The sequence below is a fragment of the Simochromis diagramma genome, unplaced genomic scaffold, assembly GCF_900408965.1.
Source record: "Simochromis diagramma unplaced genomic scaffold, fSimDia1.1 OVJJ01000618.1, whole genome shotgun sequence".
In the NCBI taxonomy this organism is placed as follows: Eukaryota; Metazoa; Chordata; class Actinopteri; order Cichliformes; family Cichlidae; genus Simochromis; species Simochromis diagramma.
The window spans coordinates 6,363,706-6,480,006 of record NW_024387423.1 but is presented as its reverse complement, the minus strand read 5'-3'; the positions used below and the strand labels follow the sequence as shown (position 1 = coordinate 6,480,006).

Here is a 116,301-nt window from a genome sequence, read left to right as displayed (position 1 = left end):
CACCATTGATGAAAAGCAAACACCATATCATCAAGACGTTGTCTTGGGCTTGTTTTGCAGCCACAGGACCTGAGCAGCTTGCAGTCATTGAGTCAGCCATGAACTCCTCTGTATATCAAAGTATTGTACAGTCAAATGTGAAGCTTGGTGAAACGAGGTCATACAACAGAACAATGATCTCAAGCACAACAACAAATCTCCAAGAGAAAAAGAAAAGAATGAAGGTGTTTCGGTGCCTCAGTCAAAGTTCAGACATCAACCCAGTTGAAATACTATGAGAGAAACTGAGAACGGAGGCAGCATTATAAAGAAACTTCGGACAAAATTCCTTCACAGGGATGTGAGCGACTGATAAAGTCATACAGAAAACAGTTACGTGGTTCTACGTGCTGTTGAATCATTGGGTGTACTTAGTTTGACTGCATAGAGTAGATAGATCAGGGGTGTCGAACTCCAGGCCTTGAGGGCCGCTGTCCTGCAGGTTTTAGATCTCACCCTGGGTCAACACACATGAATCACATGATTAGTTCATTACCAGGCCTCTGGAGAACTTCAAGATATGTTGAGGAGGTCAGCTGTGATGTATCAAGGACACATCTAAAACCCGCAGGACACCGGCCTCGAGGCCTGGAGTTTGACACCTGTGCTCTAGAGCTTTGAAGTCTGCCATGTGTCAGTGTGATCAATAAATGCAGTCTTACACTTTCAAACAGTGCTTAAAATAAAAAATAAACCTGCTGGATTTTAAAGGTCTCTTTGTCTCTACTGATCCGAATCTTTTTTTGTGTGTTGCTTCTTACAAATTTCCTCTGGAATGGGCACAAAAAGGAAAATGCATTTCAGTGTACTTGGCTTTGCATACAAAATGTATAACAGGTGTTCTTTGTTCTTTATTTATTTTTAATTTTTTTTTCACAATTCTTTGGATTTCAGCAATTTGGATGATTGACCATTTATGCACAATAGAGAGAGCGCAAGTTCTACAAAATGCATGTGAAAATTGAGGCATTTGAGAGAAACAAACCCTGTTCCCCTACAAAGAACTCAATTTACCATGCATGAAAAAGTGTGTGCATTTGTCAACAAGACTACATTTCTAGAAAACAGCGGAAAATAGTGTCTGTGAAGTCTTTTAAGGAAGACAAATTGAACAAATTACAATAACAAAACAAACTATACGAAGGAGAAATTCATTAGTGTCCTACTGATACTGATACTACTGGGAAGAGAGGAGATAACTGTGGTATCACAGTAGAGGTGATCAGCAAGGGAGCGAGGCAGAGATCACAGAATACTCGATTAGGAATGTATGAAGAAGCCTCATAACAATCAACCTACAAGCACATGAGTGACATGAATTGGTTTGATTTCATCCCGAGGTTAAGCATGCACTTTAATATTTAAGCCTGGGATTTGTGTATGGATTAGAAATATTTGCCAGAAGGATTTTACATTGAAGTTCCACTGAAGCATCATCAAGCAGGCTTTGCCATAGGGGTGATGATGTAAAGTAAGCCGTAGTCGAGGATGTCAGAAAGACTCATGGTGTTTGCTAGGTGTGCGTGTGAAGACCTTTTAAACACTGACGTGACTCTTCTGTTTGTTCTTAGAACAGCATTCGCAGTGTCGGCTTTCTGCTGCAGTTTGTACCACGCCATGCTTTCAAATGCCCAATTAAGATCTAAAGACTTTGCAAGTTAGTGCAGCAAGCTGATTTCTCTGTCCTGATTATGATATGAGGCATTGGTAGTCTTGTGGCGTGGGCCTGTGACTGGTAAAGAAAATCAGTTTGCAGAGGTGCATGCCCGGGTACAATGATGGGATGTTCCTGCCTGCCTTTGATGTTCAGATACCCTGCGGTGCTCCTCCACTTTCATCAAGGGCTCACCAACATTCCCAGCCAGCTATATTGACACTTTACGTCATAGATGGAAATTTTTATACATCGCTCCAGATTTCCCAACAGGAACTCGTCTGATATGAGTGCGCACTGTTGAGGGAATCGCTTCTTTGCCTGCATCGGATAACAGATTACATTTACAGAGTGAAGCAGAAGCCAGGAAAGTTGCTGGTTTACTGATATGTGAAACTTTTGGCTTTAATGGCCTGAACCGTGAGGTGACTAACCATCCCCTTTCTTGATATACATTTCTTTTTTTTAAAGAAGTAAATGAACCATTTTAAACCAAGTTAGATAATGTCCTCAGGTGTGGGGACTGCTCGTGATACAAATGGGAAGCTGCTGACAGTAAAATATCAGTGAGAGATGCACTCAAACGCAGATAAAGCTAATGAAAATTTTATTTCTTAGCTTCTATAGGCTTTTTTTCTGTCATTTGTAAGGTTTTTCTATTTTCCCCACCATGTCTTCCACCAAGAATCAAACCTGAAACACTTCTTTATTTGGAAGATATTTAAGGGACACAAATTCCTAATGAATCATGGCTTTAGTAGAAGTATTTTCACCAGTCATAACAATAAAATTCATGTAAAGGTTATGTCTTGGAAAATGGACTGGGATTTAATATTCTGAACCGTTTCCGAGAGCAGGGGCTGGAAGAGTTATATAGTTTAATGTACTCTTAATCTTAAAGTGGATGAATAATGTAAATTCCTCTATAACCTTTTCGGCTAAATAAATGTTTAACCCACAGTTAAATCACAGGGCTGCAGGGAAATAGCTTACGGCAGACTGAGGTAGTATATGACGGTTGATATAACTGGGGCCAACATGCATGATCATAACAATAAAAAAGTGCAACTGGGGGAGGGTGTGTGTGTGTGTGTCGAGGGTAGTTAGTGGTGCAGGATTATTGTAGATCCAGAGTACTTTGGGGATTTTGAAGATTCTTACAAAATGATTAGTTATCTGGCAGCTCTCCTCTTAAATCACGACAAAGACATTTACTGTAACATTATTTCCTTCCTCAGTGCTTTAGGTTACAGGTATATCATGGCCTATGTAAATTTTATAGAATACTGCTCACGTGAAGATAAATATGTCGTACTGGACTTCCCAGTACTTTAGGTACTCTACTTAAAGAAAAGAAAGAAAATGCAATGGTCTGACTGGGAAATATAGTTTTTTGTTTTCTTTCCCAGATTTATCGTTGTCGCTGTGAGGATCCCAAACGGCTCGTAGAAACTAACTGTAAATTGCCATAACCACCACTACAAAGAATACTTATTTTTTAATATTTTTCCAAGCATTAAGTGTTTTCTTTTAACTTGTAGACAAAGCCAGGATAACAGTTTCTGTGTTTAACATCTTTGTCTATAGCTAAGCAAAGCAAAGCAAATAGGCTTCCTCTTATTTAGCAGATGGACATAAGAGTGGCATCAACTTCTGTCTTCTAATTAGGCAGCTGTCACAGTCGTGGGTTTTGGCCTGGTGTTCTTAGCTTTGTTCTTGTCTTCAGTTAGTCATGTTCTTTAGGTTATTTGGTTTGATCTTGTTCTAAGTTACCTTTTCTATGTTGTTATCAGATTTAGTTCAGTTGTGTGTAGTTCATCGGGTGTTTCCACCCTGCCCTCATCTCCTCTTTATATTTAAACCCTCTGCCTCCTTGCATTCTCTGTTGTGTCATACTGAGTGCTTGCCTGCTTGGATGTGTCCCGCCTACATTTGGATTTTTGGACTTTGTTTGGCTGTTTGACTCTTCTTCTTCTACACCCCAAATAAAGAAGGATTTCCTGCTCTGATTTCCGTAATTTAAGTCTACACTTTCCACTACAACGTGTTTCCCAAATAGCAAACCAATCATTTTAGAAGATTAACATTTGAAGATATTTGTGCCTTTTTTTTAAGCAGTGTTTGAAAATACTGACTGAAAATACAAGGGAGAAAAAAATGTTTAATTTAACAAATTTTAGTGACATTAAACCCTAAAATACACCATGTGTTTGTCAGGTCAGCCCTCATGCTGGCAACACAGTAAAGTCTGGCAAATAACAGGTTGTGTTCACTGAATTTCAACATCTGTTGTTTTCTTCTGCAACAGAGGCATACTGACCAGTCACGTGATTTTTGGATTCAAACTGATAATACACATTAAATCATCAAACTTCTGAGCCTGACGCTCTAAGCTAGATGCCTGATGAAATGATGACACTGTTAACAATGTGCTTCAAACAGCGGTCTCAGACACAGGCTGTGAGATATAATATTAAAAAAAACATATCATTGCCACCTGCTCGTAGCTCTTTATCCGCACTTACCTCGACATGCAGATCAGAGGATACCTCGAAGGGGAATTACAAAGCCTTACATATGACCTTGATATAGCATACGCATGCTGTGAACGCTGTAGCTTTTCGTGGCACATGACAACTTTGATCTAATTGCTCACAGGGTGCCCGACTTAATAGCTCCCCCGTTTCCACCAATTAATTGTGTAAATTTTATAATTTAGCTCCTAATGCCTTGTGACGCGCTCCTGAAGGGAGCTGACTCAGTGTGATGTAGAAAAAAAGAAGAAGAAAAAACGCCTGCACACATATATTGTATATTTTCCACATTCTTTGAAAAAGATGCTTTTGACCAGCCAATCACATCTGCCACATGCTGCATTCTTCGTCGCAGCAAAATCACTTCTCCCACAAGGCAAATCCTCAAGACATCAAACCGAAGCTGGTAATGTACTCCTCTGTTTGGAGGATGAGCCTTACAAAGGACGTGCTTTTTAAAAAAACACAGTGCATTATTGTAATTTCATCAGCTCACAAAGCCTCAATCATAGCAGTCATCCAAACCCAAAAAACAAAACCCTCCTACGCTTTCCAAAATTCCCTCCAGGAAGATCCAGAGAAAAGAAACAGAGGAGCCTGTTTGGATCACTCTGTTTTGTCATTGAGTTGTTGGACGTCTTAATTGAAAGAACATATGTAATATTTTATTCAGAGTTTCAGAACAACTGCGCTGCATTTCTTCTCTATTTTTTTATTTTCTCAAATTTATCTCTTAGATTTTGCTAATACTGTAACAAACACGTCCCGCTGATTTTCTTGCTTTTCTTTGAGTGAACAGTACGCATGACACAACAAGAAACACAGACTTTATTGTGAGGCAAATCTGTACATTAGGAAGACACAGAACATCACAGCAAGTGCATTTATTCCATATTCTTGCCCGACAGAGCTAGTGATTCACTTTTCCTTTGTGTGGCTTGGCTGTCTTATGAATGGAAAGAACATCAGATAATGCGCTCCACAGACTTCACCAGCATAAAACAACCTGACACCCGAGGACACACTTTAAAAAAAACATGATGGTTCGGGACACTGATTCGAATATTTATACTGCAACATTTTGAGAAACACATGAAGGGGAAATGCTGCAGTTAATGTATGAGCCATGAATTAATACATGACATTTCATCCTGTCGATGAAGCGCTCGGGCATGATATACAACCTCTCAGTAAAGAACTGTCGTGCAAATCATAGGGCTCTGAAATTTTGGATATGTTATCATGCAAGCTCTGCAGGAAGTACAAGTCGTGTACTTCAAGTGTGTCACGTGATGCTATCTGAGCACATGATTGAGTACTTTTTTTTCTCCCTGTGAGGAATAATTACATGGTCTCGTGTTGATGTGCCACAGCCTGCAGCAACTATTGAAAAGGAGCGGCTGACGTTGTCCATTAAAGTCACACGGAGAAGCGCCAAAGCTGCCTGTTGCAAAGATTTGAGTCAGCCAAGTGGCAGATCTAAACGCAGGTTTATTTATTTTTGTGTTTAGTGGGTTTGTCTTTCCTTTCTTAAGCACTATTCAGCATTTGGTTACTAACCGTGAGCTTAAATATATCACAGTGGGAGGAAAGGCACCAGAGGTGGTGTGTGAATAGTTATTAAGGGGCAATTTTGATGTCAAGGATCACTGGATGAGGTGTGTTTTTTGTACACCGTTCTGTTCAGAGTAAAAGCAGAAAAACAAAAAGGCAGAGCTCCATTCTGGGATTCAGGGAACCGCCTCAGCTCACCATCTTTATCCATCCGATCTGATTTATCAGTAGATAAATCCAAATAGCTCGCTTGTTTGAACACACATTTAATACATTCATTCTAGATGTTTACTCTACATAATGGCTGTGTATTTTGCTGCTTGTAGGCAGCATAATGCATAAAGTGAAGAGTGTGAAAGCAGTTACAGTCTCTTCAGAGACAGTTTGATGGATGACCCGAACTGTCCCCGCAGTCTGCTGCCGCTTCTGTTTGGCTCGTCACTAAATTTCGCCGAACCGTCTTCTCGGACCAGAGCAACATGTTAAGGAGGTGTGTGCGTCATCTCCTCCCAGTCTTATTCAAATCTGACTTATAGCAGGCCTGTATAACAAGAACGTGAGCTTCCTGCTCCGCATGTAATTCAATCACAAAATTATCAAAGCTCAAAGCTTGTTTATAGGAAAGATTTGTTTGGCTATGACTCTAGCTGGTCCCGTTTTTGTCCTCTCCAGATTCCAAAGAATGTGCCATCTGGCCACAATTTTCAACTGTGAGGTTATTTCTGAACTTTGTGCCATTTTTCTGGGTTTTGCACCATTTGGAGACAAATAACAAGATGACTTGCTTTCCCCTGCTGATTTTTACAACCTCGTTTCCAAAATGTTGGGACACTATGTAAATGAATATAAACACACTCAATTTGTTTCATGCCAGTAGCATGTTTCAGAAAGTTAGGAGCATGTTTCCTATTTTGTTTCATTAGCTCTTTTTTTTTTCTTTTTGGAACTGCCTTCTTTAAGCAGACTAATGAGACCAGCTCCTGTAGGAAAAATACTTTAGTCCCATCCTTACATAGTAAAGGATTTCAGCTGCTCAGAAACTTGGGCTCCTCGGTATTTATTTTATAACCCTATGATGTTTTCAGTGGGTGACAGGTCTGGACTATATGCTGGCCAGTTTAGCACTAGGACTCCTTTATTGCAAAGCACTGCTGCTTGCTGTTGCTCCAAAACATGTATATACATCATTAGGCAAGAACAGTGTTATTGCATATATGCAAGTTCCCCATCCCCGTGCTCTGCCTTTTGACCCATACAGCGATCAAAGCTCTGTGGTCCTTTCCCTCTTTACCCTAGAGCAGGGGTGTCGAACTCCACCCCTCGAGGGCCGCTGTCCTGCAGGTTTTAGATCTCATCCTGGGTCAACACACCTGAATCAAATGATTAGTTCATTACCAGGTTTCTGGAGAACTTCAAGACAAGTTGAGGAGGTCATTTAGCCATTTAAATCAGCTGTGATGGATCAAGGACACATCTAAAACCTGCAGGACACTGGCCTCGAGGCCTGGAGTTCAACACTACTTGCCACTAATGCCACTGGCATTAGTGGCAAGTAGTGACAGCGAAAACTGGCAAGATACTAACCCCTCGTTTGCCTAGTGGTGGTGGTCAGAGGGCCCAGTGGCGCCAGTGTCCGGCAGCCTCACCTCTGTCAGTGCGCCCCAGGGCAGCTGTGGCTACAATGTAGCTTGCCATCACCAGTGTGTGAATGGGTGTGTGAATGGGTGAATGACTGAATGTAGTGTATAGCGCTTTGGGGTCCTTGGGGACTAAGTAAAGCACTATTCAAATGCAGGCCATTTACCATTTTTAAACATAAAATGAACATATAGGGTTTTTTTAGTTTTTTGTTTAGTTTGTTTTTAAATTTCATTTACATTTAACATGTTTTTAGTTTATGATAGGGATTTAATGATATGTAAATCATTACATTTGCATGTAATAGTATTCCAACATTTTTGGAAACAGGGGGATTAAACAGTATAAAGTGCCATGCAAAGTTTAAAAACAAAGAGCAAGACCTTTAAGTAAGTGAAACATCATCAACTTTACATATTCAAAGATTTTATGGTTGTGCCCTCGTACAACAACTAATAGGAGGTGCCTTGTAGGCTATTACAATATGAATATGTTAACATGTCGATTAATTCTAAGTATTAACTTGAGGGTATCATATTGTATGAAGAGTTTAAAAAAAAAAAAAGAAGTAGTAACTAACTGAAATCTGAAAGGCTCTTCAGGATCTTCCACTCAGACTCTACAGAGGCCTTTTGTTCCCATCGCTGGCATAGACATACTATAGCTGTTGGCACAAATGAGAGTGCAGGAAGGAGAGATGATTCGAAGGTACATAATGTTATTTCTTGATGTACAAAAGCGTGAATAACGAAAGTAGTCCAGACACCAAGGAAGTGACACAGCAGAGTGTGTCCTGAATGAATGTGGCAACAAGGACCGGTCAGCCTGGAGGAGTATACGACAGTGCTGCTAGCTGTCAGTCCCTCATCTGTCCGCCTCTTCTTTATTCTGCCCGTCCATGCAGGACTGGTCTATTCAACATGTCTGTGTGACTGCTCGCCAGGTTACCATGGAGTTTCAGTGTTTATCACAAGTCTGAAAAGAGGGATTTTGGTGACCAAAGCGTCCTTTATCCAGTGCCACCAAGAGCTGAGCATTTTCCATTTTTCCATTTTGGTTTTGACACACTGATTCAAAAACCCCTGTGAATATTTAAGGACCTCGGAGAAAGAAAAATCTGATGTTTTGTGGCTTCTTGACTTGAGCTGGCACTATCAGGGCTCGATTAAAACACTCAGCTCTGATGTGTCATAAAAAATGTTTTAATGCTGATAATGAGATATGTAATTTTTACAGACTTTTTGTGTAAGTACAACATTTTTACCTTTGGATTTTCAGCAATATCACATATCTGCATTACTTTTATCAGCCAATATTTAAAAAGTTAAAAAATTACAGTTTTAGAGAAATGGAGTCAAACAGAGTTTTTTCATCCAAATCAAAGCCTTGTAGGGACAAGGTAAAAAACTTGGGCGTGTGGTTTGACATGGTGCTCTCTTTCGAGTCTCATGTAAAAGAGATAACAAAGACCGCCTTTTATCATTTGAGGAACATCGCCAGAATCAGACAAGTTTTGTCAAGCGATACTGCAGAGATTCTTGTCCATGCATTTGTGTCCTCACGTATTGATTATTGTAATGCTCTTCTTTCTGGGCTACCAATGAAAAGTTTTAGAGGTCTACAGATGGTGCAAAATGCAGCTGCTTGCATTTTGACAGGAACTGGGAAATTTGAGCACATTAGCCCTGTTCTGAGATCTCTTCATTGGCTACCTTGTCAGGTTCGAGCAGATTTTAAGGTCCTGCTGCTCACTTACAAGGCTTTAAACGGACTGGCACCTTCATACCTCTCCGACCTTTTACATCTTTACGTTCCATCCCGTGCTCTCCGATCTCGGGACTCTGGCCTTCTAAAGGTTCCTAGATCCAGAAAAAAGACAATTGGAGAGCGTGCTTCTTTTCGTGCCCCGTTTCTGTGGAACAACCTCCCTCAAGATGTTAGGCAGGCATGCTCTGTGGAGGTTTTTAAAACTAAGCTGAAGACACATTTGTTCACCTTATCTTAGAAGTCTTAATTCTATGGCTTTTAGTTTTTAAATTTTTACTGTTTTTAACTTGTATTGTGTCTTTTACCTGTATTGCTATGTATCGCTTTTATTATTATTTTTTTATCTTTTTAGTTTTAAATAGTTGTACAGCACTTTGTTTGAAAGCACTTTATAAATAAAGTTATTATTATTATTATTATTAAAGCTTCAAAACCCTTTAAAGTCTTTTCAGTAGTTATTGAATACACGGTTAAAGCCACTAACACTTTTCTTTTTATTCAGTGTTTCTCTATAGTATCAAGTGCTTGTGAAGAATACTGTTTCAGATGGGAAACAAGATCTTTTGTGGGTATTTATTAGAAGCTCAATAATCAAAAAGTGGATGGTTTTATGTTGACAGTGTTCTAACAACATTAAAAAAGTAGCCTATGTTCCCTCTTGTAAAATTTCTAAAACTCTGTTTATAATAGCCTCCGTTACTTTTGGGAAAGAGACTGAAAAATAGAGCGTCATGATCTATAAATTCACTTGCAGCAAGGTTTTTCACATCAGCTTTCCATAAGACAACTTAATGTAAAATCCTTTATGGAACTTTCAGATCATTTCTAAGGTATTTAGTAAACAAATAAGGAGCTATACACTCAGGGTTTCATGCAGAAAGATTGCTCAGATAAACCCTGTTTCCCTCCCGAGTTAAAGAAACTCTCAAAATACCATGTAAGATTATTAACCAAGCGAACTGTGTCATTAAACCAGCTGACATTTGACCACTGGGTGGTGGCAGCAGTTGTTCCTCTTGTCAGAGCCATAGCGGCAATGAGATGCCACTGTCAGTTATTGCTCTATGGTTGTCATAGCTCATGTGAAATCCATTTTCTCTGTTTGAATACACTCTGTCAGGGAAGAAAAGATCCAAACTAAAATCTTCTCTGCCCAGTTTTTGACAGGGAGCATCTGACAGCAAATGGCTGCCTGGCCTCTTCACAGCCGAGCGACATCCATCTGTCCTGGACTGCCTGCTGTCTTTCACAATGGCTTCATTTTCTTTATACTGGTTTGCACTTACTTTACTCCTCTGGACTTGATTATCTGCCCTGCTGAAGGAGACTTTCACAGCCATCCGTTGAGTCATCCGTTCATATAGTAAGAATGTTTTTTATGCATATTGCACGTTATAAAATAACTCTGGTTAAACAATAAAAGGAAATCTATTTGTGTCCCATTAGATTTCTGCTCATATAGTCATAAACAGGGCTGCATCTGCCTCGTATGACTGTGAGAGAGAAACTGTGATTGATGTTTTTCTGTTGCTGTTTTGCATATACGGCAACAATAGCTGTCAATCATCCGGTGATAAACATCAGTAATTTGATCCCTGTTTTGTCACATGCTTTCCACAACAAAAATCTCTGCATTATTAGATATGTGTGCTGCAGGAATACGTAAGGACAAGGAGACTTATCCATGATGACGACTGCTCTTAACCCGGAGGGATTTCACAGAGCTCCAACCAATATTTGACCTGGCAGCTTGTACCCAGCCTGTCAGACACTGCCATGGCTTTGAAGGAACTTTCCCTCAATGTTTTCACACCATCACGACACCCCACTCTACTCCGAATCGTCCCAATCGTCCCAAACTCATGTGACGTCTTAATGCCATTAGAAAGCAGTCGGAATGCCCTCAGCTGGTCGCATGAGAGGCCTTTTAACGTCTCGAACAACTGACTGAGGTTCTGCTGAGTTAAAAATGAGGACGATTCGCGCGCAAAAATGGGAGCGTTTCCACAACTGTCCACGTGCAAATAAGCGTAAATCATTTGAAGGTAGACGAAACACGCCCGTGACATCTTTAGCACTCTCGCAAATGTGGTTGTCGGTCAGCAGCGCGGTTATTAACCTGAAACCATTTGGAAATTCAATTTGGTGACACAGCTGTGCGAGAATTGTTGAAACACATGAAAATTACCAGGGAGCTATTTGTGACTGATTAATGCAATAATGACTTTCATTATCAGCAAAGTAACACAATGTGTGACTGAGCTCTGAGCTAAATACAAAAAAAGAAAACAGAGAAAAAAGAAGAAGTTAATTTGGTGCATTCTTTAAAAAGTGAGACTGAGTCAGAGAGGAGCTGGAGAGAAAAGATTGCCAAAGCCAAAAAATCCAACAGAATTCGTTTAGTGTGGGAGAGATGTTTGCATACACTGTGTGGGGTTTTTTTTCTTCATTATTGCCTCCTCCTGCATACCTTTAACCTGTAAGATTAGAGGATACAATTAGACATGACTAGCATCAGAGCCCAGAAATGGTCAAAGTGATGATTCTGATATTGAATTTTTTCTTTCTGAGCGGACTCGCACGCTGCTTTATCAGTCCAGCTCATTTATAGTACGCTGCCAGATCTGGGAAACTGCTTCAGAAAGGAGAGGTGATGTGACACTTTACATGACGCGTAAAAGGCCAGTCTCTGACAGTACAGCTGCTGGTTGTGAGCACAGCTGCAGCTCCTCTGCTGGTTTGTGATGTTGTGGTTGGATGTTGCTCGGAATCTGGCTGTCACTGTGGGAATGTTGTGCCTGGGTGCGGTTGGTGTTCAGACTTCAGCCGTTGCTGCGCTGCTGCGGAAATGTCCTACTGCTACCATTTGAACATCCCGTGATACGTGTCTTCCCCAAAGACCAGAGTAGTCCTAAACGTGCACGCACGACGGCTGCGTGGAATCGGTGTTGGACCCATTAAGAGCAACACGTCCCGTCAAGAATTGTAACAAGCAAAGCACAGCCATGGCTACAGCCAGAGTTACAGCTGTGTCAGAGCTAGAAGATCAGCGCTAGTCTCTGTGCAGATTTGTGCCTCCGCAGAGATTCTCTCTGTGGTCACAGCCAGTGGCAGTCTACTACATGATGTGTTACCTTCTGTTGTCTTTATAGAGGTTTTCCTCTTTGACATCACTTTCACTTTGGACTTGAAGTTTATTTGTTTTAGGCGACAAAACTACTTACACACAATGAGTAGTTGGGGAAATGTTTTCACTGGGCTGTAATTGGAAACTCGTAGTTATTTAAGGAGGAATAGAGCTAATTAGCTAGAATAAGGTGACAGTAGAAGCTCTTTCAGAACTTACAAGAAACTTCTAAACTGCATGCACTGCAACTCACCGCACTCTAAAAACATTTCAGTAAATTCCTTAAGCCAATAATGATTAGTTTAACCCACATGTTTAGAGAATTGGAGTAAAGCAACAGGCCTATATATGCCTGTGCTTGTTTATAGGAAGAAACTATTATGACTTTTTCAAGCAATTTAAGTCACTACAGCTTAAATAGGTGTATTTTGCTAAGTATACTGCATCACTATCTCACTTTGTTATTTAAAATTGTGACTGTACTGGGTTTGTTTATTTCACAGGCTCCTAATGGTGCCAGAGTTAAGTTTCTTAATTGCTGGGATTGTTGCAAAGCAAAAATTCAACACTATGATATTATGGGCTAAAACGACTTTCTTTGTCCTCTGGTGACTAGTCTCATACTTTTTTTGTTTTTGCTGTCTTAGACGCACTGTTATAACCAAAATAATATTTAAATAGTGCAATGTGGCATTATTTTTTTCACCAAAGTGTAGGAAAACTTTCCTTTTCTCAGGGTCAACTGACTTGCGGTGTTTGCTTTAGAGGCCTTAGAGTAACAGGGGCACCATTAAACTGCTCCACAGTCCCACTGAAAAATTGATTGGTATTTTCAGACAAAAGAAAACGAGAGCCCTCTCCAAAGACCACATTTTTGACACCAGAACTGCATAAAACAAATCACCGATGTGTATTCTCTCGAAGTTCGAAAAACAGTGATTGGAGGTATCACCTTCCATTTATATTTATTTGTCTGAGAGGCTGCAGTGAGCAGAATCAGTCATTTTTGTGTCTTTCACAGAGAGCGCTCCTCTCCATAACAAGCTGGCCACTCATACAGCTGACAGACATTAGTAATTAGCAGTTTGAGCTGTATGCACAGACTTGACTGGCACTTCACAGTGTTGATACACGCTGATGCACAACATATACAAAACTTTGGGAATAACACAGTCGTGTGAAAAAGAAAGTTTTCGCTCTTTGCAGTCTTGTGGAAAACCAAGTGCACCCTTATTGCTTCAATAGGAATTAAGAGGGAAAGGAGCAGCCAGGTGCTGCTATAATCAAATGTACTTGATTCATTTATCATGAGCGAGTGTAACCACCTCTTTACAAGTTTATCAGTTTGCTCTTTGCTCTTTAGTGGGAGACTAATGAAGTCATACACACAAGATTACGTTGAGCTATTCCCGCTAAAGGCGGATCTACATGCTACTGAATCATTGGGGTGCACTTAGTTTTTCTAGTTTAGTTTCTATTAAAACTTTCTTTTTCATCTTGTTCACATTAGTTATCACTGGAAATATCTAATTAATATTTCAGTCAGTGGAGTTTTTGCCATTAGTGTCACTTGGTGAGTCCTAACAGATTTGGCACGCAGGTCATTCTAAATGGCTGATTAGCTCTGAAACTGTTTATGGCTATATTTCTGATTGGTTGACTGCTCTTGAGGCGTTTTGGAAGCCAGGACCTGTCTCGTTCTCAGATAAATGGATGAAGGCTCCTGTCTGAAATGGATTTACACACATTTCAATCTGTCTAACCCAATTTAGTCATTTAGAAATGGGGTTTTTAAAGTAAAATCCCAAAGGCAGTAATAGAGGTTTAAGTGAGAGTTCTTTTCACCTTATCCAATTATTTCATCTGATCATTTGTTACAAAGTTGAATCAGCCATCCAGCTTCAGCTCTTTTAGCCAACTTATTTAGCGTTAACTTTTTGGCAGCAAGTAGCAGACAATAAAGGGCATTAGCAAAAACCCTGCATTAGATAGTCTAGCAGCCCTTTAATATGTTTATGTTCAAGACAAATTAGGACAGATGAAAGTGACTTCTCGCGGACTATTGCAGTTAATGTAAGTTGGGTATGTCGGCACAACCGCTGACGACACCTAAAAAGTGAAGTTTCTCATTGAATATGTTTTGATAGACTTCCTAAAGATTATTTATAATTCAGTAATGGAGTGCTCATTGTAGACACAGCTAATGTAAACTCTGACTCTAATAAGGATAAATTCATGTGGAATTGTGCTCTCTGCTACAGTACTGTAATATATTAAATCAACTGTGGATAACAGTCATTTATTCACTTAATTATGTCCATTGAGTTAGTTTGACTGCAGCTGTGCCTTTTGTATTACACTCATTTGCTTAACAAGATAATGTAAGTCATTCTAAAACTCAATGCAATGCTGATTTGGCCCTGATAATAAGTCAAAACGCTGTCAGAATTGTGCATTTCATTGAAATAATATTTCTTACTAGGCACAGCCAGACTAGCTCATATTATTAAGTGTAGCACAGTGCAGGACGTCTCATAATTTAGAGTAACACATGCATTCCCACTGTGCAGCGTGAGCCACTGCACAACTCTCCCATCAGCCATACATTCTGCTGAAAGTCTACATTAGCAGCTTCAGAAGGGTTGTAAATTAGAAATGAAGAGGCATCTAGTGGTTCAGACCCTGCGACCCGTGCCGGGGCTCTCTGAGGCAACACAAACCACAATTTCAATTCTCCAAATAAATCCATCTGTGGCCAGAGCGGCCGAGAAGTAGTATTTCACCGCTGCGCACGGAAGAAAGAGAGACTCACATGATGGCTACATCTCCCCTTCTCCAGTGACACCAGAACACTCCTCTCTGTGGTCCTCGGCCCCTAAAGCCCCAAAGAGCATCGTAGCAGTCTTACAAAACAGAGCTGTCACAATCTGTCTGCATCGAGACAGAGGACAGACTCAAAGTTATGTCTCGCTTCCTGCCTGCCTTTTCTTCTTTTGTTTTCTATTCTTTCCAATTTTTTTTTAAAGTTTTTTCTATTTTTCTGTCTTAAAGGATGGATGGATGGATGGATGGATGTTTAGATTGATAGATTTCTTCTTCCATTCTGCATATCATGATCTGGATACAGCTCTCTGCTCTGCACGCATTCTGATCCATGTGGCTCCCGCCTCATGTGTTGCTTGTGTTTGGACAGCGCTGAGGCAGTCAGATCTGTGTTAAATGTGGCCTCACACTGGGCTCCACACTGATTGGTGTGTCAACACAGGCTGGATTTCAACTGCCTGCTCAAATGTGACTGTGTTTGTTGTGTCGCCCATTCAAATCCGACCGAGATCTGATGAATAGGTGAGAACAAGCTCATCAGATTTGAGCAGGCAGTGTAAACCTAGTCTGTGTTGACTGACACACCAATCAGTGGAGAACAGAGCGAGAGTTTGTGTTTGCTTGGGGGGGGGAAAAAGTCACTTTGCCTTCAGACATGATTTATTTTGTTCCTTTTTTATGTTATTCTTTATTTGTCGCTGCACAGGAAGGACAATGTTTTCTTTTATTTTAGTAATAAGGAACAGAAAGATCACATGTAGGTGAAAGAAATGAAGGATTTGATCTGAGTTGTTAAAATGAAGAGGCAGCCGGTTTAAGGAAGCTCTCTGGAGGATTTCATGTTGCTGGTTGGGTGGGTGAGGCGGCAGAGTGAGAAGGGTTTTCGGGGCGGGGGAGGAGAGGAGGAGAGTCACATCCAAATCACTGCAATTAGCAGAAGCACGGGAGACTAGTGCCCCCCAGTGTTTGCTTAATGTATAAATAATTTCTGTACATCAGGGGGAGACTATCTGGCTTAAAAAAAGAAAAAGAAAAAACTCGCATCGAATTCTGTGTATTTTGCTCTTGCTTTGTTTTTTATGTATACACAACTATAGTCACTCAGAGACACACCTTTAATTATACAGTTATGTTAGGTAATTGTGTTTAAAATCCAAATAAAGCTACAGGACTGCAAAATTGTTTTTGCTTTCTTTAAGATTTGAATTATGATCATCATGTATGTGATCGCTTTAAATATCACATCAATACAGTAATTTGCTGTAATCAAATCCAATCGAGGCTAAGTAGTGGAAATTATATTTTACTGTTTTGTTGTTGTTTTTTTCATACATACATATGCACATACATGTATATATAAAAATGGATTCATCCTGGATTGCTTTCTGATTAATAGATGGTGTTAAATATAACTCTTTGAGAGCCAGTTCTACATGGGAAAGCATAAAAATGGTATTGACCTACATTGCTTTCTGTATTTTCACACAGTATGCCTTTAGCTCTTCTTTCTCAGTGTGACTCAGTACCCATAATCCCTTTGTATAGGCTGGATTGATGTCCTACATCGTCCAGTCCTCTCTTTGTCACTGGATGGTTTGTGTGTGCAGGGTGCTATCAATGAGTAACCAAGGTAAACCAGAAAGACCATACGCCTCGCCGGATCTCACACTGTGTCATTGTCCTGCATTTGCCTTGTTTGTGTGATACAGGTTGAAATGTTACAGGCTTTTCATATGCAGCAGCTTATCATTCCAGGATACTGAAATATGAGGGAAAACCTTTATTAAACATGTGAAATCAAGCAGTATAAACTCATTCCAGTGTGGATCAGTGCAGGTGGAACACAGAAGGTAAAATCCCAATTTACTCTGTCAAAGTGCCAGCCTTATTGCTTTAATGTCACTTTCAGAACTTCATCTTAATATCCCATTAGGACTAATGAGGAATACATCCTTTCCCCCTGCAGCAAAAGTCCTGTTTCTGTGGGAACCAGCTGATAGCAAGTAGACTTTGCCCTGAAGGAAACTGAAGCTACAGGAAGAGCAGCCGAGTGTGGTCTCAGTCGTCACAGCAGAGGTAAGGCATATTTTAATAGCTTTGCTGGAGTTGTACGGATTGATTTCTATGAACAGACCTGAGTCAAACAGCAGCTGGACACTTTTTTATAGACTATAAAACTGTTGTCATCTTGTCAGAACTTGGATTTAATGTTCCAAACTTTCAGCCCGCGTAAGCCAACACAAACAAAGTCCACTTCATGCTTTAGAAAACACAGTTTTAGGCTTTGTTTTGTTCCAGTTTGGAGAGATGAGCTGAAAAAGACGAAAAGTCAAAATGTGATTTTTATCTAGCGAATGATTTATTGCTGCCACGAGTGCAAAAGCCATTACTAATTACAGATATTACAGGAAGTGGAAATTGTTATTCATTAAACCATAATGAATAGACGGATGTGCACAGGGAGCGGCTGTTTCTGTCAAACTGCTATGTGTAGTCACTGCTTTACTGCAGTTGTACATCATGCAGCATTGATCTTTGAGCAGCTGGTTATGACTTCATTTCTTTCATGATTAATGCAGAACTAGGGAACTTGGGGGGGGGGGATTTATTATTCCCTTGTGTTCACTATACATATATACATTTTAAAAAATCCTTGCATTTATTGTCTGTCTGTGGATGACAACTAAATTTCCTCTGAGATCAATTAAATGCAATCTATTTGCCCATTAAATAGACATACACCGAAAATAGATTAAGTTTTAGGGCCATTTTTATGGATGCCAGTCATGGAGGGCCCTGTATTTGTGTGATGCATGGTTTCATAATCACCCATTTGACATTGCCCCGTGTGCCAATTTAACATCACTGATGAAAGCACTGACACTGTCCAGAGGAATGTCTTTGTGACCTTAACTACCTTGTATGTCTAATAATTCTCTTTATCTTGGCAGTTTTGTGTCTGATAAAATTTGCTGACTTTTGGGCAAATGGACCAGACTTATAACAACAGAAACGGTGGATATCCTCAGCCCCCTCCCTACAGCCCCGGGGACCATGGACAGAGTTCGTATACTGGGATGAGCTATGACGTTAGTAGCAATTCACAATCATTTTTGTTAGCCTCAAAGGGAAAAAAAAATAAATTAAGCAGTGAGAGAAACCATTTTGCACATTGATTTTAGGGTTTAATATGCCGCTATCGTAAAGAATGAGCCCAAATCCAACACACAACTAGCCTTTGATCATGCTATCGTTGGGATGTGTAATTAAATGTGTGCTTACACATTTAATTACACATGGATTATTGGTTTAATTCCATGAAGTTACTTCAAAATGAACACTAAAGCCTCTAATCACATCATTCTGCCTTTTTTATGATTTGCAAGAAAAAAAGTTTTGAATCTAAACTTCGGGTGTTGTCTGAATGATCCAGGTGGAGAAGGGCAGCGTTGCAGTGGTCTCCCCTCCTGGAACCTATGATAACATGGTCCATCCTGTGGGCCCGGGAGCAGGTGGAGACAACCAGCAATGTGATCAATCTCCACCCGTCTACTCTCCCGGCTTAGAGGATAGCGCCTTCAGTGACGCTGCCATACGGAGAGGTGAGGGTCGAAGGAAGTAGATCAATAAAGAGAGGGAGAAACAGGAGGCGAGAGAAATGAGCGTTTCTGTTTGCGTGGTCAGAGCCGAACGAGGATCAGCAATATTTACTCCCCTCATTTGCTTTGCAGTGTTTTCTTGAAAATTGATTTGGAATTGAAAATTGTTCTGTGATCTCTGCTCGCAGCCTGTCGCAGCTCTTCACCTCCCACACAACACAAATCATTTTTAATGAGAGGCAGGAATGCAAGTTTGGTGAAAACAGTCATTTTTGGCAACAGCGTGCAGCCTTACCTGCCTCAATGCTTCACTCTGACAGATTGTTGTTGTCGCATGTCTTTCTCCTGTCTGTCTCCTGTCTGTCTCACCTCTCTCTGTGTTTCTGCATCTGTTTTTCTTTTTTTCTGAACAGGTTTTATAAGGAAAGTCTACTTGACCTTGATGATTCAGCTGCTAGTGACTGTGGGCATCATCTGCGCTTTTCTTTACTGGTGAGACACAATCACACGAGGCCATTCTTGTTCCAAAGAGAAAAGAAGAAATGTCCTTTATTCTAATCTGCTGGCATTTAATTGTGTCATCGCCCACCAACACGAGGCAGAACAAGTGCATAAAGTCGTCCCTGCACAAATTTAAACATGCACTGGGGCCCTTCTCAAATCACCATAGTGAGGTGAAACAAGGTGGTATATAGTCCGCCTAATGTTTGTGCTTGCAGTAGTTTGAAAGCTCCCTGTGTTTGGTATAATGGATGTGGTGGAAGACTGCAACAGTCATTTCTTTTCATAAATTGCATTCAGCTCCCATGTGCACAATGCACTGCTCTCTGTTAATATTTAATAAAATCATTCCACTGCTTCTATCAGATAAATGGCGGCTCTATTAAACACTTCTCTCTTTCTCCCTTCCCTTTTCTTATCACCCCACCCCACCCCCCCCCACCCCCACCCACAAAACAGGGACACACTTAGGAAATGGGCATGGAACAACTACTGGTTCACCTACACCATGATGTAAGTTGTTCAAAAACGTTCTCTTAGATTTTCTGGATTTCGTGTTTGGAGAAAGGGCTTCACGTGAGTAAATCGGAAGTAAATCACAAGCTCATCTTAATATAAATAATGCGCTCAGTGAATCCATAATGTTTCTCCTATTATATGCTAATGCCGGTAAACTCTGTGTCGTGTGTGAAACAGGGCGGTGGTACTCGTCCTCATTGTGGCCCTGTCATGCTGTGACAGTCTCCGGCGTCGAGTCCCCCTCAATTTTATTGCCCTGGGCCTGTTTGTGAGTAGAGGCAGTACCAGCCAGGCATCAAATTAAACCACCACCACACCTGCTCTATTTCACAGTTTTTTTTTTGTCATGTATTTACTTTCCATTTGTCTCTCCCTTCCCCTCTCTCCCTCCCTCTCCCTGCCTGTGTGCCTTTCTCCCTGTCTTCCTCAGACTGTTGCAGAGGGCCTGATGCTTGCATCTGTGGCGGCGTGAGTGTTTGTTTACAAAGATGAGTCCCCACCTGATGCAGACTCATTTGCACAATAATAATCCTATTTGATCCATATCTGATAGCGTGTTCGATGCCAGCAATGAAGCCATCATGCCAGATAAGATGTTATCAGCGCTGGTTTACCAAATTAAAAGGCACATGGGATCACATTTTCTGATTTTTTTTCAGCTGAAGATAAATCTGAGCACATCACAAATAGTTCAAAACCAATTTCTCTGTATTTCTCGGTGCCTGTGTAAACACGAGTTACCCTTTTTTCCCCTCCATCTTTCTGACGGTTCTTTTTTAGCAGCACGTCACTCTGTCAGAAAAAGGCATCAGATGAGACCTGACTATCAATAATGCATTAAAATGACCATATTTATAAGATATTGCTATAACTGAAGCTATAGCTGATAGGAAATGCATGCAGGCAATGCATTATTCAATACTTGTCCAGTGGGGTGAGGTTGGGGGGGTCCAGTGCTCAAAGTTAAATGCATATTTCGAGAAAAAAAAATTCTTATAAGAAAATAATACTTCCCTTTAGGATAGACCAAACCCCGCTGTTCATCCACCCCAAGATAGACATGATTCAGCTCTTACTGCACTGTTTGATATTTCTGTCTGCAGGTATTTTAATGCTGAAGCAGTCATGTGGGCTGTTGGGGCAACAGCATTTGTGTCCCTTTCCCTGAGCCTGTTCGCCATGCAGTCAAAGGTAAGATCTGTCACACACTCTGAGCTCAGTTTGCAGTGCAGCCAAAAGTGAAACACGGCGCCTTAACTATACAGTCACTGGTAAATGTCCATACACTCAGCTGTGTTTCCTGTGCAGTCAGAGGGAACGTGTAAAGCTCAGCTGCTGGACAGGTTTTCACCTGCAGAGCTTTCAAAGTCAGATGAGTTTGCTGTCCTGGCAAAACTAAGATTGCTGCTGAGATCAGTGTATTTGTAAGTTGGGTTAATTCCCTGCATCCAGAGGGTTAAGCCCCCGTGTGGCTGAGATAACTCTCGCCATATAGAATTCTTTATATAAGTCAGCCCTCGTCCTTTTCAGTCTGCCTCCTTTCATGAATTGTGAAAAAAAAAGAAGCAAATAGGCTTTTTATCAAGCAAAACTTCTCAACTTTGTGATTGAAACCCTAAAAAAATGACCAAAAACTTCACCTAAAATTCTATAATAAGCATCCCAACGAATCCCAAATAAGTCTCGCTCGCTGAGGATTTTTTATTCTTTATTTGATCATGCTCATCTTCTTCTGAGATGCCGCTCTCAAAATATATATAATAGCTTATGCTTGTGCACATGGCATTTAAAAGTTTCATTACAACTTGCAGCGTTTTATTAGCTGGAGCAAGTTAGGAGACCTTTTGAGAATCACTTCATTGATAGCTCGGCATGCTTCTTCAATAAACGCCTCATGTTCTGAACAAAAGCAATCACACAGCCAGTGGGGAAGATGTCAGCCACATTCAGATTGCATTTAGAGCCTCTTTTAATTGCTGCTAAATGGTGGTTGGCATTTCACACATTTTGCCACTTATTGTATCTGAAGGAGCTGGAGACATTTATATTTTCGCTCACAGTGGATGGAACAAGCAAGCAGCTGTCTGATAATCATACTAAGAATATATCTGGTGCTTAATTCTCTCTGCTCGTTATTAATCAGCAGGAGGAAGGTATGCAGGTCAGGTTTAAATAGCTGACATATAGAGGGAAGCGTACCCTTAAGTCCGTAATATAGTTTTATGGGCTGAGTGAGCGTCCGCAAACACTTGTAGTTTATTTTTTATGACTTGGCTTTCATCTTGCCATTTCCAGCACCTCTTGCTCTGCAGTTCACAATGTTCACAGAGCTTTTTAATCTCTGTCACTGTGATGCATTGACACTGCGTCTGCAGCCCATAGCTCCTCAGGTGATCAGTGTTAGTGATTCTCCTGTAGCAACTGCCATCTTTTTTTTTTTATGCCAGTGTGGAAAAAATAAATAAAGGGCATGCAGGCGAAAAGGCCACCTTCATTCCCCCTGCTCAGTGCCTGTTGATTATTTATCCTCACTTGTTATAACCAGAACTGTCTTGATTTTCTTGAGTCTCGACTGCAATCTGTAGCTATCACAGAGCACAGCTGCAATGAGAACAACCTTCATTTTACGAGAATGATGAGTACAAATGAGAGATGTTGGGGCTTGTCACATTAACTGTCTTTCTCATTTCCTATCCCTCCTTTGCGGCATCAGTGGGACTTCACCACAGCAAGTGGGTGCCTGTGGGTGCTTATCTGGACCCTCTTTTCATTCGCCCTCCTCTGTGCAATCCTCCGATCACAGGTAAATTAAAGCTTCTTTGTTAACCAGTGTGTTTGCAGTGGGAACAGGTTTTAAATGAATTGCTGACAGACCGGATGTACAGCCTCAAGAGTCTTTGGCCCTAGAAAGCACAGGCCTGTGTGCTGAGCAGACTATACAGCAGAGAGCGTAAACTCAAACCTCTTAGGATTTAAATGTACACTGGCGTTCACTGCGTCGGCTGTTAGTGTTGCCAGCGGGTATAAATAAGCATTCTGCAGATTTTAGGTTGTAGTTGGACTCTGACTGCCTGTAAACCAAACAAAACAGCCAGAATGACCAAAAAAAAAAAAAGTTTCTGGCTTAATTACTGCCTACAGCAAACAAGCAGCACAGCACGCTAGAATAAAAATGTTTTGTTTTAAATTTGTGTTACTGAATGCCTCTCATGAGTGTGTGTGATTCTTTTGCAGTATGTTTACATCGTATATGCCTGCCTGGGAACACTGCTGTTTTCTTTAGTAAGTACACTTTGGTAACAGAAAGTTCTTTTCGGCAGCACTTTTTTTCTTTTTGCTATGAAAAACAGAATTAAAATCCCCAATGGAAATAAAACGAAACCACCATCAAAGAGGGCTTATTGTCAAGTGAGTGTATATGATGCAACACGCGATCCCAGGGCGAAGCAGCCTGATACCAGTTGTTAGTGAAAAGAGAGCGACTTTGATGCCCCTGTGCCCTTTAATTTCAATTATGCACCACTTAACAGTAGTGGGCTTCCTTTTTACAGCCACCTCTCTGTGTGCCTTTGGCATTCGCAGCAAATGTTGTGACCCATCTCGTCAGCCGGTGGAACAAACTGCAGCTGCACACAGAGCTGAACAGGCTGTCAGCAGCAAGTCACAACTTATTTTCAGCTGCACAAGTCTGACTCCCGGATTATTTGTGTGGCCTGTTTATCTGCACCGTCCCATCTCTCAGAAATAGGAAATAGTGCCTGCGCTTGCTCGCAGACCAGTTCTCGTTCTCGATTCACAGATCAGTGCTGAAGCATCTCATTTTCTGTCCATCTCTCCGCAGTACTTGGTGTTTGACACTCAGATGATCCTGGGTGGAAAACACAGGAAGTATCAAGTCTCTCCCGAGGAGTACATCTTTGCTGCGCTCAACCTCTATTTGGACGTTGTCACCCTGTTCCTCTTCTTGCTGCAGCTCATCGGCCTCTGCCGCTGACACTTAAACTCCATGGCAGGATTTCCCCTTAAGATACTCTTCTTGCACACATGCAATCAATTCGTTGAGTTTGGTAAACACAGACAGCCAGTCTCCCAGACATGGCTTAAGCCCCCCCAAAGCAAAAACACTGAAGATCTCCACAGAAAAACTTTTTTTGGTCCAAGTCGAGGCTTAAGCCATGTCTGGGAAACTGAGCCCATGATTCATATTGAATACGTCTCCAGACATCTTTCAGTATATTCAAGTTTGCCTATGATTGTCATGTATTACGCACTGCAGTCTGCTTTATGGATGTTTACTTGTTTATTTTTTTTTCCTTCAGGAGTTCAGATTTACATACTGCCCTGTTGCAGATCTTACATAGAACTACATATACTGAATATTTGTTTCTAAAAATTACTCTTTAACTCACAAACTAGTCACTTAGCTACTTGTTAAATCAAAGATTATATAAAAGTGTTTAATTTTGAATGAAAACCCAATAAAAGAATCTGTCAGTGTTACGAAAATAAAACCATCTGCAATATTTCTTTGTCATAAATGACTATTACAAATGAGACGACCACAAAGTAAAACTCAACACATAGTTTATTGGCATCACACATCAAACACTTTTCATATAAAGAGGGAATGTATCAAGTATAAACTATGAAAGTGCAAATAGCATTTCAAGGATTAGTTGCTTTACAATAGAAAATCTCAATGAGTTACAAAATGTTATATACCTTTTTTTAATTTTTTTTAATAAATCACCTGAACATATGAGGTGACAGTATAAAGTGTGCCCGTTACATGCACAGCATACTACTAAAGAAAAAGGGCAACGCATGTTATCTCCTCTGATAAACGCACTTCCATTAACCAAGTCCGACAAAGTTAGTTCCATTAACCATATGGCACCCAGACACTTATCAAAGCAATCACTATCTTTAGACTTAATGTTGCTCTATACATCTGCAAGGGGACAGAGAGAGAGAGAAAAAGGTCATTTACTTCAGCCAGACATCAGTCTGTACAAGAACATAATCACGTCTTAAAGGTAAGACACTGACTAGTGTGTTTTAGTTCACATGGGTTACTCACAATCCATTGTTTAAATGAATTATCTTTATTCCAAATAAATACCTACTTTATAACTTTCCTCACACACAAGCGACACAGAACAGTAGGTTAACCTATTCTGAAATCAGCGCAGAGATTTTTAGATGCTAAATCCTGGGAACCACTTCGGTGTAGGGCAAGAAGCATTACTGCAAAAACCCAGAGAAATAAAACCTTTCTTCAAAATATCTGGGAATAAGATTTTTTCTTTAAAGTGTGACTTCGTCGTTACAACGTATTTCACCAAATCGCTAAAAAAAAAAAAAAGAGTCAGTGTCATCTATTAACATATCACCACAAGAGCCAACAAAAAAGCCTCTTGCTACAAACATTTCTGATGAGCACATGTCTGAACACTATCAACGGCAATGTGAGAGAAACGACTTTAAGGTAACAGGTGTTTCTGTTTTTGTTTACACTGTCATTTTTTTTAAATTAGCACTCAGAAAAAAAATGTGTGAAAAAAGGAAAAAGTGAATCATGGTGATTTACACAAAGGCACTGTGTGTCTCAACTCCAGAGAGAGAACCGTTTCAAAGACATGGACTTCCCATGAGGATGAGATGCTGTACACATTCATGATTTTTAATTTTTTTCCCCCCATGCATTACCCTGCAGTCCGGAAAATCTGCAAAGATCTGAAAGGCTTTGCTTATTACTTTTAAAACAGGACCCAGAGATAAATTACAGTGACTTGGGCGTGAGTAATTAATTTACCAGAGTCTGAATGCGACTGCCTGATTTCACTGGCCTTCCCTGCGGCGTATGAAGCAGACTTCTCACTGTCTACTTAGTCTGTCGCGCTCCACGTTCGGCTGCAATACTCAAAACATTAATTTAAGACAAGCTACAATGGAATTCAGAACATGCTGTGACAAAGGTGCAAACTGAATCACGAGCACTCCCTCTGGGCCCGTCAGCATTCGTTGTTTTTTGATTCAGCCTGTGTTGGGGGAGTAATAACCATTGTCAAGTCCATTTTGAAATGTTTTTGAGGAGGCCAACTACTTTTCAGTTGAATAATTAATCAAAATTTTGCCAATGTGAATATTTTACATAAAGTACAAATCCATTAGGGTCTGAAGCCTCAGTTCTACACGGCTCACGGCAGCTTTTAGCCAGTGACATTTTCAGAGTATCAATCAGCCGCAATCTCAAAGAAAATTATGGCTCAACACTTTCACATTAAAGTTTAGCTGAGTGGTTGAGATTGTAAAAAGCAGGCACAATTTGCTTTAGAGAATCCACTTGGTGACTGCAAACTGTGCTTTTGCTAGTCAGTGTTTGGCACCCATGAAGTAGGCAGAATTGGACAGGAGCGAGAACCATCTCAGCCGGCTTTGTTTCGATTGAATATTGGAGCAAACTGTTAATCTGCTCACTAAGTACAGCTGAATTACATCAGACCTGATCCAGACTGATACAGTAGGCTTTTAGTCCAGTGGAAAATAACTATGTAGGTTAAAGTTTCTAAAGCTCCTAAGTCTCTAAATCTGATATTTAAAAAACAAAAACAAAAAAAAGCGCTACTTATTTGTATTTTTATTAGTACAAGACTTGTTTTATAAGTCACCCTTGAAACTGGTAACTAACTATGATCTCTTCTATTTAGTACTTTCTTTGCAGAAGGCTGACAATACAGTAAACACATCTTGTTGCACTTAAATCTGAATCTGTGTCTTCCCCACTTTCTGGTCAAGTATGACACATTCCCCACTCTGTTTACATTCCACCTGAATAGCTAGCACAGACGTTCCTCCTCTTTATTCATTTTGCAATCTGTAGTGGTTTTTGGCCTTCCTTAAAAGCTCTTTGCCATCTCAGTTAGAGAGATCATACCAAGTGCACTTGATCTTCCCACTCAGATGAGCTGGAGCTTGGCAGCTGATCAGACACAGAGTCACATCGCGGAGTGTCGACGTGGCACACCTTTGAGCCTCTGCGCTCGGCATGGCCTCCGCTTGCGTCATGGGCTCCCATGTAAGGTAGCGGCATGGTGTCCAGCCCCACTAGATCTAACTGGGTCGGTCTCTCAGCGATAGTGCACTCCTTCTCCTCCATCTCACTCAGCCTCTGAGAGCAGAACCCGACATCTGCCATCACCTCCTGAGGCTTCCTGTTTTCAGGGAAGACGACCACCCCGACCTTGTCATCGTCTTCTCCTTCGCCCCTATGGAGTGAACCCGGGACTGAGTCGCTGTCACAGGAGGTTGGGGGTACCAGAGTGATACCTTGAGGATTCATGTCATGAAACCAAGCCATGATATTGCCCAGCAGGTTAGCGTTTGCTGCTAATGCAGAGGATGAGGATGGGTCGTGGCTGCCACATGTGGTTGAGTCTGTTGTGTCGGTGGAAGAGAAGAGGCCTGTTGAAGAGCTGCTGCCACCGGGAGCCACTGGTATGGGCACAGAAGTACCGTATGCCCGATGATGACTGTCACCGTGCTGTACAGGGATAGCAACACCAGTGGCAGCAGAGTACTGGCTGCTGATGTTGCCAAGTTTCGCTAAGTTATCTCCCAACTCCAGCAGTTCTGAGCTGCTTAGAGAAGCTCTGGGGGGGACCTCGATGCCTGGAGCACTCTGCTCAAGCCTCGAAGGCAGGGAGGTGCCAATAGCGCCGAGTGAGGCTTCGTTGGCAAGTACTTCATGACTGGACACACTCCCGACCATCCCTGAGTCCTGGAGTGACAGCTGAATAGCCAGAAGAATGTTGGGGTCATCGTCATCCAGCGAACCCAGACCCTGCAAGAATAAAAGGATCCAGTGTCGTAGAGCATCAGCAGTTTTCAAACTTAACTTTAAGTATAACCTGCAGCACCTATTGTTAAAAAAGTTAACACTAGCAGCAGATGGAGATAGTGACAAGGCAAGGAAAATAGCAGCTGCTGCAGTTTTGACACTTTGACACACAAACCTGAAAGCAAAGACAGTTTTTCTTTATAGCTGCTTTGTTGCAGTCAGCTCACAGTGGGTTTTAAGGTTCTACATTTTCAAAACTATCATTACCACTCACTCTGTGTGTATATATAAAGTCACAGCACACAACATCGCTGCATCACTCAGTATGTTTCAAGTCATTCATGCCCCAACCCCAGTCCAAAAAAAAAGAAAAAGAAAACCCCGTAGGTTTCAGTTTCAAATATTACTCTTTTATTAACTGAACATTTGGTGAACTAGTGAATATGAAAAAGCTAAGAATCAAAACGGCATTAATAATTCACAGTACTAAGACAAAAATGCCTTCAGGAATAATTTCAACTACATTACCGTTTGAGCTCGAGATAAATGTTTACTCACCATCATAGGACCTTGTCTGCGTCCACTTCCAGCATCCTGTGTGTCTTTACAGGAAAAAAAGGAACAAAGGAAAAGTCAAACCTGGTTATTGAACTAAATCAATGCAGGATAAATCAATTTACTCAGTTTAATCTACTGCTAAGTATTCAATTTAGTAACATCATCTTGAGTTTAGTCAACACACTGATGAAGGACCAGCAACCCGTCACAACCCCAGGAACTGCACTGTATCTGTATCTGTGAGCAATTCCTCTTTGCTCACAAAACAGAACCTATTAGCTACCCTCCAGTTTTATCTATTGTTTTCAGTCCATACAGCCTAGATAAAAGTACCACGATGATGGAGAAAAACAAAAGATTAGAAATGCTTACTGAATTCAAGCAAGTGTAATTTTTCCAGAAGCTCTATTTTGGAAAAACTAATTAGTAAAAATCAATATTTCTAAACAAATAATGTAACTGAATCATTGCAGTGCACCTGTGCTTGTTTAGGTACCGGTGGATACTAAGACTCTTCTCCACTTGACACAATACTGCCAGGGAAGCATCTGACTGGATCTTAATATTTTTGGCGCATTAACCATGACTCCAACAACATGAAAAAAAAACAAAACAGATCTGGAACAGATTGTAAGGCCTGAATTCACCGAAGAGCTTTGAAACGTTACCATTTAATTGTCTGTTTAAACAGACAGTTCTTTAAAGTTAGACATTCTTAATCCACACAGAGCTAGAGCCTTAACTTGAGTACAAGAAAATGAGGCTTGAGGTAAGGAGGATGATGATAAGGTGGAAATGACAGGGGAGAGAAAGCAGTAGTGAAGGACGAGAAAGAGATAACGAAAACATCAGCCACTGTATTCAAGACGGTGGGGCTTCGCAAACCTGCACCTGCTCTTATGCAATTCTGATGGATTCATTCAAAGTTAATAAGACTGTGCCTTTAAAACAAATTATAAAGCAACAGAAATGTGTGTTTAATAGTAACAGAGACTTTAATACTTTCTTTGGCATTTCTTCCACACCCAAGTAATTTAACTGTAACTTGTCTACAGCGTTTTTCACTTCTTTGTAACATCACAATTCAAACATGGAAACAAACATCATGAGTCATGCTTCTATTCAACTCATCCTTTGAATTACACGCGTCACTAATAAAAGAAACAAAAAAGAAACAAAAATCAAAGTTCATCACAATGTGATTTCCTGAGAACAAATCAAGAAAATCTAGCTCTCATTTAATCTCATTCTATACTTTCAAACCACACCATCACTAAGATGAACTTCAATAGGTCTTTTCTGCAGTCTCTAGTTCTCAGTTTATTAATGTCCTACCAGAACAGTTTCAGATTAGAATAATTCATATATATACATACATATATATATATATATATATATATATATCTTTAAATAGTTTTCTACTCAAAAGATCATTCCACCTTAAATGCTTTGTATCAGCCATTGCAAATTGCACTTTGACCCATTCCATCCATCTGTTGGGTTTTTGTTTTTTCCATGCTGCAGTCAGTGTGCCATTCCAGGATGTATACCAATTGGACTGATAACAAATGTAGGCTTGATCTTAATTAATCACACTTTTAATGAATATAAAAATATTCTTTTCACTAAGTGTTTCACAGTCACACTGCACTATTAGAAAAATGTATCCATGATTAGAAACAGAGAAGGTCTCATTTTTTCCCAAGAATATAGAATAGAATTTTGACATTCTTTTTTAATTAAGATGCAGTTTTGATCTATTATTCTGATCTATTATTCTCTAAGCAATTTTTTTGCTGAGAGCCTGAAGCAGCTGTGATTATAAGAGATGACCAATTTAAGTTAATTTAGCTGAACAGTCGATCAAATCTACCTGAGGGCCATCGAACCCTGCTTTAATGAAAGAAATACAACTCAAGGGAACTTTCTAAACTTTACAAGAAAACTTCTTTTATCTTTTATACACAAACAATCAAAATCTTTTGTAAACACTGCAAACCTTGAGGTGTCTAAATCTGCGCACTGTCTGTGCACCAGATAGTTGTTATAGTGTCAGGCGTTTGGACCCAATCTAAAAATCAGACCAACTAGAACCCAGAGATTTTGCATTCAGATGGATCACACGATAAATTCACGTGGCAACTTAAGCTATGCAAATAACAAGCTGTGACAAGGGAGAAAAACTGAATATCACGATGTGAAATAGCCATCACAGGAGAAACCCTGTATAAAGTAAAGTACCTAAAGTGCTGTCGCTGAGGTCGTCAGGGTCAGGTGTGTTGCTACGGAGACTGGACATGTCGCCTCGCCGCCTCTGCCTATGCCGCCGTCTGTACTGGAACTCTGCGTACTCCTTAAAATATAAGAACAATCATTACTATAAAAATGCAATGAAGGAGATTTGTACAAGGAAACTGATTCTAGCAGGTTTGAGTTAATAACTCTGTGTGTGTGTGTGTGTGGTTGGGGGGACTATATGCAGGTCTTTGATTCATTCACTAACTGAAACCACTTACCTTCCCTTTAAACAGACCTTCTTGATTAGCTATGTCTTACAAACACAAGACGAACATTATGTGGGTGTGCCTCTACACTCATGAGAAAATATCTGATAAGCAGGGTGTAGAGCAGTCTGATGCCTGAACCTTTGGTTAACAGGGATTATTTGCACATCAGCTGACCTCACTACTTGAAACTTTGGTCAGATTAGCATGGAAAAAAACGTGGCAAAGGAAAATAGTTCCTGTTTATCCCAGCACACAGGTCTTATTTTGAGGGCATATGGAGTCTATGCCTTTCTGGTTGGCAGCTACTTTGACTGCACAGAAAGATGGGTGGTCTTAACAGTTTGGCTCATTGGTGTGTAGCTCTTCAAAGGGAAAAGCAGTGAATTTGTCTGTTATCTAAATCAACTCAAGCTAACATTTTTGAAATGGAATTCCTGTAAAGTCAAAGTCATAGATTTAAAACTGTGAGATGGCACTCATCCGTAGTCAAGTGCCAAACGAATGAAAACTCCAGTGCTGTTATCCCTCTTAAAGTACTGATAAATGCATGACCGCTCTTCATGAAAAAGGCTACATACACCAAATCAACATATCGGTACCTCTGCACTCTTTATTCAATCATCTCAACTGCCAAACTCACTGAGTAACATGCAAATATCATCAAAAGCAAAAGCTCTTTCATGCTTCCACCGTGCTAAATATAACCCACTATGAAGTGATGCAGGTTTTATAAGAAGCATGGAGGAGACATATGGAAGTGTGTGAGGCAGTGTCATCTGGCTTTGTTACTATGGTGTTACCAACTACTGACAGTGACTGAGAAAGAAGCTTTTAACCAGCAGGCAAAAAACAATAACAAATAAAAGCTTGGTGTTCAGCATCTGCCATCAGTATCTACTGTATGTCTATATTAGTATGTTCCAAGCTAAATTTAATCTTTTTTGCAACATAAATACTTTCATCAGCTGGCCTATGTATTATAATCATTAATGTTATTGCACAGTATCGATGCACATTAAAGATAGAGATAATTAGTAGTTAGCAAAATCAATGCATGCAGGGATCTCCAGCTTGTTAAGAATGTCAACCAATGAGAGACAAGATAAGTATCACGGCATGTGGCACCTGACTTCCTACAAAATAATGGCACATTTTAGAAGAAGCAAAATGCTAAATAGAAAAACAAGAGCCGCTGTACGTAGTTTTGTTATCATGTCAGAAGACAAGTTACTGTTTTAGATCTGTTGGCTTAGTTTCTTGGCTGATTTGAATAATAATAATATTTTCTGTGGTGCTTTCCTGACAACAGATCTTTTTTAGCACACATATTTTGACTAGTCATTTTAAATGAAGTGCAAATGTATAAATGTGTTTACATTCCATTTACGAAGGGTCCTACTGTACTGCATGCCGCTAAGTGACTTACAGGGCTTACTGGTATATTTAATGTAACTGAGTCATCTTTAATTCATTTTGTGCTTTATTTACTGATACAAGTCAAAACATCCCCCCTTAAAATGTCTATTGGCCATTGCCAGCTTTGAAATGTTATAGGATTTGCACAGAAACCCCAGAGGCTTATTTTGGTGTGAGATTTGAATTTTCAGATAGAAGCTACACGAGCCTAAGCCAAAAGAGTGATGGCGCTCTTAAGCTGAGCAAATTCTTCTGAAAAAAGAACTGTATGTTTAAGAACTGCCACAGTCTAGAAAAATCAATAACAGACCTGTAGTAGTATCTGCAATGTACTGACATATGCACCATTACCAAGTGCATACATCACGCTGGGCAGAAAAAGAAGACAGGTCAGTAATCAAACCATTATGTGGTCGACACTTTTATGACTCTAAGTGTTAACTACAAACACCTGTTACTAATGTGTAATGATCAGGCGCAACCTACTTAGGTGTTCGCCAGCATACTGTGCTTTTAATCATTCCTGACGGTTGCACAGGGAACACTGAACCATCTGGCTTGCTCCAGTGTGTTAAATAACATGCCGATCTCTGGGTCACCAGAAACGTTAAAATGATTTAAATATACATACTGACTTTATTAAAAGATGTCATATGACACTGTATAATTAATTACACAACATAATTATATCTAATTATGATTTATATTTCTGCAATACATAAAGTAATTTCTTGAAACAATAAGTACTCTCTATTAGCAGAAATAAGTGTCATTACAAATCACAGGCACTTGCTGAAAGGGCACTGATTAAATTAATATTATGTATAATATATGTTTTACAAATATAGCTATACTGTACTATACTGTATAGGGCAAACATCACGGCATCAATAACACTGACAGTTCATGATATTAAAAATTCCACATTAACAAAATGAAACTTCCAATGGCATGCTGAAATCTGGGAGTGGCTCCACTATTACATTTAAGAACAGTAACGACAGGGGGAAAACAAAAAACAAACAAACCTTTGTTATCCAAAAATAATTTGTGACCAAGAGAGGAAGTCTGTGCCTTTGAGAAAAATTAACATTTTAGGATTAACATGTCTTTTTCTTCCTAATTTGTACCAGTAAGTTTAATAATGAGTCCAAATGTGGTTTCAAAGCACTTCAGAGCACACGGCAACAACCTGAACAAGCCAGAAGCCGGTTTTGTTTAGAAACAGTGGCACCAATTATGACACGTGGGTGTGAGTGTAAAGGGCAGCTGCAAGTAAACCGGGACCAATACAATTATCTGGCTACATTTGTTAGCTTTAAGTGAATTCATTTTTGCTAAAACAAATGGGAATCACCAACTCTTACTATGTACCTCTAATCTGTTAAAATAACCCAATCATCTGACAAGAAAAAACCCCATCATCGGCTAAACCACTCAGTACACAAAAAGACAAATGCATTTTGTTCAAGTTTACAGTCCAACCAATCAGCTTTTACCTCAGGTGATGCAAAGCCTAAATACTCCCAGTCCCACGTTCCACCAGCAAAACTGCCAAAGACAGAAATTAATGGCAAACTTGTGATAGCTGAAATCACACAGGAATTGGCTCTCAAAATAAAAAAAAAATGTAAAATGTGTTATTTTAACAAAGTTAGGTACTGGTCTGTATGCTACCTTCGCCTTGGGGCTTCAGGTGAGTCATTAGGGGCCACTCCCCTGGCTACTGAGGCCAAAAACTCTTGCCTCTTCTGTTGTACCAGACAAGCCGCACGGATGATCTTGTGGCGTGGTGTTCGCAGGTAAGGCCTGTTAACCTTTTGTGCCAAGTCCTCAGTCACCATCTCCAAGTCCGTCTGGGGCAGAAAGACAGGTGACTTAGCAATCACAGTGTACAAATGCAGGATTTGAAGTTTCAATTTAACAAATGTACTTGTGGGGCAGCTGTTTATGTATCTACTTTAAAAAAAACTATTACTTTTACAGGTGTTTAAGGAATTGTAAGACCTATGGGAGCCGTGCCAATTCATTCTCCAGCATCTGAAAGGCCACATTATAAAAACTAGCAGGAAAGTACATCCTGTATCTATATGGGTGATCATAAATTATACAGCACTAGATGTTTAACTAAAAGCTGAGATGTGCAGATATAACTGGGGAAGATTGTGAGAATCATGCAGTAGAAAGCTTTAGTCTCACATATCTAATGGCCTAGACCACTGTGAACATTTGTCTTTCCTCTCACTAAGTAAGCCTGAAACCTGCATAAGCTCGTAGATCTCTTTCTTTGTGCTTTTGGGCTCCAGAAAGAACCCATAAGGATAAGAGCACTTGAGGATGCGGCGAGTCTTTAGTAGTTCTAGGACTGCATCTTCAATGAATGTAGTGTCAGGTGGGCCTCCTTCCCCTGGGAAAGAGAAGGCGGGAGAGTCAGATAACAAACATGAATATGGGATATACTTTTGTACAGGACATTCATTACTCTGCCTCAATTACTTCACTTTGCTTTTGAGCCGATTAGTATTACATGACAAGAAATCCTGAAACAAAGCATATGAAAGAACTCCTTGACTGTACTAAAGCACATGAAGAGACTGCACTTTTAAGTTATAACTGAGGTGTCTAGTATGATGGGAAGTCTGGGCCAAGAACACTGCTGGCCTTTGATGAATAGTGACTTATAATTCACTTTTTAACAGCTACTGAGATTTAAAAAAAAATAAAATTGGAACCTAAGGGAAAATCATTTTCTTCTCATTTGAATAAATCTTTTCACTAAATGTGTAAATTAGCAATCCAGACATGCTGAATAGAAGACAAATTTATATCTGAAATAGAATTTTTATCTGCATCTCAGATTCTGAACTGCGTCAGAAAACACAATAGTGATGGCCAAAACTGATTATTGGAGACTCAAAGCTGTCGGCAGTCGTATTATGTAGGATAAACTGTGCAAACTTTCAGTTAAGCCAAACTCATGAAGACCGACTTGGAACCTTTTCCATTTCTGCCAGCTGACAGCCACCACCACTATGTGAGCTAACTCCACTGCAATCAGAATCTACTGCTTTACCTGATGTACATCAGCATCACTCAGCTAACTAGTCAGGCAGAAACTCCCTTTACTGACATGGTTTTGAAAAAGTCAAGTTAAAATGTTATCTTTCTTGTAACCTCACACTACTGAATGCTTAAACCAATACCCACTGTTGTTAAAATAATATTAAAACACCTCAGTTTTCTATCCCTTCTCCTCTATTTCCAAAAGCTCAATATTAAAGAACTGAATTAGGATTGGTATAATAAAGGTTGACGCCGTTACGGCAGACTGCATACTCACTTCCACTTAGTGCTCGACTAAGCTGCTCCATCTTCTCTTTGGCTGTTTTTAACAGACGCTGCTCTAGCTAATGGGAGAAAAACAGAAATTTTACTCAATAACAAAACTTATCTTGAGGTTCCTGCTAAACCAAGCAATAGAGAGAATGCCACGTGAGACCAAATAAATTAACAACAGATTTATTTGTGATGACCAGAATGCAAATATACCGTATGTTAGTTATGTTAAAGTTAGAGCACTGGAGAGTATCCAAACTATGGGTCATGCACCAGTTTTACACAAATTCTCACTGTCTGCATTCATTGCATAACAGCTGCAAATGCAACATCACTGGAAGACAAAGTCTGGTCTGTTTACCTGATAGCTGTGCTCGTGGTTCTTGAAGCGTGTGTAGTAGTGCATAAAGCGGTCGAGTTCCTGAAAGCTCTTGTGTTTTTTCTCAGCCTGCAAAACAGTGATGAGACACCAGTCACAGTCAAACTCCTGAGCATGGTGTTTCTTCTCACAGAGAAAGCCTAAATACTTTAACTGTAAGGAGCAAAAGTAAGTCCACCAAATGATACTATTTATGTGTGACTAGAGAGTACACGAGAGACTGGTCAGTGACCCTCTGGCAACCAAATGCAAACAAGTGCAACATTGTTTACCTCTTTGCAAGCAGTTTCACTTAGTACCAGCAAGCAAACCCTTCCAACGAGTTGCCAGCCAGTCAGAGAATATACATCTTTCAATAGTAACGACTGGTTACCAGGAGGTCAGTGACTCTTGACGTACATGACTGTGGTTTTAGCAAATGATTTCACAGTAACTGCTATTAACCTCGAGCAACCATTGGCAACAAGCAGGAAATATTTTTCCCTAGCAACCAGCAGTTGCCAGGTAGTTGCCAACTGGTGTCAAGGCCTACATTACTATATACCTGTGTGTTATATACTTCAGCTGCTCAACTCCTGATCGTGTAGGAGTTTGCAGACAGACAGAGACTTGGTGTATTACAGTAAGACTGGGTTGTGCAGCAAAATATATTTATCAACTCTGCACAGAAAATCTGTAAATAATTAACTATTCCATCATGAGTTTCAAGGAAAATTCCACCAATTTTATGTATTGCCATTCTCCAGGCCTTGGAGAGTACTACTGCAGATGAGTAAACAGTTATATCATTTCTTCCCTGGTTCCACAGGGACTTGCACAAAATCTGATAAATTGCTATAAGTAATGTCACTTAGGTCAATGTCTGAGTTTGAGAAAACAGAACCAGAAAGCAAGCTTACTACAGCTCTGTAGACGGTTGCTCGTTTGAAATTTAGCTGAGGAGCTTGAAGGCTATATTACTGGCTACTAGGACAAGTGGAAGCACATTCTGGTTAATGTATGCATGGCTTGAATCAGAGGAAGAATTAATTGAACTTAAAACAGACACGAGTTTATAATGCACCAAGCTTTCTGCTTTTTTGTTGTGAGTCTGATAATGGTGTAGGAGTACGATGACAAGTTGCTGAAAGAGTCATGACGTTTAGGAATAAAATACAATATGAAACAACCCCAGCCCGGCTCCTTTAGGACATTCACTCTACATCATCATAACAGAGGGCTCCCCCAGTAACAACTGCCATCACTCAGCTCTGGTCCCTGTTGTTACATTATACCACTGTTGAGTCATATTTTACAAAGTGTTCGGTTAACTGGGCCGAAAGCGTTTAAAATATGAAAACACAGAGAATGTAATAATATCGTGTTAACATCTAGAGTGTATGCATGTACCTCTTCAGTCATCTCCTTTGACTGCTCCTCCACCTGCTGGATGACCTCATAGCGAGTGCAGCGATAGTAGCCCCCTGTAGATGAGCTATGCTTTTTCCATTCCTCCAGACAGATCCAGCAGAAATCGTACTTACACTACAGGGAGAGAGAGAACAGCTCTGGTCAGCTGTCACATCAAAAAATGGAAAGCCAATTACTAATGCTACTCCTGCTATACTGGGGTAATTTACATTTAATGACAAAATGAAAAAGACACATTTTTTTATAATTGCTGTCAGAGAAAAACAATTATCCTGGTATATGAAATGACAGCCAAAACGATACCTTTCCCCATCTACGGACATGTTTTCATTAATATACCCATCCAAAGGTGAGAATATCAGACTGACCCAACATCAGAGCTCAGTTGATGTGCTGTAACCTCTTTGAGTTATCAAGCACAGATCTACCAGGACAGAAAGGCACTTTTTTTTTTCAAAAACACATCTTTGTAAAAATCATAACTGAATTATAATTAAGGGTCAAGGACTTCTAAGACTCACTAAACTAATGTAATCACCTGTATCCATTTTATCTCTTTTGTCTTCTCATCCATTTCTTTTTCTACAGTGTACAAGTAGCAGGTGTTTGAACAGAGTCGTGAATCCTTGTAGCCTGCTGCCACTAGAAGGCACTCAGACTGCATTTGAGAGCAGCAAGTCCCGATGGAGAAAGAACAACAAAACACAGCAAAACACTACAGCCTCTCCAATCTGGAGCCTATTTGGGTATAAGTGATTTCTCCATGCTACAAGCACTTCTGTGGGTGACAGGTTAGCTGGAGTATCACAAAACCTTAAGGCTGAGGCCTCAGTTGTCCTGGAAACTCTCTGCTTATATGACACATCAGAAAAATCAATACAAAATCAAGGAGAGTGAGGGGACATGAATGGGTGGATGGAGAGACACAAAAAGACATGTGAAAGAGAATCCTGAGACAAGAAAAAAGTGTGAAACCACACCAGAGAGAAGGAAATGGCAGCGAAAAGACAAAAGGTTCCTTAGCAACACTGAGTCCCGTGTTTCCAGGCAACAGGGGTAAAGCCGTTTCTTACCAGGTAATAACAGGTCAAGAGGCTGAGCCCTCTGTGGCCTCTCAGCTTGTGAAAGCCACTCCATTCACCCAAAACTAATGTCAATCTCTAGTCAGCCTATTTAACCAGTGCAAACAGTGACAGGGGTGTCAGAGAGACAAAAAGATCTTTGCTGTATGACTGCACTGCCTCCTCTACAGCAACAGTGGTAGTAACAGAGACAAAGTCAAGCAACATGACTATGTCTGATTGCTGGTCTCACTCTCTCCCTTGACCATCCATCCATCCTCTTCCACTTATCCAGGTCCAGGTCACAGGGATAGCAGTCTAAGCAGAGATGCCCAGACCTCCATCTCCCCAGATACCTCCAGCTCATCTGGTAGGATACCAAGACATTCCCAAGCCAGCTGAGCAGAGAGACATAATCTCTCTGTCAGACCCTGGTTTTACCCTGGGGCTTCCTCCCAGTTGCACATGCCTGAAACACCTCAGGAGATGTCCGGGAGGCATTCTAGTTAGATGCCCACCTCAAATGGCTTCCTTTTAATGTGGAGAAGTAGCAGCTCTACTTTGATCTTTTCCCGATTGACCAAGCTCTTCAAATTATCTTTAAAAGAAAGCCCAGATGACCCTTGGAGGAAGCTGATTTCCATCGCTTAGATCCATATTATAATTCTCTTTTACTTCCTACAGCTTCATACAAACCTTTTTTTGTAATTTCACCCAATTTAACCCTGTATTATTTACACTGGTGGACCAATACAGAAGCTATCTGCTAACATGTAAACATGACAGCATGCATTCATACTGTAATTACACATACATTTCACAACATCAACAGGCACCTTAGTTGCCCCTTTGCTATGCACACTGCATTTCCTTTAAAAAGGTGTTAAGTGAGAACAGAACAGTATAAAACAGAGCTATTCTAATAGTCTGATCTGACAGAACTCAGAAAGTTGTAGTCATCTGCTAGACAGATCAAGTAATACCATTGTGTATAAATACTACAACTTGTCTTGAGCGTGGTGTAAGAAAGAGAAAGGCTTGTGGAGAATCAGGAGTAAAAATGGCTCATTCTAGTGTTTAAAGAGCCATCTATACAACTGAAAATGAGATTTTGACATTTATACACATACTGTGTGCAAATAAACTTTATCTCCCACCTGACAGTTTGTTTGCACTGAGAACAGTACTTTGCATAAAAGCCCTGAGTTATTACATCATTGCACTGTATGATAAAATACTGTGTCAATTTGTAAATGCTTCTTGGTAAAAAAAAAAAATATGAAAAAATATGCCAATGAATAACTGGCTACATAAAATATAATTAACTGATTAAAAAGAAAAAATGCTAAATGGAGCTTTGCTTTACCACTTTATGGACCTCCAAAACCCACACTTGCTCTAGATAACTTTACTGAAATTTGATAAATAAGGTAGTTACACATAATTAATTCTAATTATTTCTATGAGTTGCCAAAATCTGCATTTTGCACTATTTTTTATTTTATTTTTTATGTGCAGTATGTCAAAGAAGATGATTCTGAAGTCCATTTAAAACATAAACAGAAGTATACTGTGTTCATTGCACACAATCTTTTTATGACTTGTAATCTTATGTGCAGCACTTTGTGACTGTCTTGAAAGGTGCTATATAAATAAAAATGTATTTATTTATTTATTTATTTACATGTTGCTCATTTAAACTTCTTAGGTTTGTTTTCTCCAACAGAAAACGACTGATTCACATATCTTTCTAGAACAACCAGATAAACTGATAACCTGATTACTGTCTAGGTAGGAAAAATACGAGAGGCCTGACTGCCTACCTTGGCGCACTGCATGTGATTGCAGCCCTCGTTTTTCTGTATAGGAGACTTACAGTTGGCGCAGGGTTTGGAGTTACTGAGCAACCATAAGCAGTTGGCTGCATCCTCATAAGCTTCGCTCACACCAGCCACTTCAACATGGAGGAGGGGGAGGTAAACAGAACAAATAAAGGCATAATGAGACAGAATGAGAATGGCTATTACCAGAGCATCAAAACAGACCAATGCACTGAGTGGGAAATCGTCCTGCCTGATTAATGTATATTGCTAATATATTTTGCTAACATCTCCCAAGATGCTCATGCACCCACCTACACACACACAAAGAGAATAATTGGCTATTATCAAAGCACCTTTGATGTGCTGCTGAAATGCCAAGATAAAACAGAATCTGGGGTAAATCGAAGTGGAAGATAGTTCCGAAACCAAATAATTGCTTTATCTTCCGACTGTCACATCAACCAAGTGGCACTCAAGAGCAGCTGGGGTATCTTAAATCATCTATTAGATTGCCCAGAGTCCAATTAATGCTTCTAAACACCACAAATTTTTAGTGAGCGGGTTGCTCGTCTTAATTAATAATTTATCATCGACGTGGTGGATTTTAATTGGCCTAATGCTAAACGGTTTGTAATTACTGTGGTTGAGTTCCAGGCAATTTAACTCCAAATCAGTCACTTTTGTGCACCCTGAAAAATCTGGGCAAATAACGACACTGGCTAATGAACTTCTTTATGATCCGTAACCTCCAGGTAACAACACAATTCTACTCTGTGGTTTAGAGCTGGGCGATATAAGATTTTTTCATATCACAATATGCTTTTTTCATTTCAGGCGATAACGATATATATCACGATATAAGCCAAATAACTATATATGTAAGATTTAAATGTGCTGTTGCTCACAAGTAAAATGGGAAATAATCAGCAGCTTGTTTTGATTTAAATATTTATTTCCCATAATAAGTTCAACAGGGCAGATGTACTTAAAATGAGGCTTCAGTTTAGGCAAAATAAAGGCAAATATTACAAACTACACAAAAGGTAGTTTGTAATAGAACAAACAAAACAGACTACTAAATTGTCAGTTCCACTTAGAAACAAAATATTAATTCTAAAAATAAATCTTAGTTTATTTTACAGAAGAAGAGACAAAATTGACTAACTTATATAATATTGCTTTGGAAGCCCTGTCTGAGAGAAATGTTTATGTCCAAGGAGTTGGTAACGAGGATCCATTACCTTAATTAGCTGCTTGAATCCTTCATTTTCGACCGTGTTTATTGGTAGCATGTCTTTAGCAAGACGGTAAGCTATGGCATTCGTTATGTTGCTATGTCTCTTAGCTTTTTTGTCATATGGTAAGACGCTGGAGAAAGCCGACTCAATTGACTGTTGCCGCTTCACAGGGATTCCCCCTGGTTGTTTTCAATGACGAATTACCGCTTTCAGTCAGAGATTGAGCGTGCTCTAGAGGGTGGCACTGCTTCAGGTGATAAAAAAGGTTTGTTGTATTTCCAGACTTTGTGGGAACATGCTTTCGGCACAATTTACAGTGCGCGTTACTCTGTTTTTTGTCAGACTTCAAATAGCCGAAATACCTCCACACTACGGAACTTCTCTGGCCTTTCCTTTCGACAATCTCTCCAGCATTGGAACCGTCATCTGTGTTCTCTTCGGTAACCTGGTCACCCAAGCTCTCGGTTGATTTTTCTCTAGTCAGCACACTCATTTCCTCCATTACCTGGCCGGCACGGCGGCTGACTGCTTCCCAAACAAATACACATGTGCGGCTTGGCACTTGAGCTGTACGTAACAAGTTACGTGACGTGACGCTGCGGCTGTGATTGGTTCGGCTCTGCGCTACTTAATTTGTATTGGCTATTCATTTTTTTATAAGAAAGGACGAGAGAGAGAGAGATGAGGTCTATCACAATAGTTTCATTTTTCTATCGAGAAAAAGTTATTTCGCAATACATATCGTTATCGTTCTATCACCCAGCTCTACTGTGGTTCAACAGATAAAAATGCCATTTCACATTAGGTCTCAATACAAAACCACATACTGTAAGTTTGTTACCAATTCCTGTACAGTTTTAGATAACAAATCCACAATTTAAAAAACAACAACAAAAACAAACACTCACATTCCTCAGGCTTCATCTCACTGACTTTCTGTAGCCACATCTTCCACGTTTCACAGTCACAGGGCTCATGGGCTTCACCTTGACACTCCCTGCAATACATACAGACCAAGGTTGTTACTAATACTAAACTAAAAATTAGAACCTAGTGAAAAACATTTTAGTGAAATAAATTAACTGTTAACTGTTAGTTCTATTTCACCGCTTTTAGGATAGCACCTTATGTCTTTGTGGTTTGGAAAGTAGCAGCAGTCCTAAATTTTCTCTGTTTGTTAGTTTCCTTTGTATGAGGGACCTTTCACAAATAAAAAATTTCTTAAGCAGACACTGTCAGTAATCACATTTTGTACACTTTTATCTATACAAAGCACCTCCAAAACTTATACTTGCCATTTCATCTCTTTACTTCAACTAGCTTACCCTGCCCTGATTAAGATGATTCAAAACCTTTTTCTTCCAAATGTACAGAAATCTACAAGAAAAAGAATCATATTAACACAACATCCTGTGGGTGGCTGTGGTTCAGGAGGTAAAGCAGGTCATCTAATTGGAAGTTGTTGGAAGTAGTTCAATCCATGCCTGCTCCAGTCTGCATGCCAAAATATCTTCGGGGAAGATACTGAACCCTGAGTTACTCCTGAAGTGTTCATTGGACAGTGAATATGTGTGAATGTTACACATGTAACAAATCAAAAACAGGTGTAGAAAAAACTTGCTTGTATAAATGTATTGGTGAATGAGTGAAGGGATAGAAGAACTATTAAAATTGAACGACTACTAATGTCATTTCCAGTAACAAATGTTGTGTGAATTAAACTTTTGAGGGAAACTGTCAGCCATTTTCAGGAGCTACATGATGAGGTCAGGCATGGTGAACAAACAGAAAAAACAATTGGTGAACAAAACTAAACAGAAAAACCACCCCAAATATTTGCCTAACAATATTTCTTCGCATTAACTCCATCATTACTGTTTCTTTTGGACAACTGGAGTTTTGAAAAGCAAAAACAATACTGACCAGCAGAAGAGGTGGCCTTTGCCACAATCTACAGCAGGGGCCCGAAGGAGGGGAAAGCTTAGGTGATCTGAGGTGGAGGCTCCAGGGCCCTGGGTGTTCAGGCGTACCGCTCTTTCGCACCCCGCCTCTGGACACCATCGGATTGCCGGATTGTTTTCTACAAATGCCTTCAATAAAAGCAAAAGTCAGTCAGAAGTTTAACAATCTTTTATTAAGCTGTATACCTTTTAGTGTAGATGACACTAATAAAGCTTGAAATAATTTAATTTAAAAGTCATTTTAAAATCTGTTAAAGATGTTTAACTATAAAATTGTTCCCTATGTATGCGTTCTGAGACCATCTACAACAGCTCGATATTTAAGGAATAGATTCTTGAACACAAAATAAATATAACAGCCTGAACATAATTCAACTAAAAAGGCTCTTTAAAAAAAAAAAAAAAAAAAAAAAAAAATATATATATATATATATATATATATATATATATATATATATATACACACACACACACACACACACACACACACTAATATAAAAAAAACACCCAGCACGCCCCTGCGGGCGGTTTATCCTTCAAGCTCGGGTCCTCTACCAGAGGCCTGGGAGCTTGAGGGTCCTGCGCAGTATCTTAGCTGTTCCCAGGACTGCGCTCTTCTGGACAGAGATCTCCGATGTTGTTCCCGGGATCTGCTGGAGCCACTCGCCTAGCTTGGGAGTCACCGCACCTAGTGCTCCGATTACCACGGGGACCACCGTTACCTTCACCCTCCACATCCTCTCGAGCTCTTCTCTGAGCCCTTGGTATTTCTCCAGCTTCTCGTGTTCCTTCTTCCTGATATTGCTGTCATTCGGAACCGCTACATCGATCACTACGGCCGTCTTCTTCTGTTTGTCTACCACCACTATGTCCGGTTGGTTAGCCACCACCATTTTATATATATATATATATATATATATATATATATATATATATATATATATATATATATATATATTTTAGGGGTGCAACAATACACAAAATTCACGGTTCGGTTCGGTACTTTGGTGTCACGGTTGGATATTTTTTCGATACAAAAAAAATGTTCATGCCTTTTTAATTTGTCATTTATTAAATTTTCACGGCACATTCCGCACCACATCTCTGTGCGTTCATCATTTGTTTGAAGCCACCTCACCTCCTGCAACTACTTTTCCGAGAATACCTGCTTCTTTTGTGGTTCGGACTCCTTCTGACATTTCTTTGGAGGTGGAGGAACATCACAGTAATTGCTTAAAGGAGCTTGCTTCTTCGACATCTTTAAGAGTTCTAAACAAATGTCTGTCCTCCTCCTGAAAATCTTATGTATGCAAACACGCGTTGCAACTTCTTATCTTATGCCCGTTTTTTATTTTGACAGCGAATGCGCACCTGCGAACCACTTATGTGCAGCCCTGGTTATTTCGCTTGTCATATTGCAGCCACAGAAATTCTTTTGTCCATGAAACCATAAAGCTGCACTTTCTTTTTGCCTTATAGTCTGATTTGTCATGACTTTTCCGTTTTGTGGTAAGCTTTTCTTTGGCTGTCACTTCTTCACCCTGACCTGTCTTATTTGGCTCAGCAGAACTAAAATATTGTGGCGAGCTCAGACAACGAGGAGACGGAGGTGTCGTTTGGTCTTGCTTCCCGTGAGCTAGCCAGGAAGCACAGCCGTTTATTGACATCTGCAGAAGAACACTGCCGCTAGCTAACTGCTCAGCGCGGCAAGCAAGCAGCAGCAGCAACAACAATAACAACAACACACAGGGCGCCCTCTGACCCCGGAAGGACACACCGTCGCAGCGAGAGGGCGTCACCCGTCACTATGGCAACATAAACAAAACATAACTGTACAAACAGAACCCCGAACAGCCCTGACCCGCTACATAGCCCCCACCTAAGGGGTCAGTCGTCCCCGACGACCCCATTACCCCACACAAAGTCCTGCAAATGTCCAGGTGCCTTCTTTTGGCGCACCGGCCGGTCACGACCGGCGGGGGAAAAGTCACTCGGGTCAGAACATGGGGTGCCACCATCATCCCACTTCTGACACCAATGTGGCGAGCTCAGACAAGGAGGAGACGGAGGTATCGTTTGGTCTTGCTTCCCGTGAGCTAGCCAGGGAGCACAGCCGTTTATTGACATCTGCAGAAGAACACTGCCGCTAGCTAACTGCTCAGCGCGGCAACAGCACAGCAACAACAACAACAACACACAGGGCGCCCTCTGACCCCGGAAGGACACACCGTCGCAGCGAGAGGGCGTCACCCGTCACTATGGCAACATAAACAAAACATAACTGTACAAACGGAACCCCGAGCAGCCCTGACCCGCTACAATATATATATCCTGCTGCTTTTACACACGCACTCACATAACACTCAGCGATTCTCTGCGTGATCAACCTCTCACATGTTTAAGCTTGCTGCAGGAGATTTCACTTGTCATGTTTGCATAGTAAGCTAACGATTGATAAGACGATGTCAGAGGAATTGGTGCGCAAATTATCATCACTCACCAATCAGTGCTGTCGCTCTCTATACACAGTTCGCACGATTGCAAAGTGAAAGCAAAAAACAAGCGCAAATTCAAACGCGATTTCAATATGTCACATATTGACAGTGAGCTAGTGTGTTAGCGCAGTTAGCTCGTTAACGTGTTGGCCGTCCAGCCCCATGCACGGCAATCCCCGGTAGCTCCTTAACGGAGATTTGCCGTGTTGTGGCGTTAACGTCATTTCAACGAGATTTACGCTGACAGCACTAGTGGGAACACAACAAATATGACTGCACATTTACACTGACATCATCCTAGTGCAAAGACAAGTGGAAGCAGACAAAAACAACAAGCACGCATGCTACAAACTTTACCCGAGTCATTTAGACAGCCGTTAGCACATGATTCTCCTTATGGGGACCTGATATGTTTAATATGCTGCTGAGAATATAGCCCAGAAGAAGCGTATAGTATAGCTTTTATTTTGGAAAGAGCCATTTCTCTGTAATAAACTCTCTTTTCCAAAGATGAGTGATTGGTTCGGGGTTCCGTTTGTACAGTTGTTTTGTTTATGTTGCCATAGCGACGGGTAACGCCCTCTCGATGCGACGGTGTGTCCTTCCGGGGTTGTTGTTGTTGTTGCTGTGCTGTTGCCGCGCTGAGCAGTTAGCTAGCGGCAGTGTTCTTCTGCAGATGTCAATAAACGGCTGTGCTTCCTGGCTAGCTCACGGGAAGCAAGACCAAACGACACCTCCGTCTCCTCGTTGTCTGAGCTCGCCACAATATTTTAGTTCTGCTGAGCCAAATAAGACAGGTCAGGGTGAAGAAGTGACAGCCAAAGAAAAGCTTACCACAAAACGGAAAAGTCATGACAAATCAGACTATAAGGCAAAAAGAAAGTGCAGCTTTATGGTTTCATGGACAAAAGAATTTCTGTGGCTGCAATATGACGAGCGAAATAACCAGGGCTGCACATAAGTGGTTCGCAGGTGCGCATTCGCTGTCAAAATAAAAAACGGGCATAAGATAAGAAGTTGCAACGCGTGTTTGCATACATAAGATTTTCAGGAGGAGGACAGACATTTGTTTAGAACTCTTAAAGATGTCGAAGAAGCAAGCTCCTTTAAGCAGTTACTGTGATGTTCCTCCACCTCCAAAGAAATGTCAGAAGGAGTCCGAACCACAAAAGAAGCAGGTATTCTCGGAAAAGTAGTTGCAGGAGGTGAGCTGGCTTCAAACAAATGATGAACGCACAGAGATGTGGTGCGGAATGTGCCGTGAAAATTTAATAAATGACAAATTAAAAAGGCATGAACATTTTTTTTGTATCGAAAAAATATCCAACCGTGACACCAAAGTACTGAACCGAACCGTGAATTTTGTGTATTGTTGCACCCCTAATATATCTATCTATCTCAGGTTATGCCTTTTGTTAAACCTTGCCTTACCATATTTTGTGCCCTCACCTTTCGGTTTTCCTTGCTCTGCATTAACCACGTATCCCCGGCACCAAGAAAAGTTGGCATTTCTCACTAGAACATTGCAAAGTTGAACTCTTTCTGTTAAGTGCCCCTAGATTACTTATTTTACAAACTGCTAATGTGTAATTACAACTCTAAACTGAATGAAGAAGACATAAAAATATGTTGAAAGAAAAATGAATAATATTCATTGTTGCTTGTGGCACTTTGATAACAAAAAATGTCATTGTTTCAAATAAAGATTATTTCACACATAACCGATTTAATTCCTCTACCTTTATTACTTATACCCTTCCATTTAAGTGAGTAATGGTATTATCATAACACAATACTGCAACGCCAGAATCATCTTTTATTCCCGACAAAATTATTTGAATATTTTGTGCTGGAGGCTCACAGCTCAGTTCATTTCAATTCCTTCCTTTTTTGTTTTCATTACTACCTTGATGTCAAACTGGAGGTAGCGCTTGTCCATCTCTCTGGAGACCACACCCTCTATGACTTCCACTGGTACTAGCTGGTAGCAATCAAAGGCTGGGCAGAAAATGTTGTGGGCTTCTCCTTCTTGGATTTTTAAATTCAGAAACCTTTGAAAGCATTCAAATAATAGTCAGAAATGAGATATGCAAAGAACAAAAACACTGAATAAGATCTGTGCAAACATACTACAGACACCCCAAGCAATCTGCAGAATCCTCAGGCCATACCAAAATATGACTTACCCTTCCCAACATGATCTACAAAAGTCGTGGCCACAGGGCATGTCAACAGGTTCTTCAAAGACGGAGAGGGAAGACATGCAGATACCACACTGCGAGACATAAATATCAAACCACAATATTAGCATCAACAAGATACACTCTATTTAAACTCTTTTAATTTTTTGAACAAATTAAGTCAGTTTTAATCAATAAAAAAATAAGTAAATCTGGTATAACTTCAAAAGGTCCTTGTGTTATAGTCCTGTTTTGTTCTGTTACATAACCGTGCCACTGTTTACAGTCTTTGAAAAAGTCACTGGGTTTTTCTATTTTTCTATTTTTTGCTTGAAATGCCAGAGTTTGAGAATGTCCTGGCTTGGGAATGTTCTCCAAATATTGTGATATGAGGGCGATTTTAATGTGAGATGACATGTCAGAGGTGGAGAAGTTATTGAGTTGATATGTCAATGTGTACAATTATACACAACAGTAGCCCGAAGTAGTTTATGAAAAGCCACTGTGCCAATGTTATGACCTCTGCTAAGCATGTGGCTCATTCCCATTTCTATTATTAGATTTATTTTTCAGATACCCACAGAAAGTTGAATCACAAACAAAGAGTGTATTTGACACACAGTCAAATACACAGGCCTTGTTACAGTGAAAGACTGATCCTCACAAGACATAAAGAAGGCAGTGTACTTCAACAAAGCAGGTATTGATCTGTGAAAGAGCAGAATGTGATAATCAACTCTAACCTTTAAACGGGCCTTTGAGTACACTCAGTCGATTGACACAGGGCAGTTCAATTACGCCTTTTCAGATGCACAACTTAAGATACCCTCAGACATTTGTCTGACATGTTCATATCTTTGATGTTTCAATCCAGAGTGTTTTGGTGTTTTAAGTAAACCCCTGATAGAGAGCAACTGAAGCTGACAGCCTTGATTTATAGATTAATAAAGTGTGTCAGCTTTAGCTATTATCCATCAACACACATCGCCAATGGATATATTCATTCATCCAAAAAGATATGTCTTTATACTTTTCAGAAACTGTCAAAAACTATCTGATTCTCCCTCCAGGTACCATCATTTTAGTTTAAAAATCATTACTACAAATTTGAAATAAATTTAACAACCAAGAAAACAGCATTTTCTTCCAAAGAAGCCTCATAAAGTTATATATTTAAAAAAAAGTCTGCAGTATGCATTTCTCACACTGCACTGTCATCTCAATTCCCAATTTTGCAAACTATTCCAGAATAAAGTCTAAACCCAAGCTAACCGACCTTGCTGACCTCACAAACCCTGATTTTTATAAAGCATTGTCAGTCTCCAATAGCGAGCAGTAAACAAAATGAGTTGCTGTCAGCAATAAATGAGATAAAGGCTAGATGCCTAGTAAACTTTGTTTTGGTGCAGGACATATTACTTTTTGCTCACAAAAAAGTCAATTTCCGAACACTTTTTATAATTACGGGAAATGCCAGACTAGATCAGGATAACAGGTGGGCAATTAAACAGGGAGTTTACAACTCCTTTCACAGCAAGAGGGCAATAAGGTTCCTTTCCCTCACTGCAGGCTTTGTAAAAACACTGGTGGAAAATACACCTTTCATGAAGCTTAGAGAGCACACTTTAATGCTGTGGGAGGTGTAGTTGTTGAAAGCTGAAAAAATAATTATCTACAGTGACTGAACTACCACTACCTCCCTCAACCTTTCACCCAAAAGGCCAAAGGAGGGAAAACCAAAACTATTTTACTTTCGAAATGTATGCACCCCCATTATATCTCAGTGCAGACTGTAAGTGTCTAGCAGCTACAGTTGATCACAATTCACTCACCTTCTGTAAGTGCTTAAAAAACTTTCCAGTATTTTTAATTAGTTTAAAACTAACCCCTGGTGGTGGCATCACTGCGGACTACCCACCCCCACAAAACAGTCGCACGAGAGTCAACACTCTCCCTTACGTGTAACAATGTTAAAACTGTGAAAACAATAACATGACATCTTTAGTGATACGTGCCCAAACATACAGCAGTAATATAACATAATATAGCATACGACATGTGCAGCCGTCAATCATGTTTGATAAAGAAGGAAAGCGCAACATGAAGGATGTCGTATCTTAAATTAGCATATTTTATATAACATAACAAAACTCAACACTGTTCAGGACTTGCCTACATGATAACTGACAAAACACTGGATGACATATGAGAAAAGGAAGCCCTGCTTCTGTTTATGTTTGCAAGGTAGACCACTGGCATGAATACTAATGACTTCTAGCAACATATATTTACTGGGAAAGAGTGAATCATTATGCAGAAAGACATCTGTGATCATAAAATTTTAAAGAATTCAGCTGAAACACTTCAGAAAATCTTGGGACTCCATGAATTTTATTTAAATATGCACTGCTATACACATTTTATGCCAGTTAATCTATGCACCTCCGTGCCTAAAGCTATCCCCTGCTGCTATAGGAGCATCAGTCAGAAAAACATGCTGTGGCCGACTGTGATCCTTTTTCATTTGATCGTTCTTTATCAATAAGTACAGTTAAACAATGGCTAAAACTTTTTTCTCATTTACTGACCTACATTTATCAATCTAGAGCTGTCACAGTGTTTTCAGCAAAAAAACAAAAAAAATGGCAAGTGGATTTCAACCCTAATGTAGTGATTTAAAAAGCGTATTTAGTTACATCCACCTTATAAATTAATTTGTCTAGCTTTATCAGTTCAGGATGTAGCAGTAAACAAGAGCCATCTTGTCTTACCAGAGAAGACTCCTCATCAGCAGGCATGAGGCTGATTTGGTCTGGTGAAGTGATGGAGGAGCGGGTGGTCCTAGGCGTCCGGGGAGAAGGTAAGGTGTCCCAAGCATTGCAACCACTTGGGGGTGGGTTGGGCATTTGCACACCTGAGCGTTGGCAGCACTCCGCCGCATTGGCCATCCAGGCTTCTAAGAGCTTCTCTCGGTCCCAATCTGACACAAAAAAGACATCTTATTTTAGTATATACTACCTAGAGGATGAAACTCTGCTTGTGGCATGTTTTGATCCGAACGATCAGACCAGTGACTGGAGGTGCAGATGTCGGTATGAAGAGAATTTTTAAAGGGGAAACAACGCAGGCTTCTGTGCAATAGGTGCTGATGGACTGGGAGTCAGACACACATTTTTATAAGATAACTTGATACCTGTTGTCTAACAAAAAGTTTACGATGATCCTTGTGTGTGGCTTAAAAAAAAAATTGTAACAAGGTGCTGAAGTTAATTGGTTGCTGCCGTATTTCTTAAAGTTTTTTCATGAGTTTATTTAAATAACTGAAGCATCAGACAGCAGCAGAATCAATGCACAAGCTTCCTAAAAGCTGTGTGCATTTATGCATGTGACACAACAGAGATAACTTAATTACTTGTAATAAATTATTCCTGACACTGACACAGGATAGCTCAGGATCTAAGAGCAAATTACATTGTTTCTTTTCAGAAAGGTGAGATGTCCCACAGGCTCACAGCTTATAACCTACAATTTAGAAAGTTGCGATAACTGACTGCCAGTGCATTATACGTCACTTTATGTAATGTCTAATTTCCAGTATAGCACATATTGGTCCATTTAGTAAGTGCTGATGGGATGTTTGAATAAAATAAAGTTGATGTAAAAGAGACAAAATGACGATCTAAGGAAAAAAGAAGCTTCAGAAAGAGTATTTCTTTATGCAGGAATCAGGTGTGTCATGACCAGAGTAACAACTGAAAGCACAAGTGGTGATGGGACAGGAATTGCTCACTATAGTATGATAGTGATCCAGAATGTCCTGCCCTTTGGGAAGGCAGTTAGTTTACTATCTTTATTTAAGTTACTAAGGACATTATCAGCAGAATTCAGGTTTTTCCACTCCATACACAGCGTTGTTGTGTCTCCTGCACAGTTGCTGGTGGCAGTGAAATGTGAATGCTGACAATTTTAAAAAACCACCCAAGAAAATATGAGGCAAACTCACGGTGGAAGTAGACGGGTTTACAGAATGGGAAGAACGATTCCAGATCAGGAGAACAGTGATGTTTAATCATCGCGCCGGCTGTTGTTAGTGTGAAAACAGATTCTACAACCTTTCTTCTTGCCAAAAATGTGGTGATCTGCTCTGAAGAGCTCAAAGCCTGCCAGCTACAGCGCAGAGTCCAATATCAATTCACAGAACCTACTTTCTGTGAAGCACAAAATGGAAGATAAAGAAAAGTCTTTTTTCCTTTCACTAGCAACTATAAACACGCAAGTTATTGTCAAGACACAAAGTACGCAATGTAGCAGGGCCAATTAAAAACATTTTCTGACTGTTTGAAGATTACATTTTTTTTTACAATACTTTATGATTAGGCCTAAAACAGACATAACATACTGAATATATGAATTCCCATTTAACCTGTCAAAACAAGACTTAAGTTTGAATTTCATGGACAAAAAATGCATTTCAGTGAATCTCATTTTACATTTGTGTGGATTCTCAATAGAAATAGTCCAGTAGCCACTAGCATTTAAGCCTTTTAAACTGCCAACAACAAAGACCTGCTGCCATCTGGTTTTCTGTTTTAGAATAGCTGTTTAATCTCGCATCAGGACACGGACAGATTTGAGAGGCTCTCAGTATAAATATTGGATGACTTGTGGACTGTGCCCGAGTCCAAATAGTCTACCCTCCTAAAATAAGGAACACGACCAGGTCAACTGTGCAATTAGGCCATTATCAGCCTCAAGACAGGTTTGCCACCAATCAAATGACTAACGCTCTAAATGGCCTCCTTTAGATAATGAATGTCGTAACAACCCCCATCCCAATCTAGCTCCATTCAATTAAAACTAATCAATGTGTATGGCCCTATCTTTAAGCCTTTAGCCATTATATAGAGTCTGAAAGTGAAGTCTTCACATTTAGTCTTAAATATCAAAAATTAGTTGGGAAATACAAATTGTCAGGAACAAAGAAAGATGGAAAAGCAAGCAGTTCAGCAGACGAGCAATGAGGAGAAGATAAGAGATTGTTACAAATTGTGGAAATTACGCTTTTTCGAAATGAAATGACATGCGAGTACAAAAACCCTTCTCCAGGACATGCAAAATCCTGAAATGTTTCAGCAGTCCCATGATAAAACTGAATAAATATAGCACCATTCTGGGGTCAATCTCCCGCCTCTGAGCTCTTAAAAGTGTGTCTCATATGTAGCACACAGCTCAACAGACAGCCCTTAAGCCCATTTAATTAAAAAATGAGGTGGTGAAGTCATACACAAACATTTTTGCCAAGTTGTCTGAAGTAACGATTTACAAAAGCCTCAAATCAGTAAAACTTTCAGAAACACTTGGACACACTATCTTGTGTCCAGCTGTAAATGAAGCAAGTTTGAAAACTGGTGGGTTAAGACTGCACGTCTAATAAAATCTGATATATTTACTCAGTACTTGGCCAGGCCTAAGTTAAGAGTGAAGTAATTAAGACAAATTCAGGAAAGCATATTTTCTCTGCAGCACACTACTATTTCTAGGAAAAACATAACAGAATGTAATAAAAATAAATTAGACGTGCCAAGGATTTTACATAAAAATCCATGGTTCACGCTGCGGATTATTTAATCTTATTTACAGTAAATCAGGCGCGAGCCTAAGTAACCTAATTAAGCAGTGTTTGTTCTCAAATTGTTTGTTGAAATGAATACGCTCACTAAAACTACATTTAGATCATGTAAAAGCTCTCTCCAGTGACAACAGAACAAGTCCAATCCTTTCAGCGTACTGCATATTTATAGAAAATAAATCCCTTATCCAAATACAAAAAACACTTTCTGTATTTTCTATTTTGTAGTCATTTCTACATTTAAAAAGCATGGTAACCCCATGTAAAATGCACCGTTACACATTTTCACAGCATCACAGCCACAAGATTAGAATCAGGGTTTCACATTAGGTGCCGATACACAGAACCTCCCTAGAGAGTGACCAGGAGAAGCTTTTCTTATTTTAAGCTTGTTTGGTTTGGTCTTACAAGCTATTAAATTGTGTGGTATCATGTTTAGGTCTGAGGTCTGCAGCAAAAGACTGGAGATATCTAAGTCTGCTAACACATAAAAAAGTCTTGAAGTTATTCTCAAGATCGGTCATTCCACTGTATTAAACAGCTGCCAATTTGTACCAGACTCCTTGCTTCAGCAAATTAAACCCAAACAGAACAACATAAAAAGTATAATAAAAATACCACAACATTTCATCAAAGGGTCTTCAGCCATTTCTTACTACTGGTGTCAAAAGGCGTTCATTTACAATAAGATGCAGGGAAAATCTGAACTGCAATGCAGATGTGCCTTGCTTATTGAGAGGATCCTGCTTATTGGTCTGAATCCCACTGAAATGTCGTGTGGACTTTAAAACAGGCAGTGTGTAAGAGAAACCTTAGATTAAACATTCTGTAACTGACAGGATTTGTATGGAAGAGACTTTAATAAGCCAATATCTGAGACAGGTGAACAATTATGCAAATCATGGCCAAGGGTATACTTACCTCGTCCACTAAAGTGTATGTATGGATGTGTGTGTGTGTATATATATATATATATATATATATATATATATGTATGTATATATATATGTATATATATGTATATATGTTGAAAAGTGTTGAAAAGTGTTTTATGTGGTGTTAAATTAAATCTAACCAGTTTATCAAATGCTTCCTTGTCCATATACTTTAACTATATATGTCATTTGTTTAACTACTATGTTTACCTATTAAGCTGTCAGGGTATTACTAGTCCAAATAATTGAAAGGACAACCAGTACTGTGTTTGTTTAATAGTACCATGGGCACGTAGCAGTGCTTCTGCAGTGAAAAGAGGGGCTTGTAGCATGTCAGCTGTCTCCACTATCAGCATGTCCTTCAGCTTCCGAAGATCCTGTGGCCGCAGGCCCTCGTACAACTAGAGTAAAGGGTTGACAAGAACATAATAAGAGAGGAAATGTAAGGACAAAGATAAGAAGTAAAAGAAAAAAAAAAGACAGGTTGTCAGAGAAAGGTAAAGAAAGAGACAAGAGGACAACAGTGGGTGAGATTGGGGAAAAGGGTGATGGGTGAAATAATGGTAGGAAAGAAAGATTGTGAAAAAAGGGGAAGAGAAAATAAAGAGAAAAATAAGTACTACAACCACCTGAAACATAAATGATTGCTGACACATGACTTAGCCAGACCCAGAGAACTAAAACTGATGATGATGATCACATGTTTTAAGCTAGACTGTTTTGTGTGAGTAATTTGTGAGTCTGTTTGTGTCCAACCAAAACAAGTTCAAGTAAAGAATGTGACTAACTCCTGCAAAAATGTAAACACTGAAATACAGTCAACTAGTGGATTTTTCCAAGAGCAAAGTTACCATCATATGTTGCTTCTATTTCTTACTTATGTAGCTAAAGGGTTATAAGGACGAATCAAGCGTAACAATACAGAAGCTGTGTGGGATCAGCCAGGCTAGGATGACCAGGGTAGCTCATTTAAAACAGTTTGACCTAATTCAGCAACAACAGTGAAATTACTTTTTGGGGGGATTTTTTTAAACAGCATGCTGTGGACTAAAGTTTGGTTCTAATAACATTTTAAGTCACACCAGCTGAGGGTGATAAACTGAAAGCTATACACCTACTCCTTGTTGGTGTGTTATACTGTACCTCTCTTCGATCTAGGGCTGCATATTCTGCCTCAATACCCTCTGCCTCAGGGGCAAGAGAGAAGACCATCTGCGACTCCAGGCGCAGGGCCAACTCCTTGTGGTGCTGCTTCTCTGCAGAGTCACATGGAGTCTCGCGGTTTTCATTCTCCGCAAACAAGTCCGCTTCTCTCTGCACCAGCATCTGAGCACGAAGAAACAAGAGGAATATCTGGCATTGAACAATGGAACACATCGTGCATTCAAGAACAGATACTAAAGCTCACTGACTATATATGTAGTTCCAAACACCTGTGATTACTTGCACAGTGGAGTACCACTCACCCTGTAACAGTAATCAGAGGAAAGTATCCACAATTAAGGCATGAAACAGTAATTACAGTTATTTTGATATAGACTGCAATTATGACTTCAGTAAAAAAAAAAAAAAAAAAAAAAAATAGCAACAACTTACCCACCACGAGAAAACTGAAAAAGAGTTCACTTATATCCACTTTACTTCAAAGTTCTTTGTAGAGTATGGCACACTAAGTCTTGATGATCAAGTGCCAATTAAAGGAGCTCAGGTAATATTGAGAGCGGTACAAGAAAAACACACACGTTAATAATGTGTCTTTTGGGGGGGGTGGCTTCTGTTGGTAACTGTCATTTCTGTGCTTGAGTCTACTTTTTTAAACTGTCTGTGAATGGCATTTCTTGACACCCTGGAAGTAGGGTGTCTCTTTTTCTGTCACAACATACCTGTCTGCATCTCCAGCCTCGACATTATGTTCTGCACATGGTGCAAATTGCATTTTGTAATAAACTGCATGGATTCTGGGGGGAAATTAGAGTGAAGACAACAATAATATTTCTATAATGAAGAGTCATCTAAATAAATGACAGTGTGCAGAAATGCGATCATTTAAAATTAGTACCAGCTGTACAGCAGTTCTTTCTGGGGATTTCCCAACTAGTGGCTGCTTGCCTTTCCTGAAGCACATTTTAAGAGCAGCATTTGTAATTTTGTTCTATTACATGCAATAACAATAAAGTCACGCGTAATCTATTTGACTGTTATATCTGGTGTGAGCTGTCCAGGAGATTAATTAAATTGTACAGTGTTGCACAGCATCCTCCAAAAACTCACCAGCGAGGGCGAATGAGAAGATGCAAATTACAGTTCCCTACCGAAGGTCAAGATTGACTCTAGGACAAGGCCACATGTGAGGATCTATTCTACAAATATTCATTACACAAAAGAGCAGACGCTGAATGATGTGTGTGAGCATCAGAGTTACTCTGGTCTCATTTATTATCCTTCCCCTCATATACTCTCTGCCCTTGTCTTAGTGAAACTGGTCAGTTTACACCTACAGAGGCTTTGATCATAACCCCCCAAAAATTTCACACTTAAGAAAATTTTACACTAGCCCAGAGAAAATATCTGCAATATCTTTTTTTTTAATAATCTCACCTCAACACAAGTCTTCATGCCTGAGGCAGCAGCATAGTGTAGGCAAGTGTTTTTCTTGTTGTCAGTGGCATTGACATCAGCCCTTTCATACTCTCCATGATCCAGCTTAGCTCCTGTCCATGCTAGCACGATCTGAAGGCATTCCCCTCGTCGCTGTTCGTCTTCGTATGGCCTTGAGATGCGAGGATGCAAAGCTCCCTCTGAAGTCAGGATCTGAGGCCCCATGCAGAGAAGGTGCAGAGATGTCTCATTGTGCACGTTGCGCTTGTTAGGATTGCCATCTTTGCTTATGAGAAAAGACCTAAAAGAGAATAACAACATGACAAGATGGTTAAATTGTAATGTGTTGTCTTTTGTGGGATACTGTCAACAGACTGCAAATTCTTATGACATCAGTGCTGATTCAGAACGTAAACATGATTTTTTTTTTTTAAGATAAAAAACATGAGTTATGCATAGTGCATGTAGCTTTTAGTGTAACTGAATATTTTACAGCATTTTAACTTAAGAAACTGCACAATATTCTAAAAAAAGGAGAGCTGTATACTGCAACGCAGGTCAATTCCTTTCCAAAATAGTTTAGATTTCAACATTTCATTGCTTTTGTGAAAACCATAAACTAGAATTATAGCTATACAACCAGTTATATGACTTAAACTACTGTTCTTGTTTTTTTAAGAGTAAGGCCAGAGTGGGATAAAAACAAGCACAGTCTGCACTGTTAGCTTGTCAGATAGGAAGCTCTTGGAACGTCATTCTATTCCAGCTCAGCATGTTGCATTCCTGAGAGCTGCTAACAGATGGCTATGTAGAGACACAGATGGGACAGAGACATATAGAGAAAAAAAAAAAACATGAAAAAAGAAAAACTGAATTTTAAAATACAGCAAAAGTGAAAAGATGGAATAAGCTGCCATTGAGTGATAAAAAAAAAAAGAGAAGAAGTCAGGTTAAGGGTTACTAGACATAAAGCTTGAGAACCATCTATGACCCAATCATTATCAGGCCCTGTCAGAATAACAATTTTTCCTCACTGACAACACTCAAAAATATGAAGTATACATTCTGTCTGCTTGCGTATTTGTTTTTATTTGGGCCATATCCTAACCTGAGTAGGCGTGTCATGGCGTGCCGGGCAGCATAGTGCAGTGGAGTGTTGTGCTGATAGGACTCTCCATATGTAGAGTTGGGATCTAGAGCCTCCTTGAACTGTGGGTTGCTCTCATACAGTTGGCAAGCCAGCAGTTCATCTCCATTGATGAGAGCCTTACGGAACTTGGTCGCTGTGTTCCCCATTTCGTCCCCTACCGTGGGTCCAAAGGTCTGACTGGGACAGCAGCCTCTTAAGTCGTCTTCCACCTGTTCAAGTCCAATAAGCCAGCATACTGCATGTCCTAATAAAAAGACAAAAAATTGGAGTAAAACGTCTTTATGCCTGAGCCTAATAAGGCTCTTCAAGCGAGAAAATGGTCAACAGGTTTGTCAGTCATACAAGTCTCCACATCCTCCCAATAAATCAAAAGTATTTTCACCAGTTTCAGGAAAAGCAACTTTGCCTCGTTTTGTACAGCTGACTTCCACTCCCTCTGGTCACAAAACAAGAATTCAGTCTTCAAGGGTGCTCGGGCTGCTCTGCCACAAGCTCCTGCGTCAGCCTCACCACTGCACTGTAAACCAGCTCCCTGTTTCTCTTTTTATTTTTTTTAATTTATTTATATATTTTTTTTGAATACCTAAACATAGTGAGGACAAAGCCCACACAGAGATGGACAAGGCTTCCTCTGGCATCACCAGGAGTTTCCGCTTCACTGTGCCAAAGCTACTCATCCCACTGAGGCCAGGGCTCATTATGAAGCAAGATATCCTCAACTGAAGAATAGCACACAGCAAGTCCGCTTTCCGCTTCCACCAGGGCACCATATGGTCACGACCGTCAGGGCAATGTGATACCTTTATGTATTTTTAGTAAGCGGCAGCAGACCGAACACAGGACACAGCATAATTTGTTTTTATAATAACACGCATTCAATTTCCCAATAACAAAATTCTCACTGGTGGAGACAAGCTATGTGTGCAATGGAAGGAATGAATACTCACCGAAAATCCCCATCTCCCATTAATACCAAGCATTCCATAGGTTAGTAAGTAACTGAAGACAGCTAACTATTTGCGCTGTTATATAAACAGAGTCAAGACCGTGGACAGGTCTGACACACTGTTCTAATCAGTCAATCTTTAAACTAAGTAAGGAAGATAAGAGTGAGACCTTTGCTAGTCTTCTGGGAAAGTGTGTTATTAACTGTAACAAAACGAATACCAAAGTTATGACGTGGTTATCTATTCACCAATTAGAATAGCAATATGGCACAGACGTGTTTTCACTCTTTAGTAAGATTGGTAGAATGGAGACAGGTGGAAAATAAACAAGTATTACATATATGAATGATTTATCACTTATTCAGTTGGTAAATACTGTCTACATTTACGTGTGCTAATATCGACCATTTTAACATATGAAATCATCCCCTGCCATCATTGTCGTACATTTAAATAACGCTACCCATCATGTAAACAGACCAGCCAGTGGAAGTGAACACCACCTTAGATCAGGCGTGTGCCATGTGATTACCCCAGTGGCCAGACACCATCACAAAGCAAGACAAACAGTATGCCACCTTGGCATACAAAAAAAGCAAGAAAGAAAAACACCTGATCTTTGAACAGTTATATAATCTCATAGTTTGTAACACATATTACTCAACGAGCTTGCTCTCTAAATGAATAACTACAGCATTAACCTATCTTACAACAGTCAACGACACTCCCCCGTTACAGCTTCAACCAACCACATCTAACTAAAGCTCACAGCAACAGCTAGCGTTAACATGAGAAAAATAAAAACGTTATTCCACGTAGCCGCCACTTGTCACTAAACTACTTCATGCAGGCCTGTACCCACGTCGTGCGGTGTTTACCATTTTTGCTAGCAGAAAATCGACGACAGCGTGTCATGTTGTGTTAATGAACAGACCCCGATAACGCTTTGTTCCACTGCTGGTTAAAAATAAAACCAATCTGCCGACAACCAACCTTAGAAAACGTTAGCTGCAAACCATTCCTTTTGTCGATAATGCCACTGGTACTGACAAAACACTCTGCTGCTTTGCTAGCTATATAATATTCAAAAACAAAAAACCTCATGACGCTAGCATCTGCGTTGACCAACGTCAGTGTACACGCTAGAGGCTGGCTGAGCTAGCGTGCTAATCTCGATGCTAGCCAACTTGACGGTAGCAAGTACAGTTGAAAAACTCCGTAAACAATGAATAACAAGTATTTCGACTTACACTGATTGTACATCTTGCTGTTGTACACCTGGCCTTGTGAGTGAATTGTCAGTCGCAAAGGGTAAAGCAAAGATTTTTCTCGTTATGTGGGGCAAACCTGTATAAACAATGTGAGCTATGCACTGTGCTGTTGCCCCAGTCAACTCTCCGTTGACTCTGGTGGCTCCTGCTGGCTACTAGTCGGGTTGCCAGGTTTCAAAACAACCCCCTAAAACAGGCGAGAAAGACGTGGCCGGCTTATTTTTCAAAGCCTAAGCTTTGCTTTAACATTAATTTTAAACCAAGTGCATGTTTTTTTTAGTTTAGTTTGTTTAGTTTGTTTTTTTTACCCTTAGAAACCACAGCTATTTACACCTTCATAAAGCCGGGCATCATATCTGAAGCGGAAATAGATAAGATAAGTACGGCGTACGCGCTTACACTAACGGAAAAATACCTGAAATCTTTCTAAAACGGGTAAATCTATAAACGCTTCTGCTTTAGGCTTCTCTGGAGTGAACATGGGATGGAGTAGACGTTCAACTCAACAGGCTAATCATTTGTAATAGCCGCCATTACAGAAAAAGACCACTAGAGTGCGCCAAAGTCCGCAGAAAAATCACACTGCTGAGTGGCGCCGTTCTTCATTTTTCATCTCCTACACACGCCTCGTGAGTAATTGAAGAAAGTATTTCTCATTTGCATTCACAACCTACACCAAACAAATACTAAATGCACAGTACACTGTATTTAAGCAGAGGCTTAGCCGTCTCCACTCACTTGAAATAACCACATCGAAACTCAACATAACATGTGTGCCTTTTATTATCAAATAGTTGAACTTTGCATTTAAGGTATATACAGCATATTGTTCTCATATATTTAAGAATGCACACATTTCATATGAACAGGCCTTCAATATATAATCTGTAAACACATAGCTTAATCTCAGTGTAAGGGTAGATACATAAATGTATGCAACAATGAAATGTAACACACTTTTTAAAACAAAAACAAAAACAGGGCACCTTAAACGAATGCTTTGGCACTTTGTAAATTTCAGTTCAATAAAAGGGGAGTTAAAAAATATATATATATACGGTTTGGGAACAAACAAAAAGCCTTAAGACGGAGACGCTCATTGTACCACGTGCATCTCTTGTAATGCCATAATTTTTCTTCATCATTTTCTGTCTTGCCACAAAAGAAACAAAAAGACATTTATCACTGCCAACACAAAATAAGGGTCTTCATATAACAAAAAACAACAACAACAAAAAAGCTAAAAACAATATTTCTCATTCATGGTAGCAGATGAAGACCAAACAAACGTTTAAGGGTTTGTGTAAAATGGATAGTAAGCTGCCATGCTTTTGGATGGGGGGGCTTCCTTGCTGTAGCCATTGTTGGTGGGAACAGAGACCAAGTCCTCACACTTGGTGTTGCTGGAGGAGTCCTCCGTGCTTGGACCATTGAGAGACACACGCCTTCTTTTGCAGCCCAGAGAATAGGAATTGGTCTTGTCTAAGGAAAGAGCTGATGGTTGTGGGTCTGTCCAGGAGCTGATCAGGGCTCCGCTACCATTCACCTCCTCTTCCATCTGTGCTTTAACCTTTTCTGAGTCTTCTGGGAAACTGGCAGTGGGGCTGGGTCTGGGGGACCAAGGCAGACTGGATGTGACTTTTCTTTGGTATGCTGCTCTAGACCCCCACCCTGCAGACATTGTAGTAAACGGGGAGTCTGGGTAGTAGCTAAGAGCGTGAGAAGTAGGCATGGGCAGTGATTTGATACCATAAGGAAGCAGGGAACTTGAATATTCTCCCTCATAGGGTGTCAGATCTAGCTTGTTGGTGGTGCCACTGCTACTTCCCCCTTGCTGCACTGAGGTGACAAACCACCTCTGCGAAGCTGCGTCTTCTGACTGAGGCGAGAGGAGGCTGTTAGTCTGCGGTACAGCTCTCTCACTGTTGTAGAAGCGATTCTGAGGAAGGTTGTTGACAAACTGATCCTGGAAGAGGGGCTGCATCGCGTAGCGGGTGCCAGGAACAATCTGGTGGGCACGGGGAGAGTCCGTAGGAGACGGCGTAAGGCGGTCATTCTCTGGAGCTGTGTACATCCTAATAAATAAATGTACTTATGAGACATGAGGTCAAGACAGTTCAATGTGAAAGTTCTTTCACAATTAGTTGGTGTAGCCACAGTATGATGTATTTGTTTGCTTTGAAAGAGATGCACAGCAATGTAAGCGCATAGAAAATACTCACGAATCATAATTGTCTCTGAATCCTTTGGCAAAAGGGTTGTGATCAATTTTCAGCTGCGTGATCTAAAACAAGGCACAGCCGAAGGTTGGGCTACATTTTAGATTTGGAAAAGCAAAGAATAAAGGAGCATCATGCTTGTGTAGCTATAGACCTCATGTTTAGCTTGCTTTGGAAAACTGTGGCTGATTAAAGTTAGAAATGGCTTCCCATGCCAAGTGAACAAGTTTTAATAAATGGGAATTCTAAACTGATTAAAAATCTATAATATGCAGTATGTAAATAATTAAATATAATGCATGCATACGGCTCTGAGGACCTATTAATGGGAGCTTATATCTAAAATAAAATTAAAAAACAAACAAACAAACAAACAACAACAACAACCAAGGGAGGCCGGAGTTTTTCCACACTTACATCAGTGTTCTGGTAGGCAGTCACTGCTATAAACTGAGTCTCTGGAAAAGTAAAGCACTGGGTCTTAAGGTCACTGTTAAGGTCTTCCACTCCATCCTCTGTCACCTCCACAATGTGCAGCCTTGGCTGGTATTTATGCAGGGATTGCAGAACAATCATCTATTGCGTAAAAAATAATAATAATAATGATAATTTTGAAAAAAAAAATTAAAGCACTCGATAATTTCCAACGTCACTGCTATTCACCAAAAAAATATTAAAATCTATAAAAGCTTCAGTGAATAACTTTGTGTCCTGCAATTATATGAAATAAGCATTATTTTTGCACTACTGTAGTTTAATTTCATCACATCATCTTTGCATAGACACAAAAATATCTAAACTAATTTCCTTCCTAGCACAAATTAAAAAATAAAACAAACAATGTAGTTAGCTCTTCAAGTCTGAATTAGTCTGAATACAAAACGCTTTCATTGTGCCACATTAATTATCAAAGTGCCAATAAACAAAATATAGTAAAAGTACATCACTACAGTATATATTAAACAGACTAATCTATATTGAAAACAACAACTGAATGAAGGTTTGGTGTAATGGAAAATGTTTTGCCATTTGCAACCTATTTTGAGGGTTACAGGCCTTTAGTTATTTTCAGCTTTGAGTTTAGTACCTGTGAAGTATTGTGGCTCGTCCCTTTGTTGTTTGTGAGTTTCAGTTTACTGAAGGAGATTTCTTGTCTCATCCAGTGAGCCCCTGTGTTTGGGGACTCCGGGTGGATATAGATTTTGTTCCCTTAAATAAAGAGAAATACATTTTCCAATATTTAAACTCAAGATTTCCAAAACAAATTACACAAAATTCTACTGAAAACATGGGACTTTCCATTAGGAAAAGCTGGGGAACCCATGTTTTGCTCCATGGCCTAGTTGAGAAGTTAGGCTTAGGCTATAAAATAAGCGAATTTCTTTTTCTTTGTTTGTCTTTTTTTTTTTTTTTTTTTTTGTAAACAGAAAAAAAAAAAGTCTTTTGGGGGATGAAATTGTCTTAAATCCAGGTGAATTTTGCTTTTAAATCGCAGGGGAAATGTTTAATTCAACTCAGTTTAAAATATATTTCTTTAAAAAAAAAGAAAAAGAAAAAGAAAGAAAGAAAATAGGCACTATGTACCCTTTTCGGTACCTTGGCTGCTGTTGTCCGCTTTCCCACAGGTGACCCACTTTCCCCCCTGAAATCTCCAGTGGTTTGGATCCGCAAGCACCACTTCCACAAACACGTTATAGTGCGCTGTCACACTGAGACCAGCTATGTTAAAGCTGAGGAAAGGGAACATCCGTCTGCAAAAAAAACAGGGAGGGAGGATTCAAAGAAACAGAACATTAAAATAAATATTTTGCTAATAAAGAAGAAGAAGAAAAAGAACATAAGAGAAACTGACAGACAGTTAAAGGAAATTAAAGGGAAAAGCTTCGGCTCTAACTTTGCACACTTTTCCTGCCATCTCACCTGCCCTGCTTGGTGATGATCATCTCTGTCTGGTGTCGGTGGAACTTGAGCCATAGAGGTCGGTTGCAGAGATAAACCTGGGACCTCACCCCCGGGCCGGTGGTGGCGGGGGGTAGAGCCATGTTACCGAGAGCGGAGCCCGAGCTGGTGTATGGAGGGTAGATGCAGCCGGGACTCTGTCCGAGCTGGTAAGTGGGACTAATGTGACTGCGCCCGGGAGCTGAGGGGGGGAATCCGGCCGGTTGCAACACGGAGCCCAGATGCAGTGATGAGGGATACCTTCCAGCACTGGACGGGGTGTAAACCGCCCCGCTGGGGGTGTAAGGGATAAAAGAGCAATGACTGGCTGCTTCGGGACTTTGCTTAGAAATAGCGGATGGGATATAGTACCGGTCAGCACTCATCCCGTGCTCCGTGTACCTGTTGCTAACAACCGGATCATCCCCCTCCCCAGCCGGAGACTTGCGCCTCTCATCTGCCGTGTCTTTGGAAGAAGAATATGAACTGCTCTCTCCTTCACTCCCGAGCATCTTTGCTTTTCTCTTGGTTTGGGCTCAGCTGATGTTGCTTTCTATCAGGGATGTCACCTTCCCTTCTTTTCCTTTCAGGTGTCTGCTCCTAAAAACAGGCTCCCCTGCAAACATCCGCTGGATTCTGAATGACTGAGACAGACAGAAGCAAACAGTGGTTACAAAAAGACCTGAAGTTGTCCCTAATACACATCTCAAGCTGTCAAGTCGCATACACAGTGAGACGGTTGCAGGAAATGACCTCCATATCACCGGAGATATTTGTGGGCGGATCAGGGTGTGGTTGTGAAGTATGTGAAGTCAGTCTTAAAGTGCTGGATTTCAGTTGTCGCGGTCTCCCCAAAAATAGTAACTTTACTGAAAACAAGGCTCTTTTTTGTTGCCATTTTCCGCCCTCTTACTTTTTCCTCCGCTGTTTTAAAAACACGATTAGCTAATCAATTAGGCCTAAATGCGTTCCAGTGCGGCTGATATACTACACGTTTTATTAGATTTTATTTGCTCTTTGATGATATACTACATTCACAAGTTCAATAGTTCGGCTATAATAATTAAAAGAAAATGATATAAGTGCAACTGAGTAGCTCAGGATTTACTGTTATTGGAAATACTGGAGCGATATTAACAAGCTCGCTGGGACTCGCTTCGAGGTAAGAGCCAATTTCTTGTAAATCATATGACAAACGTGAAGCAATGCACAGATTTACGGGGGTAGACGTGAAACTCGCCCGCGAGTTTTGAAAGTCGTAGCGTTTTCAGTATCAAAACTAAATAAAATTGCAGATTTGTCCGACCTAAATATATTCCGATGGAAACGAATATTTATTCAATTTAATGCTGTCCAACAAAAACAAATAATTTGAACAAAAATGTATGCATGTTTAATTTTATTGTTTTTAATGTAGGCCTACTTCTCAGAGGAGTAATAACACTAATAATAGCAGTTAAATCGTGAAGATTCATTTTACGTGTAAATAAATAATCCTATCAGTATTCAGAGGTAATGGATTTGCATGCATTCAGTTCGAATGAGGTTGTGTCCCAACGGGGTGGCCGACGTGAAAAAGAAAAATAGCCAATTATTTTTCCGTTTGAAGAAACCTGTGATGCTTCTTGGATCAGACAGTCGGATGTGAGAAACCAAAAGAACCGGAATTAAGCGATATTAATACAGAGGTGGGTGGGAGAAGAAATGCAAATAAACCAGACACTAGAAACTTATTTACTGTGGATTAATTCGTTGCAGGCTGAATAAATAAGTTGTTTGTTGCATTTATTGCACATTTAAATGTAAAATAAAGCTTTATCATCATAATAAATAATAATAATAATAAATTCTGCAAATGTATTAGTTGCATTTGAAAATATATATAATTGTATTTGTAAACTTACCAAGCCTCCAGGGTCCTCCGGTGTTTCTAATTAAAAAGCTTCAAGACAAGAAAGTATTAAAAACTTAAGACAAAATCAGCACAGATAACCGGTGAAGCTGTAAACAGCAAACGGCATCATGCTGCGTTTGTGTCCGGAAAAATAATAATAAGGCAGAGTTTATAATAAAACCGGAGCCATGCGGAGGCGGACTGATCGGAGCGCAGAGACGCAGTCCCGCTTTCACCGCTGCTCTCTGCTTGTGGCCATGACGCGCAGACAGCAGCCTCTTTTATCAGATCTCCCTCCGATCACCAGGGGAGGGGCAGGGGATCCTCAGCATCACAGCCAAGGTGTGTAAAAGCGAAGCTGCTTCCAAATCCAGCCGTGAATTGCTCCCATCTTCTAATCTTAAACAAAGACATCAGCAGAATAAAATAACAGGGCAAAGTCAGTTGTGCTGGGCTTATGGCAACCTGAGTGTGTTAGACAGTCATATAGGTAATAAGGTGACTGATTGTGAAAGTTGTTGTCTATGAAGAAAAGAGATGAGGGCTTTGGAGTCTTTGTCAACATACCACACTGAAGTTTTAGATGAGAGATACATGAAATTAGCAACACCCAAGAAAAGTGAGTAAAAGTAAACTCAGATAACCGGACAGTCCACGTTTTAACCAGCAGTGGTATATGAAACGTGTCAGAGTATAAAGAAGCTGTTTACCACTATGAACATGATAAATGTTTTTGTTTTGGTTTGGGTTTTTTTTCTCCTGGATAACAGCATGTATGAAAAGCACTTCTGCAGAGGTTACAGATACTCTATTTGCTCAGCGCTAATGTGCTAATGAGGATGGAGAGTGAGGAGCCCCACCTATAAGAGCAACCAAGTGAAGAGGGTCATACTGCTGCTTTGAGATTTAGTCATAACTGAGCTAATTAAATAAATAAATATATGAGATAGAAAGACATTCATGTCTTTCAACCTAAGTGACGCTGGAGCCAAAGGTAATTTTATTCCACATATCTGCAGAAGGAGACGTTTACCATGGAATTCACATACAAATCTACCTCTTGACTGTCTTCTTTGTAAAAGTAAAAGGCCATAAAACTCAGAGGAGGCTCGTGTAAGATTGTTTCCTCTCTTTGACTTTTTTTTTTTTGTCTTTCCACTTTTAAGTTCAAAGGAAAAAATCCAATCCAGACCTTGACTCATGCTGAGTTACCCTTTCAATGGCACACCTTTTCAACGTCTTAAATGCCCACTCGTTTCTCCTCAGTAGACAACACTTGGTTGGAAGTTAACATGACAAAGACAAAGTGAGAGGATTAGTGAAGCGGCTGAACTCACCACACATCAAACAGGACAAATGAAAACTATCTTAACTGCAAACAGTGGAATACGCTTCTGTTGTTTGTGCTGATAAACGGATTGATTTGTTTTGATTGTTTCACGGAACCGATGAATATGGAAGTAGAATTCACAGTTTTTTTGGTCTTAGGTTTCTGTGGCGCTAAACTTCCTCTGAACTTAAAGTATTTCCACCCGGCTAACTGTTTCCATCTTCACCAGCCATACAACAGGCTTGATTGAACTTATTTTTTTATAATTGTTAGTATATATTACTCCCCAAATAGATCATTTTCTAAGATATTTTTTAAAAAGGCCACTCTCTTTGTAGTGCCGCTTTGTAGTGATTTAAAATTAAAAGAAAACTTAATTGAACTTTCTTCCCATTTACTTTCTCTTTCTCAATTTAGCATACTATCAATCTGACACAGCAACACATGTGATCACCTGTTTTGATGGTAAAATCTATGAGTCACAAGTGAGAAAGCAGATTCTCGAAAAGTTTCTAAATATACTTCTATTTTTCCCAGGAGTGCAGGGACTTGCACATTGACGTGTGAGGAACAGTAAAAGAAGAGAGAAAAAAAGGCATTACCTGCCTTTAAAATCTTCTCCTTCTGGCAAGAAAAATGTGCCTCTATGTATTTTATATAGTTGGATGTTTAACCTTATGGAGGGCGATGTGTATGTGCAGTGTTTGATACTCAGAGGGTGTTTTCACACTCATGCGCTGAAGGAGGAATGCATGTCAGCATTCAGATTAACCATCAGTTCAACATAATGCATTTTTAAAAAATCTAATAATTAAAAATGTGGTTTTGTGGCATCATGAATTTCGAGCCAGTGAGCATAAAGTGAAATTCTGAATATTTTAAAGAACTGTTAAAATACTGACTAAAAATGTTGTTCAAAGTAGATTACTTATGTATTTTTAATCAAATGAGTTTATCTGATTGCAAAAACATACTTCAATGATTTTATTACACCATGCAGCTACCTTATTGTTATGTGTCACTGGGCCGATCGTCTGTGGAATAGCCTCACTCTCTGTCACGCTCAGTGAACACCTTCCCCTAGCTGTGCCTCCTGTTTGACACGTCTAAAGGGCTGTTTCTGACATCTTGCCATTCTGCTGGTTCCCCCTCCCTGCAGCGCTCGTGCATGCGGGAGGAAAAAAGCTGGTGACCTGGCCATTGCTGCCTTGCCCTAGGCCACTGCCACCCTGCTGGCAGCAGAACGTCTGCTGGTCTGAGGCCATGCCAGGAACCCTGCCCACCATGGCTTGTGATGTCACGACAGATTCTGTCTCAGACAAAAGCTCTGATTGGCTCAGAGGGTTTGTATTTCTCACTTTCTGGGAACTGCCCTCTCGGCACTTCACAGACATAGAAATCAAATTAATTATCACTTTAATTGAATGTAATCTCAGCTTTCTGTCCTCTATAGCTGATCAGCTGCATTTCCAGATCATACAGGAAACCAGAAATATGTTCTCCGCGCACATATGGGATGTAATTTGCATATTGGATGGGGAGTTAGTACTGCATGAAAAGTTTTTTTCACCAGATCCAAAGTAAACTTTTACATACATATCTAAATCCATCTGTAACAAAAATATTTACATATCTTAACAGTAGATATTGCAGACACAGCTATACTGAGCACAATGATGACTAGATAGATGGCTGATGTAGCTATTTCCTAGAGGATAGTCCTCTCTAATACAGTCACCAGTAAGGATTGTTATAGCAGGGTTTAAATGGGCATCTAGCTACACGTTTCCTCTTTCCTCCCCTTTGCTTACATTTATGGTTTGGTCCTACATCCTGTTAAGAGCAGCAGCAGGAGTGGACCATCACATTTGGTGCTCAGCGTGGGGGCAGTTGGGGGAACTGTCCTGTTCCAGCTATCCCACGGAGATGCACTTCTGCCTCTCTGTGAAGATTTGGTGGGTTCTCATTTGCATTTGCTAATGAGATCCCGTTTGCATGACTTTATACTGGGAGGCTATCTCTCTGAATATCTCTTTACAAATACAGGAGGTGGATGAAGTCCTGTGTATTTAACCTTTATTTACCAATTAGTCCCATTGGGAAGTCTTTTTTGGGGGGCAAAACACCGGCATGGTAAAGTAGTGGAGACAAATTATTTGACAAATCGCACCATCTTAATATGTAAGTGGACGTGCTTTTACTTTTGGTTTCTAAAAGCGGGTGTTTCTCAGGAACCATGTTGTAATCTATCACCTTCACTTTGAGTCAGTGAAGTAACGGTTGTAACAGCTTCACGGTGATACTATTAATGCTTTTGTGCTGTCTGTCAACAAAGGTTATGTCTCCATGAACATGTAGTGCTAAGTTATCCTAGTCTGCGAAATGTGTCCAAACCAAAACTTAAACACCTGTTATTTCTTGACTTTTATCGCTGGCATTTACAACAGCAGAGAATAAGAGGGCTCCGAGTCTCTGCCCTTGCCAGTCCGCCCTATTCACAACTTCCCACGCGTGCTTCGTCTTCCCAGAAGCTTTCCTCAGCCAAGACCCATGACTTCCGAAATCACCTATCTGATGGGACGTTTTTAAAGTCGCAGGCCAAAAGCAATTAAGCCCTGTTTAGAGTGCAACGTTATTATCACCCAATCTGTACTGTTAAGAATTTCTGCCCACCAATCTGCCAGTGTCAGCAGCCCCAAAAGATAACCACATTTGGTCCTGGGTCACAGTCGAGAGCTGAATCCTCAGAGAGGCTGATGCATTTAAGATCATAAGCAAAAGTAACAAGGGAAATTAAAATGGCCTCAAAGAAGCCTTGAACACGTTTGCCTATGAGGCTAGAAGAAACTGGAGAATCAAATTCTGATGACTTCAAGTGTACTCTTTCTTTCGTTTTTGGGGGAAAGTGGTTAGAATGACTAAGTCTTTACCGCACATATTAAAGCGACAACTGTTCTTGCTGCTTGGGTGCTGCTGAACGAAAGATTGCACACTAACCACTTAAAGGTACCGGATCTCTCATCTGTGTCATTAAGACAACGATAGGTTGAACTGAGCATAGCAGCGCTGCAGCAAAAGATTGGGTTTAACAATCAGCTGTTATGTACAAATTCTCTCATCAAACTCGATCTATACACAGAGTGCACATTGAGATCTCCATATTTATCGACATAATAACAGTTAAAATAAATAAATAAATAAAAACCTCTGTATTTTTTAGAAAAGTGTCCCTCTCCAGCGAGGTGGAAAGAATATTTTCTGCATTATGTCCCCTCTCATAACAGACAAACAGGACCCAGAGCGTGTTTTTTCCTCATATGGGGAATCTGCTGACTGTGGTATCACATTATGATTAACAATTTAACTATGATCCCCGTCTTTCCCATTGTTATTCCACAGATGACTGGGAGTAAGGGCGAAATGCCAGCGACGGCACGCAGGCTTCATTAGATTCATTGATTGATTTATTGTTTTCCATGGTTGTAATCACTTCCCCCAAGGTAATTTGTGAGCTCTTTATGGTTCAGAGGTATAATCCTGAGAGTTAATTAATCGGCTTTGTTTAGAAGTTTGGAAGTAGAAATGAACCTCGGAATTGGTAACAGCTAGGAACAAAACTGCATGTGTGACTTAGAATTCCTTGTTTACCACCACAAAGGATCAAAACTAAGAAGGTAATAATTAGATTGGGGGTGATTTGTAGATCTTTTGCATTTACCTTCAGCCCTCTTTACCCGTTTTTTTAAAAAAAATTTTAACTTGACAAATCCAAAGTTGGAAATTTGCCATATCTTGGAAATCTCCAGATTTTTAATTAAAACCACTTGTTACGGACTTTAGCACACAATAAAGAATCACTAGCACTAGACAGTTTAATGACAAATCAGTGTAAATTATTCATGAAATTGAAACACAATTCAAAATTGAAAGCACTAAAATTCACAAAATATGTTCAAATATTTGCAGAAAGCGGCGTTTGTACAGCATGTTCTTACTTCTAGAGCAATATTCTTCACTTTAATCAGCCTTCTCTGTCCACAAGAGGGGGGGTGGCAGCAAGCATTGCTCCTCTTAGCTGAACAGGAGCATTATAAACCCACAATCACATAATGGAGTTATGTTCTAAACCAAATTTCTACCACGACCTAAAGTAACACACATTCCTAGCCCCTTTTCAATACAGTGGAAAGGGGCTTACCCCTCTAATATTATCTGGCCTTCGTCAGTCTTAATTGAGGTTTGGGCTTGCTTTAATTGGCTTTTTAATGATTTGTGAATGGGAGCTGCTGTTTATGGGTTAAGTGCATCTTAATCAGAGCTTTAATCCAGTCATTAACAGAGAAACATGAGGTGTCGAGAGCGTCAAGGAGAGGTTGATAATTGAGAGGCTGCTTCCTTGCTCCCCGTGCTGTGTGTGTGTATGTGTGAGCGTGTGCTTACTTCAGCTGTATTTTAGAGGAAAAAGCTTCCCGTTGGTGATGTCAGTAAAATTTTTCACGGCACCATAAAAGACAAACACTTGCTGTACATATTTTGCCACATCCTTATATTTTTGCTCTGATTATTTCAGAAGTAAAAATGTCAGGACTCAATGATGAAAAACACCGGCTGAAATAAAAATCAGCAAAGAACTTTTCACATTTTCTTTATCTCAGTACATATATTTGTTTCCCCAATGATAATATTCTACGTATCAATACTGAAAGTAAAACTAGATTGGTTTTGTCCGCCCTCCCCTTTCCTCTCTGCTGTTCAGCTGTCACAATTTCTGAGTTTTTCTCACTGTATATTTTAGCACCTACCCCGCGTGAGGCCTGTGTGCTTCTATACCCCCACTCTCGTCCCCTTCTAATGCGCGCACACACGGCGTGGAAACAACGAGCCTATATTGAATAAACATACTGTTTTTAGATAGGTTCCTAATTTGCATCATCCTTTGCGAAGTGTGTTTTTCACCAATTTTAGTGTAATTTATTACAGACTTACACACACCTTCTGATCCTATAAAAGCACTGTCAATTGCTCCCAAACCTTCAGTGCTAGTCACCCTCTTACAGCAGATCATCGACAAATAAAAATCCCAAAAATAGCCCACTCATACTCTGCTGGTGGCAAAGCAGCTGAGAAAATTAGGCTACCAGAGAGGCAGTGCATTTGGATCTTCTGAGGATTAAGCAAGTTTTAACTGTCACTGACTAACAAGTCAAGTCAAAAGAGTTAAAAGTAAAAAAAAAAGAAGAAAAAAAAGGTTTCTTTTAAAAATCACAGTAATTTGGATCCAGAATCGCCAATACTTCTAAAACCTGGCCCATGTTTTAACCCCTCCTTTTTCCATACATACTTCTGCTTTATGCAACACCATGTCCGCTTCATTGTGTCACTACTGTGCATATTTGTGTATTAATATAAAGTGCAAAGATGAGGTCCCGATGACGGGACGAATACTGTGGCCCCACTTTCACCACTAATCGAGTCTCCCTGTGAAAGTGTGAAAACATTTAGAGGCCATTAACAGCACAAGATGATACTTCCTCCCAGGTCAGCAGATCAAAGGCAGCTGTCAGCCCCGACAGGCAACGTCTCTCTCTGATGTTGACGACTCACCCTCAAGTATTCATTTCCGTAAGTTTCCAGTGCGTGCATGCATACAAAGATTAAGACTGGATCTGCAGGATACTGAGGAATATTAACTATGGGGCTGATAGCGTGATGACATAATGCTTCTCTTTTTAAGAGTCCAGACGGTGCTTTTGTGCATTTAGAAGTCACAAATGGGATTTTTCTTTTTCTTTTTTACCTCGAGCGTACACACAAACACACTTGCTTGCACGCACGCACACACGCTAGCACACATACATGCTTACTTATGAGATGTTACAAAAACTTCTCTTTCTTCTCTCCATTAAAAAACTATCGATCTTTTGCTTTGGCTTCTCTGCTTGATGGTTTTTTTTCCCCCCCATCATAATGGAAAGTCTCCCTGGCCATTTCTTCAGCCTATTCTTCATTTGGAGTAATTATAGATGGAGAGGTAAAAGATGTTTTTTTCCTCCCCCCTCTCTTTTCTTTTCTCCTTCTTGCCTATCTTTCTCTCCCCTGCGTGCATTCAAAGGAGCTCTCACCACTGCATTCTTATTAGGGACATGTCTGAAAGGCTCTCCGCAGCATGTGGTGTCCTCTGACCATCCGTTATGGCTGCTTTTTGTTGGCATTAACAAGCCGAGCAGCCAAGGATAGCTTTTCAACAGGTACAAACTTTTCCTTTTAGATAATTAACTGCATTCAGACACTCAGCGCAGTGTAGGCAATGTGGGTGCAGAAGCCCAGAGAGGATCATATTTGAGGGGAAAAAAAGGAACAGAGAAAGGAAAGGGAGATGGAGGAAAAAAGAAAAAAAAAAACTTCATCAAAAGACAAGATGTTCTCTTTGGTGTTGTTTAGTGCTAGTGGATTCTATACCAAACTCCTATTCAAATAGTGTGGTCTGCTTTTCTGCTCCCCTCCTCGTCCTCGTGTCTGTCCTCTTCGTCTTTTTTATCAAGATGGACCGTGAGATGAGGGAAAACTTTGGTCATTGTAGAATGGTCAAAGGTGTGCTGGCTTAATGAATGGAAGAAACAAGAGAAGGGCTTTCCCTCGTTCCTCTTTGCCTCACCGCAAAAAGCCACAGGATGCCTCCTGAAGAAGGCCTCCTTCATCCATTGCCGTCTCGTCTCTTGTTAAAAGGGGCATAAAGCGAAGGCAGAGGGGAAAAGTAATTTTCTTTTTCCCGTCTATCCATTCTTTTGGTGAGTTTCTTCTATTTTTTGCTGTGTACTTTTATAAAGCTTATAATTATCTTGGTGAGAGGTCCTCAAGCGAGAACGAATGGGGTCTTTGTACCCTTCTCTCTTCAGCCCTCTCCTGGAAGCCATATTAACATTCGGTCTTCCCCCTTTACAGATGCAGTGAAAAAGCCAGATGTGTCTCCTGTAATGGAAAAGAAAGGGGGGGAAAAAACTTTCAACAATTTCACTTTACAAATGGACAGGACTGAAGTATCAGCTATCAAATGTTGTATTCACCACATGTGATGTGCTTCACTACAGCACTGTTATGCAAAACAAGGGCCGACGGGTCTTTTTTTCTCCCGTCGTCACCTCTTTTGTTTAAAGTGTTTATTAGAAGTATAAGAGAGATGAAGCAGACAGGGCAACAGCGACGCCTTTGCTGACCTGGCGGCAGAGATCGCTGGTTTAGGATGACACTCTGCTCCTTCACCATCCATCTGTAGCCCTTCCTCCGCTCACCTGCCCCTCCCTCAGTCCCTCTAACCTCCATCCCCAACTCTTCTGGCTGATTACTCCTAATGTAATTTTAATTAAAAACTGTGGTGTCAAAGGGTTTAGCCTGCCTGAGAAGCGGGTGCAGATTGTGGCACAGTGGCAGACCCCTTCACTTGCTTGAGAGGAAATGCATCCTGACATTGCTCGGGTGGTGCCAACACAACTAGAGCCAAGGTAAAATAAAAAAGCTTTCTGTTTTACTTAAATATTGTTATGCTGCAGGAAAAGAATCGTGGATCTTTTCTTTTACTTTTTTGTTTCAATTTGATTGGACACTGTATTGGATTGTGTAAGTTATGTGAACGTTCATTTACACACAATATGCTAGTAATTCTCCATACCTGTAGGCCTGATATGTATTAACCTGTTATCCAGGCATACATACATACATACATATAGTCTGGATAAAAGGCATGGACAGTTTACAAATTACTCAATTAATCAATTTGTTTCTCAGTCTTTATTTCTGCAAAAATACTGAGTCCAATATATTAGCAGCAATGACTAGAAGTCAGGAAAGGTGAAGCTATCCTGGAGGGAGTCATCCTAATATAATGATGTTTAGTTGACATTGACAATAATTGCTGGAGCCAAATGTCACAGGGGTGACCTGTGGAAGGTGCCCCACAGCAGGACTCAACAGCAGAAGTCTGCCTGTAGGTTTGTAATCCCCTCACCCGAGCCGTTGGATTATGTGCTCTCTATCGACCCTGAAGAGGCTCCCCGCGGCTTGGGCTTAAACACTCTCTAAAATCTCATCTCCACACCCCATCTGCCGGCTGAGCGATGTCTTGGAAGTCGAAGGAGTGGAGATGGGAGCAGGCGAGCAGACGGAGGAAATGAGAACACGCCTCCTACTCCTTGCTGTGGCTCTGCACCGCAGAGAAGAGCAGACTTTAGGAAAACACGCTATATATGTACAGTACAGATTTTTAAATATGCACATCAAAATTCCTATAACAGTTAGTTATAGGTTTGTGATTGTATTCACGTTTATATTGTTATTATTTATATTCTCCCTTAAATGAATTTGGAACCGTTCCTGATTGTTGTTGCTGTCAAAGTATTAAATTCTTTGTTGCCATTACACTCCATTAATATCCGTGTGTTAAATGGCTCCATTTCACAAATAAAAAAAGTTCAAACACTACAATAATTGCTTTTCTACAGATCAATGACCCTTTAACATTCTCTGACAGGGGCCTTGTTTTGTGGCCGTCAGTGGACAGTTGGAGGAGCTGGTGGTTGGCCCTGAGCAGTGAGGCATGTCGTAAGAGGGTTTAACTTTGCTAACCTCCTTCTGCCAGGTTCATGGGGCCCTGCTGTTTGGGTAATATTGGATCAGTGTTGGGAGGCCATGTCCCTGCCATATCAGTCAGCACGCTACCTGGGGTAGTAGCGCTTTCCTCTATGGAGCCAACTGGACTTGTTCAGGATTCAATTTCTATGTTTTTTTTTATATTTCATATTTTTGAAATTCCTCGAACGTAGAATTTCATATGCGTTTAAGCCACATCAAGAAAGATTTGTTGACATCTCCGACAACAAATACTCTCTCACATAACAGAACAAAAACATGTGGGCCCATAGCAGTGAGTTAATTAGAAGCCAGGACAACAAATATTTTTCATGTAATTAGGAGTTCTCTTAAAGTTAATGTTCCAGTGTATAACCAGTCCACAAACAGTACATTATATGTACTTTGTACGTGTGTTTTACCACAACCGCTTTTTTCACAAGAAAAAAAAATAAAACCCACTGATAGAAAAGGGGAACCAGGGACTCTTTCACAAAGTAAATTAGGAAGTAGATTTGTAAAAGTATGTAGGTACTTTTGGCACAATACCACTTTTCTTTTTTTAAATACAGCCTATAAGAAAAAGAAATATCGTTAAGCACCTCTGCATTAGCTGTCTTTTCCCTTCCTTGTATTAAATAGTGAATACAGCCAAACCACTATTGGTAACATTAAAAAAAAAACAAAAAAAACATAGAGTCAGAAGGAAACCACTCAACCTGAAATATTCAAAGTATGCACCATATGTGGTCTTGGCCCGTTTAAGTACAGCCAGCACTAGGATCATAGTAAAACAGCCACACACTGTGTAGAGATGAAAAACAAACATTTGTTTTATATTTGTTTCTACAGTGAAAATCAAGCTTTCATAGAGATATCTGATTTATCACGGGAAAAAAAAGATTTTGGTCAGAAACCTGTTGAGTGCTCATAAATATCAAATATTTGTATATTGTAGACTTACATTACTTTTTTTTTCAAAACAGTTTTGCAGGATGACACGCACCACATAAAGCTCTTGTATTTGTCAAGAATTCAAGCGATATTAAAATATCATTTTTATCATATTTGCTTCAGTGGTTGTGCAATCATTCGTATGAGGCCCATTTGGCCCTGCTGTGGAAATTTGGCGAATGTTGCATATTGGAGGAGCTCTGCTGATATTAAAATCTGCAGATGCCCACCTGGTGTCAGAAGGGGTAGAAACAGAAGAGTGTGCTGTCTGGACTTGGAGGTGTGTATATCCATCTGTTCATTTAAGTTCAAGGTTCAAGAAAATGAAATAAAAAGCATGTACACGTGTGCATACAGGTGATGGCCTGTGGTCTCTTTTTGTTAAAGGAGTGGGGTTTTTGTGCTTGTAGAAATCATAGATTTGCTCTTTCTGGTCTTTGATTTTTAGATGAAAAGGCTGTTTTTCTCCACAGAGGAAAGCGACAGCTTTACCGGTGTAAGGTCAGAGAGTCGTGAGAACTACAGGCAGACGGGCTAGAGATTCACTATATCGCCTCTGGCGGTGGTGGTGTGTGGGTGAGTGTGAGCTGTAAAGGTGCACTGGGTGTGTGTCTGTGTGGTTTGGATGTGGAGGTGGGTAGTTCACACCTGTTTCTTATCGTAGTCTGTATGTGTGAAGACTGTCTTTTTCTTAAAGGTGTGTATATGTCTGTGAGCTGGGTACCTGTTTCTTTGATTGAACAGGTGGGCCTTCTTTGCATGGGATCCAGACAGCCGATCCGCCGCACAGCTGACTGTGGTCAGGCTTACTGTGCGCAACACACAGGCTGTGGTTCAGGTACAGATACACTGTGGTTGGATGCTGACTTTCAGGAGTCGTTTTTCGATGATTTTGCTATGATTTTATTTCACAATTGCCACATGGTACAAATATTGTTTTAAAAACAAGTCTTACTGCTTGCATTAAAAATGTGTAGCCACTGTACATAGTTTGAGAGTACAGAAAAAAGCCCTGGCAGTTAAAACACACAAAACTAACAATGTAATTGTATTTGATGCAACATAGCTTACATAATAGTGCGGTTTTTACAGCTTCAGCCTCTTAACCTACTTTACTTGGAAGACAGTCATCAGACAAACTGGGACGTTTATCTGAAGGTGTTTCTACAGTTATTTCATAATCATTTATTAAAACTGAATACGCCCTTTTCAAAGTTGACACGTTGGACTGCCAACAAGGGGAAGTACAGGTGTTACTCTGAAAATGGTCATTGCAATGACATCCCTGTAAAAGTCTTTTGTTTGTGTGATCCAAAAAAGGAGATTAGACACGTGAAAAAAAGACACCACTATACAGGCAGGTTAAAAGAAACTAGGCCATTTTTATACATATTGCACAGTGCCATTGCTTTTTCAACAAAAAGTAAGCAAAACTATAGAATCAGTGTGTAAAAAAAAAAAAACTAAACACACTCCATGATTCAAATTCTCGTAGTAACACTTTCAGCAGGAATAACTGGAAATATGTTTTCTATATGACTTTCTCTGTCTCTCACTTCACTGCGGGGAAATTTTGGTCCATTTTTTGCTGCGGTTCACTGAAGTTTGCCAGCATTTGCTTATGCACAGCATTTCAATCTGGCAGCATCTTGATTCTTTTCTTTTTCAACTAGTCTGTAATAGATTTGCTGATGTGCTTGCAATCATTTTTCTGTTGCATGAATTAATTTTGGCTAAGTTTTCACTGTCAGGCAGATGACCTCAGAATTGAGTTTTTGGTATACTTTGGTATGCAGAGGAGTTCCTGCTTGACTCAGTGACTGCAAGGTGCCCGGGTGACTACAAAACAAGCTTAAATCATCACCCTCCACCACCATGCTGACAGTTGGTATGAGGTGTTAGTGCTGTTGTGCTGTATTTGGTTTTCACCAAACATGGTACTGTGCATTACGGCCAAACAACTCCACTTTTTCTGTCCAAAGGGCATTGTTGTGGTTTGTTCAGATGCAATTTTGAAAAGCCAAACTGCGCTGCCATGTTATTTTTAGAGAGAAGAGGCTTTCTCCTGGCAAGCCTTCAAAACAAACCACACTTGTTCAGTCTTTTTTTAATTGTGCTGTCATGAACTTTAACATTTAGCATGCTGACTGAGGACTATAGAGTCTGAGATATAGCTCTTGGGGTTTGGGTTTTTTTGCAGTTTCTCTCAGCATTGCATTGTGTGATCTTGGGATGAATTTGCTGGGACATCTATATCTGAGAAGATAGTGTTTTCCACTTGTGAGTAATCTTTCTCACTGCAGAGTGAAGGACAGATGATTAGAAACAGCCTTATAACCCTTCCCAGATTTATGAGCAATAACTGTTACTAAAATCATTACCGATATCTTTTCTCCTTTCTAATGTGTGAAAACACACCTGGCGAAAAAAAAACTGCCAAAACTGCTGTTAAAAGAGGTGCTTGCACTTGTTTATGATCAGTTAGTGAAGTGCATTTAATTACCCTCCATGGAGGCAGTAAGGGTTTCACAGGAAAAAAGAAGCGACTGCATCTTAATTTTGTTTCAATTTTTGTTAAATAAATAATGACACAGTGTAATATGCTACGTGTTGTAGTTCATTTGGGGTTGTATTTACCTCATTTAAGACCTGTTAAGGACCGAATTATATTTAATATGTTTAGAAATGTAAAAACTTACTGTATTTTTACCATGACTGTATATGGCTTTTTGACAGGCTTACGGAGTTTTAATGTTTATGATCTGTGGTCGCATTAGGGTCTAAAAGAAAGTGAAATTTGTTTTTACAGTGCAAAATGTTAATTATGTAATTAGTTGTAAAATGTAAACATTTAATATCATCATATGATTAATTCCTAAAAACCAGCACATTACATAAATAAATGTTTTTTCTGCATGATATAACTTGCACACCGTTGTTTACAAAGAGCACTTATGGAGCTTCACACTCCCAATAACTTCAATTTGTGAAAAAACAGAGAACGTAAAAGCTTTCGTTTCATCATTTATAACGAAAAGAAAGAAAATAAAACAGAAAAAGAAGTGTTTTGAAGCTCTAAATGTCTATAGTTCTGTTTTCTTCTTGTTTAAGGGTTTTGATTCCACCTCCCATCTAGACCGGCAATTTACTGTGGCTGGTGCAATCACAATTAACCACAGTTAATATTATTAGCATTACTAGTATTCCCTGAATCGCATTAGTGAATAAGAGATATTTCTAATAATAAAGGCTGTAACTGAGACTGTCTCTTTAATATGATAAAACATAAGAAATCCTTTTCCTCAGTCTTCCACAGAAATGAGCGTGGAGCTAAACCACCAGCTCTGACAGTAAGCATCACTCGGTCACCTGTAGCCTCCTGCTTCTCCGCTCCGACGCCCAGAGTGACTCTGGGAATTGCAGTTTTTCAGGCCACCATACTACGTCAGCGGAAGTGTTTTGAGCGTTCGCGAGCTAGGTCACATTGATTCAGTGGGGGTAATGTTTTAAGAAAAATCATCGCAATGGAGGCAACAAATACAGGTATTAAAGCCCGTAATGCTCTCAAATGCTTTTCGTGGCATACTTTTAATCAAAGCTGTCCGAGTTAGCTCGTTCTTTATTGGCTGTATTGAACTGTAATGGACCTGAGACGCTATAATAACGTTAGCTAAATGCACTTAAAGAGGCTGTCGCCACTCTAAAGGAAAATGCTGAGTTAATTACTCATAAATGAGAACTTCTGTGTCCAGGGTCTCAGTTAATGGTCCTAAACATGCCTCGCGTTTAGCTGTGTGCGGTAATCCGCGTTTAACGACAGTTGAGCACGAGCACGCATGTCTCCCACGTACACCTATGATAATTAAGGGAAAGTATATTCAGTAGGCTTGATGCGGTTGATGCTTATTGTGATGCTTACTTGTGATACTCATATTTGCTTTGCTCTGCCGTGTCAGAGGAAGCCCATCTGAGGCATGTGGAGAAGGATGTGCTGATCCCCAAGAAGATGAGGGAGAAAGCCAAGGAGCTCTGTGCTGACAAGGTTGAAGGTGGGATTTTCTCCTGTCCACACTAAAGTGTCGCTCAGGAATCGACTTTACACAGCAGGGCCACTTTTTAAGGAGGCCGTTTTGAACTGTCACAGTCAAGAAACATATGCCAGTTCACCTAATTGTTCCAGTAAGCCATTAGAGTCAACCAGCATACAACTGAACCCAAATAGAAAGCAGCCATCATTAAAACGTGTGTTTGTCCACTGCCTTATGTCAAACTGTTTTTAGTTTTAAAAAGCAGAGATCTTGGTTAAATCTGTGCCTCAAAGAGACTTTTCTTTGGTCTTCAGTAAGAACCAGAGTACCCAGAGCTTTGATTGGGATTGACTAGAAAAGTTTGAAAATTCAAGTTGCTAACTATAACACTGTGATGCTAGTCAACAAAACGAGGGCGAACATCAACATTTGCCTAATTTCACAATTGGCAGTAAGATGGAAATGGAAGTAATTCAGTCTAACTTGTCTACCTTGTTTTGTTTTTTTTTCTAAATAATTTTGATTTGCCACAGTTGGAAAGGTATAGGTTAAAAAAATATATTGTAACCAATGGATGTACTGGTAGCTGCTTTATCTTCAGGCCCTGGGTATATCCTGGTTCATGGTGATTCTACAGTGATTCAGTTGCACAGTGATCATAGGTACCTAAAATATCTCAAGTTCTATCAAAACCAAAGTAAAAAAACAAAACACAATGATAACTGACCACTGACTTGAGTACATGCCATTGTCAGGCTAATTAGCTTAGTGTCCTGTACATCCATCACTTCAACAAACTTTTTCTGTTTTTTCTTCTTTCTTTTTTTTAAGGCTGGAGCCTATCCCAGCTGTCACTGTGTGAGAGCCCAGTTATACCATGTGTAGGTCACCAGGCTTTTAGATGGTTAGCACAGAGAGATACATTCACACCAATGGCAAATTTACAATACTTGGAAAGAGGGAAGGGTGTAACATTGCTGTTCTTAATTTGTCTTTTAATGCAGGGTTGTCAAAAATGTGGCCCACAACACAATTTTATATGTCAAGAGAGACTTTATTTTGTTGGACAAACCATGCAGCCAGTCACACGCAAAGGCAGATTGGGATCATACCGTTACATGAAAGAAAGGAGGAGGGCAAGCTCTGAAGACAGCAAGTGTAGTGGTTCAGGCCAGGTACACAGAGACACAGGGAAGCTGGATTTAAATGCAAGCATGTCAGGAAAAAGTGAAGAAATGAGTGAAAATGTGAAGTGAGCAGCATCTGGCTGCATTTCAACGATCTTGGGTTTCACAGGCCTGAATGTGCGCTTGAAGCTATTTATAATTCTTAACTTGTTTGATCTGCTGCTCACCACAATCAAGCACAAGCAGGAATTTTGGACTTTTAATTGTATTTTCAAAGGTTTTACAGCTTTTCATACTGATAAAACCCTCCCTTATGGCCATTCATACTACACAAAGTAATAGGCAATAAACAATTAACCTCTTAAACCGCAATGCTCCCAGGAACAGAGGCAAGAAGGAGAGCATCTGGTTTAATGGGATTTGCCACCAGATCTGTTATTTTAATATAGACCCGTGTGGTATCCACAGAAATGTTAAAATCTCAGCTAAAAGCTTACAAAACAATTTCAACAATCACCAAACAGCTAAAATAGTAAACGATTAAACAGCAGGTAAATAGATTCGGAAAAAAGATGTAAAACCAAAGGGTGAATCCCCCCCGTTCACCCGACGACATATACGTGGACATGCCGTCAGGTGCTGAAAGCCAACATCTCCCAGATTCCAGAACCCGCAGGTCTCATCACTCTCCAAACAAAATTCAGCTGACCGGCAGCAAAACAGACCAAAATCCTGCTTCATGTTTAAAGAAACACTTTATTGAATCCTCACTTACTTTTGCCGTCTTGCTTCCACCACAATAAAATCGCACTTCCTGCACAGCTCTATCTCTCTGTGTGCTTCAAGACTAGTTTCCCATCAGAAGTCTCTACTTTCTGCTTTATTTCCTTGCTAATAAGGCACCAGTCTGCCATTGCGTACAGCGCTGTTGGCCACTGTTTTGGGGTGTCCCCCCCCCCCCCCCCCCAAAAAAATGACCCCTGACAAGAAAGCCCAACTCCTCCTACAATTTAAGTCCAAAGACTCATGCTGACAGCATGTCACAGCAGCCTTTTCTTTATCATGTAGAAAAACATTTAAATATGTAGTTTCTTTGCACTGATAGAAAAGGGAGTTTCACCTGTCCGGTCCACTTAAGATCAAAGTGAGCTATATGTGGCCCTCGTGTAAAATGAGTTTGTGTTCACATTAAAGCAGGGGTGTCAATCTATCAATCTTTTAGAGAAATGACTTGATGTCATTGCAGACACTGAGGGTGAGGTAAAATGTTGTAGTTAATGCTGTTCATGTTATACAGTGGTTAGCTTAGCAACTCAGCAGTATGCACAGGAGACATGCCGGGGCATTGGTGTTTCATTGTTTACACAGAATTGATCTGTATGAAGCATGATTTGGGCTGGTTCAAGTAACTTCAAGGTTAACATTGGGTTTTCTGTTTTATGAAGGCGATCATTCCTTACTTGGGTACATCACCGTGGTAACATGGTTAGGGAATCTATCCAAACCTACCTGGCCCTGTGCGAAACATAATTAAACTTTCAATTTTTTGAGCCCTGTTATATTTGGTGTAAAAATGAACACATCGTTTCATAAAAAGTACCAGCCATCGAACATGGTCTGCGCCTGCTGATGTTTTAGCACCTGGATGAGTTACTGCGATTGATGGAGTCATGAATTGTGCTCTCTAACAAATCTTAAAGGCTCTTAAGTTCAATTCAAATTTCTCCAAAGAAGAGTGGGTCATAATTCTTCTACACCCACAAGTCAGCTATTCACCTGCTAGTCAGGCTCTCCATTTTTATTGGTCAGATGCTGTCAGCGCCACACCTTTAGTGTGAATGCGCTCGTAGCTAGATTGTTAAACCCTGGCTTTCCTCCCTGACTTAATATCAATAATCACCTTCGTCTTGATGGATGCTCAATCATCCAGGTAAGTAAATCTCCAAAAGTTTATTCTGTTCATCTGGACTTAGCGTTTTTTTGTTTTTTGTTTTTTTTAATCAATTTTATATCATGCTTTTTATTTGTTTTTGTTCTTTAATATGTCTGTAAAGCACTTTGAATCACCTTGTTGTTGAATTGTGCTATATAAATAAACTTGCCTTCAGTGGGAGAAACGTTTCGCTGACTTCCGAGCGCACTATTCCTTCAGTGGGCTGGTTTCAGTCATTATGCAAATGTACTGTTTATAAGATTGGGGAAACCTGCAGTCAGCTGAGACTGAAGAAGTCTCTTGGATGAGTGACGAAACGTTTCTCGCACTGAAAACGCTCCGTCCCAATGAACAGAATCAACTTTTGGAGAATAATCACCTTTGCGTGACCACTTAGCCTTGTTGCTTATGTTAAGTAAAGCCAGATGAGAGGGGTATGTTGCTTTGTATTTCAGGCCTTGGGGAGCTCATTGAAACATGACAGCAAAATAATTAGACGCCATCAGACTGATAGAAAAGAGTCTAAGAGAGGCTTCAGGAATGGAAGCATAAACTTAAAGCGTTATTAAAACGTTGTTCTTCAAAATGGGGACTGCATGTGGCGCTGCATGTTGCTGCCCCCATTTTTGTGTTATATTGCAACACTGCATCTTTCCTTCCTCAGGAATTTACTTTACTCTTGACCTTCTTGAATCAGACCCTTCTACTTCTTCTTCTTTTCAGTATTGAGTAGCAGGCTAATTGGCATTACAGCAGTTGCCTCTTTATCTACACAGACGCACGCACGCACTTGGCTGCGCCTCTGCTCCAGTGTGCCCCGTTTACTGCAGCAACACATCAGCCCGACAGTCACGGTTTTATGTGGTTTTTAGAAATCTGATGACAGCTTCTATGAGCTAGGGTGTACTGCTCACACGAGGAGGCAGACAGAGGTGATGGGACATACATGGCTGGGCTGTGGGTAGTGGAAACCCCCCTCACATTACAAGTTTCTCGTCCCACTCATTTTCACACCTTCATCCTCCGCCCTCAATCATCTATTCTGTCTGTTTGTGTCTGCACTACTGGGCTCCTGTGTGTGTGTGTGTGTGTGTGTGTGCGCGTCTGTGATTGTGTTTTACAAAGACAGTGCCAAAAAAAAAAGAACCAACACAATCTACAAGTATGTTTTCCTGTGTTATTGGTATCTGCATATATGCCTCTGCACACCCCACAGTTGTGTATTGTAGGCTTTGTTGTTCACGCAGATATGTAGCACTGACCTGTACAGAACTCCTTTTGTAGTTTCACCTGATGAGTTTTCCTACTACGCTGATGATTCATGTCAGGAGTCACATGCCTTTCAGAGTCTTAAGTTTTTGAACAACCCCCACACGTTCATTTTGATTACTGTTGTGTTTTTGCAGAAAAGCGATTGGCTGCTAATTGAATTCCTTAAATTTAAGGTCCGGATCACAAAATCAAAAATGTGGACAAAAGGTGGGGAAACAAGAATGAATGAATGAATGGATTTTTCAGTTTGTTGGTTAGAAATGAATAAATCCTGCTCAAGATCCTAACATTTATTTTCTAGCATAACTAATTATGTATAAGGTCTTTTTACACCACATCTTCCTCTAAAGTACCAAATCTCCCGAAATGTTCAAGCCTCATGCTTCTGCTTTCCACTAACTGCCACTTCTGCGTCGGTAAAAATGGCAAACCGAACAACCTCAAAGCGAAGGTGGCATCACACTTTTCTTCAGAAGGGCCTCTTTTCGCATGAAACCAGTCTCGTAGATTCGTCTCCTTATCCTAACTATTCATGTGCGATCAGAAACGCAGCCTCTATTAGTGCCGTGGGACAGGGATGAGGCGCTCTTTGATTAGATTAGTCGCACAGTTCTGCTTCTCTAAATTGGTTTTGCAGTTAGTCTGCATCCTCGTGAAAGAGTGTGTGATAACCATACTGATGCCGTAGATGAAGGTAATTACGATGTCAGCTGTTTGAAGGGGACACAGGGGCAGCGGTTTTAATTAAAGCCTCGAGAAAGAGCTTGCTAACAAGGTGAAGACTAACTCGTCGACACCTTGTTCAGTGCCTTTAATGTGGAAAATACCACTAACAGGGGCATGAAGTCACTGTTGCATCTTTATAGAAGAAGTGCTTCTCGTTTTGGGCTCCAGTTTTATTTTCCGGGCACAGGCACCAGCAATTGATGTTGGCCAGAGAAGAAGGAAGGCAGCAAAGGTTGAACGTATCTAGTAAAACTGCAACCATTAGCAGCAATTCTTAAGTTTAACATTTCTGATAATATCTAGTCTGATTTCTGGAAAAGCTCCACTTGTTCGGTTATTGTAAATAACCTCGTCTATCTCCGGGCCTCACTGGGCACCGTGTTCAGTGTAGCATTACCTATATTTAATTCTTGGGGGCATAGACGTGTGTATATTTGAGGATGGTGGGATGACTGTTACAGGGCTAATGTGGGAGCAGTGCGACCACAGATATAACCACTCTGTGGATAGTACGGTTAAGTTCAGTCCTCATATGAACAAGGAAACATGGGTTTCGGTTTGATAAGAGGCTTGGCAGGGTGACTTCTGACTGGGCTCCTTCTCGTGGAGATGGGACCCGTCTCGGTTTGCTCGTAGCTATTCGTTTTCTTGTTTGCGGTAAAAAGGTAGGCTCTTAATTGTGATTTTTGCTTTGAGGTTACTGTACGCATTGAGCCAGTTTCCCTTTTTCTTTTTTTTTTTTTGTTGATTTGTCCTTTCTGACTTCTACACTCCTCTCCCCCTCCCTCCAGCCTTCAGCCACTGCTGTAAAGAGTCTGGTTTCTTCATGGTGTTTAAGTGTCGAGGGGAGAACGCAGCCCTGAAGGAATGTCTGACACGACAGTGAGTATTGTGCGACAACACTCATATAGAAAGGTGGCTCCCCATGTGTTATAACAGAATCACGCCAGTAGCTTTTACACACGCTTGCCTACTCTCTCCCACTCCTGTTGACTCTCTGAATTGCCGCCTGTAAAGTCTTAGTAATCTCAAAACCTATCAGAGTGATGAAGGTCTACCTTTTGTGTTCCACCAGCTACCAGGACCCCGCGTTTTTCGAAGAGTGCAGGCAGGAGTACATTCGAGAGAAGCTGGAATTTGAGAGGACGGGGATTCCAGCCAAGAACATGAAACAAAAACTTCCGACTAGCATGTAAAATAACAACACAACAAGCTTTATTTTTAAAGTGTACACAGACTTACACTCTGCCCAGAACTGCAGGATTACGTGGCAGTGCTATGGACAAGTGGTTGTATTTCTTGTAAAGCTACATGCTTATGCGTGAAAGGTGAGTGAAATTATTTGGATCATAAAGAGTGATCAGAATGTCACAAATATGTGATTGTACTGTGATATAGCAGCCACCTGGAAGAGTTTCAGTGCAGGGCAGCACATGGTGCGCAGCTGTAAACTGAGGGATGCTTTGCACCTGTTGAACCACTTGAACATGTGTCTATTGCTCCTGCAGTGACGGCACGAGTGACGAATCTGCTCAGTTGCCTTTGGCTGGACCCACAGCTTTGAAATTCACCTGCAGAAGTTGTTGTGTAATAACTTACGAAGGATTTGATTTAAAAAAAAAAAAAAAAAAAAGTAATGGAAATCAGAGATGGAGATTTGTACACTATAACTTGGAGGTAATAATAAAACCCTGTGTGATCATGTGATTGTTGCAAATATTAGAAAATTTTAAGGGCAGTCAACATGAAATCTTTCTGAATAAAGGTTTAATATCTGTTTAACTCCATCAGACTTAAAAGATGTGTTTTTTATGATGGTTTGCATTTTTCAGCAGTGGGACTAAAGAGTCGCACGGTGAAAATTTCCTTTCTGTTTAGTGTATTCGAAAGCAGGATCAACAGAACTGTAAAAATTGTAAAAAGAAAAAAAAGCTACAGCTGACTCAGTTTGTTCTTTTACATGTTCAGGACTTTTACCTCCAGTGGCTAAATTAAGCTAAATGCATACTTTTTTTGCATTAATAATTTTTTTGTTATGGTTATAATAAGAACCAATTTACCATTAGCAACCAGCATAAGTATGTATTGTATATAATCTAGAACTGCTTATGTACTAATGGCACAGATGGAAAGAGTTGCTATAGAGGTCCTATATTACTACTGCTTTAAATAATAAGCTACAAAATTACAAATTATAAAATTAGATCATTACAAACATTAGCATGTTTAACATGACAATAGCCTGGGATTAAGGTTGATAGTGTAAAATTTTCTATTATTTTTTTTAAACAATTTCCCCCCCTCTACAATTTTGTTTCTAGAAACTAAAATTTTGTTTGAAATTGTGAAACAGGATTTAAAATTTAAGATAATTTAGGAAAAACAACTTTTTTTTTTTTTTAACATGGATGTGTCAATTCATCATTTAGGCTTTGTGGTAAAGAGAAGGGCTTGCTGTCCCCTTTGCAGATATTTAGCTTTAAAAAAATGATTTAATCATCGTGGCTTTGTGTTCAGTTTTAACAAACCACATAACATCATGCTTGAAGTGAAAACAGCGCAACCTCACGGTGTTGATTCCTTTCATTCATTTATTCGATCATATTTACAAACAGCCGGAAGTGCAGTAAATCTAAAATATAATCCATATCTACTGTACATTGCATTTTGGTTTGCAAATTGTTTACAGAAGTATGAAACTACTGCTGTAAAATAACATTTCTTAGAAATTAAGAACAAAAGACCACAATCATGATACAGATAAGAAAAAACTAAAACAAAGAAACTTACCCATGGGCCTTTGTGCTTTGTGCACCTATTTGTTAAGTCACATCTCATATTTAATCAGGTTATTACATTATTGTGTTGCCCCCAGCACAGGTAGCTCTTAGACATATCAGGCATCTTGGGGGAGAAAAAGCAAAAGCTAAGTTTTGGAGTGTATAACCATGTTTGGCAGAGTACTGAAGCCCACCATATACATTTATACAGATATGCACATTTCTCTCAGTTTCTTCTGTTTATTTGGTCTAAGATTCTTCAGTGCCCTTAGTTTATACTTTGTCACTACTGGGAGACCAGAGAGAGACTACCCTCAGTCCTAAACAGCAGGATTAACAATCAGCACAGTGCATAGTTCACATTTTCTAATGTTCAAAATGATGTGCCTAGTGTATGCGGTGCATTCCGTGAGTCCTTCAAAATAAATGGCGTGCTAAGAAACCAGCAATTCACAGCCTTACATCTACATGTCACTTCAGAGGTGAAAAAAGAAAGCAACACAATAGATGGTGTTGTCAGATACCAGACAGACTTGAGTTGTGAAGGTTATGAGAAATCATTGAACCTTCTCTGCCACCTATGATGGGTCATAGTTAAGAAAGCATTAGATTAAGATTTTATATGTTTAGAAATTTCTAAGTAGGCAAATTCCAAAAGAAACAAAAAGGAAAGGAGGATTCAGTAAGCATGGGTAGATTACTTTGATATTAATCCACTTCAGTAAAAAGAAAACTTAATTAGCATTTCAAATTTGGAGCCAAAACCTGTAATTATCCTACAGTCAGTGTATGTATGTCTGTCTTCACCATACAAAAACAAACACATCAACTCCTCCTACAACACATCTCCTTCACATGACCATTAGACAAACATGGAACTACATACCTTCTGTAATTTACAGTGATCAAATGTAAAAAGACTTGCATTGGAGGAAGTACAGTTATACAAATTCTAGCACTATGCTGTGGCTCCAGTGATCAACAGCCACAGTTTATGGTGGAAGAGGCCCTATGATGAGATACAGATACAGGCACACTGTTGGATGTGAATATACACACACACACATGCACGCACGTGCATGTGCTCACACACAAATTAAACTGCTTGTATGCATACTTGCACACAGTTATGCATGCGCATACAAGGACACAAACATGGACAAACTATTCTGTTGAGGATTTCTCATCAACTTTTTCTCTGCAAAGTCAGAAATGTTCACCGATGCGGTGAGCAGAGATGGCAGATTAATGAGTTTAAAGTCTTTACCTCAGAAAAAAAGAAAAAGGCCTCATCTGGCCTCGTTTAGTTCCCACAACCAGGAGGTCCAGTCTCATCCGCCCCACAAAAGTGGTCTTATCACATTAAGGCAGGTAAGGTGGTAGCTATGTGGCAGGGTTGGAGAGTTTATTCATTGTTCCATTTGTTTACGTTCCATCAAATTTCTAACATTTATTTATCTTCCAATAAATTATTAATCATCTGTTCTCCCACTGTAACTTAATAAGGCTTGGCCCAATCTGTATGGGGAGGGCTCCTGGGGCTGCAGTTACCCATTGAGGACGAGGAGTTGGACGCAGCGGAGTGTCCCTCCCAGAACATGGCGTCACTGGGTTTTGGGGGACTGGGGAAGGATCGTGAACTGTCATCCAGAGAGGCCTGGTTCAGGGGAGGCGGGGGCAGTACAACCGAGCAGGCGTCGCTCCCAACCAGACCCTCTCCCGAACAACTCTGGGGGGGCCATGGGCCGTTGTACCAGCAGTCCTCCCTCAGACTATCTGGCAGCAGGGTGCCTGAAGGACAGCCGGTGGGGGGGCAGGGGCGGCCAGAGCATGAGGGCAGTGGGGGGGCACTGGGGGGACGAGGCACTGATGGCCGAGGAACTGGGGGGTGGTTGTTCTTTTCCACGTCATCCAGACACTGGACGGGAACTGTTGAGGCAGCTGCAGGAAGAGAGGAGGGTGAGTGCAAGAAAAAAAAAGGATGAGGAAAAACGAGGGTAAAAGACAATCAAACGTTAGATGTGGTTGCACAAAACTGCATTTTTCTAGTGAGGCCTGCACAGACAATCACTGCATGGACTGTGGCAATGTCCATAAAAGAAGCACAAATATTAGAGGCAATTGTTCAATTAGCTTTTCTATCATTTTGGTGTTGATTTAGTGACACTACTAGCTTTCAGTCATCACTGCCAAGTACTGAAATCCTTACATAACAAATAAACAAATGCTGCCTGCCTTCACATTAGACATGTTTATGCGATATGTCACTTAGACCAATGGTTCTTAATATTTAGAATGGTGAGCCTTTCATGACGTTGGAAATATTAAATAAAGATTGATCAATCTGACAGATCTTAAGTGGTGATTTTTGGCTGAATGCTATAACTTTGCAAAACCCTGCACGACTCCAAGATGGTTTATTTTAGTAAATCTGTAAACTTTAAAAAAACAATTTTATTGCACTTATTAGCAGTGTTTTACTGGACAGTAAAGGTGTTTGTTTTAATGAATTTCCCTAGCAAATAAAAATAGCGTGTTTTCTGTCATTTTAACTAAATGATGTCGGCAGCACAAATGAAATGCTCTTTCCTCACCCAGCTAAACACGTCTTTTTTTTTCTTTTTTTTATTTAGCACTGAGATAACAACTCTGTATTTCTTTTCTTTTTTTTAACAAGTGGATTAAACTTTGGTTTCTAAAGCGGTTAAAAAAAATCTAAGCTCTGATCTCTAACTGTATAATAGACCTCAGTGTAAAAACAGAACCGGAGTAAAAATCGCACCCTGTGCAGCGGGCGGCGAGTTCCACAATGAAACCTTTGCACCATGTAAAAGTCACCGCTTGGGAATCAGTAAATAACAAAAGCAATAATTAGATTTTGTCCTCGAGAACAAAACCTAATCAGACCTGAACGCACAAACACATTTTCTTTCATTTCATACAAAGCATATCTTTACACAAATCACATGTCCTAATCTCACACAGACACATCATTGCTTTGCTTTCAAATCATCATCTTGAGCGAATAATAAAGTTTAAATGAGAGTATCTGCTCCTGCTTTTTTTTTTTCCATACCTCTCTCCATCCACACATCTATCCATCCATCCCTCCCTGCTATGCTTCCATGAGATGGTCTCCTGAGTCTAGGATTTGAATAAAAGTGATTCCAAAGGAGGAACATTAGAAGAATACAGATACACAGTATGACTGAATAAATACATAGCACACCCCCCTCCTCCCTCTGCCCCGCTCCATTTCTTTTGCCGCTCCTGCTTTCCTCATTTCACTCCATCTGCTTCATCTAAGTTACAGGATTACCCTCTTATTCAGTGGAATAAATAGGGCAAGATTTATTTTCTTGCCATATTTCGTTCTAATTTTCACCTCCTGGTCTCCTCTTCTGACACTCCGAGGGAATCGACAACAGAGGTAATCCCTCCTAGGGTAGCATACATCATCACAGAGGGAGGGGAATGGAAGGATAGACCATTTCATGATGTCCTTTATCAAAGTGTTGGAGGACTTTGATAATATCCACAGTCTTATCACACTCTTATACAAACTGCAAAAAGAAGCAGGAGGAGAAAACTTCTTGGGAGGGGGAAAAAAACACTCCCGTTACTGAACAGAAGCAGTTCATTAGGTTCCCTGTTGTAATTACTTCAAGTGCTCATTAACAGTGTTAGATCACCTAAATGTGTTTGTCTCTCTATTAATTAACTCTGTAGTTACAACTACATACAATTGTTGCAATTTGTTTTCTTAATCTTTCATCATTTGTCCTTGCTTCTTTAATAAGTTGCAAGCTTTTTTCAGGGGCTTGGGTAAGAACTGCATGTGTGTGCAGATGTGACGTACAACAACAACAACAACAACAACAACGTAGGGTTTGAGTTTTTCTTTTTAAGAGCCCTCTATAGGAGGTGGACTCTGCTTTACTAATATAATGGCATGGGGAAAAGAATGAAAAACACACTGAGGTTAAATCAGATGTAAAGCAGATCAAATGCAAAAGCTTAAATAAAATATATAAATATTGGGAAAAAATGAAATATGATAAGAACAGGATAAACATTCAAGAAAATGTCAAATAAAACAAACAAAAATATTACCTGGTTCCTAAAGGGAATGATATAAATGTCAATTATTTTTAGGGTAAAGACATGAACAGACTGAATACATTTTGTATGGTTGCTTTTAGGAGGTTCATTTAGGTGGCGACCTACACAACAATGCATTAATGCTATAAAGGAGACTCCTCACTGTACAGGAGCTGAGGTGGTGTGAAAAGGACGCAGTGGAGCACAGTTGATTATCACACGCACTAAAACAAACATTAAGCATGGGATGATTTGTATTCAGACACCAACTGTGGCGCAATCCTGAGCTCACTCACATTTCTGCAGATGTGCCTCACCTTGTCGTGTCTCACTGATCAGTGGCCTGAGTTTCCTAATCAGGCCTGTTTGGTGCTTCAGCTCTGAATGGAGACGGCCGACCTCAGAACACAGAGCTTTGTATGTCTGCTGCATGCTCTTCTCCCTACACAATAAACAAAGCATTTCACTTAAATGCAAGTTTCCTCAAAGCTGGTGTTAGAAACACCCAACTGTCAGACAGGATCTTGTGGTAAATATCATGAGCAGCTATAGAGTACGCTCAGGAAAAGGAAATATTTTAGAACAATCTTATTCTGAAGTCAAATTCACCTGTTCACTGAAATTTCACAATGCCAAAATGCCACCCATTATGTCAATTTTAGTCGAAAATTAGTGGATTAAATGTACATATAAGATTAATCTATTAAATAAATTATAGACATACCAAGGTGATCATGTGCTTCTTTGCTGACACAATTAATATCAGTGACTACAGTCAGACAATACTTAAGAGGAAAAACAACAACAAAACTGCTTCAGACAGTACTGGTTGATTTGCTGCTTAATCAGCCAATAACATTATCTGTATTACAAACAAGAAGACAAAATAAATAAAAACAGTGATGTATTTAAGGATGGCAACACCTACAAAACACTCTTATAAAGATGCAAAATGTATCAGCACTTGTTTTGAGTCCTAACACCCGCCTCACACAGCAAAAAACATGAACAGAAAGCCTATGGTGGAAAAACTAGGTTTTTGTGGTGCTTAAAATAATTAAAAAGGTAGACAAATTATAACATTTTCTTTCTTAATAAATGTTAATAAATAAATTCCATACAGAGGTTATGCATGTCAAAATTCTGGACTTAAATTTGACTTGTGTTGAGCACCCAAGTTTAGGGTCTAGCTCTTCATATACTTTTGAGGTTACCTCCACATCATGCTGCAGACATGCATGCAGTCTATGATGAGCAGATTCATAACGCTGCACCCTCCTCTAGTGGCCAAACAGGACAAGTACAATTGAAACTGTGGCCATACAGAGCACTGCATTCACAAGCTTTAGCTTTCAAAGCAAAGACATAAAAACAGTATATTCTGTAGTTTCGTGTAAACAGTGTTCCTACCTGATTCTCTGTAGTTTCATCAGGGCGGATCATTTAAAACTGATTTTTTTGCATAAGACTGTGCTTTAGGCAAGACTTCCCATCTATTTACAGTTGCTTCGTAACTACAGGTTACAGAAATTATGGTTGGGCACTTTTTAATGATATTCATAAAACACTATACCTTGCATTATACTTTGCATCACAGGTCTGGTCCAAGTCTGGTCCGTTAAGGCCATGCGGCTCCCCCTAAAACAGAGTTAAGTTATGCAAAACAGAGAGTGGAGGTGCAGTCTCTTGGTTGTTTCGGACAACCCTCCCCCCCAAAAAAACCAAACAAATCTGCATCCTCCACTCCACAACAACTCACACTTATCTAAGTCTGTCTTTTAAGAGTTCATCTCCCAACTGTTAAAGATGTAGCATACCCACCCTGGCTTTGTCTTCACTACTGTGTTTCCCAGTGTCACCCTGTCTCTCTCTGCCCTAACACCTCTACCGATTTCTCCTCCTTTTGTTATGCGACAAGAGCGTCTCTCATCTCAAGCGCCCCCTCTATCCTGTTCTCTGAAACTCCTTCTTCCCTGTTTCACTCACCGCACTTCTCTCTAGTAGCCGATTGTTCTCCAGTGTCACCCTCTCCAGCTCTTCCTGCAGTTTGTGGATCTTTAGCTCAGTGTTGATCCTTTCCACCTGCCAGGAGTCCTGAGAGCTGTTCAGGCTCTTCATCACTGTGGACAAGCACGCAGAAAAACAGATGGAATTTGTGTTACAAATGGTACAAAAGGCATAATTAATTAAAGACACTGACTTTTACACTTTTAGCAACCAAATATTTCAACATCAGTTTAATCATAGAGCAACATTTTACATTTACATTTTCATAGAAAATCATAGGTAGTATGGAAGTAAAGGAAAATAGCACATGAGTCAAAATACTCGAGCCTGTCCTGTATTTAAATTGTACTTGAATCAACATATATGTTAAATATAACCACAAAAAAGCCAAATGTACTTAAGAGTATTGCAACATAAAAATGTTATCATATCATATAAATCAGGTTGCTGGATTTTTTCCCCTACTGACTGTATGACACTATTTATTCTTCTAGTACTGTATTAGATAAAAGTGTTGAAATAAATGTAATTGTTACTCTGTTACTAATCACATTCTGGATGTCAAGGGGTCCTCTCAGCTTTAGGAGGATGTAAGTGTACCCTTTGGGATATTACAATTAGTTCTCGTTATTTGAAAATGATACGATTTTGCTGGTTTCGTCAGACCTTCGACATTGCCTGCAATGGTTTTCAGTGTGAAGTGGGTAGGATAAGAGGCTACCAAAACAACTGGTGTTTGAGTAAAGAATCTGAGAACCGTGCCATGTTCATGACTGAGCATAAAATGGATTGACAGAAGGGCTGGTGCTGTGTCAGATGTAATGCAGGGGATGCTGGAATATGAATGACTGTTAACGCGCTCTGATGGCCGCAAGCTTCCGTTACAGAATAAGAGAAGTTACTTTCCTCTGAAGGGTGGCTGGTTAAGCAGGTGGGACATCCAGATCGAGAACAGACTGGAGTATCTGCAACTCTACTCCAAACAGGTGCCAGATGAGATTTTTCAAACTTCTCATCAGGTTGTCGCTTCGAGGTATAATGGGCACACCCAACTAGTAGGTGATCCCAAGGTAGACCAAGAGCTCATAGAAGAGATTATATAGCTTCTATGGTCTGAAAACATGTGGGAGAGAGGGACGTCTGAACTAGCTCAAATACTCTACTGCTACCATGGCTTAACTCATGAAAATAGATGGATGGAGATATTTTAAAGAGTAGATTATTACTTCGATTGTCCGACATAGCTAATTATCAAACAATTTCAATCCTTGAATTTAATATGATTAAAATTCAGGAACAGGATTCTTTTCCTTGTATTTCATCCAAATCTCATATGCTCTAAATGTCCACTATCTGTTTCATCAGAGGACAGAACCATTTCCACTGAACAGTTCAGAGACAGCAGGCCTGTGTACTCTACCTGTACCTTGGCTGGTGTCCATTTCTGTCCTCAGCTGAAGCAGCTCCACCTCTTTGGTGTGAAGCTGCTCCATCAGAATCCTCTCTCTCTCACTCGTCTCCCTTTTCTGACAGAGGAAAAAAAACAAAAAAAACAAAACAGACAGTGAGCCAAAGAGCATGAAGGTAGAGTCAGTGTATTTAAAACAATGTTTCAAACTCTTACTTTTGCAGTCCCAGGTGGGCAAAAAAAACCAAACTCTCTTTATTATCCTTATACTTGAAAATAAGCTACTGTCAGGTTTGGAAGACATTAAGCCTTTAAGCTTGGCTGCACTGTTAGTTTATGAGATGTTCAGATTAATCAGTAAAACGCACCAGTTTGTTAAGCTCCATCTGCAGGTCCTCCTTCTCTATATAGATACCTCGGTAAGCACTGAAGGCCTTGTTCACGTACTGGGGCCCCTCTGATGAATGAGCATCTGGCCTGAAAAGCTACAGTGGTGAAAGAAGAAATAACAGAGAAGAAAGTAGAGGAGAAAAAAAATGTTCAATTTAAAATGTTGCGGTAGGAAGTCACTTTCCTCCCACCACATCCTATCTTGATGGACCAAGTGCTGCAGCACATAAAACTAAAACTGACAGATTTTAAACAAACAAGCTCGTGCTCTGCCCACATGTTGTGCCCAACTTTCGCTTTGGTCTGCAATCGGTATTAAGACCTTTGCTGTTCAAATAACTCACTCTCTCACTATATCCGTTTACTGGATCCTTTGTTCTTAATTCCAATTTCAAGAGCCTTCTTCTCTGCTGAATATGAGCACAGTGTTTGCCAAAGACACACTTCTCCAGACCTCCTTTCTTTTTTAAACAGAGCACATTTATTTCTCATTGTTGGGTTTTTTCTGTTTTGACAACAGACCAACAATATTAATGATGCTGACATGCATACACTCCAAGAGGTTATTTTTCCTTTTTTTTTCTTTTTTTTTTTTGCAGTGAGGTATTAGTATTTTGTGTTTGTCCATCATTCTGAAGTCGTGCACAATAGAAAAATCATTCATCTTTGTTCATAGGTCACCCTTTGTAAACATTGCTCTCTGGTTGTTTAGACAGCATGATAAGCTCTATGTTCTTAAATTTTGTCTCTCTCTCTCTTTTCTATCCCCATCTTCCCTTTGTTGTGCCATCCTCCTACTCTTTCCTACTCTACTCTTCCATCTATACCTTGTCTTCAAGCTGCTTCACTCTCTTCTTCAGCAGGGCATTGTCTCGCTCTGTCTCTCTCAGCCTCTTTTTGATGTCCTCATATGCCGTGACCAGGGCAAAGTGGGAGGCGACCGATTCGTCACCGGCACACACCGACACAGGACTCTCAGCAGCAGTGGTGTAGGCTGTCTCATGTTTAAGGATGCAAATGTCATCATCCACTGCTGGGGAATCCATACCTACACAGGCCATATTCTGAGGCAGATAGAAGACCTGGGGGATACATGAAGAACTTCTTTAAATATCCTATATTTGTGTGAAGAAAAACAAAGTCAAACTATATTAGATTTATTATCATATTAAGAAATAAATATTTTCTATATTATCCAACAAACAGTCTACACTGTCAACTTGTTCTATTCATTCATAAGGCATTTAATGTCTGTAAGTAGAATTCTCCTAACAGTCAATGGTCTTTTTAAACCACAGTTTCACAAAAGAAGAAAGCCCCGCCAGAGGTTGACATCAGAAAAGCCCTAAAGACAACGAGAGGTTTTTAGCATGCAAAATCAGCTTGTTCACATATTGCATGCAATTTTGTGCTGGTGCTTCCTATTACCCTTGGGCACTTGACACTGGAATTACATGATTTTGATTTAACACCAGGGATGAATGTACTTGGAAGGTAGGTCATCTTCAATTACCAACACTGAACAATAAAGGAGTCAGATCTGTAATAGTCTACAAAAGATCTACCCCCCAAAAAAGGCAATTTGCAATGTGTGATTTCCATAACATGTACATAACATTGTGTACATTAAGTTTCTGGCCTATGGCTTTGAATGAGAGGCTGAAAAAGAATTTATCAAAAAGAAACTTTAACTCTGCACATTTACAAAGAAATATCTCACACTGACTTGAATGCCTTTGTTAAAGGAAGTGCCAGCAGAGCTGACTTCCAGGAACGATATGAGTGTTTCAGTAAAGCTACTTGACATATCCCCCACACCCTCCTGGATAATTTCTGCTCGGAGTAGCTCGGTTTCAGAGACGGTGCAGTTTCTTGATGATGTCAGCATGCAATGATGCAGCAAACACACAGGAGCCAAGTTTTTATCACTAAAGGCCTAAGCCTTTAGAAAAATAAGTTTAAGCAGAGTTACCGAATAGTTTGATAGACCCGCGGAGATGAATAGAAACGGAGAAATAGAGAGAAAAAGGAAAACTGCTGACTTTGACGACAGTCGGCATGAAAGCGAAAGCGACCCACAACAAGTACTTAAAAACGAAAGTGGACGTGAATCCAAAACAAGGCAAGAAGAGCGACGTAATTCCGTTAAGACTTCTCCACTTAAAACAGGAAAGCTAACAGCTAAAAAGCTTATCTCAGCTGAAAAAACACAATCTTCCACACAAAGCGACAGCAGCAAACATCTATAATCGTTCTGAAAACAATCAATGAATTTCGCGTGTATACAAAGCTAACGTTACGCCGTTAGCTTCCGCGAACAGTGCTGACAAACACCAAACAACCCTGACGTCCGGTTGTGAAACAGCCAACAATAAGAATAACACAACAATTAAGCAACGGTCTTTAGAGAAACATAAATACATATCGACAGCTACGCGCATCAAAATGATTGATCCATTATGATGATAACGGCTAGCTATGCTTGGCTAATGTCTTCTGGCTAGGTGCAGAAAAAGGAGACGATTATTTTTTTATTCTCGACTTTCAGTTACCGTGTTAAACGCTGTCCTCAGTTAGGTATCGACTGACCACATAGGACTGTCATTTAATTTGGAAAAAACAAGAGCTGGTTCAAGGAGAAAACAAAGAGACAAGGCTCGGCACTGGTGCCGTGTCTCGACCGAACTGACAGGTGAGAAAAACAAAAACTTCCGGGAGTCACTCCGCTGCTCAAGTCCTTTCAAAGTAAAAGCACAGTCTTAAAGAGCGTGTGCACTTTCTCACACACTGTTACGATCACCATAGCTCCCGTTATCCTTTCCTCGGTATATGCATACCACACGCTTCACGAATTCTGCCATAAAAATATAAATATTTGCTCCATGTTCTATATTTCCAACCTTGTATGTTTCTCATATGACTCCCCCCCCAAATGCTGCAACTCTAAACATATCACATGTCACAGTCGAGGGCAGAAGGCACTTCCTCTCTCCTAAAATCTCCAGCAGCAAATGATGAAGTATTTGCTGCAAGTATCTGAAAAACTGAGATTTAGGGCTTGGTCTAGAAGTGCTTTGCCGCTTCAGGACCTGGGCATCTTGCTGTAATTAATGGAAGCATGAATTCTGTTCTCTACCAGAAAATCCCGAAGAAGAATGTCTGTCCATCAGTTCATGTGCTGATGCTCAAGTACAAATGTATTACGTGTTTAAAAGTTGAATACAAATTTAATGCCACAAACTTGAGTTGTCATATACATCTGTGAGTTTATGTGTACAACAGTATGCACATGTGGTCTGTGCATGTACACACACACTTTAATCTCAAAAAATTGCTGACTTTTCCCCCAGAATTAGTTTTTCTCAGAATTCTGACTTAAATCTCAGAATTCTGAGAAAAAAACCCTCAGAATTCTGATGGAACTCTGACTTTAATCTCAGAATTTTAACCTTTTTCTTAGAATTCTGACTTCCCCCCCCCCCGCAGAATTCTGGAAAAGAAGAAAAAAAGACCTGCCCACTTTTTTCCCCCAGTGGCTCTTCTTCTTCTCCTTCTTCTTCTAAAATCACTCTTTAAAAAATGTGGTTTGTATTTGCTCCAGGTACCTTTTCTTGTAATATGCAATATATATAATCTGAAACAGGTAAGTGTCACAGATATGTCAAAAAAGGAAAGAAAGAAATCAGGTAGTGTGTGTATATTTTTCATGGCACTATGTTAATGGATAAAGCTAAAACTTGGCACATATTTTTACTTGTGGTCCTTATATTGATTAAAAATTAGCTCTCTATTGTGTGTGTGATTTTGTGTTAAAAGGACAAAAGAGTACAGGAACTACTTGTTAAGCTAAAGAATGACTTAAGAAACAGGCAAGAAAACAAGTAATGCCCTGAACCATGTTTAAAGGTAATAGTGAACAGGCAATTATTTCACGAGTAGCACGAGTGTTATAGCTAGGGTTGCCGAATCTTTAACTATCAAATAGTACAATGCACAGTCAGCTGGGCATAGCGTAAATATGCACTGTCCATCCATAATCTTATAACAAAAATACTGTAAAATGTTGGTTTTCAGTTTAATCAATACCTCATGTAAAACAATAAAGACAAATACAGTAAATTATAACAGAAGTCACAAGGGCATTTCCTTTGAAAAAATAAGCAAAAAGAAAACAAATACTGTAAATACAGTCTTCATTTACCCAGCTTATTCTACTACGCAGACCAAACAAACGACCCCTTCTTTTCACTAATCACGTATTACTCCACACTTGTATGCGGGACAGGCCGTCACTGTATGGAACGCGAAGTACGATTGCGGTCAAATCAGATTTGGTATTTCGTTAGCTTCATAGCATAAGTGCCTAAGTCATTTGTATATCTCAATGACTTAGGCACTTATGCTATGAAGCTAACGATTTGTAAGAGTGCCATCTGTTGGTCAGAAAGTGACATTGCAGGTAACGGTCAATATACGGGGCATTTAAGGTCGAGTAAGGGACAAACCAATGACAGTATAGAAATCAGTTTTGCGCATTATACTGTGGTATCCCTTAGTTGCCACTTGCCTAAATTAGGATTATCTTCCAGTGACAATTCCCAAATATAACGGGTAAGCAAGAAAATCAAATAGTTATAATACTAATAATAAATATTTAATGTTAACAAAAACACAGGTTTGGTTCATTTTTTGTCACAGTACCTAAAACTGATTAGCTGCTAGCGCTAATGTAGCACTTAACATTAGCTTATTGCTCAGGTTCTTGATAACCTTTTGTTAAGTTTTCGTTTGTGACATACATCATGTTTTTTATATGTGGGTGTTTCTTTTAATTATAGCGATATTTACTTCTTTATAAAGTGATGCCTTTACAAGCAGTTAACCTAGTAAAAAGCAATTCCCTAATGCCTAGCAGCCCGTCCTTACTGATGTTTGTATTTTGTCAGTGCAGTTGATGGTAAGTTGATGGTGTAGTCCTGAAGGTATCTTAAATATTAGTCATTCTCTATAGGTTTAGTGTAGCTAATTAAAAGTTTTACATAACAAGCCTTAACAGGTTGATATTCATAATCCCTTCACATGATACTTTTAAAGCAGTAGATCTAGTCAGTCTGCATACCGAAAGACTAAGCCAAGCTGATCAAGAGGTTTTAACCTTAAATAGGTCCATAGTAAACATTGAAATTGCTTTATGGAAAGTGAGAGAAGCATTGGTTTTAGCCCTCATGAGTTTTATCTAAAGCTAGTAGCAGTATATGTGTAGGCTGCAATATGGAAACGTGCGTGTTTGATTAAAATAAGAATTTGATCAACATATTGTATGGGCAGCTGTGGCTCAGATGGTAGAGCGCACCATCTATCAGTTGGAAAGCTGATTGCTCAATTCCTGATTTCTGTAGCCCACATGCTGAAGTATCCTTGGGCAAGATACTGAACCCCAAGCTACCTCTGATTCATGATCAGAGTGTGTTTGTGAATGTTATAAAGTGCTTAGGCATATATAAAATTGCTGTATGAATGTGTGAGTGATTAGGTGGATGAGACTTGCAGTAGTACTTGAAGTGTTGAGTAGAAAGGTGCTTTTTAAGTACCAGTCCATTTATTTATTTATTTCTAACTGATTTGTTTTCATGATTTCTGAAGTTGGGCATACTCCACTGTGCATTATCCTATTAACTATTAAGGTGTATATTTTTCTCTGTTCACTGTATCAGCTCAGTTGTATCACAGATGTCCTAAAAGTGCTATGTTGTCTTTTGCAGTGTAAGAGAAGCTGCAAAGATCACTGACATGACATGTGAAGAGAAATCTGAGATCTCCATGGCAAAGACACGTCAGCGTAAGCCCAGCAATTGCATATATTAGCAGTATTTTTTACTTGCTTTCAGAAAAACATCCGTTTAGATTTGTTTTTTTGTGGGTATTAGTAGTGGTATCTATTATTGAGTATTTGCATCAATGTCATTACAGTGTTGTCAGAAGCTCAGTTACTTATGAGAGACATTGAAGAGATGATGAATTGGTGTGCATCGTTAGATCTCTCCAACCAGAGACAGCAAAGAATGGTATGTTTACAGTGAACCACGTGACTGTGCTGCAGACCACAGTCAGCCCAGAATCAAGTATTTTTATTTGTCAAATCTCAACCATATTCCTTTGAGGAAACTTACCCGGCTGAGTTTACATAATGTTTGTCTTCTTTGTTTCTAACCCACTGTCTTTCTGTTTTTAAATGGGTTTATTTGTTTAATTAATTTAATCCTGTCTCTATCATACTTAATGAAGCTGATACTATACTTCTGCTATAACAAGGTCACAAGTGGTCAGGTTATGAGTTCCCTATAGTTGCATAGCAACCCAGTTAATTTCTCTTCTTAGCTGCAAGAAAAGGATATGCAAAGTAAATCTGAATTGCCATTAATATAAAATATATTTGACACAGACGTTAACCGTTTCAGTCCATTTAGTTTCACTTTAGGCTTAGCCTCTGGACATCTCTTACATTGTCTTCCATTCCTTCCATGCACTCTAAGCACTAGACTAGACCCTCCTGACCTCTTTCCCAAAGTGCCACAGGGGGTGACGGATAAATAAAACTTTTTGCCAGAACCACTGGGCAGAATCAGAAAAAGAATTCTATTTGCTAAACCATAATATCTTTAATGCATGTCGTTCTGATTTAGGAGCTGTTATTTCAGTGAGTAGATTTACAGCAGCCTTGACAGCTGCATCAATTTCATCCGCACGTGTTGCCAGCCTCAGCCCCACCTACAAATGTAACGATTGGCCCAATCGTTTCAGGAAACAAGACGACCAGCGATCCATGAGAGACTGTTCAGTCTCACAAAAATAAAATTTGAGCTCCAGGTTTCTACCACTAGAACCCAATTAGCAGGAGTGAGGACTCCCTATAAATAATTTTTCTCACAGGACAGATATAATAGTGTGTGTACGCACGCACACACACACTAGAAAACACATAAATGAATGCGCAGCTTCTGTCTATTGCAGCTGTTAACAAAGCACAAAGGATGCACAAATGACCTTGTTATTATTTTATGTGCTGAGGCATAGTGTGCACAGCACAGCCTAGTGTGCATGTTGTTGTTGTTGTGACAGAATCAGCAGGAGTGTCGGGCCAGCATAGAGGAGGACGGAGAGACCTTGGTCATAGAGGGCTTCAGGTTTGAGAGTGCAGCAAGCAGGCAGGAGCTGAAGAGGCTGAGTTCACAGGCTGCTGCAGGAGGATGCCAGGGTGACACGTGACTGACTTCCAACTTCGTGAGTCCATTATGCAGGCTGATCAAGGTTTGCATGACTGACAGCGGTAGAGGAAAAAAACCAACATAACACATGTTTACTCTTATATATATCTCTGAAGCCATATATATGATCTAGTATAAAGAATACTTACTATTTTAAGGAAAAGTGTTTCTAAATATTTTCTGTAAGACTTTATAAATTTCCATTTATTGTTGGTTTTTAAAAAAATATCTTTTATTAGTAGTTTGTCTGCTTGTTGTATTCAACTGTGGTGCATTTAATTATAGTGCTGGACATTTTCCCCGGTATGCAACAACACGCTGTGAATGAGAGCTGAGGGGAGGACATGGTCTGCTCTCTGATTACACGGAGCTTTTAGGCTGTTCAGTGTCTTTCCTGTTTATACTATAGTGTAGCTTGTGAGTGCTTTTATTATAGTGAAGTTTCATAGCTCACTGTGCTTACTAGTACAGCTGGCTTAACAAAGTACTGTATTATAAATAAAATATTACATTGCCTTTCTTGGACATCTAAGAGTCATATTTTTGTGTGTTTTTAATCCATGGTGAAACTAGTATTTACAAACCTTTATGATGAGTTTATAAACTTGTTTTACTACTTTTTGTCTGTAATAATTTAAAATATATATTAACATCATTGTATTCATTTCAAAAGGGAAAGGGCTGTAAAGATAATTGTTAAAATTAGTTTATTCACTTGGTTATTCTTAAATATTTGTGTTATCTATGTTTTACTAGTTACCTTAGTATTCTTGCAGAAGCAAATGAGGTTACAGCTGTACTGCATCGGACAAACCAGAGCGCAGTGTCCTGCAGAACAATACGCTTCAGCCATTTATTATCTTGTCAAATCCCCTAAAATGTCGAGGGCTTTAGGATTGCAGTCCGGCCTCGTAACTTCTTTCAAAAGAAGCACCATCACTATGCTGACATTGAATTAAACATGAAAATCTGCAGTTTGTCAAATATATTCTGAAGCTGGTGAATCCATTGCTCTGTTCGTGGTCGAGAAGGACTAGAGGCTGTTTGGCTGCGACGTGAACCAACAAGACCTGGCAGAAGAATAAAAAGTGTCAGAGCATCAATGTAACCAATTCACAAACTCCCAATTAGAATGTCAGATGAACGATTAAGCCCAGAAGTTTACCAAGCATTAACATACTAAACAGACTGACATAATATATGCAAATAAGGTCATTATTATGCATGTGCTAGTTCAGTGCCCAAATTAAGTCCTCGTTTGGAGCACTCGGGATATGTTTGCAAGCACCAGCTCTATGACAACATGTTATAGAAATAATGGTCACTTGAAAAATCTAATTAGCTCTGCATTTGATTGTAAGCTGTATTAGTCACTGGAACATGAAGAAAGCTTGAATTAAAATTAGCAACAAGCTAGGGAGAGGAATAGAAGACAGAATCTAATCGTGGATTGTTTGGACATGCGATGCGCAGACATGCTAACGAAAGCATCCTGTAATCAGACTGAGTGGCATAAGAAGTGGTGAAAAAGCATTTAGCAGATGCTGAATTAGTGATGACTGAAGTTACTTTGTTGTTTATCAGTCTTGTGTTTTCATCCTTAAGTGCTGCATAAATTATTTATGTTTCAGCCCACGTAATTGGTGGGAAAACAAACAACAACAACAAAAAGAATGGGGGAAAAAATACCAGACCAGGAGAACACAAGTATTAATCAGTTGTGTGGTCCTTAATAATTTTTTCTAACTCTCGGGACTTTGAACCTCTTCAAACTGTTGCTGCAGCTGCTGCAGCCCCCTCTTTAAAACGTCTTGTAAAGGAGCCATGGTGCTTTATTGCTCCGTGTCTTTTTGATTGCAGTTGCGGTTTGTTGTCGGCTGATCTTCTCATGTCTGTTTTTCATATAAACATCTGCTCTCAATAAATCTGCACTGATGAAACCACGAGGTCTGAACCAACAGCAGTTGCCTGCTATGCACACTTTCTGCCAGAAGGGGATGCCGTTTCTTGTGATTTTATGTCATTTGTCCCCGTGCGTTAGGCACTCAAGTGATTACAGCGAATGGCAGCATCTGTGGAGGTAATGTGCCTGAAGGCTGGACCCTTAATCAGTTGTCTTTTACAGTCTTTATGCCTGATATAGAAATAGTAGAGAGTAAGGCATGCAGAATACATTCATCTTTGTCTCTTGGCAAAAAAGAACAATTTCACCTATTATTAATCACCAGTGAAACGTGTGTGGATGGTAGGTCACAGTAGACTCTCTCTGATCTTTTCCTCTGCTATATAACACCCCATCAAGTACCACTGCACTACTGCAGTTAAAGTTAAGATCTATGATACCAGCAGTACAGTCATATTTCACAGTGCTGAACTAAACTGCACCAACACTTACCCCGCTTATTCTTTTCTCTCTCTGTGTTTCACAACACTGAGGAAGTTTGACAGCTGTGGATTGCATGCAGTGAAGGCTTATCACCCATCAGCTATGTGTGAAGCTGCACTGGCAGAACTGGTGTAAACTTTTTGGGGGCGAGATCTGAGCAGGAGTTCTGGACTTTGACAAACACACTTGATGAGAAAATGGCTTGACCAAACATTGCGTATTCTGTGATGTGATGCTCAGCCTCCAAATCGCCATTTGCATGTAGCGTTCAGGGGACCTCGATTGTTTGGAGCATTCTTGGCAACCCACAGGGTGTTTTCATATTGTGTTTCAAAAGTGCACTGAACTGAAGTGTACTTGCCTGCTTACTGATTCATCACAGACCCTGAAACTGTGCCATGTAATCAGAAACTGGCCTTCTTTACACAGCGCAGAGGTCAGCCATATCCAAGGACCCTGTATGTGTGTTGGTCCAGCAGAGGACATCCCTGTAGACTGGAAGAGCATAGCTGCAGCGGGGCATCCAAGGCCCTTCCTTTGTTTTTGCTGAGCCAATTAGAGAGAGATAGCATCTGCTGTGAAAGGAGAACAATGGCTTGTTCACTGTGTTTGAGTTTATGTGTGTGAATAAAGTTTGTGTGGGTGTATCTGTAGGCTAGTTAGTGCGTGTGTGTGTTTGTGTAGCTACACTATATGAGCATGTGGCGTGCTGAATAGTAATGAGAGAGGAGTATTGTATACAGCAGACGAGAGGAAACAAGAAAGTGACTGCCTACAAAGTATGACAGACAGCATATGGCTTCATCTGCTTTGATTCAGTTAACACACACACACACACACACACACACACACACACACACACACACAGCAAATCACCAGAGAAGCACATATAAATTGAGAAGACTTCCTGCATTTATGAGTGAGGCACATACAATGCTTGTAATTAAAAAGTCACTGCTGCTGAGTGACAGTCTGCCTCACGCGCAGTCAGTTTGTGTCCTCGCTCGAATTTCTGTAAAACTTTTTGACAGGAAGTGCGGTGATGATTTCACAGTCGGCCGTAACGCCCCCATCTATCCAAAGAGCCTAGAGGTCCTTAACCCCTACCTGCTGCTATCTTGAGTTATGCAGTTTGATGGCTCTTCAGTTCTAGGTACGGATTAACAAGCGAGATATTTGAGGATGTGTGAATGTGTGCGTGTTTAGCTTGCTAGCACCCCTGTCTTGGCCAGCCGGCTCCACCATATGGCCACATTTATCATTTATCTCGCTATTCATTAAGACTGCCCTTGCTGGGTGCAGAAGCACTGCTGGGTGCCTCAGCCTCACCTGCCTCACCTCTACAGTGCTGTGGACAATTGACCGCAGTCCACTCTAATTTTGGATGTGAATGCTGTAAAATGAAATGTCCAACCCCTTTTAACTTAAGCTTTTTTTCCACTACAAGCAAGCTGTTTATCCATCAGAGGAGAGGGCTCATTAAAGGGCTGCATCAATATAAAAATAAATAATCTAAATACACAATTTTATTGTGCTCAAACGTCGAAGGATGCAACAACAAGCGAACATTTGTGGACAGTTTAACACAGGAGTATGTTATGAGCTTGAAAGTCAATATTTGGTATGATCAGGCACAGCCTGAGCTCTCTTAGGCAAGATTTCTTGTCTTAAAGTAATCTGTAGGAATAGTTCTGCAGGCTTCTTGAACCTCTGGGGAGACCAATCCATGACTAATGGTGTTCCTTTGTGTGTGTGTTTTTAATGCATTTATGCTTTTCCTGCATTGACAGTGTGTTTAGGGACATGGTGAAAAATGAAGCCATTGTCAGACAGATGCTTTCCTAGTGGTTTTGCATGGTGGCTCAAAATCTGATGGTACTTTTTGTTCATAATTCCATCAATCTGGACAAGATTTCCAACACCACTGGCTGGAATGCTGCCCCAAACCACGAGAGAGCCCACACTATGTTTTACAGATGATTCCAGACTCTCACTGTTTTATCTCTCCCCTGACCTCTTCTGCACAAATTTAACCTAAAAATTTCAAATTTCGATTCATCACTTCGTAAGACCTGTTGCCACTGATTTTCAGTCAAGTTCTTGTGCAATTTTGCATATCTCAACCTTTTCTCCCTACCCTAAGAATGGCTTCTTGATAGCCACCCTCCCACTGAGACCATTTCTGTTCACTGGCTTCAGTGAACACTAGATGGATCAACTGAAGGGCCAGATACATCTCTCAGTTCCTGTGCCAGGTCTATGATCTTTTTCCTCCCTATTTCTCCAGAACATGACTTTCAGATACTGTTATGCCAAACAGTCAGCTAATAGCTTTTTTAGAAATAACCTGTTAGTACAAAAATATTATGTTATGGCTGTCAAACTGTGTTATCTTTGTAATTTTTCATAGATTCAGCTAAAGAAATTGGAACAAATTACCACTTTTTGCAACAGGCTGTTAGTAACGAAGCGCCTGAAGATACAACTTAAAATTGGTTCTTTGCTAAGAGGTCTGTCATGTGTAGACACAACGCTAACCCTAACCCTAACCCTTAAGGTGGGTGCCTTTTTTATGCATGAATGATTCATAAGTCATTGTTAAAAGACTTAACACGAAAAACAAACACACAGAAAAACCCTTATTCCTCTCAGAATGGTCAGATAGAAGGACTGGACTGGAAATAAGCAGCCAATGTCCATGAAAGGCAGCAAACTACTGCTCTAGACTATTTTGAAAAAACACACAATCTGGCTTCTTAGAAGCAAAATAAAGAAATGAGAGGTGGCTCAACAGCAAACATGTTGGTCAAAAATAATTGCGAAACTGCACATTTCTTTGGGCCTGTAATGTTTATGCTTTCAGTTTCCTGTGTAAGAAATGCATCATTCATTGTTACATAAAAGAAAAGGAAAGTGTACATTTCTGACAGGATGTATCATTAAGAAACGCTCTCCTGCATCAGCAACACATAACACTCTGATTAACATATGAGTTTTGTTTCCTGAGCTAAGTGTGTCAGTGTGAAATAATTACCTGTGTGGGGGGATTTGTTCTGTTTTGTTTTACTTTCTCTTCACTCAGTGCAGCATATGAAGTGATATTTTTCCAATGCAATCATCATCTTTCAGTTTCAGATTTTGATTGCAGTAATTTTGTTAGAATAAATTAGAAAAGAAAGAAAAAAATGGAAAAATCATCTCAGCATTGCAGAAAAATCCTGATCTGGTCTAGACACAGCCTGCGCTAAGCCTGGCTAAAGATCTGCATGGATGAAATGGAGAGGGATTTGTGATCTCATTGAATGGACCCATTTGATAGCTGGCTGTGGCGAAAATTGAACTGAATGGGCGGAAGTAAGCGGAGGGTTTTTTTTGACAGAACCAAGGTTATTCATAGTTGGGCCAAAATCCAATTGATTGAAATGAGTCACTCCTCCTTTAAAGTAGCTGGAGATAAATGAGGGAAAAAGTATAAAATATACCAGAGGAGTAGGTCTGAGCACTGTAAGAAGGAAAAATAATCTGTAAATGGAAGTTTATGTGTGCTTTTGTGTTAGTTATGCACAATTTTGAGGGGTCCAGTGTGCATCTCACTGTTATTCATTAGTATGCATTCTACACCATTTTCTCCAGATACCAAGTAGGTGATTCATCCTAAAACAGCAGGACTATTTCACTTGCTGCAGCCTGTGTAGGGACTGTGAGGCCAGCTGTTGTTTTAGCGCGTCCCCGTTAAGCATCAAAACATCAAACAGCAAGCATGACTTAACTGCCCTCAGAAGATCACAGACTGTTGTTGTGCTTGTCATTTTTATCTCAGGAAGAAGTCTTTGCATTTCTCCCCTTCTCTGTAGTGCACTCTTGATTTTTCTCTTATCCTGCCTGTCTGTCTTCCTCTGTCTCTTCTTGATGGTTTGACAGTGTGACAGCGGTTCATCTTCAGTCTTGTGTGGGGATGTCAGCAGGAGAGAGATGTCTGTCTTGGCACCACTGATTGCTCAGTGTGTGGGTGTGTGTCAGTGGTTGTGTGATTTAGACACTTGCGTGTGGATACCGGAGGTGTGCTTATGTGTTGTGTATGAAATATGTTCTGGTGCATACTCACTTTTGCTTATGAGAGTTTGGGTATTGACAGTCTCCAGTAATTTATCTCTTTGTGAGATGGATAAGTATTTGTTATGACGTAGTACTCCGCATAAGCTGGTTTCAGTGTGTAATTGTACACTCACTGGTCACTTTATTAGGTACACCTTATTACTTGTACCAGGTTGGATTGTCTTTTTCCTTCGTAACTGTCTTAATTCTTTGTGGTATAGATTTAACGAGGTGCTGGAAACAATCAGAAATATCTGTCTGCATTGATGTGACAGCGTCGCACAGTTGCAGGAGATTTGTCAGCTACGCATCCATCACGTGACGCTCCCATTCCACACATCCCAACATCACATCCAAAGTTGCTCTACTGGATTGAGATCTGGTGACTGTGGAGGCCACTTGAATGCAGTGAACTCACTGTCACGTTCAAGAAACCAGTCTGAAATGTTTTGAGGCTCACTTTCCTGTTCTTAGCTGACAGGAGTGACAAGTGTGCTCTTCTGCTGGTGTACCCGAGTATTCAAGGCTTGACGGTTTGTGCATTCAGAGATTTTCTCCCGCATGTTGTTGTAGCGAGTGATTATTTGAGCTACCATTCTCCTCTGACCTCTGACATCAACAGGGTATTTTCTTCCAGAGAACTGCTGCTCACTGGATATTTTCTGTCTTCTTCTGTTTTTTTGGACCATTCCCTCTACACCAGAGTGATAGTTGTGTTTGGCTGGTCTACTGGAATTTTCAATCTTCCACCAACAACCATATCATGTTCAAAGTAATCTTCCTCATTCTGATGCTCATCTTCACCATGTCTACAGGCATGGAGTTGCTACAACTTCATTAGCTCATTAGATATTTGCATTAACAAGCAGTTGAATTAAGTTTCTGGTGAGTGTATCTGACAGTACCAAAAACATGAAAGGAGGGAGTTTCGTTGTCTTTAATTGAGGTTAAAGTTGTCAGGCAGAGCTTTGTCTAGGTTGGAGCACTTTCCTCTATGATGCCAATGATGTTGAAGATGCTTCAAGTCTGAGGCAAGCTAAACTGCCTGACACAACAGCAACTGAGACTCAGGGTTTTTTTTGGAATGTCAGCCACATAGATGCCACATACAGGGAGTGCAGAATTATTAGGAAAGTTGTATTTTTTGAGGAATAATTTTATTATTGAACAACAACCATGTTCTCAATGAACCCAAAAAACTCATTAATATCAAAGCTGAATGTTTTTGGAAGTAGTTTTTAGTTTGTTTTTAGTTTTAGCTATTTTAGGGGGATATCTGTGTGTGCAGGTGACTATTACTGTGCATAATTATTAGGCAACTTAACAAAAAACAAATATATACCCATTTCAATTATTTATTTTTACCAGTGAAACCAATATAACATCTCCACATTCACAAATATACATTTCTGACATTCAAAAACAAAACAAAAACAAATCAGCGACCAGTATAGCCACCTTTCTTTGCAAGGACACTCAAAAGCCTGCCATCCATGGATTCTGTCAGTGTTTTGATCTGTTCACCATCAACATTGCGTGCAGCAGCAACCACAGCCTCCCAGACACTGTTCAGAGAGGTGTACTGTTTTCCCTCCTTGTAAATCTCACATTTGATGATGGACCACAGGTTCTCAATGGGGTCCAGATCAGGTGAACAAGGTGGCCATGTCATTAGTTTTTCTTCTTTTATACCCTTTCTTGCCAGCCACGCTGTGGAGTACTTGGACGCGTGTGATGGAGCATTGTCCTGCATGAAAATCATGTTTTTCTTGAAGGATGCAGACTTCTTCCTGTACCACTGATTGAAGAAGGTGTCTTCCAGAAACTGGCAGTAGGACTGGGAGTTGAGCTTGACTCCATCCTCAACCTGAAAAGGCCCCACAAGCTCATCTTTGATGATACCAGCCCAAACCAGTACTCCACCTTGCTGGCGTCTGAGTCGGACTGGAGCTCTCTGCCCTTTACCAATCCAGCCACGGGCCCATCCATCTGGCCCATCAAGACTCACTCTCATTTCATCAGTCCATAAAACCTTAGAAAAATCAGTCTTGAGATATTTCTTGGCCCAGTCCTTGACGTTTCAGCTTGTGTGTCTTGTTCAGTGGTGGTCGTCTTTCAGCCTTTCTTACCTTGGCCATGTCTCTGAGTATTGCACACCTTGTGCTTTTGGGCACTCCAGTGATGTTGCAGCTCTGAAATATGGCCAAACTGGTGGCAAGTGGCATCTTGGCAGCTGCACGCTTGACTTTTCTCAGTTCATGGGCAGTTATTTGGCGCCTTGGTTTTTTCCACACGCTTCTTGCGACCCTGTTGACTATTTTGAATGAAACGCTTGATTGGTCGATGATCACGCTTCAGAAGCTTTGCAATTTTGAGACTGCTGCATCCCTCTGCAAGATATCTCACTATTTTTGACTTTTCTGAGCCTGTCAAGTCCTTCTTTTGACCCATTTTGCCAAAGGAAAGGACATTGCCTAATAATTATGCACACCTGATATAGGGTGTTGATGTCATTAGACCACACCCCTTCTCATTACAGAGATGCACATCACCTAATATGCTTAATTGGTAGTAGGCTTTCGAGCCTATACAGCTTGGAGTAAGACAACATGCATGAAGAGGATGATGTGGACAAAATACTCATTTGCCTAATAATTCTGCACTCCCTGTATACAAATGATATATGGTATACATGATTGACAATAATTTACTATTACTGGAAGACCACATTAGAATTATGGCATTATTCGTCAAGAAAACAATAATTCTAGTTAATTACTTGAGAGCTTCTTAACTCAGCTTGGCTATTCACAAAAAAAAATCTATATAAGTGCTTATTGTGTGGTTTCTTGCTTTCATCCTTCTTCTCACATTTGCAGGTAATATGATCTTATATGCATTTTAAAACCCAGCAGGACTGGTAGAAATAAGGAGGAAAGTAGTGCCTTTTGACAGTTTGTAAAATCTCATTGCTGTGCATTCCACAGTGGATTTGTTAGGATAGATGTTATGAAAGAAGGCCTAATAAACTACATGACAGTCTTGTCTCTTTTATTCAGACGTTAAAGTCTCTGTTTTTAGTTCTCTGAAATGCAATTACAGCTTTTCTCTTTTAGTTGACAGACTGTTTGCATGAAATAATGTGGGCAGATTATAGGTATCAAAGTATAAACTCCTGCTATTTGTGCTCTGCCTCTCATTGTTATGCAGCATGCATCTATGGACTGATGTTTATTCAGAGACTTATATATTTAGGACTTTAGAGTCTTCTAAAATCTTTTCTTTGTCCAAGCCTCCTTTTAAAATCCCCTTTAGATTCCCAGCACCAAAAAGCAAACACAATAAACAATGCTCTTGGCTCCTGTGGGTATACCTTAAATAGTGACTTGCCAAGAGGTCAGGAAACTGTTGAAGAAATGTATCTTCAGAGCAGCTTTACAGTGTTAAATGGCAGGTCGTTTTTTTTCTTAGAATTTTTTTGTTTGTTTTATTAAGGTTATGTTTATTAGTTAGCCAACCGTAGCTTATATTTTACAGTGCTTTGTTTATGCTCAGCTGTTCCACTACTGGATTTACGGGAGATGGGTTTCAAATACACCCTTAAATCAGTTTTATTTGACACATAAAAGTAAAACAGAACAACAAAGTTGCACTTTTTGGATCTTTTTTATGCCACCTTATTGGCAGCGCCCATAACAGAAGGCGTTTGCTTTCTGGGCTGTCAGTCTGTCCATCTCCATTCTCAGTAGTTTTAAGTCATTTTTTTTTTTAAATGTGCTTCAAACTTCATTTTAACACATAAATGAATAAGGTGTGACCTGACAAAAAATATATATATATATTTTTAGTGGGATATGGTAATTACGATCAAATTTCCTGTAGGATAAACTTGTAAAGTGGTGGACATTTTATATCCAAAAGGTCAAAGGTTACCTTGACTAATCACAATGTTCTGAACCCAGGACAAAGAGGAAGACAGTGACCACAATTTAGTTTCAAATACTGAATTTTAGGCATCCACTGTGATGGCTTGTGCTAAAAAGCTAAGCTGGAGCTGCTGGGGCTCAGGAGGTAAAGTGGGTTGTCTACTAATTGGAAGGTCAGAGGTTTGCTTCCTGTCTCCTCCAGTCTGCATGAAAGGCTGGAGGAGTGTTGAAAGGAAAGTATCCTTGGGCTAAATACTGAACCCTGAGTTGAACATGTGTATTCATCAAGTGTGTGATTACTAGACAAGTTCCCTCTGTATTTGGAAAAAAAAAAAGCAGTAGTATGAATGTGTTTGATTAGGTGAAAGCGCTTGTATTGCTTTGAATGCTCAGTTAGAGCAGAATAGTACTATATAAATACCAGTCCATTTACCATGCAAAACATTTGTGTACATGTTTTCCACTTTGTGAGCCGTTAAAAGCAAACGTATACTTACATAAATGCCTTTTATTATTGCTTCAGAATCTTCTCCACATAAATGAATCTGGACAGACATGGATGTAAGCTGCACCTTGACTGGTATTCAGAGCATTCAACTGTGAGGAGTTACTGTAATTGTAGTTATTGCAAGCAGGCACAAAGCAACGATGATGTCAAGTGGATACGTTTGCAAAAGAAACAACAAGATTTCAATGTGAAATGCTGAAATAAAGCAGCTGGCAGAAAGACACGCCGAGGCACATGAACCCAGTGGAATGAGAGGGTGGCCACAGATAAGAGTGAAAACCATGACATTAGCATAGTATTAATGACAGATTTGGTCACATATAATCTTTGATGACAAAAGAGGCCTTCATTGCTGCACGGTGGGGAACTCCTATGTGGGCGATGTTGGCATTCTGAAAATGAAAAACTAATCCGTTTTATTGTGTATGTGTTTTTTTTTTCTTTCTTATCTGTGATGGAGTCTGCAATGGAATTTCCCCATTCCTTCTATTCCTGTCTATGGAATTACCCCTCAGGACACCTGATGCTGCATGTCTAACAGTCACACACTCAACAGGCCTTGTCAAAGTGACAGGGAATTATTTGTCTGGTGTCTCTTTGGGTGTTGATAGGTCACCACCGTTCTCTCATGTGTCATACCTATATGACATATTGCACTAATATGAAGCAATGTAGAGGGGAGAACCTGCTGTTAGTCTACTGGCTTTACTCTCTTCTTATAAGAAGTTTTCTGATTTCTTTTAGATCATGCAGGTGAGGGGAAAAAAACATTATAATGATAATCCTGTAAATAGACTTACACTACCTCTAAAAGCAGTAGCTTTTAGCATGGCACCACTTTTTTGTAATTTTTGCCTTCATACAACATCATGGGGGATTTTTAAATGAAACATTCAAGATGTG

The 116,301-nt window shown here is 40.0% G+C and overlaps 5 protein-coding genes across 14 annotated transcripts; 2 read left to right on the top strand and 3 right to left on the bottom strand.

The window, feature by feature from the left end:
• The first annotated feature begins 14,605 nt into the window (after positions 1–14,605).
• On the top strand, positions 14,606–24,322 carry zgc:110410 (uncharacterized protein LOC553618 homolog). Of its 2 annotated transcripts, XM_040013245.1 has the most exons (12): positions 14,606–16,986; positions 17,103–17,212; positions 18,088–18,225; positions 18,570–18,738; positions 19,149–19,227; positions 19,696–19,749; positions 19,933–20,023; positions 20,186–20,223; positions 20,859–20,946; positions 22,469–22,558; positions 22,990–23,037; positions 23,597–24,322. In XM_040013245.1, the coding sequence occupies exons 3-12, from the start codon at positions 18,124–18,126 to the stop codon at positions 23,747–23,749; spliced, it is 912 nt and encodes a 303-aa protein (XP_039869179.1). In that variant the 5' UTR covers positions 14,606–16,986; positions 17,103–17,212; positions 18,088–18,123; the 3' UTR covers positions 23,750–24,322. The 2 variants fall into 2 exon arrangements, with proteins under 2 accessions (XP_039869179.1, XP_039869178.1); XM_040013244.1 differs by having other exon boundaries at positions 14,606–17,212.
• Positions 24,323–24,486: 164 nt separating this feature from the next.
• Positions 24,487–60,637, bottom strand: LOC120722297 (ankyrin repeat and IBR domain-containing protein 1-like). 6 transcript variants are annotated; one of them, XM_040013232.1, is made up of 20 exons: positions 60,469–60,637; positions 58,230–58,515; positions 57,122–57,422; positions 55,667–55,849; positions 54,807–54,924; positions 50,731–50,939; positions 47,966–48,054; positions 47,686–47,830; positions 43,247–43,413; positions 42,232–42,320; positions 40,086–40,216; positions 37,181–37,315; positions 35,774–35,860; positions 35,417–35,483; positions 34,338–34,483; positions 33,754–33,932; positions 33,576–33,627; positions 30,395–30,506; positions 28,154–28,197; positions 24,487–27,598 (listed from the first exon to the last, which is right to left on the bottom strand). In XM_040013232.1, the coding sequence occupies exons 2-20, from the start codon at positions 58,415–58,417 to the stop codon at positions 26,687–26,689; spliced, it is 3,354 nt and encodes a 1,117-aa protein (XP_039869166.1). In that variant the 5' UTR covers positions 58,418–58,515; positions 60,469–60,637; the 3' UTR covers positions 24,487–26,686. The 6 variants fall into 6 exon arrangements, with proteins under 6 accessions (XP_039869166.1, XP_039869169.1, XP_039869165.1 ...); XM_040013235.1 differs by lacking the exon at positions 60,469–60,637 and adding an exon at positions 60,212–60,441; XM_040013231.1 differs by lacking the exon at positions 60,469–60,637 and adding an exon at positions 60,097–60,184.
• Positions 60,638–60,777: 140 nt separating this feature from the next.
• eomesb (eomesodermin homolog b) lies at positions 60,778–67,134 on the bottom strand. Of its 3 annotated transcripts, none has more exons than XM_040013238.1 (7): positions 66,551–67,134; positions 64,629–65,290; positions 64,293–64,459; positions 63,796–63,917; positions 63,126–63,284; positions 62,712–62,773; positions 60,778–62,564 (listed from the first exon to the last, which is right to left on the bottom strand). In XM_040013238.1, the coding sequence occupies exons 2-7, from the start codon at positions 65,156–65,158 to the stop codon at positions 61,781–61,783; spliced, it is 1,824 nt and encodes a 607-aa protein (XP_039869172.1). In that variant the 5' UTR covers positions 65,159–65,290; positions 66,551–67,134; the 3' UTR covers positions 60,778–61,780. The 3 variants fall into 3 exon arrangements, with proteins under 3 accessions (XP_039869172.1, XP_039869174.1, XP_039869173.1); XM_040013240.1 differs by having other exon boundaries at positions 64,305–64,459; positions 66,551–67,130; XM_040013239.1 differs by lacking the exon at positions 66,551–67,134 and adding an exon at positions 65,374–66,475.
• Positions 67,135–80,822: 13,688 nt separating this feature from the next.
• cmc1 (C-x(9)-C motif containing 1) lies at positions 80,823–88,317 on the top strand. The gene is made up of 4 exons (XM_040013246.1): positions 80,823–80,989; positions 81,403–81,495; positions 87,324–87,414; positions 87,608–88,317. The coding sequence occupies exons 1-4, from the start codon at positions 80,971–80,973 to the stop codon at positions 87,726–87,728; spliced, it is 324 nt and encodes a 107-aa protein (XP_039869180.1). The 5' UTR covers positions 80,823–80,970; the 3' UTR covers positions 87,729–88,317.
• A 786-nt stretch (positions 88,318–89,103) lies between these two features.
• azi2 (5-azacytidine induced 2) lies at positions 89,104–99,932 on the bottom strand. 2 transcript variants are annotated; one of them, XM_040013241.1, is made up of 8 exons: positions 99,771–99,932; positions 98,046–98,300; positions 97,197–97,313; positions 96,841–96,946; positions 95,400–95,533; positions 94,987–95,051; positions 93,731–93,855; positions 89,104–91,253 (listed from the first exon to the last, which is right to left on the bottom strand). In XM_040013241.1, the coding sequence occupies exons 2-8, from the start codon at positions 98,277–98,279 to the stop codon at positions 90,811–90,813; spliced, it is 1,224 nt and encodes a 407-aa protein (XP_039869175.1). In that variant the 5' UTR covers positions 98,280–98,300; positions 99,771–99,932; the 3' UTR covers positions 89,104–90,810. The 2 variants fall into 2 exon arrangements, with proteins under 2 accessions (XP_039869175.1, XP_039869176.1); XM_040013242.1 differs by having other exon boundaries at positions 96,847–96,946; positions 99,771–99,931.
• Between the last annotated feature and the right edge of the window lie 16,369 nt (positions 99,933–116,301).

Bases quoted from the DNA above. Each gene is read 5' to 3' on its own strand.
- zgc:110410 (XM_040013245.1), top strand. From the start codon at position 18,124: ATGGACCAGACTTATAACAACAGAAACGGTGGATATCCTCAGCCCCCT. The intron at 20,224-20,858 runs GTGAGTGTTTGT...TTCTGTCTGCAG, and splicing joins ATGCTTGCATCTGTGGCGGC to GTATTTTAATGCTGAAGCAG. The intron at 20,947-22,468 runs GTAAGATCTGTC...TTGCGGCATCAG, and splicing joins TGTTCGCCATGCAGTCAAAG to TGGGACTTCACCACAGCAAG.
- LOC120722297 (XM_040013231.1), bottom strand. From the start codon at position 60,133: ATGACACGCTGTCGTCGATTTTCTGCTAGCAAAAATG. The intron at 47,831-47,965 runs GTAAGTCATATT...ATGCTTTCAAAG, and splicing joins TGTAGATCATGTTGGGAAGG to GTTTCTGAATTTAAAAATCC. The intron at 27,599-28,153 runs GTGAGTAAACAT...TTATTCTTGCAG, and splicing joins GCAGACAAGGTCCTATGATG to GGTCTGGGTTCGCTGGATGA.
- eomesb (XM_040013238.1), bottom strand. From the start codon at position 65,158: ATGCTCGGGAGTGAAGGAGAGAGCAGTTCATATTCTTCTTCCAAAGAC. The intron at 63,918-64,292 runs GTACATAGTGCC...TCTTTATTTAAG, and splicing joins CAGCCAAGGTACCGAAAAGG to GGAACAAAATCTATATCCAC. The intron at 63,285-63,795 runs GTACTAAACTCA...TTTACGCAATAG, and splicing joins CGAGCCACAATACTTCACAG to ATGATTGTTCTGCAATCCCT.
- cmc1 (XM_040013246.1), top strand. The intron at 81,496-87,323 runs GTGGGATTTTCT...CCCTCCCTCCAG, and splicing joins CTGTGCTGACAAGGTTGAAG to CCTTCAGCCACTGCTGTAAA. The intron at 87,415-87,607 runs GTGAGTATTGTG...GTGTTCCACCAG, and splicing joins AAGGAATGTCTGACACGACA to CTACCAGGACCCCGCGTTTT.
- azi2 (XM_040013241.1), bottom strand. From the start codon at position 98,279: ATGGCCTGTGTAGGTATGGATTCCCCAGCAGTGGATGATGACATTTGC. The intron at 95,052-95,399 runs GTGAGTGAAACA...ACTCTGTTTTAG, and splicing joins GGCTACTAGAGAGAAGTGCG to GGGGAGCCGCATGGCCTTAA. The intron at 91,254-93,730 runs GTGAGGCACATC...CTCTTCCTGCAG, and splicing joins GATCAGTGAGACACGACAAG to CTGCCTCAACAGTTCCCGTC.